Genomic DNA, 144,179 nt, shown 5'->3' on the forward strand with positions numbered 1-144,179 from the left:
TAAAAATATTACAATAAGTAATCAATTAAAGAGGAAGTAAACCCTGATGAGTTTACTTCCTCTTTCATTCCCTGCAAAGGTAAAGCATAATGGACTACTATGCATCGCATCGCATTGCATAGTAGTCCATTATGTGTCACTTACCTGACACAGGAGCCAGCGAAGTCACCGCTGTCCCCTGTAGTCTGGCGCATCCATCTTCTTGGTGGTTCTCGCTGCTCCGCCGCTATCATTCGGTGAAGCCGCGATGACGTCACTCCCGCGCATGCGCACGGGAGCCGCCACACGCGGCATATCGCCGTTGACGGGTGCCGTGCTCAGTGCGTCTGCGTGCCGCTGTCTACGGAGCCTGTCTGTCGGCAAATATCTCCTAAACCGTGCAGGTTTAGGAGATATTTCTTGGACCTACAGGTAAGCCTTAATCTAGGCTTACCTGTAGGTCAAAGTGTGTTGTAAGGGTTTACAACCACTTTAATGAGTTCCAGCTCCAGCAGAGAGAGATTTAGTCAGGTGGGCGAGCTTGTCAAATCTGGCCTTCAGTTTGTCTGTCAACTGCAAACAGCTTGGGTTCAGATTGAACTCATGGTCAGCCTGAACCTGGAGTTTGTTCCTACTCTTTAGCACAAAAATAAGAATTTTCATTTCAACCATGTGACCCTAATTTTTTAATCTCATTGGACTCAGCCCAAAATAACTGTCAGTTTTTAAAAATAAGAATTCTTTTCCTGGTGTGTTAGCTTTGTGAATGAGCCAAGTACGTGTAGAAGATAACGGTTTCCTCACTTGATCCTTATTGGATATAGTTACCGTGACATTGATAGGAATGATGATTGTGGCAACCAAGGGAGTAGTAAAATGTATCTGACTCTTCTCTTGCTTGCTCGAAATGTCAGCATATTGTTTTACTAGGAGATAAATAACGTAAAGTAAGCCTATCGCAAATTAAGCTCAATATACAATGGGAGAGTGAATAAGAAGAAGTTACCATGAGCAAAAACTGACACAGGAAGCTGAAATTATAGGCAAAGAATTTTCTTGGTAAATGTTGACCTTGACTCTCCCTCTTCATCCCTTATTGGTTTTACTTTTAATGGGCATATAGAATGACTAATAGGGAGGTGGGAGGATCGGAGCTTAGCACAATTTTTACAGGTAAAATGTATGCAGATATTTCCTTTACTTCTAAAGGTTGTCCTTCGTCCTACCTTTCCTGCCTCCCTAGTGGTTGCCTTGTGATGGGCAGCTTCGTTGACTAATAGGGAGGTCCCTGAAGGTATGTCAGTAGTTAATTAAGGGCTGGTGAGAGGAACCATGGAGTTCAGCAGTGGACCAGCAATCCAATACTCCCAGAAATGTTGGATTGTTAAAATTCATCACATGGCAGTTTCTCGAGTGCGGGAAAATGGAGGAATTAGCATTAAATATCATCTTTTAGACTTTATATTTCAGTAACAGTGTAATGTACCTGATAAGAGACTGATATCTTATATCTTATACCTCTCTTATATCTCCAGCCCTGGCCCCACTGAGAGTGAGGGAGTACTGAGGGACAGGAGGAACACAAGTGCCACATGTTGATAGGTGAACCTGCAGCTACACTCTTGGGAATGTTCACCCTTGGGAACGTTAGGGCACCCTTGGGAATGTTCACCCTTGGGAATGTTAGGACACCCTTGGGAATGTTCACCCTTGGGAACGTTAGGACACCCTTGGGAATGTTCAGCCTTGGGAATGTTAGGACACACTTGGGAATGTTCACCCTTGGGAATGTTCACCCTTGGGAACGTTATGACACCCTTGGGAATGTTCACCCTTGGGAACGTTAGGGCACCCTTGGGAATGTTCACCCTTGGGAATGTTCACCCTTGGGAACATTAGGACACCCTTGGGAATGTTCATCCTTGGGAATGTTCACCCTTGGGAACGTTAGGACACCCTTGGGAATGTTCACCCTTGGGAATGTTCACCCTTGGGAACGTTAGGACACCCTTGGGAATGTTCACCCTTGGGAATGTTCACCCTTGGGAATGTTCACCCTTGGGAACGTTAGGACACCCTTGGGAATGTTCACCCTTGGGAACGTTAGCGCACCCTTGGGAATGTTCACCCTTGGGAACGTTAGGACACCCTTGGGAATGTTCACCCTTGGGAACGTTAGGACACCCTTGGGAATGTTCACCCTTGGGAACTTTGGGCACCCTTGGGAATGTTCACACTTGGGAACGATAGGACACCCTTGGGAATGTTCACCCTTGGGAATGTTAGGACACCCTTGGGAATGTTAAATTTTCCACTCGATTTTAGGGTGGAACATGTAACCTGTTCCCAGTGCTGCAACCACCGCTCGTTGACCTCCCTCCCTGTGCGTGTGTATGAATGATGTGGCCGTGTTGGCGGAGCACCGCATCATTCATACACAGGTTCTGTGTGTCTGAAGGAACCACAAGCCCCAATATACTTTGCGACTGCCGGCTTGTAGTTCTCAGTGCTCGTGTGCGCATTCCTGCAGGCATGCGTGCGCCTGGTCATCATTCTGCCGAGAATGCGCATGCACATATCTGCGAGCCAAACGTCTGATAGGCATTCCCTGAAAAATAGAGTTGCTTTAACCGCCTGCTGACTGTATACAGTACATATACTGTGGCAAGGCGGCTCTCCTGTGCAGCATCGTGCACCTAGTATGTAATACGAAAGCCGGGGTAGGGAGCATGCCCACGCGCCCCTACCGCCCCAGCTGTGCTGCGATTGGCAGCAGGACGAACCAATCAGCGGGTGCCGGCTGCTGATTGGTTGCCGGCACCAGACGTTCGGCTCTGGACATTACCGAGGTAGGTAAACAAACACAGGGCTCTCTTCTGACAGCAGCAATGTGCTGTTTTTTCTACCTGCAAAGCAAAAACAACTCACAGCACACACAGTAACACATGTTGGCCACACATTTAACCCCTTGATCGCCCTAGATGTTAACCCCTCTGCCAGTGCCATTAGTACAGTGACAGTGCATATTTTTAGCACTGATCACTGTATTGGCGTCACTGGTTTCCAGAAAAGTGTCAGTTAGATGTCTGACTTGTCTGCCTATAAGTCGCTGATCGACAGCATTACTACTGTACAGCAGTGATTCTCAACCAGGGTTCTTCCAAAGGTTGCTAGGGGTTCCTTCAGCATTGGGCAATTTCTGCCACTCAGATAAGTTCCCACTGACACCATTGATCTTTTTAGCCATCTGTAAGGAGGTAATTCTTCCCAATGAGCCCAAGTGTAAGGACCAGTCTTCCCACTGACCATCACACTAATATATCACGAGTTGTAGATTTTCTCCTTTTTAGCGGGGGTTCCCCGAGACTGGAGAACTATTTCAAGGGTTCCTCTGTGTGGAAAAGGTTGAGAAAGGCTGCTGTACAGCATTACTACTGTATAAAGGACAATAACTGTATTGTCTCCTTTCCTTTTATATTGTAAAGCGCTGCGTAAATTGTTGGCGCTATATAAATCCTGAATAATAATAATTACTAGTAAAAAAATGTATCAAATAAATGAATTCCAAAAATATATTCCATAGATTTTGGACGCTATAACTTTTGCTTAAACCAAGCAATATACGGTTATTGGGATTTTTTTTTTACATTTTGACCTAATTTGATTTAAAAAAAAATGTTTTTATATGTTTTTAGCAGAAAGTAAAAAAATACTGTATTTTTTTTTTCAAAATTGTCAGTCTTTTTTTTTGTTAAGGCCCCTTTCACACTGAGGTGGTTTTCAGGCGCTACAGCGCTAAAAATAGTGCCTGTGCAGCGCCTGAAAAAAAACATCCCTTTCACTCCAGTGTAAAAGCCGGAGGGCTTTCACACTGGAGCGGTGCGCTGGCAGGATAAAAAAAAAAAAAAGAAAAGAGTCCTGCTAGCCGCATCTTTGAAATCAATGGGGCAGCGCGGCTATACCGTCGGCAAAGTGCCGCTGCAGTGGTTTTAACCCTTTTTCGGATGGGGTTTTAACCCCCGCTAGCAGCCGCATAACACCGCTAAAATGATGGTAAAGTGCAGCTAAAAATAGCGGCGCTTTACCGCCGACGCCCGCACCGCCCCAGTGTGAAAGGGGCCTAATAGCGCAAAAAAACAAACAAAAGAAAAACGCAGAGGTGATCAAATACCAGCAAAAGAAAGCTATATTTGTAGGGAAAAAAGGCCATGCATTTTATTTGGGTACAGTGTAGCACGACCGCGCAATTTTCGGGTAACATAACGCAGTGCTGTAGCGCAAAAAATGGCCTGGTCATTAAGGGAGTAAAACCTTCCGGAGGTCAAGTTGGTTGAACGTATCAATGTCAAATTGTATCTTAAAATTCCTTCCATGCTTCTTATTATTTTGCAAATGTTGTAACTGTAATTTTTCTAACACAAAATCACACAAAAAGGTCAAATGAAAAAATGGAGAAAAACATTTTCAATGTCACAAAAAAAAAACACAGTGATGGAAATAAATGCCAAAGTCCTTGGTGTGGCTGGTATCTTCGGAGTGGTGGAATCAGCATCGCCATCCATTTGTCAGTGGGAGGCTTCCAAACAGGAGAAAATACTATTTCAGGTTAATATAATTTCTCGCGGTCCACACACTTACAGCCTGGAGTGATACAAATGTAGCAACGCCAGATCAAAATGCAGCTGAAATAACACGTTAGCGACCGCATGGCAGTACAAGAACAATCACATGCGATGGCGAGGGCTCTATCACGCTGAGAATTCAATATGGAAAAAAAAAATGAATGATGTTTGTAACACTGACAAATAAGTGGGTACAGGGAGGGAAATGGGGGACGCGAGCGAGATAAGCGAACCAGACAGGGCATTGCTGCTTCCAATACATATTAAACATAAATAAAATATGGTGATGGGGGCTGCTATATATAGATAACATAGATTCAATCTTGCATGGCTGTAATATCTTATTGAAGCAGTCAGGTTTACAGAACAGAAGAAAAACTGCATACTTGGCGTCACATCGAGTTTGCTTATAGCCGGCAGATGATGGCCACTTTATTACCAAAGATGCGGCGACGGAAATATAAAGATGTGTTATTGTTTTGATTTAGGCTTAAAGTAGATCTAAACCCTAAACAGAATGATAAAGTATGTATATATTGAAAAATTTCATTTTTTTTTCTGAAAAAAAAAACAAAAACACTTTTTTTTTCATTATTTTTATTTTTTCAGCGCTACTAATCCTCTCCAGCCTCTTCCTGTCTATTAGCACGAGCTCCAGCTTTCAGCTTGGCAGTGAGGTGTATCCCGATTGGGATTTTGCAGGTGATATGTGATAACGCTTGAGCATTTAACCTCTCTGTTTAATCACAACATTTTCTCTGTTATAGACAACTGCTATTATATTCCATGCGTCCTGATGAAGCAAATTTAAGTGAAACACGTTGACCCGTGGAGAATCAAGTATACACCTGTATTGGGCATGTAAGCCATATATAATGTATGATGAGTTAGTGTACAAGAATTTGCAGTTGGTACCACCAGTGAGCAATATTTAAAGTGTTTTTAACCCTAAAAAAAATATATATATATTAATCCTGGTCCTTTAACCACTTGCTTACTGGGCACTTAAACCTCCCTCCGGTCCAGACCAATTTTCAGCTGTCAGCACCGTCGCACTTTGAATGACAATTGCTCGGTCATACAACACTGTACCCAAATGAAATTTTTGTCATTTTTTCCCCACAAATAGAGCTTTCTTTTGATGGTATTTGATCACTTCTATGGTTTTTATTTACTGTTAACATTTTTTAAAAAGACCGAATTTAAAAAAAAATATTATTTTTTGTTATACAATTTTGCAAACAGGTAATTTTTCTCCTTCACTTATGTAGGCTGATGAGGCTGCACTGATGGGCACCGATGGGCTGCACTGATAGGCACCGATAAGGCTGCACTGATGGGCACCGATAGGGCGGCACTGGTGGGCACTGATAGGCAGCACTGGTGGGCACTGATAGGCAGCACTGAAAGGTGGCACTGATGGGTGGCACTGAAGGGTATTGATAGGTGACATTGGTGGGCACTGAGAAGTGGCACTAATAGGTGGCACTGATGGGTGTCAGTGATGGGCACTGACAGGTTAAACTGAAAGGCAGCACTGCTAGGTGGCACTGATTGGCACCACTGGTGGGCATTTATAGGTGGCACTCATGGGAATTGATAGGTGGCACTCATGAGCATTGATAGGTGGCAGTGGTGGGCAATTTGGACAATGGCAGGTGGCGCTTGGAGGCACAGAGGAGGAGGCAGATGTGAGGAGAAAAAAAAGCAGATTACCAAGCTTTTGTTTATACATGTGATCAGCTGTCATTGGCACATAATTGTGAAGTGGAAGGAAAATGATAAAAGGTTTTCAAAATGTTTTACAAATACATATGTGAAAAGTGTGGGGGGCATTTGTATTCAGCCCCCCCCCCGAGTCAATACTTTGTAGAATTACCTTACACTGCAATTACAGCTGCAAGTCTTTTTGGTGATGTTTCTACCAGCTTTGCACATCTAGAGAGTGAAATTTTTGCCTATTCTTCTTTGAAAAATATCTCAAGCTCTGTCAGATTGGATGGAGAGAGTCTGCGAACAGCAACTTTTAAGTCTTGCCACAGATTCTCAATTGGATTTAGATCTGGACTTTGACTGGGCCATTCTAACACATGAATATGCTTTGATCTAAACCATTCCATTGTAGCTCTGGCTGTATGTTGAGGGTTGTTGTCCTGCTGGAAGGTGAACCTCTGCTCCGGTCCCAAATCTTTTGCAGACTCTTAACAGGTTTCTTCTAAGATTGTCCTGTATTTGGCTCCATCCATCTTCCCATCCACTTTGACCATCTTCCCTGTCCCTGCTGAAGAAAAGCATCCCCACAATATGATGCTGCCACCACCATGTTTCACGGTGGATATCATATGTTCACGGTGATATGCAGTGTTAGTTTTCCGCCATAGATAGCATTTTGACCAGAGCACCTTCTTCCTCATGTTGACTTCTTTTGGCTTTCTTTCACCAATGTCTTTCTCCTTGCCACTCTTTCATAAAGGTCCGATTTGTGGAGAGACGACTAATAGTTGTCCTGTGGACAGATTCTCCCCCCTGAGCTGTGGATCTCTGCAGCTCCTGCAGAGTTACCATGGACCTCTTGGCTGCTTTGCTGGTTAATGCTCTCCTTGTCCGGCCCGGTCAGTTTAGGTGGACGGCCATGTCTTGGTAGGTTTGCAGTTGGGCCATACTCTTTCCATTTTCGGATGATGGATTGAACAGATGATGACTTTTGAAAGAGTATTGTCATCTGCAGGAGTTATTGGAAGTTGTGTGTGCTTCCAGCACAGCACAGTATACATCTGTATATACCCCTTTAACTCTGCTGTTTTCTGGTTATTGTCTGCGTGCCCTGACCGCAGTATACACCGTGATATTCACCTCACCTATATAGCTAGTGGTCCATCTTTAATAATAGAGCTTGCAGTCAGTAGTGTCAGGAGATAGTGCGTGCTGTCTGCGTGCTCTGTACCCAGTACATACCGCTATAATCCACCTACATAGCTGTTCTCTATTTGAGCCCAATTGCCATCTGCAGGAGTTATTGGAAGTTGTGTGTTCTTCCAGCACAGCACAGTATACATCTGTATATATCTGTAGATGACTTACCCCTGCTTTAAACTTCCACACAACTTTATCTGTGACCTGTCTGGTGTGTTTCTTGGCCTTCGTGATTTGGTTTGCTCTCCTTGCCTGGCCTTTTAGTTTAGGTGGACGGTCATGACATGGTAGGTTTGCAGTTGTCCCATACTCTCCATTTTCGGATGATGGATTGAACAGAGCTCCGTGAAATGTTAAAAGCTTGGCATATTTTTCTATAACCTAACCCTGCTTTAAACATCTCAACAACTTTATCCCTGACCTGTCTGGTTTGTTCCTTGGCCTTCATAATTCTGTTTGTTCAATAATATTCTCCAATAAACCTCTGAGGGCTTCACAGAACAGCTGTAATGGATTTAGTCCATCTAACAGTGAAGCACCATCCAATCACCCTTGCTGCATTTGGCTGAATCTGGGCTGACAGTTGAAATTAAATTACACACAGGTGGACTCTGTGTGTAACTTCTGAAGGCAATTGGTTCCACCAGATTTTAGTAATGCCACATACACACGATCGGACTATCCGGCGCACTTGGTCCGGTGGACCGGAGTCCGCTGGACAATCCGCCTGTGTTTTCTTCCCAAATGTCCGGCGGACTTAGAAAGTCTTAGCCCTTGTACACACGGTCGGAGATTCCGTCGGAATCTTTCCTATCGGACCGTTTTGACAGATATTCCATCTGTGTGCTAGTCCGCTGGACTTTTGAAATGAATGGACTTGCCCACACAGTCCGTTCATTTTGAACGTGACTCCAGGTAGACGGGACTAGCAAAGGAAAGCAATGCTGCCGCCTCCATCGGTGAGATTGACACCTCGCTAGCCCCGTCACCTGATATGGATTTAAAGGGGTACCCCCTACGCTGAAAAAACGGCGTGGGGGTCCCCCAAAGTCCATACCAGACCCTTATCCAAGCATGCAGCCCGGCCGGTCAGGAAAGGGGGTGGGGATGAGCTTTGGGGAAGGGGGCCCCTTGTCCCTATATAAGTCGCCGCACACCGCGTCCCTGGCATTGCGGCCAAAGAGAGCGTTGAGTCAACATCTCAAGAATGAAGAAGAAGACCAGAAGAACGGAAGGCGGCGGCGGCGGTAGAAGCTAGTAAAAGAGCTGGAAGAAGGAGCGGTGGCCCAGCAAGAAGAACCAAAGAGGGGGACAAGACCCCCGAAGTCGTAAGAAGACCCCCGGGCGGCAGCGAGAAGACCCCCTCAAAACGAAAGACCACTGGAGCTGTGCAATAAACATTTTTTAACCCTCTATTTACTTTTTTTTTCACCGGGTGAATGGGTAGGGGTACATGGTACCCCAATACTCATTCACATAGTGTGGGGGGCCGGTATCTGGGGGCCCCCTTCTTAAAGGGGGCTCCCGGATTCTGATAAGCCCCCCGCCCAGAGACCCCGACAACCAATGGCCAGGGTTGTCGGGAAGAGGCCCTTGTCCTCATCAACATGGGGACAAGGTGCTTTGGGGTGGGGGGGCCCCCCTTCCCCCAAAGCACCCACCCCCCCATGTTGAGGGCATGCGGCCTGGTACGGCTCAGGAGGGGGGCGCTCGCTCCTCCCCATCCCCTTTCCTGCCCGGCCAGGCTGCGTGCTCGGATATGGGTCTGGTATGGATTTTGGGGGGACCCCACACCGTTTTTTCGGTGTAGGGGATTCCCCTTGAAATCCCTACTGGACCTAAGGGCCTGGTATGCCCCCAAAGGCATGCAGGTTTCATTAGTGAGGCGACATTATCTCCGCTCTCTCGCTGGCTACTATAGGAAAATTTTCCTATTGCAGCCAGCGCGAGAACCAGTGCAACGGGATCGCGCTAGTTAGAGAAGCCTGTCACCGGGAACCAGCGCGATCCTGTCACACAATATCGGCGGCACCTACTGTAAGTCACCGCACAACGCATCCCTGCCGTTGCGGCCGGAGAGAGCTTTGTGTCAACATCGGAAGGAGGAAGAAGAAGAGACGAAGAAGAAGGAGAAGAAGGAGATGAAGAAGGTGACAGCGACAAGACTGGGCCAATGCTAGTAAAAGAGCTGTAAGAAGATAACGGAGGCCCGGCAAGAAGAATCGAAGAATGGGACAAGAACCCCGAAGTCGGAAGAAGACCTCCGGACGGCGGCGGCGACGAAGGAAAGCTGGGCTCCTTCCGCTAGTAAAAGAGCTAGTGGTAAAAGAGCAGAAGATAGCGGAGGAGTCCGGCTAGAAGACCCCTAAAGACGGAAGAAGACCCCCGGAGTTTAATAAAGTATTTTAAAAACCTGTGTTGTGTTTTTTTATTAACACTTTATTACCCCAGGTGAATGGGTAGGGGTACATCGTACCCCATACTCATTCACATAGGGAGGGGGGCCAGGATCCAGGGGCCCCCTTATTAAAGGGGGCTCCCAGGTTCTGATAAGCCCCCCCACTCGCAGACCCCGACAATCAATGGCCAGGGTTGTCGGGAAGGGGCCCTTGTCCTCATCAACATGGGGACAAGGTGCTTTGGGGTGGAGGAGCCGCAGGGCGCCCCCCTTCCCCAAAGCACCCCCCATGTTGAGGGCACGAGGCCTGGTATGGCTCAAGGGGGGGGGTCCGCTCGCTCGTCCCCACCTCCTTTCCTGACCGGCCGGGCTGCGTGCTCGGATAAGGGTCTGGTATGTACTTTGGGGGGCCCCCACACCGTTTTTTCAGTGTAGGGGTTCCCCTTTAAATCCATACCAGGCAATGGGGCTCGCGAAGGCGTCAATGGAGGCGGCGACATTGACTTCCTTCGCTAGTTCCGTCTTCCTGGAGCCACGTTCAAAATGAACGGACTTTACTCCGCGTGTGGGCAAGTCCTTCATTTCAAAAGTCCGGTCATGTGTGGGCGTGTGTGGGCAAGTCCGCTCGTTCGGAAAGTCCGGCGGATCGTGTGTACGCGGCATTTAAGGTATCAGAGTAAAGGGGTTAAATTCAAATGTGCCACACTCAGATATTTATTTGTAAAAAAATTTGAAAAGCATTTATCATTTTCCTTCCTTTTCACAATTATGTGGCACTTTGTGTTGGTCTATCACATAAAATCCCAATAAAATACATTTACGTTTTTTGGTTGTAACATGACAAAATGTGGAAAATTTCAAGGTGTATGAATACATTTTTCAAAAGTTATAGCGTTTACAAAATAGGGGGATAGTTTTATGGCATTTTTATTAATAATTTTTTTTTTTTACTAGTAATGGCGGCGATCAGTGATTTTTATTGTGACTGCGACATTTTCACACATCAGACATTTTTGACACATTTTTGGGACCATTGTCATTTATACAGCAATCACTGCTATACAAATGCAGTGATTCCTGTGTAAATGACACTGGCAGTGAAGGGGTTAACCAGGGGGTGGCAGTATAGGTGTTAAGTGTTCCTAGGGGCGTGTTACTAACTGTGGGGGGGCTGGGCTTTGTGTTAGTGAACACTGATCTCTGCTCCAATCACATGGAGCAGAGATCAGCGTCACTTGTTGCTAGGCAAAACGGAGAGATGCTGTTTACAACGGCATCTCCCAGTTCAGCCGCCCCGTGAGACGATCGTGGGTATCCCCGCGGCGATCGAGTCCATGGGACCCCTCAACCGGACTCACGGGGGTCCCAACCGGCAGGGCGGCCTTTAAAAATGGATGTACCTGTACTCCAGTATGCCTGCCCGTGCCATTCTGCCGACGTACATCGGTGTGCGCCGATCGGGAACTAGTTAATGTCAACATTCTTTTGTTTTTGTGCATTGAGGCATTCGGGTAAGACTGCGTAGGTTAAAGAGGAAGTAAACCCTGATGGGTTTATTTCCTCTTTCATTCCCTGCAAAGGTAAAGCATAATGGACTACTATGCATCGCATCGCATAGTAGTCCATTATGTGTCACTTACCTGACACAGGAGCCAGCGAAGTCACCGCTGTCCCCTGTAGTCTGGCGCATCCATCTTCTCGGTGGGTCTTGCTGCTCTGCTGCTGTCATTCGGCGAAGCCGTTACTCCCGCGCATGCGCACGGGAGCCGCCAGTCGTGGCATATCGCCGTTGACCGCGGAGCGCTCAGTGCGCATGCGCTCCGCTGTCTACGGCGCATGCGCCGTAGACAGCGGTGCCTGTCTTTCGGCAAATATTCCCTAAACCGTGTAGGTTTAGGAGATATTTCTTGGACCTACAGGTAAGCCTTAATCTAGGTTTACCTGTAGGTCAAAGTGTGTTGTAAGGGCCGGTTCACACAGGGGGCGACACGAGGCGACACGACTTGCCGTGCCGCGACCTGACAAGTCGCCCCCGTTCTGCACAATGGAACTGTTCTAAGAGGAGCGACTCGAGTCGCTCCGTCTTAGAAAAAAGGTTCCTGTACTACTTTTGGGCGACCTCGGGGCGACTTGCATTGACTTCTATACAGAAGTCATTTGCAAGTCGCTAGCTGAGGTCGCGGCAGGTCGCGGCGAGGCAAGTCGTGTCGCCTCGCATCGCCCCCAGTGTGAACCGGCCCTAAGGGTTTTACAACCACTTTAAGCATTTTAATAAATAAATAAATATCAGAGCCATGTGCGAAGGAAAAGTCACCAAGATTGAATGACAACCATCATCAATCAACCCTCCTTCTATCAGTGCAGAGTATCATAGGACCACCCCTGAGGGATGTCATTGATGTACCTTCACTAACATAGAATGGTATGGGGACTCCCCTTCCCCTCCTATATACCTTTTATGTTCTTCCCTTACTATATAATACTTACTATAAACATACTTTAGAAGTTATGGTCAAAACTTTAAAATCATATATTTTCTTTTAGACATATTTATATTTTCTTGGGATCAAAATGTTTAAAACTCAGCTATAAGAATGTTTTCAAATTCTAAAATATATAAGGCCATTTATTGTCATTCCCATGAGAATATGTTGAAATTCTTCTTTGCTTTGTATCATCCGTACTTCAATATGTCTACTTTTTATTTCTTGTATCACATAATTTGTCTTATATTCTGTACATGTAATCTATTTTAACATAAAATAAAATTTTTGAACGAGAGAATGGTATGGGGAACAATGCTGACATCATCAAGTCAGCACAGCGTTTCACATTGTGAAGAACTGCCCAGCACTGGAGAAGAAGTGAAAAGAAAGAAACATCATATGTCCAAAATGGTAATTTTCTAAAAAAAATAAAAATAAAAAATAAAATAAAATAAAAAGGATTAATAATAGCAATTAAAATAAAAATGTGATGGGGGTGTGGTGCGGTTGTTATAAAAAAAAAAGATCTTCACTATCAGTCTATCCTTGCAAGTGACCAATGGTAACCCTATTTTATATATTTCCCTAAAATGTCTACATCCTAAAAGCAATAATGTAACTTTCTATATCTGATTCCTGACTCAGAACACAGAGTAGATTACCCGGCCGTCCTCTCTTCTTGGCTTTTGTTCTGATTCAGAAGCCATGCCGAGCCGCTACATGTTTGTCCTTATTTTAGCAAAGAAAGACAGATTTGCAAGCTCCAGTATGGATTTTTTTTTTCGCCCACTAAACCAATGACTGTTCATTAAATAAGCCAGTGGGACACCAGACAGAGGTTGAGGATAGACTGCGGAGTACAGAGAAATAATTTGGACTGAGGGGCAATACAAACCCATAAGATTTTCCAGGAAAGCTTTTATTTCTCTCCCGGAGGTGTGAAGTGGCTGTGGGGGCTGTGTCACCCCCCTACCATCACCTCTAGCTGTCAAACCAAAGTGAGGATACGCCTATAGTAGAAGGTTCAACCTAAAGGAATCTTAATGTCCTTGGCTTAGGAAGAGGAAAAACACAACGACAATAAGGGATCAATAAAAGTACTAAAAATAACATAAACCTACACATAAAAAAATACATAAAAGGCATTATGGATTACAAATAATATTTTAATGGCATCTGCTTTTTCTTTTTTTTTCTTTTTTAAGCCGATGAAAAAAATAGATGGTTGCTGAGAGTAATCAGGTAATACACACATAATCAGGGTGCCCAACCGTCAGTAAATTTATGGATAGTTTGTAAGAATCTGTGATTTTGTCTGTAAATATCAGGGGCTGATTATTTGCCATGCTGTGTTGACTTTCGTAAGTGTAAACCAGCCAGATTACTTGCTGTGGGTTTGGTCAAGGTTTCCGTATTATGTTTATACCGTTTAACCACTTCAATACCGGGGGGCACTTAAACACCTTCCTGCCCAGACCAATTTTGAGCTTTCAGCGCTGTCGCAATTTGAATGACAATTGTGCGGTCATGCTATACTGTGCCCAAATGAAATTCTTATCATTTTTTCCCCACAAATAGAGCCTTCTTTTGGTGGTATTTGATCACCTCTATGGTTTTTATTTTTTGCTAAACAAATAAAAAAAAAAAAAAATGTTGAGAAAAAATATGTTTTTTTTGTTTCAGTTTCAAAACTTTGTAAATAAGTAAGTTTTCTCCTTCACTGATGAGCACTGATTGGGCTGCACTGACGGGCACTGATGAGGTGGCACCAATGAAGTGGCACTGATGAGGTAGCATTGATGAGCACTGATATGTGACACTGATAGGCGGCACTGATGGGCACTGATAGGTTGCACAAATTGGCACTGATAGCTGGCATGAATGGGCATGGATAGGCGGCACAGATGGGCATGGGTGGGCACTGATAGGCAGCATAGATGGGCACTGATAGGCGGCTTTGTATTGTATTGTTTTGTACTGAAGGATGCCAATCAGTGCCAAACAATAATACATGGCAATCAGTGATTCCCATTGTGGGCACTGATTGGCATCCATTATGGGCACTGATTGGCATCCATTGTGGGCACTGACTGGCATCCCCGGTGGTCTAGGGGGCATACCTGGTGCTAGGCATCCCTGGTGGCATCCCTGGTGGTCCAGTATGGGCATCCTCGGGGGGCTGCGCTGACAATCGATCAGCACAGACCCCCCCTGTCAGAGGAGCAGCCGATCGGCTCTCCTCTACTTGCGTCTGACAGACGCGAGTGAGGAAAAGCCGATCACTGGCTCTTCCTATTTACACTGTGATCAGCCGTGATTGGACACGGCTGATCACGTGGTAAAGAGTCTCCGTCGGAGACTCTATACCGAGATCGTAGTTGTGGGGGGTCAGACTGACACACCGCAACAACGATCGTCGTGATGTGCGCCCCCGGGGGCGCACAGCGGCTAAGAATCCTGCGGACGTCATATGACGCCCAGTCAGGGTTTTGACACCCCTTTGCAGCCATCATTCGCCTATAGGGCGGGCGGCAAGTGGTTAAATATTGATTTTCTTCCTTTTTTTAATGCCATTTTGCAGGTTGTCAGTAAAAACATTGCTCCACCGGTAAATGTTTAATGTTTTGTCAGTAAAAAAAATGCTGCAGGAGATTGGCAACACTGCACATGATTAGTAAGATTTTTATTAGGGCTGTTATTGATTAAAGTGTTCGATTAATCTTTTTTTTTTAAATCGATTAATCGACTAATTTCAATTAAGTATAACGCACAAAAAGATCCAACTACTTTTAGCTGATCTCCTTGCATTGCAACTCTGCATTAGTCAGTGGTAAATGTGGTATACACTATATACAATCACCCGACACTAGTTAGTTTCCACAATCCATGACTTAACTTCACAGTTCACACAAATACGTTTTAAATTCAAAGTGTAGCATTGACTTAAGTAATTTTTTAAAATTAAACTTAGAACGTAGAAAATTAGTTTAACTTTAATTATAAAACTTATCTAGTATATTGACTGTCAGTCACTTTATAGTCGGCAAGTAGGCATCACTTTAGCCAGTCATACAGACATACTGGAGTGTTTACATTTTGTTGTTTTTTTTACAACAATGTTAAAATGGAGGTTATCAAATTTGCCTACACTTAGCTCACTGAATGATCCCAGTTAACCACATCCATATTTATCATCACTGTCCAGGCTGTCCGGTGACGTCTCGGACATCAACATCATCGGACTTCTCCCCCCTCCCATTCGCTAGCAGATAGAGGCACTTGGGGAAGGGGGGAGGAGTCCGGTGAGGTCGATGTCCGTGATGTCACCGGATCTCCGACGGAACTCCCTGAAGACCCAGAAGCCGGCGGAGAGGTGAGTACCGATGAAAAGAATTTTGATCGATCAGCAAAAATTAACGATTAATTGAGGAATTAATCTTTAATTTTCCCAGCCCTAATTTTTATACATTTCAGTGCAACACTAATTTGTAACATTAGAAGTTGGAAGAATAAAATGCAGAGCAACTGATAAGAATAGGTACAGATAAAGTTGTAGGTGCCTGAAGGAAGAACAAAAATTCATACCATTAGGGATTATTCACATACCTGTGACACAAAACCAAAGAAAATTCCCAGCTCAACTCACCAGACAGTCTGCTACCAACTGAATTATCCTGTCTTAGCCCTTGTACACACGGTCGGACATTTCGACAACCAAATCCGTCGGATTTTGTCCGAAATTGTTGCATACACACAGTCGGACAAAGTTGTCGGAAAATCCGATCATACTTAACGTGATGACGTTATTGCGTTACGACGGGACTACGTTCAGGCTAGTAGCCAATAGCTTTGGTCTAGGAATTTGATCTGAGCATGTGTGGCACTTTGTCCGTCGGAGTAGGCTACACATGATCGGAGTATGTCCGATTGGAGCATTTTGTCGGAAAATTTTACAGACAAGTTGGAAAACTTGGTCCGTCGGATACTCCGATTGAAACAGTCCGATGGAGACCACACACTGTTGGATTGGATGCTCAGATCAAATTCCTAGACCAAAGCTATTGGCTACTCGCCTGAACGTAGTCCCGTCTTAACGAAATAACGTCATCACGTTATGTACAATCGGATTTTCTGACAACTTTGTCCGACCGTGTGTATGCAACAGTTTTGGACAAAATCCATTGGACAAAACCCGTCAGACAAAATCCAATGGATTTGGTTGTCAGAATGTCCGACCGTGTGTACAAGGGCTTACAGTTTGTGTTAAAAACAGGGGTTTACCTTAGCACACATTTGCAAACAGAAGCATAAGTTGCAGAACCCGCTCCAAGGCACCCCGATATTTCTACAGTCCTAACTCTTCTAATGCATAGATTGAGGGCAGGTGGGCCTGGAGGGAGCCCACCCTTCCTTAAAGGCACAGGGGCACACTGGACAAGCAGCACATAGCACAAAGGCAGCAAAGGTGTCCAGTGTGTACCCTGGAAGGGCAATACATGGAAGGGCAACACATGCAAAACAAAACCAAACAAAATTCCCAGCTCAACTCACAAACCAGTATGCTACCAACCAAATTACCCTGTCCAACAGTTTCTATCCATTAGAATGCATGTGATTAATAATTGAGGCTCTCAAAAATTTAGGGCTGCAGGGCGGCAGAAATATTGGGTTTCCTTGAAGCAGCTCAGCAGCTTACGCATGTGTTTGCAAATGTATCCTGTTTTTTAATGCAAACTGTTAGACATGATAATTTGGTTGGTTGCAGACTGGCTGGTGAGTTGAGCTGGGAATTTTCTTTGGTTTTGTTTTGCATTCGTTGACTTCCATGTGCTCCTTGCTGTGAAGGCCAGTTATAGGTGGGGGGCAGTGGCCATTTGTTTGCACTGTTGGAATATTGTACCCTTTGTACCCTCCTGTACCTTTTTGTATTGTACTGTAATTGTGTTGTCCCCCCCCCCCCATACATTGTAAAGCACTGTGTAAACTGTTGGGGCTATATAAATCGTGTATAATAATATCAATAATAATAATACTGGTGAGGGGACACACTGCACACATTTGCTCCCATTGTGCTATATGCTGGGTGTCCAGTGTGCCCCTGTGCCTTTAAGGAGAGGTGGGCAACCTCCAGGTTCACCTGTCCTCAATCTATTCGTTAGAATGCATGTAATTCTTTTTTTTGGGGGGGTTAATTACTTTTTTATTGAGTTTCAACCATCAAATTAACACCATTGCACATCATTCAAGATAATCGCCGTTACAAACAAGCTGTAAACAGGAAGGCTATATACAAAATTCTAATTGCAGTTACCCTTTTCTATCCCCCCGACCCTCCCTAACCCACCCCCCAGAATGCATGTATTTCTACTATGGAGGCTCTCATAAATTTACAAGAGTTAGAGCTGCAGAAATATTGGGGTGCATTGGAGCGGCTCTGCAACTTAAGCATGTATTTGCAAATGTGTGCTAACTAAACTCCTGTTTTTAATACAAACTGTTAGACAGGATAATTCGATTGATAGCAGACTGGCTGGTGAGATGAGCTGGACACTTTATTTGGTTTTGTTTTGCGTACATTGCCCTTCCATGTGCCCCTTGATGTGAAGGGCAGTTATGGGCGGGGGTAGTGGCCAGTTATTTGATACTGTCATACCTGTAATAAATTGCTTTTCAGAGGGAGTTTGACAGACAGCTGTTAGGCAATATGTTGCCTCCTCACCGCCTGCTTAAACCTTCAAAATTGCACACAGTTGCAGGGCAGTTGCTACATGGCCCCATTCACTTAAATGAGTCCGGTTCGGCATCAGTAGCGCCTGCTGAAAACATAATTTTTGCTGGGGCCGCAATGCTTTGTGTGCTTTTGCTGCATGCCCTAATTTAGTTGGGCAATAAAGTAATGCTTAAATAGAATTTCTTATATAAAATTAAAAAAAACACTTTCTAACCGCAGCTTTTTCTATTTGAAAACGAGAAAACATAATATATTCCTGCCATTTTTATAAACTAACAAATAAAATTATTAATTCCCCATAGCAATCCTCCACTCTAGGGCCCCCTTTCCTTCTTTTTTTTTTTTTAACCCCTTACGTCTCCCTTTTGTAAAAAAATAAATAAATAAAGGAAAAGGTAGGGAAGGGGGGAAGAGGGAAATACGTCGCCCCTACCCACGGGAGAGTAAGATTCATGTCACATGACCAGCTAGTCTAATCCTCAAATTCCTCTCCGATCAACCTTTTCCCTTCATCTGACTGTAAAAATAATTCTCCGGGGAGCCCACATTTGCAGTATAGATTCCCTTTCCTCTGGAGACATAGGGATCAGTTTCTCCATGAGACATTATGTTACCTCTTCACCGCCTGTTTTAACACCTAAAAAAAACACACCACTGTTGCACAGTGCCCTCAGCGTGGTTGCATCCAGTAGGTGGTACTGCCTTAGGAAAGACACAGGTAGGATAATTTTTACATGTGCCCACCCCCTTGTAGGTTAAGGTGGGGCCCACTTAAGAGCGTGACTCTTTTAGATCCTCCCAGGGAGGAGGGTGAGTTCACTTCTTTTCTGGCCAAATCCTCTATGGAAATAATATGGGGGGGAAGAGTTTAGTTTGGGAGAAGAGCTGTACCCATGGGCAAGGAGCCAATGATGATCCTTTAAAGGATAAGCCTTTAAGCCAGCTGATATAGCCCCCTCCCCAGCCCAGAACTCCGGTGAGCTTTGGGGAGGGTTGTGCAGAGCAGAGAGCTGGTGACTAACAGTCACCAGCTCTCTGCTCAGCAAGACCTGAGAAGAGGGATCAGTGGTGTTTTCTGGCCAAATCCTCTATGGGAATATGAGCGGAGGAGTTTAGATTGGGAGAAGAGCCGTACCCATGGGCAAGGAGCCAATGATGATCCTTTAAAGGAGAAGTACAGCCAAAGCTCATATGGCTGTGTTTCTCCTGTGGATCACAGGAGTGCAGTTTGTTCTGCACTCCTGTAACCTGTTTTCAGCAGACAGCGGACTAAAGCCCGATGTTGGTTGATGTCACAGAGCCAGTCCAGGCTCAGGAAAGATTACGACTATATGGTCGGGATCCACCCACATGCCTGGACTGGCTAGTGGGAAAAACATGACTCAGTTATGTGTTGTTTTTTTTGTTTTTGTTTTTTTGCATACGTAAAGTTGGAACTCCAGTCAACTAGGCTTAAACCCGCTCCCAGATCTATTCTAAGGCCGGCCATAGACAGTGCGAATTTCTTTCCTGCAACCACGGTATTCCCCCATCAACACAGAGAGTGCTGACAAAAGAATCCGTCCTGCCGAGCATTTGTCTGCTCCTGGTGGGGGGCGGTAAGGGAAGCCGTTCCCCGCCGGGAGAAGACAGTGATTATAACTAGTGGCTATAGCAGCCACTTAAGCTAATCACAAGTGAATTTGGCAGGCTGGTTGTACCCAAGTTGGTTGATCGATCAACTTGACGCATTCAGCCTGCCCCTTAATGGTTCGAATCTTGGCCAGTTCCTGCTGAACCGGCCAAGATTTGAGCTGTGTAAGCCCTATACTAACTCCGTTGTAAAGCAGTGCTGCTCAAACTGGGCAGCACAGTGGTGTAGTGGTTAGCACTCTCACCTAGCAATAAGACGAGTCACTGGTTTGAATTCCAACCACAACACTACCTGCATGTTCTCCCTGTGCCTGCATGGGTTTCCTCTCACAATCCAAAGACATGCAGGTAGGTAAATTGGCCTCTGTCCAAAATTGTCCCTAGTATATGAATGGGGACCTTGGATTGTGGGCTCCTTCAGGGTAGGGAACAACATGAGTGTGCAATGTACAGGGATAGGGACAATTGTAGACACTCACACTGGATGGACTGGTGTCTTTATTCAACCTTTGAAACTGCAAACTGCTTTGTCTTGCGGCGCACCAAAAAGATCTTAAAATTTTCATGGCACACCTGAAAAAATGTAACAATTTTTGTGGTGAAGAACTTATTTCTTTTTACATATATATTTCATTTTAAATTTAATGTGAAGGATGTGCCCGCTTTTGAGAGCAAATCAGATTGAAGCGAGGCACCAAAGTCGACAAACTGAACAAACAAATGGAACAGCCTCTATTATGGTAATATAATTAGAATGAATGAGTTCTCCCGAGATCTCGCACAAGTCCCGCGTTACTAAAGGAACCAATGATGAATGACAGACTGACAGAGGTTGCGTTTTTATAAATGTTACTTTTTTTTTTACTTTTGCAATATTGATTTACCATTACATTTTTCGATACGTTCAAGGTTTCAAAACGCTAGCAATTTTAAAAAATGTTTTCAAAACTCCCACGGCACACCTGCAAATCTCACAGCACACAGTTTGAGAATTACTGTTGTAAAGGATAGACGCTCTGGTCCGGTCCCAGGATTGTCTCCCATTGCCGGCTCCAGGGGAGAGGAGGGACAGTGGACAACGGATACCTCATAGAAGGCCTTTAGGTGACGTCACCACCCTAGATCTGCAACCGTTGTCGCTGTTCTCTCTTCTACACTGAGGAGATCAGATGACTGGACCAGGTGCCCCTAGATTAGGTAAGTATACACAGCATTCCTTCACAGGGAAGTTAGTATAGGAGTTAAAATGAAGAAGGGAGCAGGTTTAAAATATTTGTTACCCCAACACTTCATATTCTCGATATGTGTCTACTGTACCATGTACTTGTGTGAGAAATAATCCTGTTCTCTCTCTATTGCTTCCTTTATGTGAAATGCCTGGAGTTCCTGCTAGTCCTCTTGCTTTCCTATTAAAAACTGACCACATTAAGCAGGAGAGCACATGTGGTCAGTTCTCTAGCTATGCTGGGAACTCAGTGAGCTCTCCTCCAGTGATCAGACTTGTCCTGAAATGCCACAGCTGCACAGCCATTCACTGGGAAGCTCAGTGTGCTGATGCTTCTCCTCCCCCCAGCTCTTATGCAGCTGAGAACAGAGGGAATGTGATCACTAATAAAAAAGGGAAACAGGGTATTTATAATGTTTTTTTTTCATATATAGCACTAACCCCCGAAGGAGCTGCTGGTTTGATTGGGCTTATCGTTGCCTTCTTCTCCTCAATTCGTGTCTAGTGGTAGATGACCCAGTTAATTTAGAGACTGACGACAGATCCACATAAAGGGATTTTTATTTGCAAAAACGTAGACAAAAGTCTCTTAAAATAGGATCAGAGGGTTAGGAAGGAAGTTCGGGCACTCTTAGTGTCAAAGTCAATAATGAAGGACTTGCTTACTTTGACTAAATCCAGAGAATAGCCATTCACAACTGGATGATCACTCTAGTTGTATAGTCCCTCTCTCACAAGGTCTAGCAGCCAACAAGGTGCTTTACTCAGGAACAAGTCTCTGCAACCGACGTTGTTGTAGAACATACAGGAAACTAAAACTTGTGGAACACTCATGTGATACCTGGATTTTTCAGCCAGCTTGGCGATACCTATGAGATTGGATTCACTTAGGTACTTCAGCCTCACCAGGCTCTTGCTAAGAAGCCAACCCATACATGGCCTTCTTCTTAAGAGTCCTCCCCTGGATAGCTACGAATTTACTGGGCCTCTCCAACTACCGGAGACGGCACCGGACCACCTCGGAATCCTTCTTTAGTTTCCTTGCCTCGGGCTAGCCAGTCCCGAGACAATAAGTCAGGTGGATCCGTACCCCAGGCCATAGCCTTCCTGGGGGCTGGTCAGATGAACCAGGAACACTGAGTCAGAACATACTTCTGGACCGGTAACCCCGAACCATGTGTCATCCGCATCTTATGTACCCTCTCCCAGAAAGCACAGCAAGAGTGACACTCCCACTGGGCGGGCTCCGAGAGAGAGTAACCTTAAAGCACCCAACCAGACTGTGGTTCCATGCCTGCCAGAAGAGACAGCGCCCCTTGTGGCCAGGCTGAACATCCTATAGTCCAGTCAGACTGATGCTGAGGTCCAAATTTAGAACAATTGTACCCAAACCAAACTCCAGGAGCCGGCGCTACACATAGCTATAAAAAAAATGTTTTGCTTTTCATTTTAAACTGAATGGGCTGTTTTACAAGGTGATCTTTAGCAATCACTTTAGGCTTAGTCAGGTTTTGACCAGACTTCCACTTTAAGTTCCCCTGTTACATAGTTAGTAAGGTTGACTAAAGACACCAGTCCATCCACTTAAACCTGAGTGAGTGTCTACAATTGTCCCTATCCCTGTACATTGCACACTCACATCGGTCCCTACCCTCAAGGAGCCCACAATCCAAGGTTCCCATTCATATACTAGGGTCAATTTTAGACAGAAGCCAATTAACCTACCTGCATGTCTTTGGAGTGTGGGAAGAAACCGGAGTACCTGGAGGAAACCCACGCAGGCACAGGGAGAACATGCAAACTCCAGGCAGGTAGTGTCATAGTTGCGATTTGAACCAGCGACCTGTTCTTACTGCTAGGTTAGTGTGCTACCCAGTATACCACTGTGCCACCCTGTCAAAGGAAGGAACCCTTTACCTTTACTGTCCTGTACCTTTCAAAAATAGTCAGATCAGAATCAAGCCGGCCAATCAGCATTCACAGCTGTACCCCAGCCACTTCCAATACAAGCCATCCAGAACTTATGACCATTATAGATAACAAGAGGTTAAATAAAGGAATTACAATGAGAAAATATGAGTTAATTATATTAACAATAGGAAATGTTCTCTTCTTTTCACTTAATCTTTTTGTCGTATCTTAACTCCCAACAATTCTGCCAAAAATGTAATTTGAATATTAATCAGAAATATAATGCATCAGAAGCTTTACTTAGAACAATAACTTCAGAAACATTCATTTATCTGTCTGCCTGATGAACAGACAAAAAAAAAAAAGAAAAAAACTTTTTTTATTAAATTTTTTGTTACTTTTTTACCAGTAAGAACTTAAAGACCATTTTTTGTTTGTTTTGTTTTTTTTACTTTTTTTGCATATCATTAAATTTACCTGAGATGAATTCACTAATAGCTATTGCAGCTTTTACGCAGATAACAAAACATGAAGAAAGAACCATTTAATAGCACTTTAAAGCAATAAAAGTGTTCACAGTCATTTTATATTTTCTCAGACATGAGCCTATCTCTGGGGATGATAAAATTGGAAAGCAGATAACGTTACTGAATCCTGTGATTTTTAAAAGCTTATTCAAATTCATTTTAATGTCACGAGATTGTGAACAAAAATGTACTTTATATATGGGAAGCTGAAGTTATATGCAAATCCCGTTGTCTGGCCATACTACCCCCCCCCCCCCCCCCAATGCTTCCTGTTGTATAATGAGCCCCCCAGCACACAAAAGGGATTTAGTATCAGATACTTTTTTTTGATGAACAGAAAAAAAAAACAGACATGTCTGAAGTCAAACCTAAGGGTCAACCAAGGTTCCCTCCATTGATACAGTGGGCTAAGTAAATGAAGCCACATGGGGACAAGACAGGGGGACACACAGGGACACACAGGGACAGGAAGCGTGTCATTCTCGGGATCACCGGGTGAAAATAAAGCAAAAAAAGCCAGAAAGAAAATCATCTCACCACCTCATTTAAAGTTTGACAACCTCAGACATATGAACAAAGCATATCCCTCTATAGCAGGCTTACTCAACCTTTTAACCCCAGAGGAACCCCAAAAAAAATAATTTTCATGTGTCGAGGAACCCTTACTAAAACCAAATCATCAGGGCTCAATCGGAACAATGCTCCTGATATTGGTGGTCAATATGAAGAATGTTGCTAACTATTAAAGTTCAAGTACATAGGTCCACTTAGTAAATCCCAATAGTGTTCTTTCAAATCATCATGGATAGCAGCCACGAGTGTCCATATGAGAGTAACCAAGATGTGATTATCCATCACCACACCTTGGTGACTCTCTCTTTCAATATGTTGTGAGGGGGTTCGCTCGGTAGCGGGTGTGTGTGACCCCCTGGATGGGTTCACAACACAAAGTCCGGCACAGCAGACAGCAGTGTAGGTGCAAAAAACAAAAGGTCCGGTTTATTTAGGCTACATGCAGTGATACATATAACAGCCAAACAAAATAAAACAAGAAAATAAATCCTGGTGAGCTTGACCTCTAACTACACACGTAGACTCCCTGTCTAACAACTGGGTGCAGCCTTGTGCTGCCCCAGTCCCTGTCTCTATTGTAGAGGTTTGCCACACAGGCGTTAACTCACCGCACAGAACAGATCTCAGACTCCCCAGTCTATACACACAAAACTGGTTCCAGGATGGAGCATCTCCCTATGCATGCTGGTTTTTTTTGTAGAGGTCTTAATGAGCCCACTTACTTCAGCTGGGCTCATTAACTCTTCCCCTCTAATTGTAAAAGTCTGCATAAAGCCTGAATCTAGGACACACATATTTCCCATCCTGAATACAACCAGGTGATTTTACCTGCGTGCTGCCACATACCCCCCCCCTCTTGTTTCAACCTTGGGGTTGTAACACAAGCAGCCAGACACGCATGTATCCGAGACAAAGCATCCACATTCCCCATTTTAACACCAGGGCGATGCTTAACTGTAAAGTTAAATTCCTGTAGGGCCAGGAACCACCTATTTACCCTTCTATTGGTCTCCTTGTTTTGAGCCATCCACTTTAAAGGAGCGTGATCAGTCACCAGGTCAAAGTGCCTACCTAGCAGATAGTACCGAAGGGAATCTAGAGCCCACTTCACTGCTAAACATTCCTTCTCAATCGTGGAGTAATTTACCTCATGGGACTTCAACTTCCTGCTGAGGTAAATGACTGGGTGCTCTTCCCCGTTCCAGACCTGGGATAACACTGCTCCTAACCCAACGTCTGATGCATCAGTTTGTACAACAAAGTCCTTAGAGAAGTCTGGTGAGTACAACACTGGCTGGCTACATAAGGCTGTTTTTAAGGACTGAAATGCTTCCTCAGCCTCTGGGGACCATTTAACCATAACCGACTCTTTCCCTTTTGTCAGGTTGGTGAGGGGCACAGCCTGAGAAGCAAAATGGGGAATGAATCGTCGATAATAGCCAGCGGTTCCCAGAAAGGCTCGTACCTGTTTCTTGCTGTTGGGACGTGGCCAACTCTGTATGGCCTCGACTTTATTGACTTGGGGTTTTATCACCCCCCTCCCAATAGTGTACCCAAGATATTTGGCCTCCTCCTGTCCAATGGTACACTTCTTTGGATTGGCCGTAAACCCAGCTTCCCGGATAGAGTCTAGGACTGCTTGTACTTTTGGCAAATGTGAGACCCAGTCTGTGCTATGGATAATCACATCATCCAGGTAAGCTGCAGCATATTTCTGATGGGGCCTCAGAATCTTATCCATTTTCCGCTGGAATGTTGCCGGTGCATTCTGTAACCCAAAAGGCATTCTCTTATATTGGAATGCCCCATCTGGGGTTACAAACGCAGTTTTCTCCTTGGCCGACTCGGCCAGGGGAATTTGCCAATACCCTTTGGTGAGATCAAGAGTTGTCATATATAGGGCTGTTCCCAGCCGGTCAACCAACTCATCTATACGTGGCATGGGGTAGGTGTCAAATTTTGTAACTTTATTTAATTGTCTAAAATCGTTACAAAACCGCCAGCTCCCATCAGGTTTGGGCACTAGTACAATAGGACTGGACCAGTCACTCTGGGACTCCTCTATCACACCCAATTCCAGCATCCTTTGAACCTCCCCACGTATTGCCTCCCGTCGGGCCTCTGGTATTCTATAAGGTTTTAGTTTTACCCTTTCTCCTGGCGGGGTGATAATGTCATGCTCTACGCCAGATGTTTGTCCCGGAAGCTCAGAGAAAATCTCTTTGTTGCGAAGTACAAACTCTTTAACCTCCTGTTGTTGGGGTTTCGATAAGGTGTCTGCTATTCCAACCTCAGGAACTAAGCAATCAGGCTGTACTTGTGACAAAGTCTCTGCGACTAGGGATTCCCTATCCCTCCAGGCTTTCAGCAGATTGACGTGATAGATCTGCTCCGGCTTTCGCCTTCCTGGCTGTCTAACCCTGTAGTTCACCTCACTAATTTTTTCAATTACTTCATATGGACCTTGCCATTTGGCCAGAAATTTGCTTTCAACCGTAGGGACTAGCACCAAGACCCTATCCCCCGGGGAAAAAGTACGTGTCTTGGCCCCACGGTTGTACACTCTCTGCTGTGCTAACTGCGCTTGGGTTAAATGTTCCTTTACAATTGGCATTACCTGTGCAATTCTATCTTGCCTCAGGGCGACATGCTCAATCACGCTTCTGTGAGGAGAACTCTAATTTTCCCAAGTTTCCTTGGCGATATCCAGCAGCCCTCTTGGGTGTCTCCCATAGAGCAACCTGAAGGGTGAGAAACCCGTAGAGGATTGGGGTACCTCCCTAATGGCAAACATCAGATAGGGTATTAGACAATCCCAATTCTTTCCATCTCTATCCACCACCTTCTTTAACATTTGTTTTAGGGTTTTGTTGAATCTTTCAACCAACCCATCTGTTTGGGGGTGATACACAGATGTACGCAATTGCTTCACTTTGTACAACTTGCATAATTCTTTCATAACCCGGGACATAAAGGGTGTACCTTGGTCCGTAAGCAGTTCCTTACAAATACCCACGCGGCTAAAAACAAGGGATAGCTCTTTGGCTATGGTTTTGGCCGAGGTATTTCGGAGAGGAATTGCTTCCGGATAACGGGTGGCATAGTCCAATATAACCAAAATGTACTGATGCCCCCTAGCAGACTTCATTATCGGACATACCAAATCCATTGCGATCCTCTCAAAGGGGACCTCAATGATAGGAAGAGGTACCAGTGGGTTACGGAAATGTGGCATAGGTGCCGACTTCTGACACACAGGGCAGGAGGAACAATAATTTTCTATTTCCTTCATGACCCCAGGCCAATAGAATCTCTGCAATACCCTCTCTCTGGTTTTCTCTGTCCCCAGATGACCTCCCAGAATGTGTCCATGAGCCAATTCTAACACCAACTTCCTGTAAGGTTTGGGCACTACAAGTTGCTCAATGGTTTCTTCTGCCCTTTGAGCCACTCGATATAGCAGGTCTCTTTCCATAGTGAAGTAAGGATAAGGGCAAGTCTTATCTGGGTTCACTAACTCGCCATCTATTTTCACCACATTTTCCCGTGCCTTTATTAGGGTGGGGTCTTTTAACTGTTCTGTGGCAAAATTTTCCCTGTGAACCTCAAGATCCGAAAACTCCACAGACGGCATGTTTTCATCTGAGGATGTTGGCTCCTCCCCAGTTTCTCGAGTTTCCCCCGCCAATACCGACAAGGGAAATTCAGGAGAGTCCTCACCACTCCCAGAGGAATTCTGGTCATCTTCCTGGTTTATAGGGGCACCAATGGGGGCCTCAGGACAATCCCAGAGTTCCCAGAATTTTGGAAAATCCCTTCCCACAATAGCATCATGTGGTAACTGAGACACTAACCCCACCTGATGAGAGAGGTTACCTTTGGGGGTCTCAAAAAACACTGAAGTTACAGGATACTCTCGGGTGTCCCCATGCACACAAATAACAGCCACCCTGTTCTTCCCAGAGACCTCTGTAGTAACTAATTCAGCTTTTATCAATGTTACCAGGCTACCTGAATCTAGCAACACATCAACATGTCTACCATTAATACACATTTTACATAAATGTTTCTCAGGTCCCCGAATGGCAGTGCATGCAACTGTCGCAAACAGCGACTGACGTCTCTCCCTTATAAAGTCACATTGCATAGGCTCATCCACAACTGGGCAATTGGCTGCAATATGTCCCTCTTGCCGGCAGCGGTAGCAAATAATTTTTTCCGCTGCCTCTTGCAGCATGGGCTTCCTGGGCTGCTCCCGCCAGACCTTAGGTAGAACTCCCACCCTCTCACTCTCTCCACCCTCACCCCTTGGAGTCATCTTACCCGCCACTGGGGATGATCTGGTCTTAGGGGGGAAAGTCCGTGAGTCCCTGGAAGAGGTGGTCAAGTTCTCTGTAGCCAAGTACCTCTCAACCAGATCCACAAGTTTATCTGCATTTTCTGGGTCTCCATGGCTTACCCATTTTTGGATGGCAGTAGGAAGAGCTCTCAGGAAACGATCCATAACCACACGTTCCACAATGTTTGGTGCGGTCAAAATCTCTGGCTGCAGCCACTTCCTGCTCAGGTGAATGAGATCATACATTTGAGACCTGGGAGGTTTTCCAACCTGAAAAGTCCAGTTATGCACACGCTGAGCCCGGACTGCCAGGGTGACACCCAGCCGTGCCAATATTTCTGCTTTTAGCACCACATAGTCTTTTGCTTGGTCAGGCTCTAGGTCATAATAAGCTTTCTGCGATTCCCCAGTTAACAGAGGGGCCACCAGTCCAGCCCATTGCTCCTTAGGCCACTTTTCCCTTTCAGCAGTCCTTTCAAATGTGGTCAAAAACACCTCCGGATCATCCTCTCCAGTCATTTTTGTCAGTAAACGGCTCACACCAAAGGTTGCGGTATTATTGTACCCACTTGCTTCATTGGTCTGCAGACGTTGCTGTATCAATGTCTCTATTTGCTGTTGAAAATTCTGCTCTTGCTTCTGCAACAGGTCTATGAAGCGGGCTTCAGATCGCTGCTGGGCTTGTTGCTGAGCTTCCAAACTCTGCTGCAAAGTTACATTTGTCTGCTGCTGATTTGCATTTGCCTGCTGCTGGGCTTGTTGTTGAGCTGCAAGGCTCTTTTGTAAAGCTGCATTTGTTTGCTGCTGATTTGCATTTGCTTGCTGCTGGTTTGCATTTGCTAGAGCCAGCTGTCTCAGTATCTCCTCCATGCTGGCCTTAACAAAAAAAAAAAAAAAAAACTGCCAAAATTCTCCACCAACTGTGAGGGGGTTCGCTCGGTAGCGGGTGTGTGTGACCCCCTGGATGGGTTCACAACACAAAGTCAGGCACAGCAGACAGCGGTGTAGGTGCAAAAAACAAAAGGTCCGGTTTATTTAGGCTACATGCAGTGATACATATAACAGCCAAACAAAATAAAACAAGAAAATAAATCCTGGTCAGCTTGACCTCTAACTACACACGTAGACTCCCTGTCTAACAACTGGGTGCAGCCTTGTGCTGCCCCAGTCCCTGTCTCTATTGTAGGGGTTTGCCACACAGGCGTTAACTCACCGCACAGAACAGATCTCAGACTCCCCAGTCTATACACACAAAACTGGTTCCAGGATGGAGCATCTCCCTATGCATGCTGGGGTTTTTTGTAGAGGTCTTAATGAGCCCACTTACTTCAGCTGGGCTCATTAACTCTTCCCCTCTAATTGTAAAAGTCTGCATAAAGCCTGAATCTAGGACACACATATTTCCCATCCTGAATACAACCAGGTGATTTTACCTGCGTGCTGCCACAATGTTTATTGAGATTTTTGCAATAAAAAAAAAAACAGAAGGTAATATTACAAACGTTAGTTTAGAACTGGGGCCAACATGACCCAATCAGAAAGGACAAAGGCATACGCAATGTACCATTAAGCATAAACGTTACAAAAGAGCAGAGAATGAAATTTAGTACTTGTAAGTGTAGATGCCTCAGGAGTTACTCCATAAAAATAATGAGTCCAACCTCACTAAACTCGGATAAAAAAAAAATTATCCCGAGGACTGGGGTTAGGGTCAATGGGAGATGGTTCTGTAGGACATTCCCATACTATCGCGGCACCAGAGGGCCTTGCGGGTCATCCCCTTGGGATCACACTGCAACCCGCTCGGCTCGTACTTGGCCAGATGGGTATCTCAACCCCCGTACTCCATCCTCTCATGATGTATTTATTTCTCATATCGAGGCAAATCTGTGTCCTGGGAACATCTTCAATCAACTGTCAGAGCGTATTTTTGTATTGTGCATGAAAACTGGCAACTCCCCTTATTGTCCCTATCTTGGTGACTCTCAGATGGACACTTGTGGCTGCAAGCCACAGTGATTTGGATGAACACTATTGGGATTTACTAAGTGGACTTTTTTCATCTACTGTATATACTAAAACTTTAATAGTTAACATCATTTTTTTGTACTTATTTTGCACTTTGCACTTCAAATAGAATTTGCATTTTGATATGTGCCAATGTCCTTTCTTTTGGACTATGTACAGTTTACATTTATTCACATTGCTCACTTGCATCAACATAGTTAACCTCCCTGGCGGTATTCCCGAGTCTGGCTCGGGGTGAAAATTCAGTACCATTAGCGGTAACTAGGAATGAGCCGAACACCCCCCGGTTCGGTTCGCACCAGAACTTTCGAACGGACCCCGCGTTCGAAACGAACGTTAGAACCCCATTGAAGTCTATGGGACTCGAACGTTCGAAACGGAAAGTGCTAATTTTAACGGCTAATATGCAAGATACTGTCCTAAAAAGGGTTTGGGGACCTGACTCCTGCCTCAGGGGACATGGGTCAATGCAAAAAAAGGTTTTAAAAACGGCCGTTTTGGCGGGAGCACTGATTTTAATTACGATTAAAGTGAAAAAAAGAAGTGAAATATTCCTTTAAATATGGTGCCTGGGGGGTGTCTGTAGTATGCCTGTGAAGTGCCACGTGTTTCCCGTGTTTAGAACAGTCCCTGCACAAAATGACATTAAACGGAAATACGGTAACACCATTTAAAACTGCTTGCGGTTTTAATGTTATATCTGGTTCCTGCAATATGGTTGAAAATCATTCAGAAAAATGGCATGGGTAGCCCTCCCTGCCCATTACCAGCCTATTTGGGTCTTGTACGCATATTAAGGGGAACCCCATACCCATATTAAAAAAAGGAAATGGTGTGGCCCCCAGGCCCTATATACTCAGAACAGCAGTATACAGGCGGTGCAAACAAGACAGGGACTGTGTAGGTTTGTTGTGTTAAGTTGAATCTGTTTGTAATTTTCAACTGGTACATTTTTAAAGTGTAGCTCCAGTCAAAAAATACTATTTTTAAGCTTTTTGGAAAACATAGGGAAGGGTTATCACCCCTGTATAATTTGTTTTGTCGTCCATCTTTTTTCATCTCACTTGCTGCTGTCTGATGTTTGTAAGTTGGATGTTAGTAAGTAGGGGCCTGCCCTATATGCTCTGCAGAAATGGCGGAACAAGGTGTTGGTTTTGCCACAACATTGTAAGCCCTCAAAGTGACTCTTGGTGGGCGCTGGAGCGCCCTGCTGTGAACGATTATATCAAGAATTGTAATTACATGCCATTGTTGAACAGTGGTAGAAAAATTGACCTTTGGTGGTTGTGGTGCTGGTGCCACAACACTATAAGTCCTCACCGTTACTCTGGGTGGGCACAGGAAGGGGCCCTCCTGTGAAATATTATATCAAGAATTGTAATTACATGTCCCTGTTAAACAGGGGCAGAAAAATTGGGCCTTAGGCACTGGTGCCATCACACTGCAACCTCTGCCATATACTCTAGTTTTATTGCAGGAATTAGCCCTGCTGCAAAGCATTGCATCAAAAATTGTACTTAAACGCCCCTGTTAAACAGGGGCAGAAAAATTGGGCCTTAGGCACTGGTGCTGGTGCCACCACACTCCAACCTCTGCCATATACTCTAGTTTTATTGCAGGAATTAGCCCTGCTGCAAAGCATTGCATCAAAAATTGTAATTAAACGCCCCTGTTAAACAGGGGCAGAAAAATTGGGCTGCTGGCATCACCCAGAACCAAAAATGTTCTTCCAACATATCAGCGGAGGAGGAAGAGGATAGACAATCAACATAACAGGACAGTCACTCAGCATCAGCATAGGCAGTCTTGAAGGGATGTGGTATTTTAAAAAAAATTATTCGGTTACATCAGCTTCAGGTGCTTGGTAGCTGTGGGTGATCCAAGACTGATTCATCTTGATGAAGGTCAGTCGATCAACTGATTCGGTGGACAGGCGCACCCTGTGATCGGTAACAAAGCCACCAGCAGCACTGAAGGTGCGTTCCGAAAGAACGCTGGATGCAGGACAGGCCAGTAGCTCAATTGCATACTGTGCAAGCTCTGGCCAGTGATCCATCCTCAAGACCCAGTAAGCCAGAGGATTTTCGGTGGGAAAGGTGTCCAAGTCTGACCTTGCCCCTAGGTATTCCTGCACCATGTAAATTAGACGCTGGCGATGGGTGCTGGAACCAATCATACCTTGGGGCTGCGGACTAAAAAATTGTCTGAAAGCATCAGTCAGACGGCCACCTTCTCCACCGCTCCTTCTGACTGATGCCTCAGCAACACGTTGTCCAGGACCAGGAGTTTGTGACCTCCCAGTCTCTGGGAACGCGTTGCACAGAGCTTTCTGCAAGGCCTCCCGGAGATGTCTCATCCTCTGCTCCCTCTGCGATGGCAAGATAAGGTCGGCAACCTTACCCTTGTACCGTGGATCAAGGAGAGTGGCCAGCCAGTAATGGTCCCTCTCCTTGATCCGAAGAATACGAGGATCCTTCCGCAGGCTTTGCAGGATCAGGGAGGCCATGCAGCGTAGGTTAGCTGAGGCATTCGGTCCGGAGTCCTCTGGGTCACTAAGGACAACATGATCCGCAGCTACCTCCTCCCAGCCACGTACAAGTCCACGTGTTTCTTGGGACTGTAAATCATCCCTATAAGACTGCTGCTGCTGATGCTGATGCTGAGTGCCAGCCTCCACCTCCATGCTGACACAATCATCCTCCTCCTCCTCTTCCTCCTCCTCACCCTCTTCCTGTGTGATGGGTGGCACAGCAGGAACACTGTCTGGATAAAGGGGGCCTTGAGAGGCAAGGAAGTCCTCCTCTTCCTGCCTCTGTTCTGCCTCAAGTGCCCTGTCCATTATTCCACGCAGCGTATGCTCCAAGAGGTGGACAAGAGGTACAGTGTCACTGATGCATGCACTGTCACTGCTCACCATCCTTGTGGCCTCCTCAAACGGTGACAGGACAGTGCATGCATCCCTGATCATGCCCCACTGGCGTGGTGAGAAAAAACCAAGCTCCCCTGACCCTGTCCTGGTGCCGTAGTCGCACAGGTACTCATTGATGGCCCTCTGCTGCGTGTGCAGCCGCTGCAGCATGGCCAATGTTGAGTTCCATCTGGTGGGCATGTCACATATAAGGCGGTTCTTGGGCAGGTTCAACTCCTTTTGGAGCTCAGCCAGCCGAGCACAGGCGTTAAATGATCGGCGGAAATGCACACAGACTTTCCTGGCCTGCTTCAGGACATCATGTAAGCCGGGGTCCCTGCCCAAGAACCGCTGCACCACCAGGTTAAGGACGTGAGCTACACAGGGCACATGGGTCAGTTGTCCCTGTCGGAGGGCGGAGAGGAGGTTGGTGCCATTGTCGCAAACCACCATTCCTGGCTTAAGCTGGCATGGCATCAACCACCTCTCGGCCTGCCCCTGCAGCGCTGACAAAACATCCGCCCCAGTGTGGCTCCTGTCCCCCAAACAAACCAGCGCAAGCACGGCATGGCATCGTTTTGCCTGCGTACTTGCATAGCCCCTGGAACGCCTACGGAGCACCGCTGGTTCTGAGGACAGAGCACTGGAAGAGGCCATGGAGGAAGAAGAAGAGGAGGGGGTGGAGGAGAGAGGTGTGTCACAACCAATAGTAGCATTTTGGAGGCGTGGTGGCGGAACAACCTCCAACACTACTGCACCTTGTCCTGCATCCTTCCCAGCAGCCAGAAGAGTGACCCAATGGGCCGTGAAAGACAGGTAACGTCCCTGTCCATGCCTGCTGGACCATGAGTCAGCGGTAATATGCACCTTACCGCTGACCGCCCTGTCCAGCGAGGCAAGGACATTGCCTTCCACATGCCGGTAGAGAGCCGGAATCGTCTTCCGTGAGAAAAAGTGGCGTTTGGGGACCTGCCACTGAGGAACCGCACATTGTACAAACTCACGGAAGGGGGCCGAGTCTACCAACTGAAAAGGCAGCAGTTGAAGTGCTAGCAATTTAGCCAAGCTAGCATTCAACCGCTGGGCATGTGGATGGCTAGGAGTAAACTTCTTCCGCCGGTCCAGCAGCTGGGGCAGGGACATTTGCCTGCTATAATCGGATGTGGATGTACCACTAGCAGAGTTCCCGGAAGCACTTGGCTGTGACACACCTAATTCTACACCTTCATTCCTCTCAGAGCAGGTTTCAGAGAGGACTGAAGGTCTAGTGGGGTTGGAGATGCCAGCTGATGAGGAGCAAGGAGAGGTCCGCTTTGTTCTTTGGTGTGGGTCTTTGAGGTACGCTTGCCAACGAGCTGCATGGCAGGTCAACATATGTCTGGTCAAGCATGTGGTGCCCAAGCGGCTGATGTTTTGGCCACGTGAGATACGCTTGAGACATATGTTGCAAATAGCAGCGGTGCGATCTGATGCACTCGTCTCAAAAAAGGCCCACACCAAAGAACTTTTAGAATAACGCACAGAGGAAGCGCTCTGCGCAGGCGGAGCTCTGCGGTGTGATTCAGTTGGTGTGCTGCCCCTAAGCTGACCCCCAGAGGGCATCCTGCCTCGTTGGACATGTGCCTCCTCCTCCTCCTCCTCCTCCCTCCTTCCAGGCACCCACGTGGAGGCAGTGCCCTCATCATCCCCTCCCTCTTCATCGCTGTAGCAAACCTGGCAGTATGCTGCAGCTTGTGGAACATGACTGCCAGATTGCTGTCCTTCTTGAGCATCCCCTCTCTCTGCGCTCACGCTACTGCCTTCCTCTAGCTGAGTGTCATCATCAGAGCCCACCAAACACTGGGCATCCTCCTGGAGCATGTACCCAACACTGTGCTCAAAGAGTTCAGGAGACTCCTCAGGAGGATGTGGTGGGTCTAGGGAAGGAGTCACTGATGATGACATTGAGAGGAGGGAAGACGATGTGTTGGCAGCTGCTTTGCTACTACCCTGAGACTGGGTGAGAGAGGATGAGGAGGATGAAGAGGGCTTGGTCATCCACTCTACCAAGTCGTTGGCATGTTGCGGTTCAACATGTCCAGCTGCAGAAAAGAAGGACAAGCATGTCCCATGGCCACGTGCTGATGACAATGCACCGCGTCCACGACCAGCACTGTTGTCTCTAGACACAGAGCCTGCTTGCCCTCTTTTATCGGCTCGCGCCTGTCTGCCTCTCCTTGCTGGCCTTCCAGACATGGTAATGGCCTGAAGGGAGTTGGGTAAAACAGTAGTTGGGTAGTTTATATTGTGCTGGAGGCACACAACACCCACTAACTCCTGCAGATGCCTTTTTTATAGAACAGCAGAGATAAAGGGGTATATACAGATGTATACTGTGCTGTGCTGGAAGCACACACAACTTCCAATAACTCCTGCAGATGACAATTGGGCCCAAATAGAGAACAGCTATGTAGGTGGATTATAGCGGTATGTACTGGGTACAGAGCACGCAGACAGCACGCACTATCTCCTAACACTACTGACTGCAAGCTCTATTATTAAAGATGGACCACTAGCTATATAGGTGAGGTGAATATCACGGTGTATACTGCGTTCAGGGCACGCAGACAATAACCAGAAAACAGCAGAGATAAAGGGGTATATACAGATGTATACTGTGCTGTGCTGGAAGCACACACAACTTCCAATAACTCCTGCAGATGACAATTGGGCCCAAATAGAGAACAGCTATGTAGGTGGATTATAGCGGTATGTACTGGGTACAGAGCACGCAGACAGCACGCACTATCTCCTGACACTACTGACTGCAAGCTCTATTATTAAAGATGGACCACTAGCTATATAGGTGAGGTGAATATCACGGTGTATACTGCGGTCAGGGTAAGCAGACAATAACCAGAAAACAGCAGAGTTAAAGGGGTATATACAGATGTATACTGTGCTGTGCTAGAAGCACACACAACTTCCAATAACTCCTGCAGATGACAATTGGGCCCAAATAGAGAACAGCTATGTAGGTGGATTATAGCGGTATGTACTGGGTACAGAGCACGCAGACAGCACGCACTATCTCCTAACACTACTGACTGCAAGCTCTATTATTAAAGATGGACCACTAGCTATATAGGTGAGGTGAATATCACGGTGTATACTGCGTTCAGGGCACGCAGACAATAACCAGAAAACAGCAGAGATAAAGGGGTATATACAGATGTATACTGTGCTGTGCTGGAAGCACACACAACTTCCAATAACTCCTGCAGATGACAATTGGGCCCAAATAGAGAACAGCTATGTAGGTGGATTATAGCGGTATGTACTGGGTACAGAGCACGCAGACAGCACGCACTATCTCCTGACACTACTGACTGCAAGCTCTATTATTAAAGATGGACCACTAGCTATATAGGTGAGGTGAATATCACGGTGTATACTGCGGTCAGGGCAAGCAGACAATAACCAGAAAACAGCAGAGTTAAAGGGGTATATACAGATGTATACTGTGCTGTGCTAGAAGCACACACAACTTCCAATAACTCCTGCAGATGGCAATTGGGCTCAAATAGAGAACAGCTATGTAGGTGGATTATAGTGGTATGTACTGGGTACAGAGCACGCAGACAGCACGCACTATCTCCTAACACTACTGACTGCAAGCTCTATTATTAAAGCTAGATCACTAGCTATATAGGTGAGGTGAATATAGTGGTGTATACTGCGGTCAGGGCACAGACAGTAACCACTACACAAGAGCAAGATAGGAAATCAGCCAAAAACGATTGGTGTGTAACTGTGTTGAAGGTACACAGAACACCCACTGCTTCAGATGCCAACACACTACACGAGGCCGCCTCAAAGGCGGCCTTATATAGTGTGGGGCGTGCACTACACAGCCTGAGCTATGATTGGCCACAGGCAGGACGCCCGTGGCCAATCATGGCTCTCCTCGCTGCTGGCGCTGCGATTGGCCAAGCATGCGGGGTCACAGTGCATGCTTGGCCAATCATGAGCCAGCAATGCACTGCGCCATCGCAGTGCATTGTGGGCCACACGAATTTTGCCGCGAACGGCCCAAACGTTCGGAATTCGGCGAACGCCCGAACGACCAATGTTCGAGTCGAACGTATGTTCGACTCGAACACGAAGCTCATCCCTAGCGGTAACCCAGAGCCAGACTTGGGATCGCATTGCAGGATCCAGGATGAGTATGCTTACCTTATCCCCTGGATCCAGCGATGTCCCCCCCCCCCCGCTGTGCGAGCGTCTCATCCTCCGCTCGATCTATCACGCAGCCGGGCTCCGTTACCCCCCCCCCCAAACGTTGCGACGCACGGGGACGGAGAACGGCGCCAAATTCAAAAAGTGAAACACACACATTACATAAAGTATAATGCAGTGATTCTCAACTAGGGTTCCTCCAGAGGTTGCTAGGGGTTCCTTCCAGGGGCGGACTGACAACCCATGGGGCCCCCGGGCAATAGGAGAAGATTATGGGGCCCCCGGGAAATAGGAGTTTATGGGGCCCCCAGGCAATAGGAGATTATGGGGCCCCCAGCAATAGATTATGACCACATAGTATACAAACACACACACACATACAGTATACACACACATACACACACTATACACACACAGAATACACATACACACACACTGAAAATGTACTGGAGAGGTGGGACAGCTATAATCTTGGGATTTTCTTAAAAAACAGAGATTTTTACATACTGTCCCTGGTTTTATTGAGGCTGGCAACCCTGATGGGGCCCCATGGTGGCATGGGGCCCTCGGGCAGTGCGCCCCTGGTTCCTTCAGCATTGGGCCATTTCCGCCTCTCAGATAAGTTCCCACTGACACCAATGATCTTTTTAGCTATCTGTAAGGAGGTAATTCTTCCCAATGACCACAAGTGTAAGGACCGTTCTTCTCACTGACCATCACACTATTGTATCAGGAGTGGTAGATTTCTAATTTTTGGCAGGAGTTCCCTGAGACTGGAAAACTATTTCAGGGGTTCCTCTGTGTTGAAAAGGTTGAGAAAGACTAAGGCTGCGTACACACGGGCGGACTGTTCGCCCAACTTTGTTCGTCAAACAATCCGACAAACAGTCCGCTCAAAATTTGCATGAACGGACTTGACCACACACGATGAACGAACAGTCCGCTGAAAGCGTGCGCGATGACGTGAACGGCACGTACGACGGGACGAGAAATTCGACGTCCAATACACTGCAATGCAACCTTCGCCGTGTAAATCCTTTCTGAGCATGCGCGAAACTTAGTTTGTCGAACAAGCCTACACACGAGCGGACTGTCCGCTGAAACCAAGTTTCAGCGGACTGTCTTACGGAAATTCCGAAAAACTTTGTTCGTCAGACTGTCCTCTGAAACTGTCCGCTGAAGCCCACACACGAGCGGACTGTCTGCTGAAACACTGTTCAGCGGACAAAGTTGGGCGAACAGTCCGCCCGTGTGTACGCGGCCTTACAGATTACATTGCTGTATGTAATTATTTCGCATCCCCTTTGTCCCTAGTGGTCTGCCCAGTGCCCTGCATGTAATTTTATATTATAAAAACTGTTCCTGCCTGGAAACTGGAGATTGTCCATAGCAACCAAAACTGTCCCTTTACATTTAAAGTAGTTTTAGACAAGCTAGAAAACAGCGATAATAAATCAGATCAATCACTTTGTGGGGAAATCCGTCATCAAATACTGATAAGTAATGACAGCAACAATTCTGAGACAAAACTGAGCAAATTTCAGTGCTTTTGATTTGATTACATTATTGAATATTTTTTATTATAATATTATTATTTAGTATAATTCTTTATAGTTATTTATTATATTGTAATTTATGAATTTGTTTTTCAAATTTTATCATACCCGGGATGTCTACTAGATTCTGGTTTGGCCAGATTTAAGTGTATCTGAAGTTTATTCCTAAGAATTACAGGACTACAATATAAAACGCCAAATTCCCATGCAAAATAATTGCACCGCTTTCAGCACAAAAAAAATCTGAAATAATCATAACGCCAGGGAGGTTAAACACATTTAAATCAAGATAAAGTGCAGAAAAAGTGGACTTTGTAGGTACCAATTATAAAAAAATTACATAATAGTTTATTAAACACATAATGGTACAAACAATCACATTTAAAAACTTTTTTTTGCAATAAAAAAATGCAAGACCTGGGTCCTATTGAGATTTACTCTCCAAGGTAGGCTGACTGTTCACTTTTGGACTTTAGGGATATCCTCTCTGTTTCTTTGCATGCTTGCTTTGCTGATATTTAACCCTCTATTGGATGGATTGAACTTTTTTTTTTTTCTCTATTTATTTCCCTTTTTTTGGTGGCCCCTTTTGCAGTTTTTGAGATATTTTTTTCCTACTGGGCCTACTGATCCAATGTATGATCCCATGTATGATCCCATGTATGATCCCATGTATGATCCCTGACTACTTCATGTCCTCTTTGTGGTTGCCTTTCGGTTAAACTCTGACAAACATCTGCAACACACTACTATTGTGCTACTGCTGCTTGCTGTATTTGTTTGTATGTTTATTTATTTTTCTCTCTTGTAGAACAACTAATAAGCTCCCGAAGAAGCATTCAATTGCGAAACACGTAGAGCACTTTTTTCTTGCATACTACTTCCATGTTTGCAGAAATTACAATGATGCATAATGTCATGCATTTTTTGTCTTAGCCCTTGCGCACACGGTCGGACATTCCGGCAACTAAATCTGTCGGATTTTGTCCGACGGATTTTGTCTGATGGATTTTGTCCGAAACTGTTGCATACACACAGTCAGACAAAGTTGTCAGAAAATCCGATCGTACGTAACGCAATGACGTTATTTCGTTAGGACGGGACTACGTTCAGGCTAGTAGCCAATAGCTTTGGTCTAGGAATTTGATCTGAGCATGCGTGGCACTTTGTCCAATCGCAATTCTCTACACATGATCGGACAAAGTCCGATTGGATCGTGTTGTCGGAAAATGTTATAGTCCAGCTGGAAAACTTGGTCCGTCGGATACTCCGACGGAAACAGTCCGATGGAGCCCACACACTGTCGGATTATCCGACAACAGGGTCCTATCGGACATTGTCCATCGGAATGTCCGACCGTTTGTACAAGGGCTTAGAGAGATGTCAGTCTTGCATTTTTTATTGCAAAAAAAGTCAAACACTTGTCAAGTTTGTGTAGCGCATTTTTAACAGATTCCAATAGCCCTTGTACACACGGTCGGAGATTCCGACGGAATGTGTCCGATCGGACCGTATTGTCGGATAATCCGACTGTGTGTGGTCTCCATCGGACTGTTTCCATCGGAATATCCGACGGACCAAGTTTCCCAACTTGTCTATAAAATTTTCGGACAACATGCTCCTATCGGACATACTCCGATCATGTGTAGCCTACTCCGACGGACAAAGTGCCACGCTTGCTCAGATCAAATTCCTAGACCAAAGCTATTGGCTACTAGCGTGAACGTAGTCCCGTCGTAACGAAATAACGTCATCACGTTACGTACAATCGGATTTTCCGACAACTTTGTCCGACCGTGTGTATGCAACAGTTTCGGACAAAATCCAACGGATTTGGTTGTCAGAATGTCCGACCTGTGTGTACAAGGGCTTAGACATGAGATGGTATTTATGGTTACATCAACAACAGTTTCAAGCTTTAGAAAACCTCTTACCCACCGTCTAGCTACGTTTGAGGGGAACAGGCATTGGGGTAGGTTTAGAAAACCACAAATGTTCCCCCCTATGCTGGATACATCTTCCAGTACATCCAATGTCAAAACATTTACATGGAGGAATGTTCCCACAAGCAGAACGGTCCCACTGAACTATCTGGTTGCCCAAGGGCAGTTAGACAGTTAGCTCCTGCATGCACATCCGATCATCCTCATTGGTCCACGGCTGCCCATATTCTCTGCAACCAAACCTTTGAGCCTGACTATGCCTCATAAATTAAACAGGTTTTATTTCCTCTTCTAAAGTCGGTATTTCTGTTTGTGAAAACCACATGGGTCACCAAAGCAGAGCGGCATCTGGCTGGTGTAAGTGCATGGACTTCAAGAGTTAAAACTCCACTCTCTCTTTAGTATGCTGAGAGGCTCAGATAATCAGCAGGGCTGCTCTCTCCTATCACAATATGTTATTGATAAGATGCTGAATGTTGAATCAACAGCACTTGCCCCCCTAATTGTTCTGTCAACCTGTCTGCAGTGTCATCCAAATTCCTCATTATGATCTCTACAACAAGGGCCTCCAACCACACTGGGAGTCAACAGCAGATCATATCCCTCATTTACACCCAACACGTCTCCCACAGCCGACTAATTGCGGTAAAGCCAAGGCTCATTTGTCTTCCCAAATCGTTAAAATTCATCACTCTGCTCCCCAAGCTCTCTTTGCTGTCTGCAGGCAGGCAGATCCCGTGACCGGTGACAATCCCTACGTCGTGACCCTCGCACCTGAGCTCCCACTGTGCTCCCAGCCTCTGTCAGGCTGGAGGAACCTCGCAGACGGACTTGAGACTCATCAAAAGCATCCTGCTGCATCCCATTAAATATTGATAGAGAAATATGCAAATGTTTTATTGATCCTTTCAGGAAAAGGGCAACATAATGGGAGGCTGTTTGATTGATATGGCGCTCGCAGGCTTATATTTCTTATGATGGGGGCTGCCAGAGTTTGAAGCAAAGAACATATTTTTTATTTATTTTTTATCCATTTCCAGATCTTGTTTTTCAAACATATAAGGTCAGCTCTTGTGTGTAGACTTGATTTTTCATGTGCACAAAATAATTGCTGCAATTTGCCGGTAATTGAGAATGGATAATCAGTAGTCGTGACTTTCTATTTTAAAATTTTCAAGTGTTACTAAACCCACAACAGTAAAATCAGTCTGTATATGCAGTAAAGTATGCTTGTTATACTCGCTGCGGGGTTAATCCTGTGCATTGTTTAACCGCTTGAGATCCGTGATATAGCCGAATGACGGCTACAGCGCGGACCTGCTTTGCCGGAACGACGTCTATTGACGACGTCCCGTGCACGGGCGGCCTACGCGCGGCACGCTCTGTGATCGGCGAGTCTATGAGACGCGCCTGATCACGGATCAGAGCAAGGGGTAGATCCCGACCCCTTACCACGTGATCAGCTGTCAGCCAATGACAGCTGATCTTGTGACACAACAGAGCCGGTAATCGGCTCTTTTTCCTCCTCGTGCTAACAGTGCGAGGAGGAAAAAAAAACCCGATCACCGGCGGCCGTGATCGCGACTTTAGTCCCGATCACGACCAGCTCATCAGTGCCCACCTGCCCCCTGCCAGTGCCACCTAAATATTAAAAAAGTGCCACCCATCAGTGCCACCCATCAGTGCCCAAAGTTCCACCCAACAGTGCCCACAGTGCCACCCATCAGTACCCACAGTGCCACCTATCAGTGCCCACAGTGCCACCTATCAGTGCCCACAATCTGCCTCAACAACAGTGCTGCACCTCAGTGCCACATATCCGTGCCCATCAGTGTCATCTACCAGTGCCCATCAGTGCCGCCCATCAGTGCCCAGCAGTGCCACCTATCAGAGCCACCTATCAGTGCCACCTATCAGTGCCCATCAGTCCCATCTATCAGTGGTACCTATCAGCGCCCCTTAGTGCCACCCATCTGTGCCACCCATCCGTGCCACCCATCAGTACCACCCATCAGTACCACCCATCCGTGCCATCTTATCTGTGCCCATATTTGCCCATAACTGCCGCCTTATCTGTGCCCATGAGTACTGCCTTATCTGTGCCTATTGGTGCCACCTTATCTGTGCCTATTAGTGCTGCCTTAACTGTGCCTATCAGTGCCCGCCAGTGCAGCCTATCAGTGCCCACCAGCGCAGACATGCAAAACTAACATTTACCTCAAGCAAGGCTTTTTAAAAACACCTAGACATTTTCAAAAAACATTATCAAAAAATATGGGGATTTGGTCACACCATATTGCTATACGGTGCTTAGCCACTTAAGGACCGCCTCATATAAATATACGTCGTTTTTTTGAAGAGGGATATCTCGGTAACGGCAGCAGCTGCTGCCACACCCGAGATATCCCTCTTTACAGGAGGCGGTCCTGTGTACGATAACAGTGGTCTCCGCGGCGTATTCACCGCGAGGTCACCGTTATTGGTGGGGGGAAAGGTGCCACCCCCCCTCCCGCCGCTCTCTCGCGCCCTCCGCCGCTTACCATAGCCGTCGGTAGCGGCGGAGGCGATCGGGTCCCTCTTGCTGATTTTTTTTTTTATTATTGCATTTAAGTCCATACTGAGATCTGAGGACTTTTTGACCCCCCAGATCTCATATTTAAGAGGACCTGTCATGCCTTTTTCTATTAGAGCCCATTCACACAGGGGCAACTCCTGATCCGACTTCAGGTCGCCCCAAGTCGCCTCAGGTCGCCTCAGGTCGGACAACATTTAAAAAGCAATGTAAGTGAATGAGAGCCGTCTTAATGCACACTACTGAAGTCGCTCCGACTTCAGAAAAGGTTCCTGTACTACTTCTATCCGACTTGTAGGCGACCGGTACCCATTGATTTCAATGGAGATCGCCTCCAAGTCGGATCTCCGTCTATACGGAGGCGACTTTGACAGAATTATTAGCTCTGAAGGGGGAACTCCACGGCAAATTTCTGAAAAAAATTTGGCGTGGGTTCCCCCTCCGAGAGCATACCAGGCCCTTAGGTCGGGTATGGATTCCAAGGGGAACCCCCTACGCCGAAAAAACGGCGTGGGGGTCCCCCCCAGATCCACACCAGACCCTTATCCGAGCACGCTACCCGGCCGGCCAGGAAAGGGGGTGGGGACGAGCGGGCAGCCCCCCCCCTCCTGAGCCGTACCAGGCCGCGTGCCCTCAACATGGGGGGGTGCCTTGGGGGAGGGGGGGCGTGCGGCCCCCCCACCCCAAAGCACCTTGTCCCCATGTCGATGAGGACAAGGGCCTCTTCCCGACAACCCTGGCCGTTGGTTGTCGGGGTCTGCGGGCGGGGGGCTTATCGGAATCCGGGAGCCCCCTTTAATAAGGGGGCCCCCGGATACCGGCCCCCCACCCTATGTGAATGAGTATGGGGTACAATGTACCCCTACCCATTCACCTGTGGAAAAAAAGTACAAAAAAAAAAACACAACACAGGGAAAAAATATTTTATTGCACAGCTCCGGGGGTCTTCCGTCTTCGGGGGTCTTCTCGCCGGACTCCTCCGCTATCTTCTTGTAGCTCTTTTGCTAGCGGAGGAGTCCGGCTTTCTTTCTTGGTGACCCCGCCCCCTTACCATGTGACATCAACCCATGTGACCAACCCATGTGACATCAACCCATGTGACACCGCCCCATTGTCCCTATATAAGTGGCAGCGGAGCGCGTCCCTGGCATTGTGGCCGGAGAGAGCGTTGTGTCAACATCTCCTGGAGAAGAAGAAGAAGAAGAAGAAGAACGGAAGGCGGCGGCGGCGACAGAAGACCGGGCCACCGCCTGTAAAAGAGCTATAAGAAGGCGCGGTGGCCCGGCAGAAGAACCGAAGAGGGGGACAAGACCCCCGAAGTCGGGAGAAGAGGCCGGCGGCGGGGAGGAAGAAAGCCGGACTCCTCCGCTAGCAAAAGAGCTACAAGAAGATAGCGGAGGAGTCCGGCGAGAAGACCCCCGAAGACGGAAGACCCCCGGAGCTGTGCAATAAAATATTTTTTCCCTGTGTTGTGTTTTTTTTTTGTACTTTTTTTCCACAGGTGAATGGGTAGGGGTACATTGTACCCCATACTCATTCACATAGGGTGGGGGGCCGGTATCCGGGGGCCCCCTTATTAAAGGGGGCTCCCGGATTCCGATAAGCCCCCCGCCCGCAGACCCCGACAACCAACGGCCAGGGTTGTCGGGAAGAGGCCCTTGTCCTCATCGACATGGGGACAAGGTGCTTTGGGGTGGGGGGGCCGCACGCCCCCCCTCCCCCAAGGCACCCCCCCCATGTTGAGGGCACGCGGCCTGGTACGGCTCAGGAGGGGGGGGGGCGCCCGCTCGTCCCCACCCCCTTTCCTGGCCGGCCGGGTAGCGTGCTCGGATAAGGGTCTGGTGTGGATCTGGGGGGGACCCCCACGCCGTTTTTTCTGCGTAGGGGGTTCCCCTTGGAATCCATACCAGACCTAAGGGCCTGGTATGCTCTCGGAGGGGGAACCCACGCCAAATTTTTTTCAGAAATTTGCCGTGGAGTTCCCCCTTGAGCTCATTCTCTGCTTGGCCTCGGCAAAAGTCGCCTAGCCTGGGGCGACTTGTAAGTCGTCCCAAGTCGGGCTTGAAGTCATCACAAGTCGTGTTGAAGTCGTCCCAAGTCGCGCTGTGATCTTAACTCAAGTCGTGTCCAAGTTGCCTGACTCAAGTCGCCTACAAGTCGTGTTGCCCCTGTGTGAATGGGCTCTTACAAGGGATGTTTACATTCCTTGTAATAGGAATAAAAGTGATCCATTTTTTTTTTTTAAAGTTTAGAAATAAATAAAATCAAGTAAAATAAATAAGAAAACATTTTTTTTAACCCCCCCCCCCCCCCCCCGTCCCGACGTGCTCGCGCACAGAAGCGAACGCATACGTGCATACGCATATGAAAACGGCGGGCAAACTACACATGTGAGGTATCGCCGCGATCGGTAGAGCGAGAGCAATAATTTTAGACCTAGACTACTTCTGTAACACAAAACATGCAACCTGTAGAACTTTTTAAATGTCGCTTATGGAGATTTTTGAGGGTAAAAGTTTGACGCCATTCCACGAGCGGGCGCAATTTTGAAGTGCGACATGTTGGGTATCAATTTACTCGGCGTAACATTATCTTTCACAATATAAAAAAAGAATTGGGCTAATTTTAATGTTGTCTTATTTTTTTATTCAAAAAAGTGAATTTTTTCCAAAAAAAGTGCGCTTGTAAGATCACTGCGCAAATACGATGTGAAAAAAAGTATTGCAATGACCGACATTTTATTCTCTAGGGTGTTAGAAATAAATATATAATGTTCGGGGGTTCTAAGTAATTTTCTAGGAAAAAAAATAGTTTTAAACATGTAAACGGCAAATCAGAAAAAGAGGCCTGGTCCTTAAGTGGTTAAGCCCACTTACTGCGACAAAGTACCCCATGATTAGTGGGTCCTACACTATCCATAGACTAGGAGATCCTGCTTCTCTGAACCATGGGAGCTATACTCCTCTATATGGGAGAACATGAGGTCTCCACCATGACACAGGTGGTCACTAATGAGAGGTACTGACTGAGGGAGTGGGGTGCTCCACCCAACAGGATTTGGTCAGAATCCATACAACATACAAACAAGATATTTGGGGGGCACACCCTAAAAAAATGCATAAAGATGATGCTGCCATAATAGACACAGCAGCAGGACACAGGAGCGTGCCCCGAGGGAGAGCGGCTGTCCAACGGGTCACTCGAGAGGAGGAGGAGCCAGGAGTGCCATGGAGGCACCCCAGAAGAGGAGGATCGGGGCCACTCTGTGCAAAACCAACTGCACAGAGAAGGTTACTATGACATGTTTGTTTTAAAAAAATAAATAAAAAATGTGCCTTTTCGATATCCTTTAAAGCAAATGTAATATATTGCTGCTTACCAGTCCTTAGATGTAGTGCTGCATTAGTTTTCTCTTGTAGCCATTTTTTCCCTTTATTTTCACCTGGCAGTAACACTCTTCTTGTTCTATGATAACAATGCCCACTCATCCTACTGTATGATGGATTATGAAGAGATAGCATGTTCACCCTAGGAGAGGACTACAGAATGCCTCCCCCTCTTCTTCAAGGTATCCTGTAGTCTACCAAGAGAACTTCAACAATGTAACCAATACCAGGGCAGAATAAAGCACAGCACTCACAAGATTTTTGCCAGGATCAACAGGTGCTCACTGGCATATTTAACAGACCAAATGGGTGTAAATTTGCATGAAGCAGCAAAGCAACCCCAAAACATCAGTGAACCTCCACCGTGGGTGACTGTGGGGACTGTATTCTTTCCTTTAACCACTTGCTTACTGGGCACTTAAACCCCCCTCAGTCCCAGACCAATTTTCAGCTTTCAGCGCTGATGCACTTTGAATGACAATTGCGCGGGCATACAACACTGTACCCAAATGAAATTTTTATCATTTTTTTCCCACAAATAGAGCTTTCTTTTGGTGGTATTTAGTTACAGCTCGGAGTTTTATTTTTTGCTAAACAAACAAAAAAAGATGCAAAAAAAAAAAAAAAAAAAAATCATGTTTTAATAGTTTGTTATAAAATTTTGCAAACGGGTCATTTTTCTCCTTCATTGAAGTGCGCTGATTAGGCGGCACTGATGGCTGCATTGGTGGGCACTGATGGGCTGCATTGGTGGGCACTGATGGGCTGCATTGGTGGGCACTGATAGGCTGCACTGGTGGGCACTGATAGGCATAGTTAAGGCGGCACTAATAGGCACAGATAAGGCGGCACCGATGGGCACAGATAAGGCGGCACTGATGGGCAAGGATGGGCACAGATAAGATGGCACGGATGGGTGGCACGGATAAGTGGCACGGATGGGTGGCACGGATGGGCACTGATAGGTACCACAGATAGATGGGACTGATGGGCACTGATAGGTGGCACTGATAGGTGGCTCTGATAGGTGGCACTGCTGGGCACTGATGGGCGGCACTGCTGGGCACTGATGGGCGGCACTGGGGTGCAGCACCTTTGAGGCAGATTTTGGGTGGCACTGTGGGTGGCACTGTGGGTGGCACTGTGGGTGGCACTGTGGGCACTGCTGGGTGGCACTGTGGGCACTGCTGGGTGGCACTGTGGGCACTATGGGCACTGCTGGGTGGCACTGACAGGGGGGCACTTACTTTATTTCAGGATGGCACTGCGGGTGGCAGGTGGGCACTGGCAGGGGGCAGGTGTCCGCTTGAATTGTTGGCCGTGATCGGGACTGATGTCCCGAACACGGCCGCCGGCGATCGGCTTTTTTTTTTTCTCCTCGCGCTGTCAGCGCGAGGAGGAATACTAGCCGATTACCGGCTCCGTTTTATCACATGATCAGCTGTCATTGGCTGACAGCTGATCACGTGATAAGGGGTCGGGATCGACCCCTTACACGGATCGGTGATCAGGCAAGTCTCACGGACTCGCCGATCACAGAGCGCGCCGCGCGCGCCCCTCAGGGGGCGCGCAGGCCGCTCGTAACCGGGACGACGTCAATAGACGTAGTCCCGGCAATCTAGGTCTGCGCTAATGCCGTCATTCGGCAATAGCGCGGTACCCAAGTGGTTAAAGGCCCCATTTCTTTCTATTAAAACAGTAGAATGATGGGATTTACCAAAAAGCTGGAGTTTTGCGTGGAATATGGCAGATTTGGCTTTTTGTTTCTCCACTTTTTTGTGTCATACCAATACAAACAAAATGAATAAACACGAGAATGCCTAAACATTTGTAATCGCAACCATTTTCTGGACAAAGTGGTGCCATATCTGACAAAAAAAAGCAGGGATGGCAATATCTTTGGCCATGACTGTCCATTAACTACTTGGTGCCCACACTATAGCCGAAAAACGGCTGCAGCGCAGGCCTTAATTGCCGGGAGGGCGTCCCTGGACGTCCTCCCAAGCAAGGGCGGTCTGTGCGACCCTGCGGGTCGTGTGCTCTGTGATCACCGAGTCTATGAGACTCAGCTGATCACAGATCCAAGTAAGGGGTCGATCCCGGCCCCTTACCACGTGATAAGCTGTCAGCCAATGACGGCTGATAACGTGATCTAAACTGTCTAAACGATCACCGGCTTCTGTCAGAGGGACATCAGACCCTCACTCAGAAAGCCGCCACTGTGCCCACCAATGTCACCTACCAGTGCCCACTGTGCCACCTACCAGTGCCACCTACCAGTACCCAAAGTGCCACCTACCAGTGCCCACTGTGCCACCTACCAGTACCCACAGTGCCACCTACCAGTGCCCACAGTGCCACTTACCAGTACCCACAGTGCTACCTACCAATGCCTACCAGTGCTGCCAATCAATGGCCATCACTGTCTAATAATCAGTGCCACAGATCAGTGCTGCCTATCAGTGTCACCTACCAGTGCCTACCATCACCCATCAGTGCCACCCATCAGTGCTGCCTATCAGTGTCACCTACCAGTGCCTACCATCGCCCATCAGTGCCACCCATCAGTGCCTATTAGTGCCACCTATCAGTGCCGCTTATCAGTGCCCTTCAGTGCCACCTATCAGTGCCGCCTCATCAGTGCTTATCAGTGCCACCTATCAGTGCCCATTAGTGCCACCTTATCAGTGCCTATCACTGGGCATCAGTGCCACCTATCAGTGCAGCCTCATCAGCGCACATTAGTGAAGGAGAAAAATTACCTGTTTTCAAAATTTTATAACAAACTATGAAACTGTTTTTTTATTTTTCAAAATGTTGGTCCCTTTTTGTTTTGTTTAGCAAAAACAAACAAAGCAAAAAAACAGCAGCGATTAACCACTTGCCGACCGCCGCACGACGATGTACGTCCATTTTTTGAAGAGGGATATCTCGGTAACGGCAGCAGCTGCTGCCACAACCGAGATATCCATCTCTTCAGGCGGCGGTCGGCTGTACGATAACGGTGGTCTCCGCGGCGGATTCGCCGCGAGATCACCGCTATCGGCGGCGGGAGAGGCGCCACCCCCCCTCCCGCCGCCCTCACGCACCTTCCGCCGCTTACCGGAGCCGTCGGTAGCGGCGGAGGCGATCGGGTCCTTCAGTCTGCTGGGTATGGAGACAAGTGAGGCTAAGATGGCCCCCACTCGTCTCTATACCATAGGAGGGCGGAAGCGACGTCAAAACGTCACTTCCGCCCATACCTCTTAAAGGTATATTTTTTTTTTAAATGTCAGATTTTCTTTTTTTTTTTTTTTTTTTTTTTTTTTTCATTTTAGCCCAAATATGAGATCTGAGGACCTTTTGACCCCAGATCTCATATTTAAGAGGACCTGTCATGCTTTTTTCTATTACAAGGGATGTTTACATTCCTTGTAATAGGAATAAAAGTGATCCATTTTATTTTATTTTTTTTAAAAAGTGTAAAAATAAATAAAATAAATTAAAATAAATAAGAAAAAAAAAATTTTTTTTTTAAAAACACCCCGTTACGACGAGCTTGCGCACAGAAGCGAGCGCATACGTGAGTAGCGCCCGCATATGAAAACGGTGGTCAAACCACATATGTGAGGTATCGCCGCGATCGGTAGAGCGAGAGCAATAATTCTAGCCCTAGACCTCCTCTGTAACGCAAAAAATGCAACCTGTAGAATTTTTTAAATGTCGCTTATGGAGATTTTTGAGGCTAAAAGTTTGACGCCATTCCACGAGCGGGCGCAATTTTGAAGCGTGACATGTTGGGTATCAATTTACTCGGCATACCATTATCTTTCACAGTATAAAAAAAAATTTGGCTAATTTTACTGTTGTCTTATTTTTTTATTCAAAAAAGTGAATTTTTTCCAAAAAAAGTGCGCTTCTAAGACCGCTGCGCAAATACGGTGTGAAAAAAAGTATTTCAATGACCGCCATTTTATTCTCTAGGGTGTTAGAAAAAAAACAATATAAAATGTTTGGGGGTTCTAAGTAATTTTCTAGCAAAAAAAACTGTTTTAAACATGGAAACACCAAGTCCGAAAAAGAGGCCTGGTCCTTAAAGAGGAAGTAAACCCTGATGGGTTTACTTCCTCTTTTTTTCCCTGCAAAGGTAAAGCATAATGGACTACTATGCATCGCATAGTAGCTCATTATGTGTCACTTACCTGACACAGGAGCCAGCGAAGTCGCCGCTGTCACCTGTAGTCCGCCGCATCCATCTTGGTTGTGGCGTCTCTCGCAGCTCCGACGAATGACAGCGGAGAAGCCGCGATGACGTCACTCCCGCGCATGCGCACGGGAGTCGCGTCTCGGAGCTCCGACGCTGCCATTCGCCGGAGCCGCGATGACGTCACTCCCGCGCATGCGCACGGGAGTAGACAAATTTGGCAAATCCATTCTTGGACTTGCCGCATTTAGTGCGCCTGCGCGCCGCTGTCTACGGCGCATGCGCCGTAGACAGCGGTGCCCATTTTCGGGCAAATATCTCCTAAACCATATAGGTTTAGGAGATATTACTTGGACCTACAGGTAAGCCTTAATCTAGGCTTACCTGTAGGTCAAAGTTGTTTGGAAGGGTTTACTTCCATTTTAAGTGGTTAAATTAAATACCACCAATATTAAGCTCTATCTGTGTGAAAAAAAAATGATAAAATTTCAGTTGGGTAAATTGTAGCATGACCGCGCAATTGTCATTCAAAAAGTGACAGCGCTGAAAGCTGAACATTGGTCTGGGCAGGAAGGGGGTTTAAGTGCCCAGTAAGCAAGTGGTTAACTTGCGTCTTTTGTATATGTTTGGAGTTCAACGTTAAAGAGATTGTAGCTTCCCCTTATGCTACATTTTAAAGCATCCTGACATATCTAACCAACAAAAATATTGTAGTTTTGATAAATGTTATAACATATCACTTAGTCTTAAGAAAAGATTGTATACTAATCACTAACGCAGTGAGTGGCTCTGGGATTAGCCGATGACAAATGAACCACAACACACCGCTCCCCAGGACAGAGAGAAGTAATGAATTTGAAAATTAATTAGACAACTAATTGTTTACCCTAAAGGAAATATTGTGCCTAACAAAATAATTCCAAAGAGATCTTTCAGACAGGTTACATTATGTCTCTACAAATTAAAAATCACTGGGGTGTTGCTTTGATGTTTTGTCCCAGCCCGGAAGATATTTCTCTTGATCTTGTTTGTGTTAAAGAAATCACATGGCTCAGGATCTTCCAAGAAGAGATCATATAAATACAGAAGGGTGGGATTTTATTATTTTTTAAAACATGATTTTAAACCATTAAAAAAAAAAAAAAAATAGTGCATTTTATGTGTTTTCCATTAGGGACGAGTGAATGTAGCAGATTTTTATCTTGAAAGATTTCAGTGAAATGTCAGCATTTTGACAATATACGTTGGTGTCAAGGAGGGAGGAAAACTATTTTTTGTTTTGCAGTGGTTTGAAAGGGTTTAATGGGCTTTAAAATGCTCTTGGTGATTACAGAGGCTCATTTCAACTATCTTGGACCAGTTGTTTTGCCACAAAAGGCCCCTTGATAGCCTCAAAAAAAAGCGAAATAAAAAAAATATATAAATAGAAAACAACAGCACATAAATACTAAAAGGGGGAAAAAACAGGAATTCAAAGAACACTAAATAAAGTTTGAAGAAAAAAAATACCCCCAAAAAAAAATATATATATATATATATATATATATAATAATATATATATATATATATATTGTAATGGACGCCGTGGCTGGGTCCTGGAAGGACGCTATATTTCCCCTCTGTTTGGGTTGTGCTCTCTTTAAGGGAATACAATTGATTAACCCACCTGTTAAGGCAGTGTCTTTAAAAAGCAAGACAGGAAGTTGTAGAGGGGTGTGGTGGAGTGTGAGCAGCTTGATGCTGGCTGAAGAGTGGTTTGCCCTGTGGGAGACTGTAGTCCGTGTAAGGGACTGGGAAAGGCTGACAACCTTGAGAGTCAGGAAGACTAAGGAAGTCGGTGAGTCCAGGGGGCTGGAAAGAGTTGACAAATCTGTTGGGAGCAAGCAGAGGAACTGTTGACAATTGAGAGCCAGGTGGCTTGGTATGTTCATTTGTGTGCTGAATGAATTTAAACCCCTGCGTGGGATTACTGGATGAACTAAATATTTTTGTTTTCTTATAATAAACGTGGGCTACCAGGCCCTTAACCATAAAACGCCTGCCTGATGTAGACTAAAACGTGCATCTACCAATTGTGCTTAATCACCCCAACATTACAAGTGGTGTTCGAATGCGGGCATGTAGACGGTGGAATCCGGGTCCTTGCTCCACAGTGAGTCGCATCAGGAACTGCTGCTAGCTGTGTGTGGCAGCCAGGCGAACAGCATTGCGTATACGTTTATTTGATGGACTGTGTTGCATGCAGGTTGTGTACCTGTGAAGGAAGAATTAAACATCAGATTTTTTTTTTTTTTTCCTTTCTCTGCTGAGAAATGTTACAAGCTGCTGTGTGCATGTGATTGCAAGGATGAGGCAGTCAAAAAGCAAGAAGTTCATGTTTAATCAAGTTAAAGAGGATGTTGTTCCTGGCAGCCTGAGCCCAAAGGTGCCACAGCATGACGCAAGGAGGCCTCTGCGCTGCATCCGTTGTAGTGAGTGGGGACATGCTGTTGCCCATTGCCCCTTGTCACAGGAATGTTTGTGGAATAACCAAGCTGGATGGGAGGTTGATGAATTCTGGAGATCATCTACTAATGATTGTGATCAGCTGTGTCCTCAGAAGTGGTATCCAATGGCAACGAGTGAGAGCCAGTCATGGAGGAGATGCCAAGAAGTGAGCTCAGCATGGCCTGAGAAGATGTCTCCACCTTGTAGGACCAGCCAAAAGGGGCCAGTGAAATGTGAGACAGCGAATGAATGGTTCCAGCGGAATCGCAAAGAGTGGGGTGCACTGCAAGGGGCTGACATCTTGGCCTCTGACTATGTGCAACCCATGCTGCCTACAGAGGAGGTGGGAGACTTCCTTGTAAGATTTGAAAAAGTTGCTGTAAAGAGAAAATGGCCTAGGAACCGGTGGCCAAAACTGTTGCAAACCTTATTGCGGATAGAGTTCCGGTCGGTTTACCATTTGATGGATGGGGGCCAGGATGACTATCGCAAGTTTAAAGAGGAAATCCTTCTTAGAGGAGAGTTCCATCGTATCATGGGCCGCCAGCAATGCTCCAGGATGGGAGAAGTGTCGCCGGAAGTCCTAGGAATTGGAAATCCAGAGAAACGTAAGGTTTTCTGTCATGGCCACTTAGGCAAAGGGGTCAGTCCAGAAAGGAGAGTATATCAGCCTGAATCCTGCATGAGGTATAGCCAACCTGCTTTGGAGCGCAAGTCTGCAGTTACCCCTAGCAACAAGGATCTTGTGTTACCTACAGGGGGCGTCAGTGGGTCCAGAAAGGCTGCAGTTTTGCTCCATGGCCACATGGGGGAGTCAGCCTATGGAGACACCACACCAGTGAGACAACGCACTCAAGTGAAGGCTATGACATCAGCTGCAGGAACTGGTAAGACTGTTTCAGTTTGTGATGCTGAACCCAGTGAAGTGGGAGTATGTCCAGTGGGGAGATCCGCAGTACAAATGGACATAGACTTTCTGCATTGTGCTACCCAGAGCAGTGGGGAGGCGCAGCGTAAAGCCCAACTAGACGCAGGGCTAAAGACTGAAAAGGACATGGGGACTCTGCATATGCCTGCTATGATCCAGCAGATGGCTGGGAAAATTGAGCTAGGGGTGACCAAAACAGTGCTGGTACCATGTTCCCTAGTGACAGCTGCTGCAGGGTTGCCCAGGGAAACTTCCAAGGAGCTTGCAGTGTTGGAGCAGAGAGTTTCCCAGGTCAGCTATGGAGCTGCCCAAATAGGCAAAAGTGCCCCTTTACAGAGAGCAGGTGCTGTGAAGAGTCGCTCAGAGGTTATGGTGGCTTATAAACAAACCACAAAAACAGCAGTTGTGTCTACATGTAATGAGAATGCTAATGATCGTACTAACAAAAGTGATACTATTGCTAAACGTGATGAGTGTAATGACATTGAAACATGTATTTCTTGTAATGTCATATCTGAGAGTGAGGTTGGTAATGTGTTCACTACCAGTGATGAGAGTAGGAGATCTCCCATGACAGGCAGAGGCACAGGATTGTCCATGGAAGTCTCATGGGGTCTCCATGTGTTGGAGTCAGAGGCTGCCCAGGATGGCTCTGGTGCTATGCTGGTGGAACAAGGGGGGACTAATTCACACAGTGAGAAAGTGTGGGCGCAGCCCCACAACCCTACGTGTAGCCCAGTGGGCAAGGGGTTAATTCAGCCTGCAAAAGTTGAGTGTACAAAGCTGAATGTGTCTGTAATGCCACCAGGAAAAGGTGTTCAAAATGGTGTGCTGCACCAAGCTTTAGGTGATGAAGCATCACCCCAATGCAATGTTGATAAAAGTGTGGTGTTACAAAATGATGTATATAGAAATGACGAATGTGCAGTTAAAGCTAATGAATCCCAGGGTTCTGTGTGGCTTTCTACAGCAGGTGATGCAACACTGTGGAACACCCATGGTGGAACCACAATGGACTGGGACAGCTGGGCCAAACAATTGCTAGCCATGCTGAGTAAGGCTAGCTTAAGTAACAAGGGTGTGGACACAACTGCTATGCCAGACAGGGGGACCGCAGAGCCGCCGGTGGTTGAGGGCGTCTTGGTCCGTGCAAAGGTTGCTGCCCTCCCCTCTGAAGAAACAGTTCAGGGCACTGGCATCGCAGATGTGTTGTCCACAGCCCCACAGCTAAATGATATTGAGTATCAAAGTGATAGTGTGACTTGTAATGACCTGCAGAGGCTCACCAACACTGGTGCAGAATGGATAAGTGTGAGACATGTGTCTGACAGCTCTCCAGGGGAGAAACAAGCTGTGATGATGAGTACCTCCAAGGAGGATGAGGTCTCTTCAAATGTCTCACCCTCTCAACCTGCAGTCGCTGAGCCCCTCCATGTCTTGGACAGGGTAGAAGACCCTAGAAAGTTCTGGTGTTTAGACATGGGATGTTTAGAGATGACAGAAACTTTACTAGAAATGCTAGAGTTGGTAAAGATGAACTTACTGTATACTTGGGTATCTCCGCCACAGTTGGACCAGGTGGTGCTGCGTAGCACCAATGGGTGGAGCCAAGTGGTACAGGCAGTGCTGGGAAACCTTGACCAACAGTGGTATTGGTGGGACCAATGGTTACCCATTTGGCACAGGATCTACAGATTCTCTGTAAGCGTACTTCTAGTTATTGATTGGTATGGAAGGCATGCGAGAGAACTGCTTGAGATATCAGAGGTCTCTCCGTCTGATGCGGTGACTAGAAACATCTCTGCTGGTGTGGTCCGAGGTGCGGCGGAGCAGTGGTCAGTAGAGGGCGCAGATACTGCCTTACCCGCTAGGCCTCATGAGAAGGAACGGCCCAGAATGGACTCAGCAGTAGCAGAGATGCTTTCTGTCACTGGCCCAGGGGTACAAGTTAAGGTGCCCGGAGACACTGTGGAAGAAAGTGTTAATAGTGGTTGCCATAACAATGTAATGTGTTCACATGGAAAAAATGGTTTATGCTTGGGTCAGGGTAGGTTGTTAGAACAGGTACCCATGGAGTGTTGGACAACGGGTGAGGTGGAGCTGTGCTATGGTTCCGTCGGATGTAGTCCCTCCTCAGGTCTTCTAACAAACACTGAATTGGAAAGCTGTGATCTGTTAAGAGTTCGTTCTGTAAACAATGATTTGGTTGCAGTGGGTACCAAGAGAAACTGTTTTAAACCTGAAATACCGATGGTGAAGGGTAAAATGGGTATTTGTAAGGTGAAAGGAGGGCTCAAGGAAGGCAGAGTTCCCCCAAGAAAAGTGAATAAGCCCAGGGACCCCAAAAGAAGAGGAAGGCTGAGTATAGGAAAATATAGGAACCTGTTAAGATCCAGGGGGGAATGTTCCTGGAAGCGCACCCGGAAAAAAGGTTGGGCCTACGTGGCTGACAGCCAGCACAGAGGTGTCCCAACCATCATGATGGGTGCTGGTGTTCCTCCCTCCGGATCGAAACACAGGGGGGGGATATGTAATGGACGCCGTGGCTGGGTCCTGGAAGGACGCTATATTTCCCCTCTGTTTGGGTTGTGCTCTCTTTAAGGGAATACAATTGATTAACCCACCTGTTAAGGCAGTGTCTTTAAAAAGCAAGACAGGAAGTTGTAGAGGGGTGTGGTGGAGTGTGAGCAGCTTGATGCTGGCTGAAGAGTGGTTTGCCCTGTGGGAGACTGTAGTCCGTGTAAGGGACTGGGAAAGGCTGACAACCTTGAGAGTCAGGAAGACTAAGGAAGTCGGTGAGTCCAGGGGGCTGGAAAGAGTTGACAAATCTGTTGGGAGCAAGCAGAGGAACTGTTGACAATTGAGAGCCAGGTGGCTTGGTATGTTCATTTGTGTGCTGAATGAATTTAAACCCCTGCGTGGGATTACTGGATGAACTAAATATTTTTGTTTTCTTATAATAAACGTGGGCTACCAGGCCCTTAACCATAAAACGCCTGCCTGATGTAGACTAAAACGTGCATCTACCAATTGTGCTTAATCACCCCAACATTACAATATATATATATATATATATATATATATATATATATATATATATATATATATATATATATATATATATATATATATATATATATATATATATATATATATATAAAATATAAAACAACAGCACATAAATAATAAAGGGGGGGGGGGGACAGGAATTCAAAGAACACTAAATAAAGTTTGAAAAAAAAAATACCCCAAATACCCTCAAACAAATATATATATATATATATATATATATATATATATATATATATATATATATATATATATATATATATATATAACAACAGCACATAAATACAAAAAGGGGGGAAAAACAGGAATTCAAAGAACACTAAAAAAAGCCCTAAAAAAAAAAGACTGCCAATTTCGTCAAAAGCCTCGTACACACGATCGGATTTTCTGACTGGAATTGTGTGATGACGGCTGTAGCGTTCGGTCTTGTAAACTAGCGTTCGTAATAGAGAATTGACATTCGTGGCGCGGCAAATTATGAAGTCTCGAAATGTAGCGCACAATTCTCTTCTTCTTTAATGGGATAATAATGAAGCTGCTTTGCTGTCGATACTGATGGAGTTATTTCAAACTAATTTTCAAAGACTTTCATCCAAAAATATAGAAAATATAACAAATCAAATCATTATTCAACCAAAAAAATAATCTCAATGCAATAACTCCAAGACCAATAATAAATAACACTTTATCTCCTTCGATTCCGCAACATGTCTGGTTGACTAACAGCTGTTCATAAATGAACTGAAAAGCACAAAATGAAAAGCACAAACTGAAAAGCGCTAAATGAAAAGTGCGAAAAGAAAAGCGAAAATCAACTCTCACCAAACTTCTACTAACACGAAATTAGCAGAAGGAGCCCAAAGGGTGGTGCTAAAGAGCTGAAAAAACATGTAGTACGTCACTACGGTCTTGATTGTTGTCTGTGTGCATGCAAGACAAGTTTGGGCCAATGCCTTTTAGACAAAAGTCCACGGTTTTGTTGGTCAATAGGGATGAGCCCAATGTTCGAGTCGAATGTAAGTTTGACTTGAACATCGAGTGTTCGCCTGTTGGCTGAATAGCGAACAATTTGGGGTGTTCGCGGCAAATTCGAAAGCCTTTAAAAGGCTATGGGAGAAATCAAAAGTGCTAATTTTAAAGGCTTATATGCATGATATTGTCATATAAATTGTTTGGGGACCCGGGTCCTGCCCCAGGGGACATGTATCAATGCAAAAAAAAGTTTTAAAAACGGACGTTTTTTTCGGGAGCAGTGATTTTAATAATGCTTAAAGTGAAACAATAAAAGTGAAATATTCCTTTAAATTTCATACCTGGGGGTGTCTATAGTATGCCTGTAATGTGTCACATGTTTCCCGTGTTTAGAACAGTCCGAGAGCAAAATGACATTTCTAAAGGAAAAAAAGTAATTTATAGACAAATGTCTTGCAGCTTCTCTGTTTGTGGTCTTCGTGGGCGGTCCTCGCTCGCTGTTGCAGGTGGGGATCAAACATTTTCGTTAATACGCAATGTTGCGATTCATTATGTTTCCTATCCATTTCATACTTACTGCCTCCAGAGTTGTTGTCGGTCATGTCCCGACATCATTTGGCACAGGTGTAGTAGATTCGCATGTTCCCTGTGCCTTGATTGTCATCCCATCCACAAACATACGATGCATTTGTAGATCCAAGCCTCCGAGCCACTGTCAGTCGTTGTCCGATATCACTCGATACAGACTTTTTTGCTCATAGGGTTCACTGTCCATAGGATTGCCGTCTCATCCATTTGGAGATGAGCATGTATTGTTTGCACAGATTCTGTGGCTGATTGAGGTGGTAATTAGACCCGCCTGGTGCTTTGTCTGCACTTTGATTAGCCTGGGGGGCTGGGTGGTTGGTTTGGTTTTAGAGTAAGGGGTGGCATACACTCTGCAACCAATTCGTATCGGATTCACTTCACACAGTTTACAACCGATTTTACTTACCCTACTACCGATTCGTATTAAATGCATTGAATAGCTACCACAGTCCAGTTTGAATCTAGTCACGTCGCCGGCACAACGGATTGCTTCGGACACGTTGCTCACCGATTCGTATCGGGTCGTGTTATTTACCCTACCTACTAATTCGCATTGGTTCATATCCTACCCTCTGACTGATTTGCATCGGTCAACTTTATTTATCCTGATTACGTAATTTACCCTAACCACAGACCTAGCCTACAACCGATTTGCATCGGATCCATTCTTTTCATACTGACCATAGTCCGATTCGAATCTAGTCACATCAGCGCCACAACATTTGTATTGGATGTACGGCTCACCAATTCATATTGGATTTTATGGCCTACCCTACAACCGATTTGTATCGGGTCAAATCTTCATACCTGTCACAGTCCGATTCAAGTCTAGCCGCGTCAGTGGAGCCACAATTCATATCAGATTCATTTTCTCACACTTTCTACCACAGCTACGGCCAGTTAGGGTCATAGTTCATTCCCACTCATTTAAAATTTCTGCTATCTTTTTCTTTTTTCCCCTGCCAGTAAGGTCACCTTTCTTGCAATCGTTGCCACATTGCCTCCAGCAGCACAAACACTTGCAATCGCTGCAAACACGTCTACAGCAGAATCATCTTGCAATCATGCCAGCACATACACAGCAATGCAATCTTCTTAGCCCTTGTACCACACGGTCGGAGATTCTGAAGGAATGTGTCCGATCGGACTGTTTTGTCGGATAATCCGACTGTGTGTGGTCTTCATCGGACTGTTTCCGTCGGAGTATCTGACCTTGCGAAAGTATTCGGCCCCCTTGAACTTTTCAACCTTTTGCCACATTTCAGGCTTCAAACATAAAGATATAACATTATAATTTTTTGTGAAGAATCACCAACAAGTGGGACACAATCGTGAAGTGGAACGAAATCTATTGGATATTTTAAACTTTTTTAGCAAATAAAAAACTGAAAAGTGGTGCGTGCAAAATTATTCAGCCCCTTTACTTTCAGTGCAGCAAACTCACTCCAGAAGTTCAGCGAGGATCTCTGAATGATCCAATGTTGTCCTAAATGACTGATGGTGATAAATAGAATCCACCTGTGTGTAATCAAGTCTCTGTATAAATGCACCTGCTCTGTGATAGTCTCAGGGTTCTGTTGAAAGCGCAGAGAGCATCATGAAGACCAAGGAACACACCAGGCAGGTCTGTAATACTGTTGTGGAGAAGTTTAAAGCCGGATTTGGATACAAAAAGATTTCCCAAGCTTTAAACATCCCAAGGAGCACTGTGCAAGCGATCATTTTGAAATGGAAGGAGTATCAGACCACTGCAAATCTACCAAGACCTGGCCGTCCCTCTAAACTTTCAGCTCAGACAAGGAGAAGACTGATCAGAGATGCAGCCAAGAGGCCCATGATCACTCTGGATGAACTGCAGAGAACTACAGCTGAGGTGGGAGAGTCTGTCCATAGGACAACAATCAGTCGTACACTGCACAAATCTGGCCTTTATGGAAGAGTGGCAAGAAGAAAGCCATTTCTCAAAGATATCCATAAAAAGTCTCGTCTAAAGTTTGCCACAAGCCACCTGGGAGACACACCAAACATGTGGAAGAAGGTGCTCTGGTCAGATGAAACCAAAATCCAACTTTTTGCCCACAATGCAAAACGATATGTTTGGCGTAAAAGCAACACAGCTCATCACCCTCAACACACCATCCCCACTGTCACACATGGTGGTGGCAGCATCATGGTTTGGGCCTGCTTTTCTTCAGCAGGGACAGGGAAGATGGTTAAAATTGAGGGGAAGATGGATGCAGCCAAATAAAGGACCATTCTGGATGAAAACCTGTTGGAGTCTGCAAAAGACCTGAAACTGGGTCGGAGATTTATCTTCCAACAAGACAATTATCCCAAACATACAGCAAAATCTACAAAGGAATGGTTCACAAATAAACGTATCCAGGTGTTAGAATGGCCAAGTCAAAGTCCAGACCTGAATCCAATCGAGAATTTGTGGAAAGAGCTGAAAACTGCTGTTCACAAACGCTCTCCATCCAACCTCACTGAGCTCGAGCTGTTTTGCAAGGAAGAATGGGCAATAATTTCAGTCTCTCGATGTGCAAAACTGATAGAGACATACCCCAAGCGACTTGCAGCTGTAATCGCAGCAAAAGGTGGCTCTACAAAGTATTAACGCAAGGGGGCCGAATAATTTTGCACGATCCACTTTTCATTTTTTTATTAGTTAAAAAAGTTTCAAAAATCCAATAGATTTTGTTCCACTTCACAATTGTGTCCCACTTGTTGGTGATTCTTCACAAAAAATAAAAATTTTATATCTTTATGTTTGAAGCCTGAAATGTGGCAAAATGTTGAAAAGTTCAAGGGGGCCGAATACTTTCGCAAGGCACTGTATATATAGTATATTATAACATATATTATAACATTTATAGTATATTATAACATGTGTTGCAGCACAGTGGACATAACTTATTGCTCCATCAAAATATTATACAATACAATAAGACTCAAGGGTGGGGTTTGTGCCACATTTAGCTTCAGATATTTTGAATGGATGACAGATTCACTTGGAAGATTAAAAAAAAATTGTTGTATTTTCAGTGACACGTATATTTAAAACCATTAGTGTTAGATTTTCTTCAAAGTATTTTCTCATATAGCCTCTACCATTGCCAACTGTTGGGGTAAAATATGTCAGACAGGCAAAGAGCTCCATCGTTTTCATCTCTACAGGAGTGTCTGGAAGACTTTAATGGTGGGAAGAAAAATAAGATATGATTTTCTCTGCTGATATAGAAGCAGTGTCTGCCTATGTATCCAATATGGCAGCTTCCCCGTACATCTGGGGGACTATTCATGAGGCAGCAGTAAAGCTTAACTGGATTTAAAAAAAATATATCCTCCTTGTAAAAAAAAAAAAAAAAAAAATATATATATCCTCCAGCACATTTATAAAGCACAGCTGTGTGTTTTAAAAATCTGCTTTGAGCTTTGCTTACATCAGGACCAGGGAACCTCATTTGCCATGACATAAAGGATTCTGGGAGCTTCCAGATCTGGATGACGAAGAAGGTTCTCTTTAAGTATGGCTCATAGTACCCATCTACTAAATAAAATCATTGTCATTTCTCTCTCGTTTCTTGAGCGGAGTCCTTGGATTGCCCACTGTAATTATTTTCTTGAGCAGCCCAGGCACGAAAAAACGATTCTCCAAAGGTGTAAAAAGATATTTGGATGCAAGTATGGAAACCCAGGCTTCAATGATCCTGCAGTGAATTTCCCAACAGACTCAGCTTGACAAGCAGATGTCACTCAATCAGGAATCGTTTCTATCTTCCCGAGAGGACAGATGGCCCCAGACTACTTAGTCATTCCTTTCTTGGCTGCTTTCTTGCCAGTGCAAAGCTGTAACAAGGATGCAAAGGGGTTCCTTTGGTCTCTGTGGTAAATAATAAGGAGAATCTGCATTTCTGTTTATTATTATTCCCAACAAACTGCATAATTTCAGCCATACATATTTTGGTTTGGACCGAGGCTTGAGAGAAACTAGTAAGGACAGAATTATTGCTAACTTGGCTTTTAATACTATTGCCGCGTACACGCGATCAAATTGTCCGGCGTACTTAGTCCGCCGAAACGCATTTCACCGGACAATTCGATCGTGTGTGGGCATCGGCGGACTTTCTCAGCGTAAAGTCCGGCGGACTTAGAAAGTATTTTTGCAGTCCAATCTTTCCGCCAGACTTGGGTTTCAGTGGACAATACGTTCGTCAGTATGCTAGTCCGGCGGACTAAGAATGACGCATGCTCAGAAGCAAGTACGAAAAGGAAGCTATTGGCTACTGGTTATTGAACTTCCTTTTTCTAGTCCCGTCGTACGTGCTGTACGTCACCGCGATAGCAAACGCCAGACTTTCTGTGTGTCCGTGTGTGGCCAAGTCAGTTCGGTAGAAAGTCCGCCGGATTATCCGTCGGATTGTATGTCGGACTAAGTACGCCAGACAATTCGATCGTGTGTACGCGGACTATGACAGCTAGATCTTGGATCCACCAACTAGCAAGTAGCTGACCGGAAACAAGCATGCAGAATAAGACTCAAAATATCCTGGCAATCCTGTTGCAGGTGAAAACTCCCCAGTGATGGTACCACTAAGTACCTCTAAGTGTACACACGGTCAGACATTTCGACAACCAAATCCGACGGATTTTGTCAAACTGTTGCATGTCAAAAAATCTGATCGCGCTTAACGTGATGACGTTATTTCGTTAGGATGGGACTACGTTCAGGCTAGTAGCCAATAGCTTTGGTCTAGGAATTTGATCTGAGCATGCGTGGCACTTTGTCCGATCGAAATTCTCTACACATGATAGGACAAAGTCCGATCGGATCATGTTGTCGGAAAATTTTATAGCCCAGCTGGAAAACTTGGTCCGTCGGATACTCCGACGGAAACAGTCCGATGGAGCCCATACACTGTCGGATTATCCGACAACGCGGTCCTACCGGACATTGTCCATCGGAATGTTCGACCGTGTGTACAAGGGCTAAGAATTGCAGAGAAAATATCTATCTGTTTTTAATGTATCATTCCCTCACTGGCCAAATAAGGTAGGCATCACTCCTTCCCTAAGAGAATCACTACAGAATGTCCCATGCCAGTGAATGAGCAATTTCTTACTCACCGGACCAGGGAGGGAGTGATAGTCTTGCTGGCATGTTGATGTCAGTGTGCCATGGCCCTAAGATTTCTGACTTTTTAGCTTTCTTTAATGGCATGCTTGCTCTAGATCAGTGTTTCTCAACTCCAGACTCTTAAGGCGCCCCAACATATCATGTTTTCAGGATTTCCCTTAGATGAAACAACTGTGGTAATTACTAAAGCAGTGAAACTGATCAAATTACCTGTGCAAAATAAAGGACAGCCTGAAAACATGACCTGTTGGGGCGCCTTGAGGACTGGAGTTGAGAAACACTGGTCTAGATCAGTGACTCACAAGATAGAAAAGCCAAGGTCAGGGTGACAGCCTCTGACCCTACAACTTAAACCCCAAATTACCAATGGTAATCTCTTTCCTATTTAAAAGTAAACTATATTGTAAAAAGTATTGCCTTTACACGCACATTAACTTTAATGGTATCCCAGTCTTAATCCGTAGGGTTCAATATTGGGTTGGCCCACCCTTTGCAGCTATAACAGCTTCAACTCTTCTGGGAAGGCCGTCCACAAGGTTTAGGAGTGTATCTATGGGAATGTTTGACCATTAATTCCAGACGCGCTTTTGTGAGGTCAGGCACCAATGTCTCCACGCTAGTTCATCCCAAAGATGTTCTATCGGGTTGAGGGCAGGCCAGTCAAATTCCTTCACCCCAAACTCGCTCATCCATATCTTTATGGACTTTGCTTTGTGCACTGGTGAGCAGTCATGTTGGAACAGGAACTCCCATCCCAAAATGTTTTGGTATGCTGACATATTAAGAGTTCTCTTCACTGGACCTTCCCTTCTCTTCAAGGGGCCAAGCCAAACCCCTGAAAAACAACCTCATACCATAACCCACCCCTCCATCAAATTATTTGGGCTAGTTCACACATCAAGGTCAATAAAGACGTGAATGAGCAAGTTTGGGGTAAAAAAACTTGACTGGCTTGTAAAGAGTCCTGACCTCAACCCGATAGAACACCTTTGGGATTAATTAGAGCAGAGACTGCAAGAAAAGCCTTCTCATCCAACATCAGTGCCTGACCTTACAAATGCGCTTCTGGAAGAATGGTCAAACATTCCCATAGACACACTCCTAAACCTTGTGGACGGCTTTTCCAGAAGAGTTGAAGCTGTTATCGCTGCAAAGGGTGGAGCCAACTCAATATTGACCCCTTCGGACAACGACTGGGATAGCATTAAAGTTCACGTGTGTGTAAAGGTAGGTGTCCCAATACTTTTGACAATATAGTGTATATCTAAAGCTGAAACTTTCTTTTCACATTTTGGAAAGACCAAGTGATAGTTAAAACTAATTTCAATTTTTATTTTTATTTTTGTTTGCCATCCGTATCCCACTGGGGAGATTTCATTTATTTTCCTGTTCTCAAAGGCAAGGGTTGAATTCCACATTACTTACAGATTTTGAGCTCTGTAAGCCCTTGTACACGCGGTCGGAGGTTCCGACGGAATGTGTCCTATCGGACCGTTTTGTCGGATATTCCGACTGTGTGTGGTCTCCATCAGACTGTTTCCGTCGGAGTATCCGACGGACCAAGTTTTCCAACTTGCCCGTAAAATCTTCCGACAAAATGCTCCGATCGGACATACTCCGATCATGTGTAGCCTACTCCGACGGACAAAGTGCCACGCATGCTCAGATCAAATTCCTAGACCAAAGCTATTGGCTACTAGCCTGAACGTAGTCCAGTCGTAACTAAATAACGTCATCACGTTATGTACAATCGGATTTTCCAACAACTTTGTCCGACCGTGTGTATACAACAGTTTCGGACAAAATCCAACGGATTTGGTTGTCAGAATGTCTGACCATGTGTACAAGGGCTAAAACAAAAAAATAGTTTTTTTTAACAAAGCTCACAAGGTTAGTGTGAAAAAATATGAGTGGCCAAAAAGAATATATATATATATATATATATATATATATATATATATATATAACCAATATAGATTCCCTTTAAATTATATCTAATGCCAACATTATTTTAGACCCCTTTCACACCACACCGCCCATTGCGTCGGCGGTAAAACGCCGCTATTTTTAGCTACGTTTTACCGCCGGATTTGCGGCGCATTTCGGCCGCTAGCGGGGCGCTTTTACCCCCGCTAGTGGCCGAGAAAGGGTTAAAACCGCCGGCAATACGCCGCAATAGCGGCGTTTTTGCCAGCGGCATTACAGCGCTGCCCCATTGATTTTAATGGGCAGCAGCGGTGGAGGAGCGGTAAACACACCACTCCTTCACCGCTCCAAAGAAGCTGCTGGCAGGACTTTTCCCTGACGTCCTGCCAATGCACCGCTGTAGTGTGAAAGTCCTCGGGGCTTTCACACTACAAACAATGGTGCAGCTTCTTTAGGGGGGCAGATTGCAGGCGCTATTTCTAACGTTATAGCGCCTGCAAAACGCCCTGGTGTGAAAGGGGTCTAAGTGTTGACTATGAAATGGTTAACGTTAAATTATTTTTTTTTTATTTATTGCAGTCTGTGTCTCATTAAGGAGATTTTACTTACTGTCCTGAACAGGAAGCGAGGGAAGATCTCTTCAAAGTAAGGGGAATCTTTTTTTAAAAAAACAACTGTCACTAGAAAATGCGTATAACAGAGGTCAGAAATATTGGATTTTTCATTTCCTTTTGTCTTATGAAATTGACAGCCTCTAGTCCAAATACAGTTTCTAACACAGTCAACTTATCTGCATAATTTGGTTTGTGAGTTCCTGTGTCCCCACAGAGGGTAGGCTATATGAGGCTGCACTCATTAGGTAGCCCATACATTGTTGCAGCCTTTCTCATTCTTTTTACCCCAGGGGAACCCTTAAAATAATTTTCAGGTGTCCGGGAACCCCTGATAAAACCCATTCATTGGGGGTTGTTGGGAACAATGCCCCTTACTTTGGTGGCCTGTGAGAAGAATGCCCTTTTTTAGAGTGGTGGTAAGAATGGCCTTGTAAGCCCTTGTACACACGGTCGGAGATTCCGACGGAATGTGTCCTATCGGACCATTTTGTCAGATAATCCGACTGTGTGTGGTCTCCATCGGACTGTTTCCGTCGGAATATCCGACGGACCAAGTTTTCCAACTTGTCCGTAAAATTTTCCGACAACATGATCCGATCGGACATACTCCAATCATGTGTAGCCTACTCCGACGGACAAAGTGCCACGCATGCTCAGATCAAATTCCTAGACCAAAGCTATTGGCTACCAGCCTCAACGTAGTCCCGTCGTAACGAAATAATGTCATCACGTTATGTACAATCGGATTTTCCGACAACTTTGTCCGACCGTGTGTATTCAACAGTTTCGGACAAAATCCGTCAGACTAAATCTGACGGATTTGGTTGTCGGAATCTCCGATCGTGTGTACAAGGGCTAAGACTTCTGTGGTGTATCAATGCTTTACTAAACAGAAAAGCTGCACACGCAACTGTAGGATACACAATACAACACAACTCATAGCTTACAAAAATATGCCTACAACATGCACAAGCCAATTATCCTTTCTAGAAAAATATAAGCATGTACAATATGTATGCAATAAGTAAACTAAATAGTTACTCAACCTAATCAAGGTAATATCCTCTTCTCCAAAGAAGCCAGGCTCCCCCCCTCTCCATTGATATGTAACTAAACCAGCTGGTTAGGTTTTGGAGCTGAGCAGAGGACAGGAAGTTGGTGTATACAGGAAGTTGGTGGGAGGGGTTTGGGATCTTTTGAAAGAAGCATGTGATCAGACAAAGGAGTTGTGTTTTAGAAGAGAAAGAGGAAGACATGGCTGCCAGAAGCTGGAGAGTTTTGGAGACATTTTGAGTTTGGACTTGAACCATGAAGGACATATAGAATCCTAAGTTGAGTAACTGTTTAGTTTACTTAATGCATACATATTGTACATGTTTATATTTGGCTAGAAAGGATATTCTGGTTGTCAGAATGTCCGACCGTGTGTACAAGGGCTTACAGAGAGCTATAAAGATCATTGGTGTCATACCACTGGCTCCTCCAAGTGGCATTGGCTCAGAAGTATGTAGTCACCATCAAACAGGAATTAAATCAGCCACAGCTCAAGGAACCCCTAGCCACCTCTGGAGGAACCCTAGGGTTCCACTGAACCCTGGTTGAGAATGGCTGCATTATTGTATACTGCGGCACAGTGGCAGGAAAGAGCACTCTGTGTGTTTATTGAAAGATTTCCCCTCTACTCTTGTTGCAGTGACAGTGGTCTCCAGGATACATAGAAAGGATACATTTTCTCAGGCCTTAGAGAAAAAAAAACAGAGCATGTAACCCCTTCCCACTCTTTGCAAAAAGAACAAGCTAAATTTGTCTATAGATACTATGGGGTCAATTCACTGATTCCCCATACACACGATCGTAAAATTCCGCCAGCAAAAGTCCGATGTGAGCTTTTGGTCGGAAATTTTCGACCGTTTGTAGGCTCCATCGGACTTTTGCTGGCGGAATATCCACCAGCAAAAGATTGAGAGCAGGTTCTCTATTTTTCGGTAATTCCGATCGTCTGTAGCAATTCCAGTGCGCAAAATTCCTACGCATGCTCGGAAACAATTCCACGCATGCTCAGAAGCGTTGAACTTCATTTTCTCGGCTCGTCGTAGTGTTGTACGTCACCGTGCTCTTGACGGTCGAAAGTTCATAGAACTTTTGTGTGACCCGTGTGTATGCAAGCCAAGCTTGAGCGGAATTCCGTCGGAAAAACCATCCAAGTTTTTTCCGACGGAAAATCCGATCGTGTGTACGAGGCATGAGAGTTACATAATGGCTGATAAAATGCGGTAAAATGCCGCCTGCTGTAGCAATTGTGCAAATGTTCAATTCACTAAGAATTTTGTGTTAAATACTGAATGCGATATTTGTTCGATTTACTGGTAATCGCCACATTAGTCAATGCAGTAATTTAGCGCATTGAGCTGGTTGCTAAGGTGTGGGCCGGGAAGCGCCGCGTCCTTAACAACGATAACTCATCAGCTGCAAGCGGGTTCACCGCTCACAGCTGAGTGTAATAAAAAAGCAGACAATTAAAAATGTTATAAAAAGAAAAACCGAGTGAGATTCCCCCCCCCCCCACCCCATGCATACCAGGTCCTCCTTCTTCTTCTTCCCCCGCCTTTTGCTCCAGTCTTCTTCCCCCGCTTCTTCTTCCAGTCTTCTTCTTGGGGTGGTCCCGCCCCCTTGTGACGTCACCAACCCAGCATGCACCCTTGTGTCATGATGTCACAAGGGGGCGGGAACCACCAGGCGACGTAGCCAGGTGGCCCCACCCCTTAACTATATAGGAAATGTCAGACGGCGGAGCCTGCAGTAGGCAGCCATCTTTCATCGACGACGGGAGCGCCTTTGTTTTTTTTCTTTTTTGGGTCCGGCGGGTGGCGACGTGATTGATCGTGGATTTACATCAGGGGGACACTATTTTTTATTTTGTTGTTTTTTTAATAAAGGAGTTGCCAAAAACAGCGTGTATGTGTTCTTATTACTTTGTGACTTTTTTTGGTGAATGGGTAGGGGCCCGATATTCTTTTTAAAGGGGGCTTCCAGATTCTGATTAGCCCCCTGCCCACAGACCCCCATGGCCCCCTGCCTCAAAGTACCCACCCCACATTTTGAGGGCACGTAGCCTTGTAAGATTTGGGGGGGCGGGCACTCGCTCACCCCTCCCCCTTTCCTGAAATACCGGGCTGCATGCTCGGATAAGGGTCTGGTATAAATTATTGGCACTTTTTTATTTTTTTGGGTAAATACCGCATAATCGTTATTTTTTTGGGTGAATTGGACTTAATTTACCGCATGCAATATTTTATGCAAACGAGTAATCGCATGCGGTAAAGCTCTGTGAATTGACCTGTATGCATTTTAATGTACATTAAGTAGACTTTCTAAGGAGTTCAAATTTGCAGAATTAACAAAGCTATTTGTTCATATTTTCTCAAGCTTCTCTCTAAAATAACCTTCAGGCCTTGTTTATAGTGATGGCCGAACGGTTCGCCCGGCGGTCGTTTCGCGGCGAATTTCCGACTTTCGCCGTCCGCGGGTTCGAACGCCTTTTTCCGTCGTTCGCCCCGGCGGACTTACGTGTTTAATGTATACAAGAACTTTAACCTTTCGTGACACGTTTATCATGTGTTACAGGACAACCAATTGAGACATGACAGCTCATGGACACTTGGACATTCCCCCTAACCTATAAATACACCCGATCCGGTGGCCATTTTACATTCTTTCTTCTGTCACTGTAGGGAAAGGATCCTGTGTGGAGTAGGGACAGAGAAAACGCTAGCTATTTGGTACACAAAAGTTCTTTTCAGGACTGGTATAGGTGTTAGGTCAGCAGCCTGAGTTTCTTTTGTCAGTTTAGATAAAGGGACAGAGCGCTGTATGCTGCTATTTTAGGGACAGCTCAGCCAGATTAGTCTTTCTTCATCATCATCATCATCATCATCATTAGCTGTTACTATCAGGTCCACAAAAGAGCTGTTCCAGCTAATCGTTCCAGCCTACTCTTTTTTGCCAATTTGTATAGGGACAGGCAGGAAGCAGTGTGTCAGGCAGTGAGGATAATTTTAAAGACTTGCTGTTACTATTAGTTCCACAAAGGTTCTTTTCAGGACTGGTATCAGTGGTACGGTAATAGGCTTGTACACGTATAATATTCTTTCTTCCAAATATAGAAAGAATATTATACTTGACTGCTGCCCTTCTGCTGCAGTCTGCTAATCATTCACAACTCACTTGTTCCACAAAGCTCTTTATCAGGACTGGTAACTTGGTCTGTCTAGGGTGCTACGGTACATAGGCTTGGGTGCGGTACAGTCTGCTGTTCTGTAAGGACCGCTATCGGTCCACAATACATAGGGTTGCCGTGCACTACTGCTGACCGCTGCCCTATACTGCAGCAGTCCTTCATTGGTATAGGGACTGACGTACAGTCTGCTAATCACTAACACACAACCTGCTTGGTCCACAAAAGTTCTTATAAGGACTGGTAACTTGGTATAGGGTGCTACGGTACATAGGCCTGAGTGCGTTACAGTCTGCTGTTCTGTAAGGACCGCTATCGGTCCACAATACATAGGGTTGCCGTGCACTACTGCTGACCGCTGCCCTATACTGCAGCAGTCCTTCAGCGGTATAGGGACTGACGCACAGTCTGCTAAACACTAACACACAACCTGCTTGGTCCACAAAAGTTTTTATAAGGACTGGTAACTTGGTATAGGGTGCTACGGTACATAGGCCTGAGTGCAGTACAGTCTGCTGTTCTGTAAGGACCGCTATCGGTCCACAATACATAGGGTTGCCGTGCACTACTGCTGACCGCTGCCCTATACTGCAGCAGTCCTTCATTGGTATAGGGACTGACGTACAGTCTGCTAATCACTAACACACAACCTGCTTGGTCCACAAAAGTTCTTATAAGGACTGGTAACTTGGTATAGGGTGCTACGGTACATAGGCCTGAGTGCGTTACAGTCTGCTGTTCTGTAAGGACCGCTATCGGTCCACAATACATAGGGTTGCCGTGCACTACTGCTGACCGCTGCCCTATACTGCAGCAGTCCTTCATTGGTATAGGGACTGACGTACAGTCTGCTAATCACTAACACACAACCTGCTTGTTCCACAAAAGTTCTTATAAGGACTGGTAACTTGGTATAGGGTGCTACGGTACATAGGCCTGAGTGCGTTACAGTCTGCTGTTCTGTAAGGACCGCTATCGGTCCACAATACATAGGGTTGCCGTGCACTACTGCTGACCGCTGCCCTATACTGCAGCAGTCCTTCATTGGTATAGGGACTGACGTACAGTCTGCTAATCACTAACACACAACCTGCTTGGTCCACAAAAGTTCTTATAAGGACTGGTAACTTGGTATAGGGTGCTACGGTACATAGGCCTGAGTGCGTTACAGTCTGCTGTTCTGTAAGGACCGCTATCGGTCCACAATACATAGGGTTGCCGTGCACTACTGCTGACCGCTGCCCTATACTGCAGCAGTCCTTCAGCGGTATAGGGACTGACGCACAGTCTGCTAAACACTAACACACAACCTGCTTGGTCCACAAAAGTTTTTATAAGGACTGGTAACTTGGTATAGGGTGCTACGGTACATAGGCCTGAGTGCGTTACAGTCTGCTGTTCTGTAAGGACCGCTATCGGTCCACAATACATAGGGTTGCCGTGCACTACTGCTGACCGCTGCCCTATACTGCAGCAGTCCTTCATTGGTATAGGGACTGACGTACAGTCTGCTAATCACTAACACACAACCTGCTTGTTCCACAAAAGTTCTTATAAGGACTGGTAACTTGGTATAGGGTGCTACGGTACATAGGCCTGAGTGCGTTACAGTCTGCTGTTCTGTAAGGACCGCTATCGGTCCACAATACATAGGGTTGCCGTGCACTACTGCTGACCGCTGCCCTATACTGCAGCAGTCCTTCATTGGTATAGGGACTGACGTACAGTCTGCTAATCACTAACACACAACCTGCTTGTTCCACAAAAGTTCTTATAAGGACTGGTAACTTGGTATAGGGTGCTACGGTACATAGGCTTGAGTGCGGTACAGTCTGCTGTTCTGTAAGGACCGCTATCGGTCCACAATAGATAGGGTTGACGTGCACCACTGCTGACCGCTGCCCTATACTGCAGCAGTCCTTCAGCGGTATAGGGACTGACGTACAGTCTGCTAAACACTAATACACAACCTGCTTGGTCCACAAAAGTTCTTATAAGGACTGGTAACTTGGTATAGGGTGCTACGGTACATAGGCTTGAGTGCGGTACAGTCTGCTGTTCTGTAAGGACCGCTATCGGTCCACAATAGATAGGGTTGACGTGCACCACTGCTGACCGCTGCCCTATACTGCAGCAGTCCTTCAGCGGTATAGGGACTGACGCACAGTCTGCTAAACACTAACACACAACCTGCTTGGTCCACAAAAGTTTTTATAAGGACTGGTAACTTGGTATAGGGTGCTACGGTACATAGGCCTGAGTGCGTTACAGTCTGCTGTTCTGTAAGGACCGCTATCGGTCCACAATACATAGGGTTGCCGTGCACTACTGCTGACCGCTGCCCTATACTGCAGCAGTCCTTCATTGGTATAGGGACTGACGTACAGTCTGCTAATCACTAACACACAACCTGCTTGGTCCACAAAAGTTCTTATAAGGACTGGTAACTTGGTATAGGGTGCTACGGTACATAGGCCTGAGTGCGTTACAGTCTGCTGTTCTGTAAGGACCGCTATCGGTCCACAATACATAGGGTTGCCGTGCACTACTGCTGACCGCTGCCCTATACTGCAGCAGTCCTTCAGCGGTATAGGGACTGACGCACAGTCTGCTAAACACTAACACACAACCTGCTTGGTCCACAAAAGTTTTTATAAGGACTGGTAACTTGGTATAGGGTGCTACGGTACATAGGCCTGAGTGCAGTACAGTCTGCTGTTCTGTAAGGACCGCTATCGGTCCACAATACATAGGGTTGCCGTGCACTACTGCTGACCGCTGCCCTATACTGCAGCAGTCCTTCATTGGTATAGGGACTGACGTACAGTCTGCTAATCACTAACACACAACCTGCTTGTTCCACAAAAGTTCTTATAAGGACTGGTAACTTGGTATAGGGTGCTACGGTACATAGGCTTGAGTGCGGTACAGTCTGCTGTTCTGTAAGGACCGCTATCGGTCCACAATAGATAGGGTTGACGTGCACCACTGCTGACCGCTGCCCTATACTGCAGCAGTCCTTCAGCGGTATAGGGACTGACGTACAGTCTGCTAAACACTAATACACAACCTGCTTGGTCCACAAAAGTTCTTATAAGGACTGGTAACTTGGTATAGGGTGCTACGGTACATAGGCTTGAGTGCGGTACAGTCTGCTGTTCTGTAAGGACCGCTATCGGTCCACAATAGATAGGGTTGACGTGCACCACTGCTGACCGCTGCCCTATACTGCAGCAGTCCTTCAGCGGTATAGGGACTGACGTACAGTCTGCTAAACACTAATACACAACCTGCTTGGTCCACAAAAGTTCTTATAAGGACTGGTAACTTGGTATAGGGTGCTACGGTACATAGGCTTGAGTGCGGTACAGTCTGCTGTTCTGTAAGGACCGCTATCGGTCCACAATAGATAGGGTTGACGTGCACCACTGCTGACCGCTGCCCTATACTGCAGCAGTCCTTCAGCGGTATAGGGACTGACGCACAGTCTGCTAAACACTAACACACAACCTGCTTGGTCCACAAAAGTTTTTATAAGGACTGGTAACTTGGTATAGGGTGCTACGGTACATAGGCCTGAGTGCGTTACAGTCTGCTGTTCTGTAAGGACCGCTATCGGTCCACAATACATAGGGTTGCCGTGCACTACTGCTGACCGCTGCCCTATACTGCAGCAGTCCTTCATTGGTATAGGGACTGACGTACAGTCTGCTAATCACTAACACACAACCTGCTTGGTCCACAAAAGTTCTTATAAGGACTGGTAACTTGGTATAGGGTGCTACGGTACATAGGCCTGAGTGCGTTACAGTCTGCTGTTCTGTAAGGACCGCTATCGGTCCACAATACATAGGGTTGCCGTGCACTACTGCTGACCGCTGCCCTATACTGCAGCAGTCCTTCAGCGGTATAGGGACTGACGCACAGTCTGCTAAACACTAACACACAACCTGCTTGGTCCACAAAAGTTCTTATAAGGACTGGTAACTTGGTATAGGGTGCTACGGTACATAGGCTTGAGTGCGGTACAGTCTGCTGTTCTGTAAGGACCGCTATCGGTCCACAATAGATAGGGTTGACGTGCACCACTGCTGACCGCTGCCCTATACTGCAGCAGTCCTTCAGCGGTATAGGGACTGACGTACAGTCTGCTAAACACTAATACACAACCTGCTTGGTCCACAAAAGTTCTTATAAGGACTGGTAACTTGGTATAGGGTGCTACGGTACATAGGCTTGAGTGCGGTACAGTCTGCTGTTCTGTAAGGACCGCTATAGGTCCACAATAGATAGGGTTGACGTGCACCACTGCTGACCGCTCACCTATACTGCAGCAGTCCTTCAGCGGTATAGGGACTAAGAGTTTTGTCACAGGGTCATTTAAAAAATGACATGCAGAGGAAGAGGCAGGCCCTTCCGCAGGGGTGGTAGGGGTAGGGCAGGAGCAACAGGCTTGAGCCAAAGTGGGAAGTTGCAGAAGGTGCGTTCAATTACTTTAAAGGATGCACCAGACTAGGTTGAGTGGCTCGCTCAGCCTTACTCTTCTGCACCCTCCTCATCCTCTCGATCTGCACCCTCTTCTTCACTCTCTGCTATGTGCACCCCCAAAGACACTACCACCAACAACACGACCACCACCACCACCACCACATACCTTCCGCTTGAGTCACTGGAATTATTTTCCGATCCATATCAAGAGGACATTTCTGATGCGCAGCCACTCTTGGTATTGGATCAGGAAGAGGAGGTAGCAACAAGCGCTACTCAGCAGTCTGACGCCAGTACCCAGATCAGCCCAAGGAGGAGGTTGGTCCCCGGTGTTGCTGCCTACTCTACTTATAGCGGTGGGGAAGGTGACGTTGATGATGACGTGTCTAGTGATGTCACGTGGGTGCCCACAAGAGAGGAAGAGGAGGGGAGTTCAGAGGGAGATATGGACCAGCAGATAGGGAGGAGAAGCAGCAATGACTTACATTGCACAGCAGGGACAAAGCAGACTGCAAATGTATCAGGAGCGAGTCATCGACCATGTACGGTCACATCTGGCGCTCCCAGGACACCGGCACATGGCTCCGCAGTGTGGGCTTTTTTTAACGTGTCCGCTGCTGACAATAGCGTTGCCATCTGCAATCTTTGCAGTCAACGCGTTAGTCGCGGTAAGCCCAATACTCACCTAGGGACGACCGCCTTAAGAAGGCACATGAGCAGCCATCACCGAGCCCAGTGGGAGCAACGGAACACACAAAGCCACACTGCAGGCTCTCACCGTCCAGCCTCGTCTTCTACTTCTCCTTCTCCTCTCTCCTCACAATTGTCCTCCACTCCACCTTCCATCACGCCAAGCTCACATTTTTCTGCAAAAAGGCAGGCTTCCGTGGGCCTAATGTTTGAGCGTAAAAAAATGATGACGCCGGATAACCCTCTTGCCCAACGGTTGGCGGCTGGCTTGTCAGAACTCATAGCCCGCCAACTACTGCCATATAAACTGGTGGACTCGGAGGCCTTTCGCAAATTTGTGGCCATTGGAACACCACAATGGAAGGTCCCAGGAAGGAAGTATTTCTCAGAGAAGGGCATCCCAGAGCTATATGGCCATGTTCAGCGGCAAGTGAATGTATCTCTGGCACACAGTGTCGGTGCCAAGATACATCTGACCACAGACACGTGGTCTAGCAAACACGGGCAGGGAAGGTATATCAGTTTTACTGCCCACTGGGTGAACCTTCTGACGGCCGTCAAGCATGTAACCCGTGGCACCCGTGTAGATTTGGTTTTACCGCCACGGATTGCATGCAGGCCTGACTCTTCTTCTCCTCCTCCTACTCCATCCTCCTCCCTCTCCTCCTCAGCTGCCTCCTCCTTTTCCGCTGCTAGCGTCTCTTCCACTGCACCGCCCAAGCTCCCCAGAACCTATTCCACATGCCAGGTGAGACGTTGCCATGCCGTGCTGCGTCTGTTGTGCCTGGAAGCAAAGAGCCACACTGGCCCGGCACTCCTTTCAGCTTTGCGTTCACAGGCAGATGAGTGGCTAACACCGCTCAATTTGACAGTTGGTAAAGTGGTGTGTGACAACGGTGCCAATCTGCTTAGCGCATTGAAACAGGGCAAAATCACGCACGTGCCGTGCATGGCACACGTCTTAAACTTGGTCGTGCAGCGATTCCTTGTCAAATACCCTGGGGTCCAGGACATCTTGCGGCAGGCAAGGAAAATCTCGGCCCATTTCAGAAGATCTTACACGGCCATGGCTCGCCTTGCTGACATTCAGCGGCGACACCATCTGCCGGTCAGACGTCTTATTTGCGATTGCCCGACGCGATGGAACTCAACCTTCTATATGCTTGATAGGCTGCTCCAGCAGAAACGTGCAGTTAACGTCTACCTGTATGAACTCTGCGAAAGAAACGGTTCTGGGGAGCTGGGTTTTTTTTCACCGCGCCAGTGGCTGCTCATGCGCGACACATGCAGACTTCTGCGGCCATTTGAGGAGATCACCAAACTGGTCAGTCGCAGCCATGGCGCCATCAGTGACATGGTACCTTATGCCTTCTTTCTGGAGCGTGCATTGCGTCGTGTCATTGATCAGGCTGTGGAGGAGCAGGAGCGGGAAGATGAGGAAGTCGCAATGCTGGATGAATTCCCAGGGGGGGCTACTCTATCTGAGACAAGTCAACAACAGGAGTCTGATGAGGAGTCAGAGGAGGATGGTGCCGGGGCGGATGAGCAGGAGCAAGAAGAGCATGCTTTAAACCTTTCTGGGATCCCTGTTGTGCGAGGATGGGGAGAGGAGAATGAAGAGGACGACATTATCCTGGATGATGAGCAGGAGCCAGGCCACCACACCGCTTCCACTTTAGTGCAAATGGGGGCCTTCATGCTCCAGTGTTTTAATAGGGACCCCCGTATAAAAAGCATGAGGGTCAAGGACCAGTACTGGGTGGCAACGTACTTAGACCCCCGGTACAAACACAAAATGGCGGAAATGTTACCGCCGTCGCAGAGGGCTGTCAGAATGCAGCACTTCCAGGCCTTGCTTCGAGAAATGCTGCATTCTGCTTTTGCGTGCGCTGGCAGAGGAGCAATTCCCACTCCCAGAGAAGGATTTGCGGGTACCAATCCAACAGCGCCTGCAAGAAGAGGCCGGTTTGAAGATGTGTTGGTGACTTCGGATATGAGGTCATTCTTTCAGCCGACCCATCGACAGGTGTCATCCGGATCCAGCATCAGGGAACGCCTAGACCGTCAGGTGTCCGACTACATTGGGTTAACGGCCGATGTGGACGCTCTGAGGAGTGATGAACCCCTAGACTACTGGGTGGGCAGGCTTGACCTCTGGCCAGAGCTTGCCCAATTTGCAATCGAACTGTTGGCTTGCCCCTCATCCAGTGTCCTGTCCGAAAGGACGTTCAGCGCAGCAGGGGGGATTGTGACCGATAAGCGTACTCGCCTAGCTCACCACAGTGTTAACTACCTCACATTTCTAAAAATGAATGAGGCATGGATCTCGGAGGAATTCAACACATGTGATCAGTAGACCATGTATATGTCTATAAACAATTTTTGGAATCAAGCACACAGACCTTCTTAATTCATTTGGCTCACTTCCCTGACCCAAAAAAGCACACCGTACTATATGCCCCTACCCTCCTCTTTGAAGAGGTTGAGCGGTGTCATATTTCTACTGGGGCTGCTTATTATGAGGGGTTCCCACCATCCCTGTGCTGTGCTGACTTCCTCCTGGGTGTTCTTATTATGAGGGGCTCCCACCATCCCTGTGCTGTGCTGACTTCCTCCTGGGGGTTCTTATTATGAGGGGATCACACCATCCCTGTGCTGTGCTGACTTCCTCCTGGGGCTGCTTACGGTGCTGCTGTCAGCGCTGTATGTCACGGAGCTGCTGTCAGCGCTGTATGTCACGGAGCTGCTGTCAGCGCTGTATGTCACGGAGCTGCTGTCAGCGCTGTATGTCACGGAGCTGCTGTCAGCGCTGTATGTCACGGAGCTGCTGTCAGCGCTGTATGTCACGGAGCTGCTGTCAGCGCTGTATGTCACGGAGCTGCTGTCAGCGCTGTATGTCACGGAGCTGCTGTCAGCGCTGTATGTCACGGAGCTGCTGTCAGCGCTGTATGTCACGGAGCTGCTGTCAGCGCTGTATGTCACGGTGCTGCTGTCAGCGCTGTATGTCACGGAGCTGCTGTCAGCGCTGTATGTCACGGAGCTGCTGTCAGTGCTGTATGTCACGGAGCTGCTGTCAGCGCTGTATGTCACGGAGCTGCTGTCAGCGCTGTATGTCACGGAGCTGCTGTCAGCGCTGTATGTCACGGTGCTGCTGTCAGCGCTGTATGTCACGGAGCTGCTGTCAGCGCTGTATGTCACGGAGCTGCTGTCAGCGCTGTATGTCACGGAGCTGCTGTCAGCGCTGTATGTCACGGAGCTGCTGTCAGCGCTGTATGTCACGGAGCTGCTGTCAGCGCTGTATGTCACGGTGCTGATGTCAGTGCTCTGTATTACGGTGCTGCTGTCAGTGCTCTGTATCTCCTGCACCCTCTTGTTTGCCTACCCTGGTCCCTGACCTTCCCTCTCCTCCATTGCCTTCATTAGCTCCATAGTCCTGAATTGTCAGAACAATTTCCCAAATAAAAAAAAAATGCTTGTAGTTATCGATCCCAAATTCACCTCATACATGTATTATGCTATTGTCCAGGTGGTGGGACTACGTGCTACCCCCTAATAATTACCCCGTGGCCGCAAATTCGACCTAAAGGTTTGCGAAATTCGCCTCCCATTGAAGTCAATGGAGCCCGCGGCGAACGGTCGTTTTCGCGAACGTTTGTGTCCGTTCGCGTTTCGCGTTCGCGAAACGTCCCGTCGGAAGTTCGTCCATCACTACTTGTTTAGAGGCAAGTGGCTTTTCACACTTAAAAGGCTCGGAAATATTCTCTCGGCTCGCCATAAATTCTGTTAAACATCATAACTCTACTTCAGTTATTTAATAAGTTGCAACTATTTCCCTTGTGACCTTAAGATATGCTCAGACACAAGGAAGTAAGATATTCCGATTAAGTGAGTGTTGAGCAGGACAGGCACACTTGCTGTTGAGATAATGCTGTCAAGACCTATCCTTGGAAAGAAAGATAGCAATCAGATCTTTGCTATGCCCGCGGTCTGCATTGTGCTCTCCTCGCTAGATGATGATATTAAGTCAGGATGAAGAGGTCAAATCATACAGGTGCGGCTAGCCATTCCAGCACTAATCAACTGCTAGATTGGGTGCAAGATGTAACAACTTTCATGCCTGCTCAAGTTGATTATTTGGAGACCAGAGAAGATGTGCAGTCAACCAAAAGACTGATTTACATTGGCGTTTGCACAGGAAGGTTGGAATTGAATCTCGTTCTTCAGCTCATCATTCAGTGATGAATTCCAGATTTCTGTGATATCTATTCTGTCAAGATAATAATAATAATATAATTTATTGGTGTTATCTGTAAACTACATCTGTGTTCAAGGCATGTCCTCACAACATGCTGCTTTTATACAGTCTGAACCCAGTCTACGAGATGTCATGTTAAACCTTAGACAGCCCCAAACCGGATTCTTACTATTTCACGCAATAAAGTGTTACTAAACCCAGGACCCTGCATTCACTATATCTGGTCTCCCACAGTACACAGAACAGTGGCTGCTGGTGATCAAATTTTTTTTTTTTGGGGGGGCAAACAAACTGAAAAAAAAAACCATCAATTGCAGCCACTGTGCCCATAAAATACAGCTACTGTGCCCATCAAGCACAGTCGCTGTGCCCATCAAATGCAGCCACTGTGCCCATCAAGCGCAGCCGCTATGCCCATCAAACGTAGCTACTGTGCCCATCAAATGCAGCTACTGGGCCCATCAAGTGCAGCCCCTGTGTCCATCAAGCGCAGCCACTGTGCCCATCAAACGCCACCACTGTACCCATAAATTGCAACCACTGTGCCATCAAATGCAGCTACTGTACCCATCAATTTTTGCCACTGTGCCCATCAAACGCCGCCACTGTACCCATAAATTGCAACCACTGTGCCATCAAATGCAGCTACTGTACCTATCAATTTTTGCCACTGTGTCCATCAATTGCCGCCACTGTGCCCCATCAATTGCTGTCACTGTGCTCATCAATTGCTGCCACTGTGCCCCATCAATTGCTGCCACTGTGCTCATCAATTTCTGCCAGCGTGTCCATCATTTGCTGCCAGTTTGCCCATCAATTGGTGCTACTGTGCCCCATCAATTGCCACTACTGTGCCCCATCAATTGCTGCCAGTGTGCCCATCCATTGCCGCTACTGTACCCGATCAAATGCTGCCAGTGTGCATCACTCGGGAGTCGGGACTTACCTGTCTCGCAGCGGGTCACGGTGGTGTCCTCCACGTCCACGCTCCTCGATGTCTCCGGTCCATCCACTGTGCCCAACATTCGCAGCCGCTGTGCCCATCAAATGCAGCTACTGTGCCCATCAAGCGAAGCCACTATGCCCATCAAGCGCAGCCACTGTGCCCAACAAGCGCAGCCACTGTGCCCATCAAACGCAGCTACTGTGCCCATCAAGCACAGCTACTGTGCCCATCAAGCACATCCACTATGCCCATTAAGCGCAGCCACTGTGCCCATCAAGCACAGCCACTGTACACATCAAACGCAGCCACTGTGCCCATCAAGAAAAGCCACTGTGCCCATCAAACACAGCCACTGTGCCCATCAAGAAAAGCCACTGTACCCATAAATTGCCACCATTGTGCCATCAAACACAGCTACTGTACGCATTAATTTCTGACACTGTGCTCATCAATTGCTGCCAGTGTGCCCATCAATTGCTGCCAGTTTGCCCATCAATTGGCGCTACTGTGCACCATCAATTGCCGCTACTGTGCCCCATCAATTGCTGCCAGTGTGCCCATCAATTGCTGCTACTGTGCCCCATCAAATGCTGCCAGTGTGCATCGCTCGGGACTTACCTGTCTGACAGCGGGTCATGGTGGTGTCCTCCACATCCACCCTCCCCTATGTCTCCGTTCCTCTTTATCAGGCGTCCAATCACAGTGCCTGTTGTTTCAGCCAATCAGGTGACAGGTAACCAGACCCGAGCACCTGATTGGCCTAGAGGCACAACATTGCGTCTGCGGCTCTAATCAGGTGCTTCCAAAAAACTCTGTCACTGTAATTCAGGTGCCTGGCACCCAACAAGGGGCCAGACACCTGCATAGGGGGCGGCAGCAACGACCATAGATAGATTCATCCAATGCATGTATCTATCTATGGTGAGAGAGAGGTGACAGGAGAGAGGGGGGGCGGCACTCCTGCGCCCTTTAAGGATGCACCGCCACTGACGCAGAACATGGAAATGCAATTGTTTTAGTAAATGTAAACTGCTAAATACTTTTTTCATAGGCAGAGTAGTCTTGTGACTTCTATCGGTTAAGGCTGGGTTCACACTATCGCCGCATGCGGCTCACAGCAGGGGTCCGGTGCATCCTGGTTCAACATTTCAGGTCCGATTTCAGCCCGAATTTTGGGCTGAATTCGGACCTGAAATGGATCAAAATATGCACAGGGCTCCTGTGCAAATTCGCACCCGAAGCCACAGCGGAGGTATGTGAATTGGCTCTATAGAGAGCCGGTCAAAATCTCCTGCTATTACAAATTGGATGCGGTGAACCCACATCCAATTTGAAATAGTGTGAACCCAGCCTAAAGCTTGTAGGAATTTTCATTCTCCTCTGACTGTCCTGTGAGGCGGCATGACCCCTGGTCCTCTGTCTGGACAGTGCTGATTGGCCCTGTGCTGATCACATGCACCTCCCCCCTCCCAAAAAATAAACTCTCTAGCAATATACACCAAACTGAGCATGTGCAGAGTACCCCCAATGCTCTGTAGTATCAGGAGATTGAATGGGGATTGGGGAAGACGGGGAGAATCAGAGAAGACAGGATCAAACAGCCTTTTTACACAATGCGCATGATTTACCATTTAGGTTCCACAGTGAGTATAACAAACATGCTTTACTGCATATACAGACTGATTTTACTTTTGTGGGTTAAATAAATAACACTTTTAAGCATATTTATTCCGACTGGTCTGGCAGCATAAAGCAATGCATATGTGTGAACCCAGACTTACTCCACATTCATGGGGAAAAATAAAATATCAAATAAAAAAATAATATAGTATATGAAATTGTTACTCAAGTCATATTGTATTTGAATCAAATATGACTTTTCCTGTTCAATCTGCAGCGCTGTAATTTTCTGTAAAGTGCAAAGCAATATGGCTACCTGGATGCTTTCTGTATACAGTTGGTGTGATGTCATTTCCTGCTTGTGTGATTGGCTCCTTCATTTTGCACATGGATGGAGGCAAACTATATCTTCAGAAAAACAAAAGGTTGGACTCTGAAACAAAATTTGTTAAAATCCCTGTAAAGTACGAAGATCACCTAAAAAGAAAGGGGAAGTCTTTTTTCTCAATGTAGCGGTACCCCGTAGGGTCTGCTGAGTGTAGTAGTCCCTCTGTCTCCCTGCCCAGCCTGGCACACTTTTCAAGTATCCAGAGACATGAAAGCAGTCCCTGCCCTTTTGTTTTTTGTATTTTATTGAGGGGAATTTAACTTGGATACGGATAGCAAACTGGGAGATGCCCAGATAATTGACAGTCAAATTTGGGACCAACTATATACACCACGGTATATACAATCTCCTCTTCTCCTCCTGCACTTCCTTGCTTGCAGAGTATCACACCTCACTCCTCCAGCACATAGCTTGCTTGCACTTCCAAGACCAGCTAGCACTGTAGGCCTGACAGTGGCTCAGTCAGGCCCAAAGCAGATGACCTTTGCAGGCAGGGACCTCGGGACCCTATGGTGTAGTAAAAATATAGAAAGTTCCAGTGCTAGCTGTCCCTGTGGCTACTGCTCCCAGCACCACCCTTTCAGGCACTGCCAGCGCTCCTGGCTGCAGCTGCCCCTTTCCACTGCCGTGCCGCCACAATCCTCCATACTGGCTCTGCACCCATCCCACAATAATGCATCTCCTCTCAAGCGTTCCTCCCAGTGGAACCCCTGGAGACTTGCCTGGCAGTGTTATCCCGCTGTTCTCTCTTGCTCCTCCTGTGCCTCCTGGTCAGGACACCTCTGTGGGTTGTAAGAGGGTCCCGTCAACACCCAAGCCCAGGCCCAAGGTCACCCCCCCAGCCTGGGTAGCTCCGTGAAAGGCCCCAACAGCCTAACACTCCATCTTCATTTTCCACTCGATCAACTCCTCCCCAGTTGTCAGGGCCGGATTAACATAGGGGCTATTGGAGCTGCAGCTCCAGGCCCCTTTCTCAAGATAGGCCCATTTGCCCCAAAAAAAAAAAAATCAAAAAAAAAAGAAAGATCGACTTTGAGGATTGTAGCTCGGCGATCAGGAGTCACAGAGACCCCATATTTGGGGGGTAGGTAGCTAAAGAACCAGCACTGGTTAAAATATGGGGCTTCTATCATCTATGGTTCCGGAGAAACGGGGCTCCTTGTGCAACCTGTCAGAAGCTACATACAGAGCGGCCAGTTTAAATACAAGCTGGGACACTCTGCAGCAGACTGAGAGGATGAACTCACAGTGCTTATAATAATTATTTGTATATTACTTATGATAATTAACCCCTTGCCACCCAGGCCCATTCTGAGACTTCTCTCCTACATGTAAAAATCATTATTTTTTTTATGCTAGAAAATTACTCAGAACCCTCAAGCATTATATATTGTTTTAGCCGACACCCTATGGAAAAAAATTGTGGTCTTTGCAACTTTTTATGTTACACAATATTTGCGCAGCAATTTTTCTAACTTTTTTTTGGAAAGAAACTGTTTCATTCATAAAAAAAAAAACACTAAAGTTAGCACAATTTTTTGTTGTGTACTAAGCGATGCTTTACATTGTTTTCCAGGTTACATGTTTAGAGTTACAGAGGAGGACTAGTGCTAGAATTATTGCTCTCGCTCTACCGATCAGGGCGTATGTAACCTGTGTGTATCTGGCTCTGATACTAACCAGTGCCTACCCAGGGACTGACTAGTATCTCTCCCCAGCCTGTCCCCACACACCCTCTCACCTGCTGACCTGTGAATGGGGCAATCACTCCCACGGTGTTATTGTGTTCTGCCAGTGAATACAATGATTAGTGTTGCTAACTATAGCAGGCAGCACTGATTGTTTTGGGGAAAACCTGACAGGCTGGTTGTACTCAAGTCGCTTAATAGGTTGACTTGTGTAAAACCAGCTAGCCCATACATAGATAGACTATGGCTGGTCTCTGCTTAATTGGTGTAATTTCAATCCATGTTTGGCCGGCTTAACCACTACGCAGCCCCTAAACATCCTTCCACAAACCTTTACATTTTTCCTTCCCAGATTACTTCATCTCCTCTCCTATATATAGTGCACACTGTCATACTCTCCACACTTCTCTCCTATACATAGTGCCCACTGTCATACTCTCCACACTTCTCTCCTATACATAGTGCCCACTGTCATTCTCTCCACACTTCTTTCCTGTACATGCTGCTCACTCTCATACCCTCCACACTTCTCTTCTATACATAAAGCCCGCTGTCATATCCTACACACTCCTCCTCTCTTGTACATAGTGCCCGCTGTCACACACTTCTCTCCTGTACATAGTGCCCACTGTCATACCCTCCACACTCCTCTCCTGTACATACTACTCACTGTCATACCCTCCATACGCCTCTCCTATACATAGTGCCCACTGTCATACCTCCAACACTTCTCTCCTATACATAGTGCCCACTGTCATACCCTCCACACTCCTCTCCTATACATAGTGCCTACTGTCACACCCTCCACACTTCTGTCCTAAACATAGTGCCCACTGTCATACCCTCCACACTTCTCTCCTATACATAGTGCCCACTGTAATACCCTCCACACTCCTCTCCTGTACATACTACTCACTGTCATACCCTCCATACTCCTCTCCTATACATAGTGCCCACCGTCATACCCTCCCTCCACACTCCTCTCCTGTAATTAATGCTTACTGTCCTACTCTCCACACTTCTCTTCTGTACATAGTGCCCACTGTCAAACCCTCCACACTCCTGTACATATTGCTCACTGTCATACCCTCCACACTCTTCTCTTATACATAGTGCCCAATGTCATACCCTCTACACTCCTCTGCTGTGCATACTGCCCACTGTCATACCCTTCACACTCCTCTCCTGTACATAGTGCCTTCTGCCATACCCTCTGCACTCCTCTCGTGAACATAGTGCCCACTGTTAGACCCTGCCCTGCCTTGGCCAGACTGTGTTGATGTCATTCCCACACATGCTCATGTGCATCCTCTTTCTCTCATCTCCCCCTTTCTCTCTCATCATTCCTCCCTTACCCCTCACACCTCTTTCATCCCCTTTCTCTCTCTCTCTCTCTCTTTCTCTCTCTCTCTCATCCTCCCTCTCTCTCTTTAATTGAATTTGTTATAACAAAAAATGCTTGCAATTTTATTTATTTATTGTTTATAAAAGGCCCCACCAAAATCCTCAGCACCAGGCCCATGATGTTCTTAATCTGGCCCTGCCAGTTGTGCTGACCCTGGGTATTTAAGAAGGCCTGCCCCCTGCCAATCCAGATTGAGGATTGGTCAGGGCTCCTCAGAACACCTCGGGCAGCTCCACCTCTCTTTCCAGAAAACACCAGAACATTCTAAAAAGAAGTGAGAGGTCTTGGTAAAGCTACCTGTGAGTCACCCAGCACTACCCTGAGCCACTCCCAGCCCAGATCAAAACACACCCAGATTTGGCTTCCAAACAAGCCTGGAAATCTACCTGCTCTCACAAACTATGCACTATTCTTCTAGCACACTAGAGGGTGCTACATCAACAAAAGTGGAGTTACTCTATAAGTAAGGGCATAGCAGTGCATGGCGTTCTTAAGGATCTTTTTTATTATCTACAGAAGAGTAGGATTTTACTTGGGAAAACACAGGGCAGGATTTATACCTCCTACCCCCTTAAAGCGGAGTTCCACCCAAAAGTGGAACTTCCGCTTAAAGCACTCCTCGGCCCCTTACATGCCGCATTTGGCATGTCATTTTTTTGGGGGGGTGAGTGCTTAGTTTTGAAGGGGACTTCCTGTCCAACTTCCTGGTTCCGGCTACAGACTGCCTAGGCAACTCCTCCTCTCCCCCTAGCCAGCCCCTCCCTCTCAGCAATCTTTTGGGACATGTGACAGGTCCCAGAAGATTGCCTGTCCACCGGGAGAGCACAGCATGACTCGTGCATGTGCAGTGTGCGCCCGGCCATGAAAAGATTAAGAATGGGTTGAAGCTGCTGTATGTAGGCCAAGCCAAGAAAAAAATCACTTCCAAGGACAAATATGTACTGCCGGTGTACGCTGTCACAGAGACTATCTGTGAAAATCATACTGTTCTGTAACGCCACCTACAACTTTAATCTCCTCCCGCCCATCGTATAGACAAATGACAGTGGGCGGGATCTTGTCTTGTTCTGGGTCAATGTCATATGACATCACCCAGTCTCACCACGATCACGTGCCCACAGGCAGGGCAGGACTTAGGGTGGTGGGGGCCCCAGGGCTTGAGTCACTTTCGGGCCCTACCTTCTATACATTACCATATTTATCATATATTATTATATAACACGCGCCCCAAGTTTAGGAGGGAATTTTAAGGAAAAAACTTTTAGGAGAGAAGTTTAAGGAAAAAAACTTACATTTAAATGCCCATCAATGCAGCCTTGTGCCCATCTGCAGCCTTGCCCATCCATTTGCAGCCTTGTCAGTGTAATTGCAGCCTTGTCAGTGTAGCCTTGTCATTGCAGTCTTGAAGTTTAAAAACGGTGCCGCCAAGATACAGAGTCCAGTGTATCTCTAGGCGGCACTCGGGTCCTCTCGGAGGTGTAACGACATATTCGGTGACCGATCGCAGTTTGCTACGGAAGTGACGTTCCGTCGCTGCCATCTTGGTACACCCCACGCTCGTCCACAGTAAGGATACACTAAGAAGGGGTGAAGAGGACGTGTTGTTACACCCACCGGAGTTTTCCATTTGACACGTATTTATAACAGTAAAGTCAGTTTATATAGTGAAATACTGGACTTAGAACTCCGTCTGACTACTTAGATCTTGAATCTTAAAATCAGCGGCAGCCATGCTCATCTCACAGGTTTGCTAATCTGATAGAAGTTCGCTGCTTTTAAAATTCAACATCTAAGTAGTCAGACGGAGTTGTAAGTCCTGTATTTTACTATATACTAACTTTCATGTTATAAATACATCTAAAATACAAAACTGGGGGTGGGTGTAACAACATGTCCGCTTTACCCCTTCTTAGTGTATCCTTACTGTGGACAAGTGTGGGGTGTAGCAAGATGGTGGCGAGGGAACGTCACTTACGTAGCAAACTGTGATGGGTCGCCGAATATGTTGTTACAGCGGCTCTCGGTGCTCTTGCAGTCCCGAGCGGAGCCGAGAGTAGCCCAGTGTACTCGACTCACAGTTACGCCCAGTCCCTGTGTTATGTCCATCATAGGGCGGGACTGGGCGTGACTGTGAGCGGAGCGGAGCCGAGTACACTCGGCTATAGATCTCGGCGGGGCCCCCTATTGGTTGAGGCCCATGGGCTTGAGCCCAGTCAAGCCCAATGGTAAGTCCGGCCCTGCCTACAGGGCTCGCAGCGCAGCGATCGTGGGAGTGCTGTGTCCCTGGGACACGATGCGACCCCGATCTTGGTAAAGAGCTGATGACGCGGCTCTTTACCCATGTGATCAGCTGTGTCCAATCACAGCTGATCACATGTAAACTCAGAGATGCTGTTTATTGGCTCTCCTCGCCTCAGTGTGAGAAGAGGAGAGCCAATTAGTGGCATCTCCTCACAGGGGAGAGCTGCACAGATAATCAGGGCACTGACCATCAGTGCAGCCCCAACAGTGCCTAGCAATGATACCAGTCTTTTCCCGTCAGTGACACCAATATGTGCCCATTAGTGATGCCAATTTGTGCCCATCAGTGAAGCCATTCTGTGCCCATCGGTGATTCAAGTCACACCTTGTGCAAGGTGGCTGATACTGTCTCCGCCCCTTTCTGTCATTTTCTGCAGGCAGCCTGCAGTGGGTGGAGACTAATGGACGCCTCCTACGGCTCTGCTCGCTACTTTTACCAGCTAATATCTGGGTTTGCAAAGGATTTATATCATTTGTGTCTATTGAGTGGATATTTAAATTAAATTATTTGTGCCTGGAGTTCTGCTTTAAATAGGACCATAACAGAAAGGGAACACGGCAAATATTTTGTGACAGATAATGCTTTAACAGAGAATGATTTCAAGTGTCGTAGCATTTTAACACATTTTAAAAATGTTAACACCAGGGCACATAATCTAAATCATATTACAGCCTTAAATTACACGTACATTTGCTGAGTGGCTGAGAAAGTAAAATTTTAAAGATTTCTTGGTTCAAGAATGCCTTTCAAAATTCGGTGGATTTGTGACAGACACATTATCCACCATGTGACCTCATCTGTTCCCTATAGCAACCAGAGAATAATGTAGGGAGCCTCATTAGGCTGTTAAACAGTAGAGTAGTCTAATTGATGATTTACATTTTCTGGGCATCACCTAGCTATATAAAAAAAAAAAAAAAAAAAAAGTCTACTTTGTGTGGATGATAATTGAGGGAAAGAAGGAGAGTGCTCTATTATCCTCCTGACTTCCAGTGTCATCCTGCCGGTTACCAGACCAGGCAGAGAAAGGGACCCTTGTAATTGGTCTGCAGCCTATTCACAGCACTTCAATTTGAACTATCTGCTGTTAGAGCAATTCACAAAGAAGGATATTCATGGGGGATTTGTGGCCTGTGTGCCTTTCTCCCAGCCTGACAGATGATCTACTTATTGGGCGATCCGGAAGATAGTCCTCTACACCCAAAAAAAAGGTTTGTGATTCTGGAACATACAAACAGAGCAGAGGCAGACAAAAGGATAAATGAATAATAAAATAGGTAGATAGTTAGATCAGATAAGATAGGAAGATAAACAGATCAATTAGATAGATAGATAGACGTTGGGGTGATTTACAAGGCAAATAGACTGTTAACTTTGCAAGAGATGTTGCACATTGCAAGGGCTTTTTTTTCCAGAGCTTAGTGAATGAGGTAAAGCTCTCTAGATAGGGAGATGAGATAGATACGTTGGGGTGATTTACTAAAGGCAAATAGGTTGTTAACTTTGGAAGGCATGTTGGACTTTGCAAGGGAATTTTCTCCAGAGTTTAGTGGATAAAGTAAAGATAGATGAACAGATAAATAGAGTAGATAGATAGATTGATTAGTGAAATACATATATAAGATAGATAGATAGATAGATAGATAGATCGATCTTGGAGTGATTTACTAAAGGCAAATAGACTGTTAACTTTGCAAGAGATGTTGCACTTTGGAAGAGATTTTTTTTTTAATTCTCTAGATAAAAGATGAGATATATACTGTAGATAGATAGATATATACTGTAGATAGATAGATAGATAGTTAGATAGACAGACAGACAGACAGACAGACAGACAGACAGACAGACAGACAGACAGACAGACAGACAGACAGACAGACAGACAGACAGACAGACAGACAGACAGACAGACAGACAGACAGACAGACAGACAGACAGACAGACAGACAGACAGACAGACAGACAGACAGACAGACAGACAGACAGACAGACAGACAGACAGACAGACAGACAGACAGACAGACAGACAGACAGACAGACAGACAGACAGACAGACAGACAGACAGACAGACAGACAGACAGACAGACAGACAGACAGACAGACAGACAGACAGACAGACAGACAGACAGACAGACAGACAGACAGACAGACAGACAGACAGACAGACAGACAGACAGACAGACAGACAGACAGACAGACAGACAGACAGACAGACAGACAGACAGACAGACAGACAGACAGACAGACAGACAGACAGACAGACAGACAGACAGACAGACAGACAGACAGACAGACAGACAGACAGACAGACAGACAGACAGACAGACAGACAGACAGACAGACAGACAGACAGACAGACAGACAGACAGACAGACAGACAGACAGACAGACAGACAGACAGACAGACAGACAGACAGACAGACAGACAGACAGACAGACAGACAGACAGACAGACAGACAGACAGACAGACAGACAGACAGACAGACAGACAGACAGACAGACAGACAGACAGACAGACAGACAGACAGACAGACAGACAGACAGACAGACAGACAGACAGACAGACAGACAGACAGACAGACAGACAGACAGACAGACAGACAGACAGACAGACAGACAGACAGACAGACAGACAGACAGACAGACAGACAGACAGACAGACAGACAGACAGACAGACAGACAGACAGACAGACAGACAGACAGACAGACAGACAGACAGACAGACAGACAGACAGACAGACAGACAGACAGACAGACAGACAGACAGACAGACAGACAGACAGACAGACAGACAGACAGACAGACAGACAGACAGACAGACAGACAGACAGACAGACAGACAGACAGACAGACAGACAGACAGACAGACAGACAGACAGACAGACAGACAGACAGACAGACAGACAGACAGACAGACAGACAGACAGACAGACAGACAGACAGACAGACAGACAGACAGACAGACAGACAGACAGACAGACAGACAGACAGACAGACAGACAGACAGACAGACAGACAGACAGACAGACAGACAGACAGACAGACAGACAGACAGACAGACAGACAGACAGACAGACAGACAGACAGACAGACAGACGTTGGGTTGATTTACTAAGGGCAAATAGACTGTTAACTTTGCTTGGGAATTTTCCCCAGAGTTTAGTGGATGAAGTAAAGATAGATAAAGAGATAGATAGATAGACATAGGGTTGATTTACTAAGGGCAAATAGACTGTTAACTTTGCTTGGGAATTTTCCCCAGAGTTTAGTGGATGAAGTAAAGATAGATAAAGAGATAGATAGATAGATAGACATAGGGTTGATTTACTAAGGGCAAATAGACTGTTAACTTTGCTTGGGAATTTTCCCCAGAGTTTAGTGGATGAAGTAAAGATAGATAAAGAGATAGATAGATAGATAGACATAGGGTTGATTTACTAAGGGCAAATAGACTGTTAACTTTGCTTGGGAATTTTCCCCAGAGTTTAGTGGATGAAGTAAAGATAGATAAAGAGATAGATAGATAGATAGACATAGGGTTGATTTACTAAGGGCAAATAGACTGTTAACTTTGCTTGGGAATTTTCCCCAGAGTTTAGTGGATGAAGTAAAGATAGATAAAGAGATAGATAGATAGATAGACATAGGGTTGATTTACTAAGGGCAAATAGACTGTTAACTTTGCTTGGGAATTTTCCCCAGAGTTTAGTGGATGAAGTAAAGATAGATAAAGAGATAGATAGATAGATAGACATAGGGTTGATTTACTAAGGGCAAATAGACTGTTAACTTTGCTTGGGAATTTTCCCCAGAGTTTAGTGGATGAAGTAAAGATAGATAAAGAGATAGATAGATAGATAGACATAGGGTTGATTTACTAAGGGCAAATAGACTGTTAACTTTGCTTGGGAATTTTCCCCAGAGTTTAGTGGATGAAGTAAAGATAGATAAAGAGATAGATAGATAGATAGACATAGGGTTGATTTACTAAGGGCAAATAGACTGTTAACTTTGCTTGGGAATTTTCCCCAGAGTTTAGTGGATGAAGTAAAGATAGATAAAGAGATAGATAGATAGATAGACATAGGGTTGATTTACTAAGGGCAAATAGACTGTTAACTTTGCTTGGGAATTTTCCCCAGAGTTTAGTGGATGAAGTAAAGATAGATAAAGAGATAGATAGATAGATAGACATAGGGTTGATTTACTAAGGGCAAATAGACTGTTAACTTTGCTTGGGAATTTTCCCCAGAGTTTAGTGGATGAAGTAAAGATAGATAAAGAGATAGATAGATAGATAGACATAGGGTTGATTTACTAAGGGCAAATAGACTGTTAACTTTGCTTGGGAATTTTCCCCAGAGTTTAGTGGATGAAGTAAAGATAGATAAAGAGATAGATAGATAGATAGACATAGGGTTGATTTACTAAGGGCAAATAGACTGTTAACTTTGCTTGGGAATTTTCCCCAGAGTTTAGTGGATGAAGTAAAGATAGATAAAGAGATAGATAGATAGATAGACATAGGGTTGATTTACTAAGGGCAAATAGACTGTTAACTTTGCTTGGGAATTTTCCCCAGAGTTTAGTGGATGAAGTAAAGATAGATAAAGAGATAGATAGATAGATAGACATAGGGTTGATTTACTAAGGGCAAATAGACTGTTAACTTTGCTTGGGAATTTTCCCCAGAGTTTAGTGGATGAAGTAAAGATAGATAAAGAGATAGATAGATAGATAGACATAGGGTTGATTTACTAAGGGCAAATAGACTGTTAACTTTGCTTGGGAATTTTCCCCAGAGTTTAGTGGATGAAGTAAAGATAGATAAAGAGATAGATAGATAGATAGACATAGGGTTGATTTACTAAGGGCAAATAGACTGTTAACTTTGCTTGGGAATTTTCCCCAGAGTTTAGTGGATGAAGTAAAGATAGATAAAGAGATAGATAGATAGATAGACATAGGGTTGATTTACTAAGGGCAAATAGACTGTTAACTTTGCTTGGGAATTTTCCCCAGAGTTTAGTGGATGAAGTAAAGATAGATAAAGAGATAGATAGATAGATAGACATAGGGTTGATTTACTAAGGGCAAATAGACTGTTAACTTTGCTTGGGAATTTTCCCCAGAGTTTAGTGGATGAAGTAAAGATAGATAAAGAGATAGATAGATAGATAGACATAGGGTTGATTTACTAAGGGCAAATAGACTGTTAACTTTGCTTGGGAATTTTCCCCAGAGTTTAGTGGATGAAGTAAAGATAGATAAAGAGATAGATAGATAGATAGACATAGGGTTGATTTACTAAGGGCAAATAGACTGTTAACTTTGCTTGGGAATTTTCCCCAGAGTTTAGTGGATGAAGTAAAGATAGATAAAGAGATAGATAGTACTAAGGGCAAATAGACTGCTAATTTTTCAAGGGAATTTTCCCCAGAGTTTAGTGGATGAAGTAAAGATAGATAAAGAGATAGACAGACAGACAGACAGACAGACAGACAGACAGACAGACAGACAGAGGGTTGATTTACTAAGGGCAAATAGACTGCTAATTTTTCAAGGGAATTTTCCCCAGAGTTTAGTGGATGAAGTAAAGATAGATAAAGAGATAGATAGATAGATAGACAGACAGACAGACAGACAGACAGACAGACAGACAGACAGACAGACAGACAGACAGACAGAGGGTTGATTTACTAAGGGCAAATAGACTGCTAATTTTTCAAGGGAATTTTCCCCAGAGTTTAGTGGATGAAGTAAAGATAGATAAAGAGATAGATAGATAGATAGACATAGGGTTGATTTACTAAGGGCAAATAGACTGCTAATTTTTCAAGGGAATTTGCACTTTGCAAGTTAAAATTTCCCCAGCTAAGTGAATGGTGTAAAGCTCTGTTGACTTCATAGATTGATTGATGGACAGACAGAATGCCGTATATACTCGAGTATAACCCGACTCAAATATAAGCTGAGGCATCTAATTTTATCACAAAAAAACTGGCAAAACGTATTGACTCGAGTATAAGCCTAGGGTGGGAAATGCAGCAGAAATGCCTCCTCCTCATCCATGATAGATGGAACACTGATTAAGTTTCCCGGCATTGTATCAGTGTTCAGTGTTCCATCTATCATGGACAAGGAGGAGGCGGGGCTTTGTTACAGTGGATGACCGCCGAACAGTTAAGACTGCATGACACAGAGGGAGACACCCGCTGTTTTGGTTATCAAAGGTCCAGGTGGGCACAGTGAGGCTACAAATGGGCACAGTGAGGCTGCAAATGGGCACAATGAGGCTGCCGGAGAACCTCACTTGAGTATAAGCCAAGGGGGGCTTTTTCAGCATAAAAAAAGTTCTGAAAATACTCGTATATACGGTAATTGGCTGTTGACTTAGCAATATAATTTTCCATTAGCCTAGTAAATGTGAATGAACGAATGAATGAATGATTTGTATAGCGCTGCAATGCAAATTGAATGGCCTCAAGGCGCTGGATTCCTGTGTTGTCCAGCTTCTTAGAAGAGGTAGGTCTTGAGTTTTTTCCTGCAGGGCTGATGTGGTGAAAATTAAGGATGAGCCGAACACCCCCCAGTTCGGTACGCAGCAGAACATGCAAGCACCTTAAAGTCTGTGGAACACGAATATGAAAAATCAAAGATGCTAATTTTAAAGGCTTATATGCAAGCTATTGCCATAAAAAGTGTTTGGGGACCCGGGTCCTGCCCCAGGGGACATGTATCAATGCAAAACAAAGTTTTAAAAATTTGAGTTTTTTTTCGGGAGCAGTGATTTTAATAATGCCTAAAGTGAAATGGAAAAAATTAAATATTCCTTTAAATATCGTGTGTGGGGGGTGTCCTTAGTATGCATGTAAAGTAGCTCATCTTTCTCTTGTTTATAACAGTGCCACAGCAAAATTACAATTTACAAAGGAAAAGATGTCATTTAAAACTGCTCGTGGCTGTAATGTATTGTCGGATCCCGGCAATTTAGATAAAAATACCAAAAGAAAATGGCGTGGATGTCACCCCCAAAATCCATACCAGGCCCTTCAGGTCTGGTATGGCTATTAAAGGGAACGCTGCACCCAAATTTGTAAAACAATGGCGTGGGGGACCCCCAGGCACTATATACTCTGAACAGCGGTATATATACTATATGACCCACCCTATATACTCTGCAGAAAATTGGACCTTAGGTGTTGGTGGTACCAGAACACTGTTATTCTTGTTGGGTGCAGAAACGGGCCCTGCATTGAAATATTATACCAAAAATTTTAATTACACGCCCCTGTTAAACAGGGGCAGAAGACTTGGGCCTTGGGTGGTGATGGTGGTTCCACAACACTGTAAGCCCCCACAGATACTTTTTTATCGGTGTAGGAACGGTCCCTGCTGTGAAATATTGTATCAAAAATCTAAATGACATGCCATTGTTAAATAGTGGTAGAAAAACTGGGCCTTGGGTGGTGGTGGTGGTGCCCTAAACCAAAAATATTGTTGGAAGCTAGCATCATGAAGATTGAGGAGAAATAGGATATATATATATATCAAATACACTGCCACTAACTGAATAACCTGCCTGCTTAATCTAACTCAAGCTATCTCCACACCAACAACACTACACACAGTAGACATAGGCGCCGTCAATTTTTTTTATTTTATTCTGTTCGGTTACGGTTCGTATTAAAATGAATTCGTACTTCGAATTTTGTGTCCGAAATTCAGTTTCAATTCGTACGAAATACGAATTGTCGTTAGGTTCATTAACTTGTACGAACGTTCATTACGATGAATTTAACGGCAAAAATATACCTCAATATGACAGTCGATGCTGATGGAAGTTTTGTTTGTATCCGAAATACGAAATTCCGTTAAATAATTTCCTATCCGAAATACGAATTTTCGTTAGATGAGGGGCTCCCACCATCCCTGTGCTGTGCTGACTTCCTCCTTCGGATTCGTAAACAAAAGTTCGTATTTCGTACAGAATTCGGACACATGGCAATTCGTATTTCGGATCCTCCCTAACGTACGAATTTAGGGATATTCAAATTCGTACGAAACGAATCGCACATGTCTAACACACAGCCGCCGCATAGGCAGCCTGATATAGCGTGGGCCGTGGACTTAGTCCCCCCCAAGCCAGTGGCGTAACTAGAACCTTCAGGGCCCCGATGCAAGAAACCATGAAGGGCCCCCCTGAACCCCAGCCAGGGCCCTTCCCTCGGAGTCCGGCGGTGGAACTCCAGGGCGTGGTCACAGGTATGACCTTTGTGAGCCCTGTAGTTCCACCACTCGTATCAGTATTTTTTTTTTATTATATTAAATTTTTAGGTGCCCCATTGGGGGACTGTCCCTAGGCAGGATGGGGTCCCATCCCCAGAAGAGATGAAGTCCTTTTCTCCAGGGCAGATGAAGTTACTGCCCCCAGGTGAGAAGGGGGTCCCTCCCCCCAGGTGAGAAGGGGTCCCTGTCCCCAGGGGAGGTGGGGGCCCCTGTCGCCACATGAGAAGGGGTCCCTGTCCCCAGGGGGAGATGGAGGGAATATGTAATGGTGTTTGGGGGATGGGGTCCTCTCACTCACCATGACCAAGCTGTGGGCCACGCACTCATCCATGTTGGCCTGGGCTCCATCCAGTGTGCTGGACGGGTGATCAGCATATCTCCCAGAAAGACCTTTCATCACCTGTGTATGACAGGGGAGGAGGGGGGCTGGCAGACAAGCCTGCAGTGTGCTCCGGGGAGCCGGCTCTCATAGGGCTGCACTGCATCTGTGTGCTTAAAGTTTGTTTACCCGGGAGAAGTATGCAGTGCAGTGTGGGCTGGACTCAGGGGGGCAGGACTCTGGCTGGGGAGAACAGACATTGGACTGAGCGGCAATTCATGGAGCAGGAGAGGGGTACTCTGAGGAGCAGGCCGAGGACACAGGTCATGCGGGGAATGCACAACTAAAGAGTAGCCAGTGCGATAGTCGAGCATGGAGTTCTGCTAGCCACCCCCCACCTCCAGCCACCCATGTGCATGGTGCACTGGTACCCCTAGCTGCCTATGCTGCTGTTGGCCATATGTAGAGGGGGCTGCATGGGCCCCCTGCATCACAGGGGCCCGGTTGCAGTCGCTACTGCTGCACCCCCTATAGTTACGCCCCTGCCCCAAGCCTTGATTGGCCAAAGGCACCCTGCCTTTGGCCAATTATGGCTCCCTTAGCAGAGCGCGCTGTGATTGGCCAAAGCATGCAGGTCAGGTGCATGCTTTGGCCAATCATCACACAGCAATGCACTGTGATCTCGCAGTGCATTATGGGGTGTGCCGCGGCACTCAAATTTTCCGCTAACGCCCCATAACGTTCGCTGTTCACAGAATGAGCGAGCACACAAATGTTCGAGTCGAACTTATGTTCGACCCGAACATCAAGCTCATCCCTAGTGAAAATTCACTTTGCAAAGACTACCCAATCATGTACAAGGAGAAAAATATATATTTTCCTTTCACGTGATTGGATCGTGTATGTCAACAGAGCTTCATCCAGCTCACGAAGCTAAATTCTCTAACAAAGTGAACCACCTATTTACTACCTTTAGTTAATCAACCTCTTAGATAGATAGATAGATAGATAGATAGATAGATAGATAGATAGATAGATAGATAGATAGATAGATAGATAGATAGATAGATAGATAGATAGATAGATAGATAGATAGATAGATAGATAGATAGATAGATAGATAGATAGATAGATCTATCTAACATAGCATTCAATTAGTAGAGTGCTGAATGCATCATTGATTAATTGATCAGCATTGTTTTCATTAATCATTTCGTTAAGGATCAGACCCCTTTCACACTGAGCACGCTTTTCAGGCACTTTTGCGCTAAAAATCACTAATCAGTTTTAAAGCTGTTGAACTTATATCTGCCCAGTAGGTAATACATTGTATCTAATTAAAGATTAGGCTGTCCAAGCTTGTACTGAGCTCTTTTATCTTACCTGGAATAACCACCCCTGGACCAAACAGGAGAGTTTCTGGGAGGACAAGGGTGCTGGACACACAGGAATACAAGGGTCAACCAAGGAGTCAAAGCCGCCGTACACACGGTCGTGTGTACATTGTGGACATTCCGACCACAAAATCCATTGGATTTTTTCAGACGGATTTTGTCTGAAACTTGTGTTGCATACACACGGTCGGACAAAGTTAACGGAAAATCCCATTGTTCGGAACGTGATGACGGGGTTACGTTCAGGCTAGTAGCCAATAGCTTTGGTCTCGTCATTTTATCCGAGCGTGTGTGGCACTTTGTCCGATTGGAAATTTGCTACAAACAGTCGGACAAAGTCAGATCGGATTTTGTTGTCGGAAAATTTGAGATCCTGCTCTCAAATTTTTTCAGTCGGAATTCCAGACGGAAAAAGTCCGTTAGAGCCCACACACGATCGGATTTTCCGAAAATATAATCCGACTGGACCTTTTCCTTCGGAATTTCTGACCGCGTGTACAGGGAAAGAGAAATGCACAGGGGGCACATAGGACAGGGGACACATAGGATGCTAGGAACCTGGAGCACCAGAAATGTAGACCCCCTTTCACACTGAGCATGCTTTTCAGGCACTCGTAAAAAGAAGGGTTATCTGGAGGTGTTGGTCATATAAACTTATATCTGCCCAGTAGGTAATACATTGTATCTAATTAAAGATTAGGCTGTCCAAGCTTGTACTGAGTTCTTTTATCTTACCTTGAATAACCACCTCTGGACCAAACAGTGTGCTTATATGTGTTCTATCATTCCATGGATCTCATGGACTATTCAGGCATTGGAGACAATAAAAGATATATAAATATTAGACATGTGCAAAAGGAAAAAATGTGTTTAGTTTCGTTTCGTTTTAATTCGTTAATTCATTAATTTCATTTAGTTATATTCGTTAACTTCCTTAAATTAGTTTTCGGATTTCGTTTAGTTTTCTACCGAATTCGAAAAATCGGCCACATTCGAAAATATTTCAACCAAATTCGAAAATATTTCTACTGGATTCGAAATGATTTCAACATGATTCGACATTATTTCAACCGCATTCAAAAATATTTTGTGACCCGACTTTAGGGCCATGTATCTCGGGGGCTCTTGGTGCTAGAAACTCCAAATTTGGATATGTTGTAGTGCTGTGTTTGCATACCAAATTTGGGGTTTCTAGCTATAAGTGACCCCGAGATATGTGGCCCCAAAAATCGGGTCGCAAAATCTCATTCTCTGCTCTAATAACTAATAACATTTTGCGACCCGATTTTGGGGCCACATATCTCGGGGTCACTTATAGCTAGAAACCCCAAATTTGGTATGCAAACACAATAATACTAGCACTACAACATATCCAAATTTGAAGTGTCTAGCACCAAGTGACCCCGAGATACATGGCCCTAAATTCGGGTCACAAAATATTTTCGAATGCGGTTGAAATAATGTCGAATCATGTTGAAATAATTTCGAATGCAGTTGAAATAATTTCGAATCATGTCGAATTCATTCGTTATATTTCTTTCGTATTCATTGTAATTTGTTATTTTTTTATTCGGACATTCAGATGCAAAATTTGGCCGAATTTCGATTCGTTACGAAACGAATTGCACAAGCCTAATAAATATATACAAGTGTTAGCCCTTGTACACACGGTCGGAGATTCCGACGGAATGTGTCCGATCGGACCATTTTGTCGGATATTCCGACTGTGTGTGGTCTCTATCGGACTGTTTCCATCGGAGTATCCTACGGACCAAGTTTTCCAACTTGTTGGCAAAATTTTCCGACAAAATGCTCCGATCGGACATACTCCGATCATGTGTAGAGAATTCCGATCAGACAAAGTGCCACGCATGCTCAGATCAAATTCCTACACCAAAGCTATTGGCTACTAGCCTGAACGTAGTCCCGTCGTAATGAAATAACGTCATCACATTGGATTTTCCGACAACTTTGTCCGACCGTGTGTATACAACAGTTTGTGACAAAATCCGATGGACAAAATCCGACGGACAATATCCGACGGATTTGGTTGTCGGAATCTCCAACCGTGTGTACAAGGGCTTAGAAAACCTCAATTTTTCAAGGAATTTCATAATTGCCATGGGAAGATCTGATCCTGCGCAATTTCTGCCTACACTTATCTAAAATAATAACTGCCAAGAGCAAGAATATAAAGTGGATGCAAAGTAACGTGAAGCAACCAATTTGATTTCAGTTCTAAATAGAATTGTTGCTGATTGGTTGTTGAAGCCAGTGTATGTTGCAAGGTATATAGTGTATATTGCAATTTTCCTCATTACTTATTAAACAAGGACAATATGTGTGTTGGGGGGGGGGGGGGGATGTGGTGTTAGGCGCAAAATCTTTATTTTGTATTATTTTACATTATTTTACATTTGTTTCCAAGATGCTAAAAGTACTGGACTTTTTCGTCATTATTGCCTTTAATTGTCAAAAGTAGAAAATAAATGAATAAAACGTTACAAACAAAAGAAAAAAGATTTAAACCAAAAGCCTTTAAAAAAAAAAAAGAAGGAACAATTGCATTGTTATATTTTTTAATATCTTTAAAATTGTTTTACAACATAAATAATTCAAAGCAATAATATTATATTTTTTTTAAGGGAAGGCATACAATTATATTAGAAATGCTATTGAAAATAATCAAATAAAAGCAGCGTACGTAATAATTGCAAGTCCGTGGTATATTCCATGAAGTGAAGGCTTGGGGGACGAGCAAAAGATCTTTATTTTGACAATTTCGCTGTCTCTGTAGACCACCCATGAAGTCCAATTAATATTTTTTTTTTCTAAATGATGAACTATACAGTGATTAAGGCATTGTCAGGAACATTTAACCTACATGTCCTATACGGGCTAAATAATTTGAAACATTTTCCATTCCATTAAGCAAGCTGACGGCAATGGCTTTTTTTATTCGTTACCTTGTAAATGTCTCTGGGGAGGTTTTGTAAATTTATATCATCCACTCTGCTTTTCCATTTTATTTTAACTTTCAAATGATCTTAATTGTATCCTGATTTTTATTTTTTTATTTTTTAAATCAAGAATTTTTTTTTTTATATATATATATATTTCCATTTTATTATTTTTTTATTTTTTTAACCTCGTCTACTGATATCTTTAAAATGACAACTCCTGTTCATTTGTAATACAGTGCAGGCTACTAAAAATTTTAGATTACGTGACTGCCCCAAGGCGACTGGCTGGTCAGAGATCCCAAAACACAAGCAGAACCAAATAAAACCCAGATCTGCGGCCACATCTAGATGGCCATTTGCATAATTCAACTAAGTGTGCTCTTGCCTGAAAGGAAGCATTATTAAAATTTGGAAACTTATCTTAGGAGGCCATGTGACAAACACTATTATGTATAATACAACCTGAAGAAGTTGATTTCAGGCAAGCCGGCTCTGTTTAATCCGTTTTACCTGCTTAGTAATGAATGTGTGTCTGAAATGGCCTGCTAACCATCCTTATTACATTAAACATTAAAGAAAAAAAAAAAAAAAGTAGATTTACCAGACTGAGAAAATGATTTTACTTCATAAGTTCATACCAGGGACACGGAGATAAGGGACATATTGTCATGAAAGAAGGAATAGCAGACAAGCAATGGCAAAATACAGAATACTGTGATTGCAAAATTGTGGGCTGAAACATAGAGATGACTTTGTTGTGTAGATTTGGATGTTGTAAATAATTTTTGTAAAGTTAACCAGTTGACTGCGTGTACTAGAATTATTATTAAAGATATACACTTATTAAAGACATACACTATAATACCAAAAGTATTGGGAAACCTGCCTTTACACGCACATGGACTTTAATGGCATCCCAGTCTAAGCCCTTGTACACACGGTCGGAGATTCCGACAACCAAATCCGTCGGATTTTGTCCGACGGATCTTGTCCGAAACCGTTGCATACACACGGTCGGACAAAGTTGTCGGAAAATCCGATCTTTCAGAACGTGATGACGTAATTTCGTTACGATGGGACTACATTCAAGCTAGTAGCCAATAGCTTTGATGTAGGAATTTGATCTGAGGATGCGTGGCACTTTGTCCGATCGGAATTCTCTACACATGATCGGAGTATGTCCGACCGGAGCAGTTTGTCGGAAAATATTTCCAGCAAGTTGGAAAATTTGGTCTGACGGATATTCCGACGGAAACAGTCCGATGCATACCACACACAGTCGGAATATCCGACAAAAAGGTCCGATAGGACACATTCAATCTCCGACCGAGTGTACAAGGGCTTAGACTGTAGGGTTCAATATTGGGTTGGCCCCACCCTTTGCAGCTATAACAGCTTAAATTCTTCTGGGAAGGCCGTCCACAAGGTTTAGGAGTGTGTCTATGGGAATATTGGACCATTCTTCCAGAAGCGCATTTGTGAGGTCAGGCACTGATGTGAACGAGATGGCCTCGCTTAGAGTCTCCACACTAATTCATCCCAAAGGTGTTCTATGGTGTTCTAGGTGTAGGTCAGTCAAGTTCCTCCACCCCAAAATCAGTCATCCATGTCTTTATGGACCTCGCTTTGTGCACTGGTGAGCAGTCCTGTTGGAACAGGAAGGGGTCATCCCCAGACTCTTCCCATAATGTTGGGAGCATGAAATTGTCCAAAATGTCTTGGTATTTTGCTGCCTTAAGAGTTCCCTTCACTAGAACTAAGGGCCCAACCCCTGAAAAACAACCCCACACCATAATCCCTCCTCCACCAAATCATTTGGACCAGTGCACAAATGTTGGAGCAAGTGTATGGGATGGAAGTCATGAGCTGAAAATGTGTTTACGACTAAAACGCTTTTGCAACATTGCAACATTATTATTATTCTTCAGGATTTATATAGCGCCAGCAATTTACGCAACGCTTTACAATATAAAAAGGAGACAATACAGTTACAATACAATAAAATACAAGAGGATTAAGAGGGCCCTTCTCAGAAGAGCTTACAATCTAATAGGGTGGGGCAGGTGGTACAAAAGGTTATAACTGTCGGGAATGAGCTGATGGAAGTGGTAGGAGATTCGTTTGAGACGTGATAGGCTTCCCTGAATAGATGAGTTTTCGGGGATCACCTGAAGGTAGCAAGAGTAGGGGATAGCCGGACCAGTGGAGGTAGCGAGTTCCAGAGGATTGGAGAGGCTCTGGAGAGATCCTGGAGAAGAGCATGGGAGGAGGAGACGAGAGAGTTGAGAGTAGGATTTCCGACAGGAGCCGATGACTTCCGTAACCAGCAGATTGGCCTTCTTTCCTCTCAGATTACACTAGGAAACATGTTTCGTAATACCTTACGTCCTCCTGGGGCCCCAGGAGGACATAAGGTATTACGAAACATGTCGGGCTGTTTATGCTGATACCACCACGTTTAGAGTATTCCCTAGCACGGGTTCGCGTATTGAGGAGCCTCCGCGCATAGCTGTGTATCGAAGAGCTCTCCAAACCGGAAACTATTAAGGATTGGGCGGCCAACCTGTCCATCTTCCTAGCGTAAACCGAGAGGAAGGAAGGCCAATTGGCTGGTTCTGGAAGTCATCGGCCCCCACTGGCTTGTAAGAGCGGAGCGTGTACCTGGAATCCCTGCAGAGGGTTGGTTTCTACCAGCGCTAACGACTTTGTTTGTTTGGAGTCCATCTATTGCGGTAAGAGTCCAACTTTTCTTGTTCAGGAAGAGATATTGGCAAGATCTGGAAGCTTTACCAAACGTTGAAAGAAAGACTGATCTCTTTATTGTTGGGACTAGATCCACAATCATAGTCTCTTGTGTTTTTTACCTGTGAGGACTTTTTTATGAGCCTTAAGACGTAGGGTATTTTATATGGCACATTTTCAATTTTGGATTTATGACTAATGATCTATGCATGATTTGGTATTTAAATGTACTTTTATAAGTAGTACCACAGGTATACTTAGCGCAACTTTATATATTATTTTTGCTTTGTTCCATAATGATATTTGATGGTTTTTAGTTGCAGCTTTTTGTTTTACCATAGCGCGATATTGTTGTGTTTTTTTATTATTTTATACACACGGTTGGACAAAGTTGATGGAAAATCGTTCGGAACGTGATGACGTTCGTTCGTTACGATGGGGCTACGTTCAGGCTAGTAGCCAATAGCTTTGGTCTCGTAATTTTATCTGAGCATGTGCGGCACTTTGTCCGATCAGAATTCGCTACAAACGATTGGACAAAGTCAGATTGAATTTAGTTGTCGGAAAATTTGAGATCCTGCTCTCAAATTTTTTCAGTCGGAATTCCCGATGAAAAAAGTCCGGTAGAGCCCACACACGATCGGATTTTCCGAAAATATAATCCGATCGGACCTTTTCCTTCGGAATTTCCGACCGCGTGTACAGGGCAAAAGAAATGCACAGGGGACACATAGGACAGGGGACACGTAGGATGCTAGGAACCTGGAGCACCAGAAATGTAGACCCCCTTCACACTGAGCACGCTTTTCAGGCACTTTTGCGCTAAAAAAAAAGCACCTGAAAAGCTCACAAAAAATCTCCATTCAAATTAATGAATGCTTTCACACTGGGGCGGTGCGCTGGTGGGGCCATGAAATAATGTTCTAGAAGTAAGACAATACAAGTAATAGCTTAAAATATGTTCGTATTGAAACCACATTATACTATCCTGCTAATCTCTCTTTTAAATTGATGAGCAGGTATCACAACCGCCACAGGACAAATTACATTTGCAGTGCGATCTCTTCATAAAACCTCTAATAAATTTGTTTTAGTGGCATCAACGCAAATTCCATAGGCAATTAGCAATGTAATCAATATACATCAGGATAAGTATGCTTCCTGACTATAAAAGTGTAAGGAACGTGATCAGTGATAGCAGGAAAAGGGTATAAATGCAAATGGATATGAAAAAAATAATCATTTAAATGAGAAGGACTGTGGAAACAAGCTGCATCAGCTGGCCATATACTACTAGATTTGAAAACAAACAATTCTCAGTACATTTGATGACCTGAGCCAATGCCGTTCGAAAATACTTGAAAATTTTATTTAAAGTGGAAGTAAACCCATCGATTTAAACAGTTAAAAAAAAAAAAGGCATGCCGGGAATGCTAACTGCACATTGGCTGTGCTCTCAGCCAAATTATCAAACCATCCAATGGCTGGTGTCATAACGAATCACATGTGCAGCACCATAGCAGTTGAAGATTAAACAGAGGCAAAGATGGCGGCTTCCTTGGCTGAAAACGATAGGGGAGTTTACTTCCACTTTAATTTCAATTTTGGAAGGAATAGACTTTCCTGAGCAAAAAAAATACGTATGCATTTGGAAATAGCTGCAAGAAAAAATTTCCATCCTGCTCCTTGGAATTTTCTCACCATTATGAATGCAAGCAAATATCAATTTGACCGCACTGACAAGTATAAAATAAAAAAAAACATTCTTAAAATAAAAATAATGTAAACTAAATTGTACTAGTGCCTTCTTTATACAGATGTTAGAAGCGGTATTAAGCCCAAAACTAAAACTGCATTATATTACATTGATATTAATAGCTGGAGAGCTTAAGCTTGTAAAAAAACAGTAGACTTATTGGCCAGATCATCAGATGAAAAGAATGCAAGAGAAAAGAAAAACGAATGCAACTATCGCATCTAAGAATTTGTAAGCTGCAATATAATAAATGTTTGCTTTTGAGATAAATAATACTGCTTTATTTAGGTATGCAAGTTAGTCTTAGCCCTTGTACACACGGTCGGATATTCCGATGGACAATGTCTGATAGCACCGTGTTGTCGGATAATCCGACCGTGTGTGTGGGCTCCGTCGGACTGTTTCCGTTGGAGTATCCGACGGACCAAATTTTCCAGCTGGGCTATAAAATTTTCCGACAACATGATCCGATCGGACTTTGTCCGATCGTGTGTAGAGAATTCCGATCGGACTAAGTGCCACGCATGATCAGATCAAATTCCTAGACCAAAGCTATTGGCTACTAGCCTGAACGTAGTCCCGTCGTAACGAAATAACGTCATCACGTTAAGTACGATCGGATTTTCTGACAACTTTGTCCGACCGTGTGTATGCAACAGTTTCGAACAAAATCCGTCGGACAAAATTACGACGGATTTGGTTGTTGGAATGTCCGACCGTGTGTACAAGGGCTAAGAGCTATTGTCTGGTTACTGAACATACAGAAAGTTGATCTGCTTAAAGCAGTAGTAAACTCAGATTTTTGACTTGTACCCACAGGTAAGCTTATTATAGAGCTTACCTGTAGGCACAGTGCATATCTCCTCCAGTTTCAGCTGGTGTCATCTTTGACGCATTTAAGGGCACACAGTGTGCCGGTGAACACGGTGTGTGCTGTTGAATGTAGAGTGCCATGCCGTGATTATGACTCCCGCGTGCACGCGAAGGAGTGACATCATCAGAGCCCAGCCATTCAAATAGCCAGAGAGTGCAAAGCACCAACAGCAATAACGGCGTGCTGTTGGTGGGCTCCATTTAAAGATTGCTAATTGGCGCCATTACGAACTTAAAAAGCTAATTCCATAAAAAATATTCCATAGTTTGTAGACGCTATAACTTTTGTGCAAACCAATCAATATACGCTTATTACGATTTTTTTTTTACCAAAAATATGTAGCTGAATACATATTGGATGAAGAAATTCGATTTTTTTTCAATTTTTTTATACTGTATGTTTATTAGCGCAAAAAATAAAAACCGTAGAGATGGTCAAATGCCATCAAAAGAAAACTCTAATTCTGGGGGAAAAAGGACATCAATTTTATTTGGGTACAGCCTTGCACAACCACGCAATTGTCAGTTAAAGCTACGCAGTGCTGTATCGCAAAAAATGGCCTGGTCGTGAAGGGGGTAAATCTTCCGGGGCTGAAGTGGTTAGGAGGCACATACTAGCATATTTGATATTAACCTGCAGTGGAACCTTTTTTTTTTCTTCCTACAGAGTGTACTACAGCTTTAATGTGTGAATCTACTGTGAAAATTACTGGAGGTGAGAGGAAAGAAAAAAAGGAATCCCCCGGTTGCCACCAGAGTCACTAGATCTAGCATCCCGATGGGAATATTCCCCCATGTCCTTTTACTTCTCTGTGATTGTTTTGCTTTCCATCTATTAAAGGTCTGTTAAAGATTATTACGGTAAAACCAAGGAAGCTTAGCCCTTGTACACACGGTCGGAGATTCCGACGGAATGTGTCCGATCAGACCGTTTTGTCGGATATTCCGCCTGTGTGTGGTCTACATCGGACTGTTTCCGTCGGAGTATCCGACGGACCAAGTTTTCCAACTTGTTGGTAAAATTTTCCTACAAAATGCTCCGATCGGACATACTCCGATCTTGTGTAGAGAATTCCGATCGGACAAAGTGCCACGCATGCTCAGATCTAATTCCTACACCAAAGCTATTGGCTACTAGCCTGAACGTAGTCCAGTCGTAACGAAATAACGTCATCACGTCGGATTTTTCGACAACTTTGTCCGACCGTGTGTATGCAACAGTTTCGGACAAAATCCGTCCGACTAAATCTGACGGATTTGGTTGTCGGAATCTCCGATCGTGTGTACAAGGGATAAGACTTCTGTGGTGTATCAATGCTTTACTAAACAGAAAAGCTGCACACGCAACTGTAGGATACACAATACAACACAACTCATAGCTTACAAAAATATGCCTACAACATGCACAAGCCAATTATCCTTTCTAGAAAAATATAAGCCTGTACAATATGTATGCAATAAGTAAACTAAATAGTTACTCAACCTAATCAAGGTAATATCCTCTTCTCCAAAGAAGCCAGGCTCCCCCCCCCCCCCTCTCCATTTATACGTAAATAAACCAGCTGGATAGGTTTTGGAGCTGAGCAGAGGACAGGAAGTTGGTGTATACAGGAAGTTGGTGGGAGGGGTTTGGGATCTTTTGAAAGAAGCATGTGATCAGGCAAAGGAGTTGTGTTTTAGAAGAGAAAGAGGAAGACATGGCTGCCAGAAGCTGGAGAGTTTTGGAGACATTTTGAGTTTGGACTTGAACCATGAAGGACATCTAGAATCCTAAGTTGAGTAACTGTTTAGTTTACTTAATGCATACATATTGTACATGTTTATATTTGGCTAGAAAGGATATTTGGCTTGTGAATGCTGTAGGCATATTTTTGTAAGCTTTGAGTTGTGTTGTGTTATCCATGACATCTGAGAATATATATGAATTATAATGACTTTATTCCATCATGATTTCTGTATGTATATGAAAGAATAAATGCGACATCATGCATTTGACCACTTTAGCAGCTATGTGTCACGTGCTTCATTTAAAGTCCCAAACCTTTTCCTTTTAAAAGGTAAACAGGAGAAATAGAGAGGGTGAATCTCTCTAAAGGCCCCGCACACACAAGTCAAATGTGGGGAGTCAGTTAAAAAAAAAATGTCCGACATACGGCCCACATGTATGCCACCCAGTCCAACAGAAGCTAAAATATTTGAATACTATATTTTAATATTTTAATAATTAATACTATTTAATTCTACTAAATACAACTAAAATTATTAAGATGACTAAAATACGACTAAAACTAAAATGGCATTTTAGTCCAAAAACTAAAATACGACAAAAACGAAAATGGCATTTTAGTCAAAAGACTATAATTAAAATTAAATTGAAATTTGATGGAAAAATTAACACTGCGCTACCCACATAAGAATATGTAGGGGCATCTACTAAGCTGCTAAAAGAAAAAAAAAATAAGAAAAGGGCTTTTCTTATTTTTTTTTATAATATTTTGTTGGTAGTATATTCAGGTAGTATGTGCATTACTGCCAATAGAGCTTACAGTTTTTTTGTTTTTTTTATATTTTTAAGTTGTACTTCTGTTTGTATAAAATCAATATATTTGTTTATTTATGAAACTTGGTGTTATTTATAAAGACGTTCTTTATCACAATGGCTAAATCTGTGTCTGTACTGCATGTTCAAACCTTAATACCATAAATATTAACATGTTATTAGATTTTTACTCCAGAAGTATATATTGATTTTGACAATTCTATAGAAATGCGTATATAGTGCATTCGAATTTAGCTCAACCCATTCGATTTTACACTACTAAAATGTACTGGAGATTTTAGTCGACTAAAATATCACTAAAACGAAAGCAATTCAGATGACTAAAATGCGGCTAAAACTAAAATGTCATTTTAGTCAAAAGTCTACAACTAAAACTAAAATCCTCCCCTTGGGTGCCTGCCACCCATTGAACAGCATCTTATATGCCTCAATACCATCATACGATTCACCTATGGGTAAGAGCGTTAGGACTAAGGTTTTTGCTCCTCCTCTTCCCGTTGTAATTAATTAGCATTAATTACTCATTTGTATTATATTTTAGGTAGTTCCAATAAACTGCTCCTGATGAGTGGACCATCTTCCACGAAACGCGTCGAGCCTATATACTTGCTGCCATGCCACAGCATTATTGTATTCACCATGGGTGCTTAATACTTGAGTCATTATCTCTACTTTGGTTTTATTTTATTTTATTTACATGTTGGGTGTAGTGTTGATGTTATTATCATTGATCAGGTGCTACATTGTCTACTATTTATTAATAATGTGATTTAATAATACTATGTTTTATTGTGTATCATATGTATGGATTACAAAGCTTGTATCATCAAATGCACTATGCTCCCATGGGGTATTAATAAATATCCACCTTTTTTACTTTATGTTAAAGACTCATTATGCCCTAGTGTTGTGTTTCATGTAAAGTCCCAATTGCCCCCCTTGCCCCTATTTCCCGTTCTGTTTTTAAAACTAAAACGAAATTTGATGTAAAATAGTTCCTCTGCCCCCCCACAGTGCCCACAGATTATAAATATGTTTACATTAAAATACTGCCACTATATACTTTTTTTTTTTTTTTTTGCTTATCTATATACCACGGTCACATGATAAACTGCACAGTTTGTCTAGTGCTGAGAGTTCAGGTAGGAGGAGATTTCCACTACAGCCTGCATACACGCCCACACACATCTTTCAAGTGGTAATGAACGTATCATGGAGTGTAGGCTGCGTGGAAATAGAATATATGTAAGCTGCATCTTTTTTAGCATACGTCTCTCCCAGTATGTGTCACATCCTTTGACCAAACACCCTTATCTTGAGCTATCGTATTTTCTAATACACATTCCTACTTATCTATCTATGTTTCTATCTGCACGCACACATTGGTGAAGGTTTCCATTTATCCAGGTCATGCTGTAACTACATACTTGCCAACAGTCCCGATTTTCCCGGGACAATCCCGATTTTCGGACCCTCTTTCCCGGGATTTTGCCTTTGTCCTGGGAAAATCGTGAATGTTTTAGGAAAATCGGCTGGTGGGCTACCAAAAGATGGCGGCCGCAGCCAATCAGCTTCTCCCCTCTCCACTGAACATACACACGAGAAAGCCGGGAACTGCTGGGAACTGTAACAGATCGCTCTGTAAGGAGGTTTCTGCTGCTGCTGCCAGGGACACTGAAGTAAGGCAGGCTCTGTTGCTTGGGGACACAGATCGCTCTGAAAGGAGGGCTCCGCTGCTGCTGCCAGGGACACTGAAGTACGGAGGGCTCTGTTGCTTGGTGACACAGATCGCTCTGTAAGGAGGGCTCCACTGCTGCCAGCTGGTGGGGACACTGAAGTAAGGAGGGCTCTGTTGCTGGGGGATACAGATCTGCAAGGAGGGCTCAGCTGCTGGGGGACACCAGATGTAAAGGAGGGCTCCGCTGCCAGGGAAACAGATGTAAAGGTGGGCTCCGCTGCTGGGGGACACCAGATGTAAAGGAGGGCTCTGCTGCTGGGAGACACGGGACACCAGATGTAAAGGAGGGCTCCGCTGCGGGGGGACACCAGATGTAAAGGAGGGCTCCACTGCCGGGGACACCAGATGTAAATGAGGGTTCCACTGCCGGGGACACAGATGTGAAGGAGGGCTCCGCTGCGGGGGGACACCAGATGTAAAGGAGGGCTCCACTGCCAAGGATACCAGATGTAAAGGAGGGCTCCACTGCTGGGGACACAAGATGTAAAGGAGGGCTCCACTGCTGAGGACACCAGATGTAAGGAGGGGCCCCGCTGCCAGGGACACAGATCTGTAAGGAGGGCATCTGCTTCTGGGGGCACCTGATGTAAGGACGGACTCTGTTGGGGTCACCTGATGTAAGGACGGATTCTGCAGGGGGCACCTGATGTAAGGACAGACTCTGCTGGGGGCACCTGATGCAAGGACGGACACTGCTGGGGGCACCTGATGGCATCTGGTGGCAGGCGACATGGCAGGTGACACGCTCAGGGGTCCCAATGATTCTGGATTATGGTGAGTTGAATGATTTCATTCTATATTACAATGTAATAATAGCAGGGGCGGACTGACATGCTATATTACAATGTAATAATAGCATGGGGCCCCCGGGCAAAAGGAGATCGTGGGGCTCCATGAGTCCCCGCCCATGTGACCCTGCCCATTTTTTTTAATAATTTTGTATCTACTTTATATAAGTTTCACTGACCACCAATGTAAGGAGCATTCTTCCCACTGATCACCAATGTAAGGAACATTCTTCTCACTGATCACCAATGTAAGGAACATTCTTCTCACTGATCACCAATGTAAGGAACATTCTTCTCACTGGTCACCAATGTAAGGAACATTCTTCTCACTGACCACCAATGTAAGGAACATTCTTCTCACTGATCACCAATGTAAGGAACATTCTTCTCACTGATCACCAATGTAAGGAACATTCTTCTCACTGGTCACCAATGTAAGGATCATTCTTCTCACTGATCACCAATGTAAGGAACATTCTTCTCACTGGTCACCAATGTAAGGAACATTCTTCTCACTGGTCACCAATGTAAGGATCATTCTTCTCACTGGTCACCAATGTAAGGAACATTCTTCTCACTGATCACCAATGTAAGGATCATTCTTCTCACTGATCACCAATGTAAGGATCATTCTTCCCACTGATCACCAATGTAAGGAACATTCTTCTCACTGATCACCAATGTAAGGAACATTCTTCTCACTGGTCACCAATGTAAGGAACATTCTTCTCACTGATCACCAATGTAAGGATCATTCTTCTCACTGATCACCAATGTAAGGATCATTCTTCCCACTGATCACCAATGTAAGGAACATTCTTCTCACTGATCACCAATGTAAGGAACATTCTTCTCACTGATCACTAGAGCTGACCATCTTTGCTGGTCTCACAATGCAATTACGATGATCATGTCAACAGTTATATTCAGCAATGGTTTTCATCAAAAACCCATCAATGCAGATTATCAGCACCCATCAATGCAGTCTCACCAGTGCCCATCAATGCAGCCTCACCAGTGCCGATCAAATGCAGTTTATCAGTGCCCATGAAATGCAGTTTATCAGTGCCCATCAAATACAGCCTCGCCAATGCCCATCAATGGAGCTAAGCAGTGGCCATCAAATGCAGCTTATCAGTGCCCATCAAATGCAGCCTCACCAGTGCCCCTCAAATGCAGCTTATCAGGGCTCATCAATGCCATCTCACCAGTGCCTATCAAATGCAGTCTAATCAGTGCCCAAATGCCACTCACAAGTGCCCATCAAATGCCACTCACCAGTGTCCATCAAATGCAGCTTAATCAGTGACTGGATCACACAGAGCGGCAATCTCCCACTGCGTCATGGAGGTTGGATTTGAATTGTCCGGGATGTGCGGCTGCTGTTAAAAAAGTCCCACCTCCTAGATCGGCTCCTATGATACATGTCACACTATTTCAATTTCCCGGCATTAGATCAGTGTGCTGTCTATCACAGGTCTAGGAGATGGGACTTTGTTACAGCAGCCACTGAACATTTCAGGTCAAAATCTGTTACACAGCGTGAGGTCGCCGCTCTGTGTGACATACACGTGGAGAGGAAGAGGGAGGGGAAGACTCTGACAGGGGCACGCTGGGATGACGTCATTGATGCAATCGCGATTCAACCGTTCTCTGCATCGATGCAGATTTGTTTAAGGCTGAATTGTGATGCATCAATAACGTCAACCTGGCGCGCCACTGCATTTCAACACCCCTACTGGCCACCAATGTAAGAGACATTCTTAGTGTACAGACGACAGTGTTAGCCTTGTACACACGGTTGGACATTCTGACAACCAAAATCCGTTGGATTTTGTCCGACGGATTTTGTCCAAAACTGTTGCATACACATGGTCGGACAAAGTTGTCGGAAAATCCGAAAGGACATAACGTGATGACGTTATTTCGTTACGACGGGACTACGTTCAGGCTAGCAGCCAATACCTTTGGTCTAGGAATTTGATCTGAGCATGCGTGGCACTTTGTCCGTCGGAGTAGGCTACACATGATCGGAGTATGTCCGATCGGAGCATGTTGTGGGAAAATTTTATAGACAAGTTGGAAAACTTGGTCCATCGGATATTCCGACGGAAACAGTCCGATGGAGACTACACACAGTCGGAATATCCGACAATACGGTCTGATCGGACACATTCCGTCAGAATCTCCGACCGTGTGTACAAGGGCTAAGGGAAAAGCACTCCATGTATACATTTCAGTGATATATATATATATATATATATATATATATATATATATATATATATATATATATATATATATATATATATATATATATGAAATAACGCACACTTAGCCCAGGTTCACACTGACAGCGGGAATGAAAGCGTTCAAGTTCAGCTGAACTCACACGATTTCCGATGTCAGTCCAAGTTTGACAGCGATTTCAGAGACATCTGTGCTGGTTGCTGCACAGATGTCTATGGAAATCGCACCCAGAAGTTGTCAAAAGAAGTACAGAAACTACTTTTGGGGATCGGTGCGGCGCCGCAAATGCGGCGTCGCACCGATTCGGGCAGTGCCATTGCCGGCTATTGCCGCCAATTTGCCATACGATTTAACATGTCAAATTGCATGCCAAATTGCTCCAATGTGAACCAGGGGTAAGTGCTATTCCCTATCTATAACACTGATATCTATACACTGAATGGCATTCAATATACCAGATATTAGTGTGCACTAGTGAATAGCACCTGGACCTGGTAAATAGGCACAGGGCAAGTTCTTATAAAAACAACATGTATACAACTGCTGTGCTGTCATTATAACACTGACCTGCTGCTGCACACAAGGCAAGTCAGTGTGGGTGGGCAATTCCAAGATGAGCCTAACTCCGCTCCGTTGACCGCTCTGTGTGCACTCTCTGCACTACAGCCTCCAGCTCCCTTACTGACTGTCCCCCGCGGCAGTGATATATGGCCCCACCCCTCAGCTGAATTCCCCGGGGGGCGAGGTGGCCGAAGCACCTGTCTTTGCAATAATCCCCGTTCGGCTGACGGCTCCATGATTGCTCTCTGACTCAGATCCATCCCGGCCAGCTTGCTCCTCTCATATAGCCACATCAATCGCCGGCAAGGATTTTAGTTCACTGCTTCTCAGGGCTGGGTATAGTGTTCTCAATTCTGCTGCTGCTGGCACCTCCAGGGGCAGACCGAGCCTGTCATGGCCCCCCCCCCCCGACCCCGTGCCCTCAGGCAGTGCCCGAGTGCCCGAATGGTCAATCCGCCCCTCAATAATAGTAATAATACTCTTCAATCATCCTGACACCACAATAACCATGGTGCTGGGATGATTGAAGTGCTAACACCAGATGTTTGGAGTATCTTTATCTGCTGATTTGTTAAACTCTGGAATACACATTTCTATTGTGGTGTAGGATCTGGGCCTGCTGTCCCTCCATCCCTCTTCCCTTCCTTCTCTCTCCTTCCTTCCTTCTTTCCTTCTTTCTTTCTCCCTATCTCCCTCTTTTCCCCTTTCTTTCTACATCTCTCATTCATCTCAGACTCTAACCACACCCCCATTTGAACCATGCCCATATAAGCCGCGCCCACCACTTCATGTAAACAACGGGCATTTTTAGGCGTGGCATGCTGTGCGTGCCCGCCGCATTTTTCTTTTTTTTTTGCCACGTCATGCCTACAAATTCATGCCCCACCCCCCAATTATAATAAGACTCCGCCTACAGCCAAAAAAGTGCCCCAATAAATGTATTTACAATGTTGCCAACTATGGGCTCAAAGGATGCACAAACAGCAAAAAAAAAAAACTGAAAGGTGTTTCAATCCCTCTCCACTCTATCCAAAAGGAAAAAAATAAAAATAATTTAAGATTTTGCCTTTAGTTATATTTTAATAGCTATGGTTTCTTTTCTTAGTAACCGTCTTTCCCCTTTAAATTCAGATATAGATACTTTCTTTATCGGAGCTGCTGTTTTTTTTTTTTTTTTTTTTTTAGCTCCTGCTAATTTACTATACATAAAAAGCCCAATAAAAGGCACACCTGTTAGGATCAGTACTTTGCGTGAGTTAAAAATACTCCCGATTGTATTTGGAACGCCAGCTGCGATGGTAGTTTTATAGCAAAATGGATATGTTCGGTGGTACAGATATCTGGGGGGAGCTTATTCTGATTAGTTTGGGAACTTTAGGGCAACAGAAAAAGCCAGATTAAACTGCTGAGATGTCTGATCACATGCCTGCGTGCTTTGAACCAACCCCTAAAGGCATCTCCTTCCCTCGCTGACTATCTAAATAAATATTTCAATTCAACTGAGAGAGTTGGGATTTCACATAAAACAGGGAACCTTTTTTTTTTTTTTTTTTTTTTTAAATTAAATACCCCTGCATAACAGCTGTTTTATTACTTTCCCCATGGATAGGAAATAAATCAGAAGCACATAATAAAATGGGGGAACAGATTCTGCTGCTTGGTCTGTATAACGCAGAGAATAATTTAGGCAAGCAGTTGCTTTGCCGATAAACACCTTGCACGTTTATTTTATAATAGGCACAGCTACATAGTAAGGTCTAATCGACTGATAACTTCCCATTTCACCACTTTATTACGCGTTTTGTCACCGTTTAGCGTTTGCTTGTGAAATTTTGCACTCCTTTCTTTATATTGTAGTTCAATGGTGATGGACCTTTCAGAACCTTTATGCCCCTTGTACACACGGTCGGAGATTCCAACAACCAAATCCGTCGGAGTAATTCCGACGGATTAATTCCGGAAGAGGTCCGGAAGTGATGTTGCATACACACGGTCGGACTAAGTTGTCGTAATATCCGATTGTACATAACGTGATGACGTTATTTCGTTTACGATGGGACTACGTTCAGGCTAGTAGCCAATAGCTTTGGTCTAGGAATTTGATCTGAGCATGCGTGGCACTTTGTCCGTCGGAGTAGGCTACACATGATCAGAGTATGTCCGATAGGAGCATTTTGTCGGAAAATTTTACCGGCAAGTTGGAAAAATTGGTCCGTCGGATATTCCGATGGAAACAGTCCGATGGAGACCACACACAGTCGGAATATCCGACAAAACAGTCCAATAGGAAACATCTCTGACCGTGTGTACAAGGGCTATGAGCTTGCTTGGATATATTCCTGATACCTCACTACTGTACTGTATTGTATTTACAGTAGGGCTGTTACTGATTACAATTTTCATGTTCGATCAATCAATTTTTTTTTTAATCGATTAATCGACTCATTTCAATTAATTATGTAGCACTAACCCCCGAAGGAGCTGCTGGTTATTTTTGGGCTTACCGTTACCCTCCGTTCTCCTTGTTGCACGTCTTGGGGATGTTCCGTGGTAGATGGCCCAGTAACTTGAGGCTGACAATCAGTGTTGGTCATCTTACTTTAAAAAAGTAATCAGTTAAGTTACAAATTACTTCTCCCAAAAAATAATTGCCTTAGTAACTCAACTACTACATTGGAAAAGTAATTAGTTACTCAGCAAAGTAACTGTGACTTTTTTTTTTAAATATTCTACACAGCAATTACGTTCTATAACATCTTTAATATCAAAGATGTTTATATTAACTGATTGAAGAATAAAAACACTATATACAGTATTTTAGAACATTTGGTATTTATTTGAACCCAAATGTTGAGGGGGGTGGCAGCGGTGGTACTTGAGGGGGTGGCAGTGGTGGTACTTGAGGGGGTGTCAACGGTGGTACTTGAGGGGGTGGCAGCAGTGGTACTTGAGGGGGTGGAAGTGGTGGTACTTGAGGTGGTGTCAACGGTGGTACTTGAGGGGGTGGCAGCGGTGGTACTTGAGGGGGTGGCAGTGGTGGTGATGTACTTGGGGGGATGGCAGCGGTGGTACTTGGGGAGGTGGCAGTGGTGGTGGTGTACTTGGAGGGGTGGCAGTGGTGGTGTACTGTGGGGCTGGCAGGCAGCGTGGTACTTTGGTGGGTGGCAGCGGTGGTGGTGCCATCCTCTCCCACCACCACCTCTGCCTCTTACTGATCCCATCCCCCACCACCACTGATCTCATCCCTACCCTACCCCCCCCCCCATCACCTCTGTTGTAGAAGTGATGGTGGGTGGGTAGGGATGGGATCAGTAAGCCCTTGTACACACGGTCGGACATTTCGACAACCAAATCCGTCGGATTTTGTCCAAAGGATTTTGTCCGAAACTGTTGCATACACACAGTCGGACAAAGTTGTCGGAAAATCCGATCGTACTTAACGTGATGACGTTATTTGGTTACGATGGGACTACATTCAGGCTAGTAGCCAATAGCTTTGGTCTAGGAATTTGATCTGAGCATGCGTGGCACTTTGTCCGATCGGAATTCTCTACACATGATCGGACAAAGTCCGATCGGGTCATGTTGTCAGAAAATTTTATAGACAAGTTGGAAAACTTGGTCCGTCGGATACTCCGATGGAAACAGTCCGATGGAGCCCACACACAGTCGGATTATCCGACAACACGGTCCTATCGGACATTGTCCATTGGAATATCCGACCGTGTGTACAAGGACTAAGAAGCAGAGGTGGTGGAGGACTTGGGATGGATCGATTGCACTGCAATTCGAATCATCAGTCACTTATTTAGATGCCTCCAGGGATGCCTTTCCTCATTGGGGGGAGAGAGAGAGACCCTCCCCTTCACTCGATTGGTGTCAGCTGACTTCATTTTTCAGTGTCCGCCCCGTCTTCTTACATTCTCTCTCTCTGGATAGGCGGGGCGGGATGGGGCGGTCCAGACAGTCTCTCTGAGTCTCAGCCTCTTCCCAGCTCAGGGGGCAAAAGCCCCTCTCCCCACGGCAAGGCAGCGCGGCCATGGCGGGGCCTCCCGGGCGGTAGATGTAATTGAGGTGACGCCGCCCAAGTAATGGGAACTGAGTTACCATGAGGGGAAGAATAATCGGTTAGATTACTCGTTACCCTCTAAAGTAATTGCGTTACGTAACTCTGTTTATTTTAACTCAGTTACTTACATCACTGGCCCTCACACAGCCTGGCAGCCAGATGCCCCTGGGATAGGCTCAATCTCTGGCCTAGCAGCCCAGGGCGTACGACACATGTCCACCCAGATGGCAGTCTGGGTGGCACAGAACACAGATCATCTGACCTCACCCGAATATATAGGCTCTCTAAAAATGTAACTATGATAACTACCCCTTCTAAGGAATTTGGTGAGGATCTTCCTGACCAAACCCCAGGGCGCTACCATAGATTATGGATTGTGTGTGTACCATTTATGCAAAGTAGAGTCCAAGTATAGTCTTCCTTCCTAGAAGTGATTCTGCCATTGTACTGTATATCCAGGGTGCCAGGTTGATTTAAAAATGTTGATGTAAAAAACATAAAAAGCCCTTTAAGACCTTAAAGCGGACCTTCAGTCATTTTTTCATCTTTCCATCTATTAAATCTTCTGCCCTTGTTGTTTTAACTTTTCATAGTAAAACATTTTTTTTTCTTCCAGTAAATTCCTTATACAGCCCACTTCCTGTTTCTTGTCTGGTCATTAGCCTAGACTTATGACATCATACACAGCTCTCTCTCACTCTCCTGACAGTCTGCCACGAAGGGAGGGGGGATGAGTTATAAGAGGGACAATGAGAGCTGCAGGGTTGCAGAACTAAAGGTGTGCCTCTGTGCATCTGCGGAAATTGAGGAAGTGAAGAGGCAGCAGCTTCAGGTGCCCACACTTAAAACATCACTTCCGCCCACAGCTCCTAAAGGGACATTTTTTTTTAATTTTTTTTTTAAATGACAATTTATTTTTATATTTTTTTTATTGCATTTTAGTGTAAATATGAGAGGTCTTTTTGACCCCCAGATCTCATATTTAAAAGGACCTGTCATGCTTTTTTCTATTACAAGGGATGTTTACATTCCTTGTAACAGGAATAAAAGTGACATTTTTGTTTTAAAACAGTGTAAAAATAAAAAATAAAAGGTAAAAAAAAATAAGGACATTTTCTTTTGAGTAGCGCCCGCATATGAAAACGGTGTTCAAACCACACACTTGAGGGATCACCCCGATCAGTAGAGTGAGAGCAATAATTCTAGCCCTAGACCTCCTCTGTAACTTAAAACTTGCAACCTGTAAAATTTTTAAAACCTCCCTATGGAGATTTTTAAGGGCGTAACATTATCTTTTACATTATAAAAAAAAATTGGGCTAACTTTACTGTTGTCTTATTTTTTTATTCAAAAAAGTGCCCTTGTAAGACTGCTGTGCAAACACGGTGTTACAAAAAGTATAAACGACCGCCATTTTATTCTCTATGGTGTTAGAAAAAAATGTATAATGTTTGGGGGTTCTAAGTAATTTTCTAGCAAAAAAAAAACTGTTTTTAACTTGTAAACAACAAATCTCAGAAAGAGGCTCGGCCCTTAAGTGGTTAAAGAGGAAGTAAACTCTCCCACTCTGATGCTTCTCTTCATTTAGCCCATTACAATAAGTCATTATCAGACTATAGCCACTGTAATCCAGCCCAAATCGCATATTACTTACTGTATAAGAAACTTTAAAAAACTTGTTTCCAGGGGTTAGGCAGCGCCATCTTAGTCCACAGTGGAGTGTATTTCCGCCCTTACATTGAGCACTTCCTGTACTGTTAACCAAGCCTCCTTCTCAATCCAACATTTCTATGGCAACCCTGCTTCCCTGTTCATAGCTGACTTGTTTTTTTTCATAGTATTTACTTGTGCAGATGTCTAATGCTTCCCTTTGTCAGTCTTATCAGCTTCACAGGAGCAGAGTTTGCAATAGATGTGGAATATGCGTGTGGCGTTTATGCAGAGTTGAGACTGAGATGTCCAAGTATAGTCTTTCTCAGTGTGTTGCAGAAGTGTGTGCATTCTCACACTCTACTGGAGGGGTCTATATCTACTTCCCACCCAGCCAATGTATATATACGGCCGGGTGGGAGCTCTCTACTTCTGACTGGACATTCCTGAACGTCCATCAGAAGGAGGGGGATCGCGCGCATGCCCGCACAGCGGCGCAATCCCGATGCACTCGTGTCACCCGGATATGGCGCATCTCGGATCTGCAGGAGGGCTCTGTGATTGGCCCTCCTGATCACGTGATGGCCGTGTCCAATCACAGCCATCATGTGATGTAAACAAAGAGCCGGTTGCTAGGCAATTGGCTCTCCTCTCCTCACACGGAAGTCGTCGCTGAGGAGAGGAGAGCGGATCACTGCAGCCGGCTGGTGATCAGTGAGTATGAGCTGTTTTTTTACAGCTTTTTACTCACTGATCACCAGTCTAGTGTAAAAACACAGTATAAACACAATGTCCCCAAATAATAAAAACACATGTCCCCAACATATGTCCCAGTAAAATCACATGTCCCAATGATTATCTGCACACATATGTCCGTGATCACCTGCGCACATCTGTACATGGTCATTTGCGCACATCTGTCCGTGATCACACAAACCAATTATTATACACTTAACTGATTTTTTTTTTACCAAAGACATGTAGCAGAATACATTTTGGCTTTAATTTATGAAGAAATTCGATCTTATTTGATTTCTTTTAAAATAGAAAGAAGAAAATATTGTTTTTTTTTTCCAAATTTACGCTATTTTTTTTTTTTTGCTTATATCGCAAAAAATAAAAAACGGAGTCGTGAATAAATACCACCAAAATAAAGCTCTATTTGTGTGAACAAAATGATAAAAATCTCATTTGGGTACGGCGGTAGCATGACCACGCAATTGTCACTGAAAGTGCGAGAGCGCTGAAAGCTGAAAATTGGGCTGGGAAGGAAGGGGGGGGGGGGGGGGGGCAAAAGTGCCCTGTATTGTAGTGGATATACAGTAGGCCCTAACTATTTTGAGATCAAATAATAAAAGCACAGAAAACGTATCTTCTACCTTTGGAAACTGATGATAAATTAAAGTGGTTGTAAACCCTTACAACACACTTTGACCTACAGGTAAGCCTAGATTAAGGCTTACCTGTAGGTCCAAGAAATATCTCCTAAACCGTATATTTTCCAAAAGACAGGCACTGCTGTCTATGGCGCATGCGCATCGTCAACGACGAAGATGCCGCGCGTGTCGGCTCCTGTGCGCATGCGCGGGAGTGACGTCATCGCGGCTTCGCCGAATGATAGCGGCGGAGCAGCGAGACCCCAAGATGGATGCGCCAGACTACAGGGGACAGCGGTGACTTCGCTGGCTCCTGTTTCTGGTAAGCGACACATAATGGACTACTATGCGATACGATGCGATGCATAGTAGTCCATTATGCTTTGCCTTTGTAGGGAATGAAAGAGGAAGTAATCTCATCAGGGTTTACTTCCTCTTTAAGCCTTTATAAAAAAAGGAAAGTTTTCTATAAAAGTACAAAGCTTGTCCATGATAACTACCAATCAGAGGTCACCTTCCATTATCTATGAAAAGTATTATGACTGGGCAATGCAGGCAAGTCCTCTGCTCAGAAGAACTTCCTTTTTCCCTGAGTTTTATAAATGGCTGCGATTTTTACATAAGAGTTTTGTTGAAGAGCTATATTGCATTCGAGGTTTGTAGGCGGGTATTGTAGGATGATGCCTATGCAGCCAATCAGAGCAGACATTTTCAGATATTGAGAATTATACAGCGAGACGTTCCTACTCTGCATGATATTCTTCTTCCAGCCTCATCTCGATCTGTTAATTTATCAGTGAGGACCCTCCAGAATTTCTTCACTGATTGGAAGTGTTTCTTTATACTTGGCGCATCATATCCTTCCATTCATCCTCACTGATTTTGTCTGTACTTGCAAATGAAGGATTATTATAAAGATTTACATGCTTGTTTCTCGGATCTTATATTTAACTTCAGCAATTCCAAGCTTATACATCCATCTTTACTACGGACGTAATCGTCTGTCATGTTGTCTAAGTTCTACAGTCCCTGAGGCTGGATTTCCACCTTTGCCTGCTATTGCCTCGACGGATTTTGGCCCAAACTCGTCTTGCATACACACGGTCGCACAAAGCTGTCGGAAAATCCGATCGCTCTGAATGCGGTGACGTAGAACACGTACAGCGGGACTATAAACAGGCCAGTAGCCAATATCTTTTGTCTCGCAATTTATTCTAAACATGCGTGGCACTTTGTCCGTCAGAATTGTCTACACACGATCGGAATTTAAACAATCGGATTTTGTTGTCGGAAAATTTTTGATCCTGCTCTCAAACTTTGCGTATCAGAAATTCCGACGGAAAAAGTCCGAAGGCGCCCACAAACACGATCGGATTTTCCAATAACAAGATCCGATCGCACATTTTCCGTCAGAAAGTCCGACCGTGTGTACAGGGCATAAGGTAACGTTTGAACCATTCTAAATGGCAAGCTAGTGAACATCTCTCCAAGGCACTGTGATGGAGCTGTATTTGAAAGCACCACAATTGATGTGAATCAAGTTCATTAAAGGGGTTTGTAAAGCTTTGTTTTTTATTTTCTAAATAGGTTCCTTTAAGCTAGTGTATTGTTGGGTCACTTACCTTTTCCTTCGATTTCCCTTCTAAATGTTTTTTTTCTTTGTCTGAATTTCTCCCTTCCTGTTTCTCCTCAGTAAACTTCACACCATCATCCGAGCGGTGTTTAGTCAGCCAGAACAGCTTACTGAGGAGGAACAGGAAGTGAGAAATTCAGACAAAGAAAAAAAAACATTTAGAAGGGAAATCGAAGGAAAAGGTAAGTGAACCAACAATACACTAGCTTAAAGGAACCTATTTAGAAAATAAAAAATGAACCTTTACAACCCCTTTAAAGGTTCTGTTGTGGTGCAATGGCAACCTATTTAACCACTTTAAGACCGGGCCTCTTTTTCAGACTCTGGATTTACAAGTTAAAAACACGTTTTTTTTTTGCTAGAAAATTACTTAGAACCCCCAAACATTATACTTTTTTTTTTCTAACACCATCTGGAATAAAATGGCGGTCGTTGCAATACTTTTTTGTCACACTGTATTTGCACAGCGGTCTTACGAGCGCACTTTTTTTAAAAAAAAAATCACACTTTTTTTGAACAGTAAAGTTAGCCCTATTTTTTTTCATATTGTGAAAGATAATGTTATGCCGAGTAAATTGACGCCCAACATGTCACGCTTCAAAATTGCGCCCGCTCGTGGAATGGCGTCAAACTTTTACCCTTAAAAATCTCCATAGGCGACGTTTAAAAAATTCTACAGGTTGCATGTTTTGAGTTATGCCCTGTGCACATGGTCGGACTTTCCGACGGAAAATGTGCGACCGGACTGTGTTGTCCGAAATTACGATCGTGTGTGGGCTCCATCTGACTTTTTCCGTCAGAATAGAAATGAGTGAAACTTAGCTCTTGTACACACGGTCGGAGAATCCGTCGGAATGTGTCCTATCGGACCGTGTCGTTGGATAATCCAACTGTGTGTGGTATGCATCGGACTGATTCCGTTGGAATATCCGTCGGACCCAATTTTCCAACATGTTGGAAATATTTCCCGACCAACTGGGCCGATCGGACATACTCTGATCATGTGTAGAGAATTTTGATCGGACCAAGTGCCACGCATGCTCAGATCAAATTCCAACATCAAAGCTATTGGCTACTAGCCTGAACGTAGTCCCATCGTAACGAAATTACGTCATCACGTTCTGAATAATCAGATTTTTCGACAACTTAGTCCGACCGTGTGTATGCAACAGTTTCAGACAAGTTCCGACGGACAAAATCCGACGGATTTGGTTGTCGAAAATCTCCGATCGTGTGTACAGGGGCTAAGAGTTTTTATTTTAGACATTTTGGGGAAAAGAAAATCAATTGGAGGCGTATTTCAAACAATTTCACAAATTCCTAGTACATGTAGCACTAACACCCGAAGGAGCTGCTGGTTATATTTGGGCTTACCGTTACCTTCTCTTCTCCTTGTGGCACGTCTAGGGGATGTCCCGTGGTAAATGGCCCAGTAACTTGACACTGACAATAGATCCACTTGAATGGATTTTATTTGCAAAAACTCAAACCATTGAACAGTCTTCCAACTTGGGAGGGTTGGAAAGGAAAGTTCAGGTACTCTCAATGTCAAAGTCCAAAAACGTTAAAGAACTTGCTTACTTTGACTGCATCCAGAGAATAGCCATTCACAGCTGGATGATCACTCATGTTGGACAGTCCCTCTCTCACAAGGCCCAGCAGCCAACAAGGTGCTTACTCAAGAACAAAGTCTTTATCACAGATGTTGTTGCAGAACATGTAGGGAAACTAAGCTTTAGAACACTTGTAGGATACCTGGATCTTTCAGCCTGCTTGGCGATATCCACAAGACCGGATTCTCTCGGTTACTTCAGCCCTTCCAGGCTCTTGTTAAGAAAACCAACCCGTACGTGGTGTTCTTCTAAAGAGTCCTCCCCTGGAATGCTCGAAGTTCATTGGGTCTCTCCCAAACTGGAGACAGCACCCATCCACCTTGGAATCCTTCCTTAGTTCCCTTGCCTTGGGCTAGCCAGCCCCGAGGCATTAAAGTCGGGTGAATCCGCACCTCAGGCCATAGCCTTCCTGGGGGCTGGTCAGAAGGACCAGGACCATGTAATAAGCACAGCATACTGGACCGGAACCCCAAACCACGTGACGTCCGCATCTTAAATACCCTCTCCCAGAGGGCACAGCGGGAGGGCCATTCCACTGAACTGACTCTGAGAGAGAGTAAATTAAATGCCCAACCAGACCATAGTTCCACGCCTGCCACCAGAGACAGCGCCCCCCCTGTGGCCAGGCTGAACATTTCACAGCCCAGTCAGACTGACACAGAAGTCAAATTTAGGCAAATAGACCCAAACCAAACTGTAGTTTGGGTAAAGTAAAATTTTGAAAAGTATTTTCTCAGGAGCCCGCCGCTACATACAAAATACTGATTATGGATAGAGATGATCAAAATATTGGCTTATTAGGTTGCCGATGTCACAGGGGTTGGGGATTCAAAAAGAAGCATCCCGCTGGAGCTCTCAGGGTGTTTGGAGATTATCCAAGGAGATTAGGGAGGCTATGCTCAATTTAAGCCCTGATTTCTTGTGTAATGAGGTCCTACAAACACTCTACATCATAAAAGTGAGCAGGTAAGTCAACCATTGGATTACATTTTTGCAAGTTCACTAATATCAAAAAATTGAGTCAGTGCCACTGTATCACCCTGATTATGCATTAGCTAGACTGTTGGTCAGCATGATGGAGATTCGGAATTCTTGATCCTAGGTTTTTGGGTTGTTTGAAAATAGTGCTGATAAGAGTAGTAATTCAAAGCGTTTAGTAATATCATCAGCCCCTTAATGAAAACTGGACTCCAGGAAACAGCTAAGTATTCATTTGAAATATATCAATGTCTTTGAAAGGGTTTGTAATTATGTGCAAAAGGATGACCATGACACCCGTGCAAAATTATTGACCTCCAGTGCAGAAGTGGCATAGCTTGGTCAGGGAAACACCCCCAACCCGCTGATTGGACAGGCAATTAACTCTAGCACACTGTAAAAATCATCTCTCTGCCAGGGGCATGCTAGGTGGCAAAAGCCCAAAGTCCGATCCCGGCACCGGGGGGGGTTACCTACCTGACCTACACTGACCTACCTGATGCACACTGACCTACCTAGCTATGATTAAGCACTACAGCTAGCGCGAAACGTCAGCAATTTTTCCTTGTTCGCTGTGTTTGTTGAGCTGTGATGGGATTTTCCAATAAAAGAAAGTGGTTTTCTGAAGAGTGCGGCAGTCCAGAGCTTGTTTTTCGTCTGTTGCTAGTGGTAATAGCCAGCACCTGTGGCTTCCCAGCCGAAGAGACAGTTTACAGCCTGCATGTGTGCTCCTGGAGCGATGAGATCCCTCTTCCTTCATAACACATAGTACAACGTCATCCAGTCCACATTGCATTATATCATGGTAGGAGAAGTTGAAGATCCAATAGGCTACAGATCCTATAGGCCTATTGGATCCTCACCTTCTCCTACCACATACTATAATGCAGAGTGGACTGGATTGACATTGTATTATGTGTTATGCTTGACACAATTGTCATCTTGTGAGTATAATACGTACCATTTTATAATAATGCACTAGGCCTGTGCACCCTCTCTTTCTTTTTCTGGTTGCGGGTGAAGTCTTGCAGCCAGAAGGGTTTAAAGGGGGTCGGTCTCTGCCCACCACCCGCACATCAGGGAGAGTCATAGGTGTTCTATTGCCCTGAAGTTCACTTTACATTGCGGGTCGGCTCGGCTGCTTGCTATGGCCACCCTCATACAAGCATGTTCCTTGTCAGCTGCACTGCAGCATAGCTTCATTTGTCTCCTGCCCTCTATCTCCACGTCTGAGTGCAGCTATACAGAGGAATTCAACAGGCTGATATCAAGACAGATTCATGAATCTACACTGGTTGCATTTAAATTGTATTATTTTGCATGTATGTCTAACTGCATTAAATTTTTTATTTTAATATTAGTAAATGGAGAATCTTTTTCATACCCCCAACTACTCTATGTGTCTACCTGTTCATGCTGTATAATCACATGAACTCACATGAACAGGATATACTGTAAATAAATTGAGGATTACATGGTCATCTGATCACTTCATACACATAGTTCGGTACAGCACTTTATAACACATTAATAACCTGATTTCAGAATAACTCCACAGCATAAAATCCTCCAATGATTTCATGTCACCGTTTGGACATTTCTACGAGTCATAAAATGAATCTTCCTGAATGTGGAGAAATTGCTGGAAGCTGATTGATGACTCTGTGCCCATAGACTCACCACTAAGACCATTGATTAATCACCCCGTGTCCACATGCTGCCTGCTGCCTATTGACTGCATGTTTATTATCCAGACACAGCACTTTTACTGATTAAACTACCACCCGACTAAATGATGTCATTAGGTTGTAAATGATATTATGGGATTTACATACGGGTGATATCAATATGTTGGTAATTTGGTGTTGAGCAGTGGATTTTGCTTGCAAAATGAATTATGTAGACAGCGTATATGAATATTGGGTGGCTTGTTCAATGTGCAAACCCTGTATTTGTTATTTATCTCTGTAGCGCCGGCTCCTGAAGAGCATGCGCTATGTTTTTTGAAAGTTAAGGTTACACCTGAACTGCAGTTTGGTTTGGGTACAATTGTTCTAAATTTGGACCTCAGCATCAGTCTGACTGGATTATAGGATGTTCAGACTGGCCACAAGGGGCACTGTCTCTTCTGGGAGGCATGGAACTACAGTCTGGTTGGGTGCTTTAAGTTTGCTCTCTCTCAGAGCCCACCCAGTGGGAGTGTTACTCTTGCTGTGCTTTCTGGGAGAGGCTCCTTAAGATGCGGATGACACATGGTTCGGGGTTCCGGTCCAGAAGCACGTTCTGACTCCATGGTCCTGGTCCTCCTGACCAGCCCCCAGGAAGGCTATGGCCTGGGGTGCGGATCCACCCGACTTATTGTCTCTGGGTTGGCTAGCCCGAGGCAAGGAAACTAAAGAGAGGATTCCAAGGTGGTCTGGTGCCATAGTTGGAGAGGCCCAGTAACTTCGTAGCTATCCAGGGGAGGACTCTTCATAAGAAGGCCACGTACGGGTTGGCTTCTTAGCAAGAGCCTGGTGGGGCTGAAGTACCTAAGTGAATCGAGTCTCGTGGGTATCGCCAAGCTGGCTGAAAGATCCAAGTATCCCACGAGTGTTCCACAAGTTTTAGTTTCCTGAAGTTCTACAACAACGTCTGTGGCAGAGACTATTTCCTAAATAAAGCACCTTGTTGGCTGCTAGGGCTTGTGAGAGAGGGACTGTCCAACTTAAGTGATCATCCAGTTGTGAATGGCTATTCTCTGGATTTAGTCAAAGTACACAAGTCCTTCATTATTGACTTTTACACTAAGAGTACCTGAACTTCCTTCCTAACCCTTTGATCCTATTTTAAGAGACTGTTCATTGTCTACGTTTTTGCAAATAAAAATCCCTTTGTGCGGATCTGTCGTCAGTCTCTAACGTTACTGGGCATCTACCATGGGAAACCCCTAGACACAAATTGAGGAGAAGAAGGTAACGGTAAGCCCAATTAAACCAGCAGCTCCTTCGGGGGTCAGTACTACATCTCTCTTAACCCCAACAGAGGTTCTAGTGTTAATTCAGAAAGTTAAAGTTAAAAGAGTTAACCTGCTAAAAAGTGTCACCGAGCCCCACTTTGCCTGTATGAAGGCAGGTAGAGGTTAATGCTGCGCCAGTTGGTAAGGGTACGGTTTATTATTTTTCTGGGTTTTTCTTTTGGCAGGCTTTGCTAGGTCTAGCTCACTGGTTCCTTGTGATATAAAAGGAACAGGGGGTCCACATCCAAAAAAAATCCCGGGGGGCTTGGAGTTCGGAGCTATAAGCATGTGCCTCTTGATGTCTTTGCCAGATCACCAGTGCCACGCTGGGATCAGACTTCCCGCTGTTAGGGGAGACTGCTGGGACTTGCACTTCTCCTTGAAGAAACCTCCTATGGGTTCTACCAAATATAGACTTTCATCCTTTGTAGGTATGCTGGACAGCCACAAGGCTGAAGCTAGGGACTAGGAAGTTAGGGAAAAAAATGCACTTTATGTTGAAATGTCAAATTAACTCCTAAGTCTTTATTCTTAGGCCACCCCAAAAACCCAGACCAAACTTTCAATATAACCTCTGATCCTAAAACTTAAAGTGGTTCTAAAGGCAGAATGTTATTTATCTTAATCCATTCCATGCATTAAGCACTTCAGCCCCGGAAGATTTTACCCACTTCCTGACCAGAGCACTTTTTGCGATTCGGGACTGCGTCAATTTAACTGACAATTGCGTGGTCGTGCGACAAAAATCCCAAACAAAATTGACGTCCTTTTTTTTCTCACAAATAGAGCTTTCTTTTGGTGGTATTTGATCACTGCTGCGGTTTTTATTTTTTGCGCTAGAAACAAAAAAAGAGCGACAATTTTGAAAATTATTTTTTACTTTTTGCTACAATAAATATCCTCCAAAAATATATAAAAAAATATTTTTTTCCTCAGTTTAGGCCGATACGTATTCTTCTACATATTTTTGGTTAAAAAAAAAACGCAATAAGCGATTATAGGTTAGCGCAAAAGTTATAGCGTTTACAAAATAGGGGATTGTTTTATGGCATTTTTATTAAGATTTTTTTTTTAAATGGCAGCGATCAGCGATTTTTATCATGATTGTGTCATTATGGCAAACACATCAGACATTTTTGACACATTTTTGGGACCACTGTCATTTATACAGCAATCAGTGCTATACAAATGCACCAATTCCTGTGTAAATGACACTGGCAGTAAAGGGATTAACCACTAGGTGGCAGTGTAGGGGTTAAGTGTGTCCTAGGGGCATGTTGCCAACTGTGGGGGGTGTGGCTGTGTCTTACAGATCACTGATCTCTGCTCCAATCACAGGGAGCAGAGATCAGTGTCACTGTTGCTAGGCAGAACAGGGAGATGCTCGTTTACTTTAGCATCTCCCCATTCTTCCTCTCCCTGAGGCAATCGTGGGAATCCTTGTGGTGATTGTGTCCGTGGGACCCGCGACCAGACTCACTGAGCTTCCCGTGGGCGCGTGAGCGCACCACCGGCGGCCTCTTAAAGGGCAACTTACAGGTACGTGATTTTACCTGTACGTGCCCTTCTGCCGACACATATTGTCGTGAGGCGGTCGGGAAGCAGTTAAGATAAACAACCTTCTGTATGAAGCAGCCCCCCTCGGCCCCCTAATACTTACTTGAGCTCCCTCTCAATCCAGTAATGTTGCACAAGAGCTATGAAGTCTGGGATCCTGATTGATTGACAGCTGTGGGAGCCAATAGTATCTTCTGTTGGGTCTCAGCCAAAGTCAGTGAGCCAATGAGGATAGAGAGGGGGTGACTCCATGTCTGAATGGCCACACAGGGCAGCAGCTCGGCTTGGGTGCCCCCATAACAAGCTGCTTGCTGTGGGGGCCCTTGGCAGGAGGGAGGGGGCCAGGAGCTCCAACAGGGGACCCAAGAAGAGGAGGATCTGGGCTGCTCTGTGCAAAACCATTACACAGAGCGGGTAAGTATAACATGCTGGTTATATTTAAATAAAAACAAATTAGACTTTAGTATCACTTTAACCTATATTTTTAAGTGAGGCTTGACAAAGGGGTAGTACCTCCCTAAAACCTGTTGCCATGCCCCTCAAAGCCCTCACATTTTCCTGAGGCCTTGTTTCTGCTCTGAGGTTTCCTGAGTGCCTCCCAGCGCCTCTACTGGTCTCTGACAATAGGCTGTCTGCATGAGATAGGAGGATTGACCGGGGAGAGGCTACCATCTACTGGATATATTATATGATGCTTTTGAAATCACACATTGTGACTGCATATTTGTTTTTTACTCTATTTAGATTAATAAATTGCTACACTTAGCAGGTGCCACTTTGATTTTTTTTTTTTTTTTGTCTTACCATATTTTTTTTTGTGAACCCGCTTTGCCCGTGTTCCTCTTCCCCAGCCAGTCATACTCACCTTCCCTTTCCTCTCTTACCAATCTTTTTTGGCCACAGGGAGTTCAAGCAATAACTGGTGCCCAGCATGTCACAGAGGGTCCTGTGTAAGCTCAAAGCCATGAGGTTACCATAGCATTAACAGTACCCTTCACTTGGAACACCTGAGCTCAATAATTTAGATGGGTGTTCATTGTTCACACACACTATATTGTCAAAGGTATTGGGACACCTGCCTTTACACGCATATGAAGTTTAATGACATCCCAGTCTTAGTCCGTAGGGTTTAATATTGAGTTTGACAACCCTTTGCAACTATAACAGCTTCAGCTCTTCTGGGAAGGCCGTCCACAAGGTCTAGGAGTGTGTCTATGGGAATGTTTGACCATTCTTCCAGAAACGCATTTGTGAGGTTAGGCACTGATGCTGGACGCCTGGCGCACAGTCAATATTCAAATTCACCCCAAAGGTGTTCTGTTGGGTTGAGGTCAGGACTCTGAACAGGCCAGTGAAGTTCCTCCACCCCAAACTCTCTTATCCATGTCTTTATGGACCTTGCTTTGTGCACTGGTCCAAATCATTTGGTGGAGGGGCGATTATGGTGTGGGGGGGTTGTTTTTCAGGGGTTGGGGTTGGCCCCTTAGTTCCAGTGAAAGGAGCTCTTAAGGCATCAGCATACCAAGATATATTGGACAATTTCACGCTCCCAACTTTTCTTCCTGTTCCAATATTACTACATGGTCCTGACCTCAATCCGATAGAACACCTTTGGGAGGAATAAGCGCAGAGACTATGATCCCGGCCTCATCCAACATAATTTCCTAACCTCACAAATGCCCTTCTGGAAGAATGATCAAACAGTTGAAGCTGTTGTAGCTGCAATGGGCGGGCCAACTCAATATTGAACCCTTTTGAACTCAGAGTTGGATGCCATTAAAGTTCCTGTGCGTGTAAATACTTTTGACAATATAGTGTATTTCATACAGTGTTTCTCAGCTTGTATTATCCGGGTTTGTGTCAAGTTTACACCCTAACCCCGTAACGCCAAGTTGTAATCTAATGCCGCATACACAGGACCGGACTTTTCGAGGGACTAGGTCCGACGGTCTTTCCGACTGACTTTCGGCGGAGTTCCGACAGACTTTCTGAATGAGCGGACTTGGCCACACACAATCACACCAAAGTCAGACGGATTCGAACGTGGTGACGTATGACCGGACTAGAATAAGGAAGTTCATAGCCAGTAGCCAATAGCTACCCTAGCGTTGGTTTTTGTCCGTCGGACTAGCATACAGACGAACGGATTTCTCGGTCCGGCGGAATTACGGTGGAAAATTTTAAAACATGTTCTATTTCTAAAGTCCGCCGGATTTTTGGCAAGCAAAGGTCCGATGGAGCCCACACAAGATCGAATAGTATTAAACTTATACAGATGTCTCATCTAGACCACGGCCATATTATATAGAGTTATTTTTAAAACTGAACTATTGAACACAAGGAACGTGTGAGATGTGTACGATTTAATTTAGCCCAGGAACTACACAATTTATGAGCCCATGTCTATTATTATAAACAAAGTGCTGGCGGAAAAAACTGACAGCACAGGAGGGATATTGATTGTTGATCAGCACTGCTTAAAAAATCACAATGTATCCCTAGTTAACTGACAATTTATAGGTAAGTTTAGCCAAAGGTGCAGCTTAACTGTGGCACCCAGGCAATCCATCTTCCTGCCTTTATGGTCCCTGTTATTAAGTTGGCCGTGTAGAAGATAACATGATTTGTCTTTGAGGATCCTTTTCACACATAGTGTGCACATCCACTACTGAAAAGCAATTCCAATCAACTAATGAAACCAATCAGCAAAACGGTTAGTTAAGCACTGAAAGCTGCAATAGTGCTAAAGCCACAGATTAAGGCTTACCTGTAGGTCCAAGAAATATCTCCTAAACCTACGCGGTTTAGGAGATATTTGCCAAAAGACAGGCACACTACAGGGGACAGCGGTGACTTTGCTGGCTTCTGTGTCAGGTAAGTGACACATAATGGACTACTATGCGATGCGATGCGATGCATAGTAGTCCATTATGCTTTACCTTTGCAGGGAATGAAAGAGGAAGTAAACCCATCAGGGTTTACTTCCTCTTTAAGGGGTCTGTCCACCCAACACAAATGTTTAACACTTTATATACACAGGGCCTAGTGGGCCCAATCCTTCTCTGAATCATTTAGATGTTCATTGGCAAACTCCAGACGGGCCTGTACATGTGTCTTTTTGAGAAGGGGGATCTTGGGGGGACGCTGCAGGATTTCAATACATGGTGGCGTATTGTGTTATGCCGCGTACACACGACCGGACTTTTTGACAGCAAAGGTCCGACGGAACGAGTCCGTCTGACAATTCGATCTTGTGTGGGCTCCATCGGACCTTTGCTTGCCAAAAATCCGGTGGACTTTAGAAATAGAACATGTTTTAAATTTTTCCACTGGAACTCCGCCGGACCGTGAAATCCATTTGCGTGTATGCTAGTCCAACGGACAAAAAACAACGCTAGGGCAGCTATTGGCTACTGGCTATGAACTTCCTTATTCTAGTCCGGTCGTACCCCATCACGTTCAAATCCGTCTGACTTTGGTGTGATTGTTGTGGCCAAGTCCGTTCATTCGGAAAGTCCGTCGGAACTCCGCCTAAAGTCCATCGGAAAGACCGTCGGACCTAGTCCCTCGAAAAGTCCGGTCATGTGTACGCGGCATAACCAATGGTTTGCTTGGTGACTGTGATCACAACTCGCTTGAGATCCTTCACAAGCTCCTCCCGTGTAGTTCTGGGCTGATTCCTCACTTTAATCATGATCCTCCTCACCCCATGAGGCGAAATCTTGCATGGCGATTGATGGCTATTTTGTATTTCTTCCATTTGCGAATAATCACTATAACAGTCCTCTCCTTCTCACCAAGCTCCTTGCTGATGATCTTGTAGCCCATTCCAGCCTTGTGCAGGTCTACAGTCTTGTCCCTGACGTCTGACAGCTCTTTGATCTTGCCCATGATGGTAAGGTTTGAATGGAAGAAAGAGATTCTGTGGACAGGTGTCTTTTATACGCATGACTATGGTAAGACAGATGTAAACTCCACCTTACCACTACTACTCCCCTTACTTGTTATACGCAAATAGTAAATAACTCACAGACACCCTTTTTTGGAATAAAATTGTCCGTACCGGCCATTTATTAAAAATGACTATAAAACACATTTTGTTTAACAAAAAGAATAATCTCACAGATAAATACTAAACCAGGTTGCTGATCTTTGAAGGCACTGAAGAACCCCAAATCGGTTTTGTAGCTGCGTGACCACACAAGGTCCCCAGCCGCAACACACTGACTCAGGGACGATTCCCAAACTCTCCACCTTCCAACGTAGATACCCATATGCATAATGCCCACTTGTCAGGAAGAGCTAGCCAGTACCCAGGATGGCGGCCGAAGAATAGGACCTGTGACCTCAGCCCCTGTCAGAAGACCTCCGGTGCATCTGCACGCATCTGTGCGAGCAGGTGTGCGCACGTGCGCATATACGCGCACACGTGCGCATTGTCAGGAAGGGCATGCCAGTATTCAGGATGAGAATCCAAGACAAGCTGCAAGACTGCCGCCCCGTGTGCATGCATGCACCTGGTAACAGCCTTTGGCGCCAACATGCTATTTAAACTCTGCCAGTGCACATACTCAGTGCTGTCTGCTCTACAGCGTTCCTGTGTGTTCCTGTTACCTGCATCTTAATACCTGTTCCTGTTACCCGACCCGGCTTGCCTCTGACGATTCCTGCTATCCGCCTGCACCCGACCTGGCTTGTCTGACCACCGCACCTGCCTGCTCCTTCTGCTACCTCGCTGCCAACCAATTACAGACCCGGCCTGTATCCTGACTATTCTTCTGCCTCCGCATCTGCTCCTGACACATCTGCCAGTGTATGACCCGACCTGCCTGTACCATCCCTCTCTTCTGCCTGGAGAATCCTGCTGAGCTACCACTGCTCCTACAGTTGCTTTGGATTCCACGGTTGCAACCAATTAGACACTCGTCCGACTCTGTCGGCTCTACTGGAGGGGGGGGGGCCTGACTCAGAGGTGTAAGAGAGGCCGTCCGCTGCATATCAGACTCTACCGTCAGGTACGGGACACCAGTAAAACCTTAGTTAACTGGCATCTTACCGAGGACCCTATACCATAGATGGTTCCCCACTATGCCATATCATTATTATTTTAGAAGACAGCCAAAGATCCCAACTACCAAACCACTGCAACAGTCGTCGTAACACATACATTCTAAAGGGGGGGAGGGTGGGAAGTTCCTTCTTCGTCCGATGACCTCCAACTGACCACCAAACTATTGACCCCTCCCTTCCCTAGCCTGCAAACCCCTCCTATACCACTCCCACTTCAGATATCTGAATCCAGCAATACTGGATTGACCCTTTGTGTCCTGATTGTCCTACTACCAAGTCATGCGAGCCCTGTGCTTAATTTTTATTTTTTGTTTCAGGCTTATCTTAATGAGTTTTCATTAAGCCTCATACACACGATCGGAATTTGTACAAACTTTCCCGTGGACTTTTGTACAAAGGGCGTTGGCCGTAAATTTGTATTGCATACACACGATCAGACTTTTTAGGCAACAAACACGAACGTAGTGACGTTTCAGCTTACTGACGACACTTCAAAAGAGGACGTTCAATTACTCCGGCGCCACCCTTTTTGGTCAACTTCTGTATTGTTGTCTGATCTTTTGCATTGGTTCTGAGCATGCGTGTTTGTACTTTGTACAAAAGTCTGATGGTTTTCTGTACACACGATCAGACTTTGCTCCATCGGACTTACTGTATGTTGTCAAAAAGTTTGTCTGTTCGCACAGCCAACAAAAGTCCCATGAAAACCGAAAAAGTTTGTCTGATGGAGCATACACACCGTCGGATGTTGCCTTAAAACAGCTAATTTGCATGTTTGTTGTCAAAAAGTCCGATCGTGTGTACGGGCCTTTTGAAGCACTTTTATAAATTGACAGGACTAGTCTGTGGGAGCCAGAATTATTGTTGGTTGACAGGGGATCAAATACTTATTTTACTCACTGAAATGCAACTCAATTTATAACATTTGTATCTTGTTTTTTTCTGGATTGTTGGTTGATATTTTGTCTCTTTCATTTAAAATACACCTATGATAAAATTATAGACCCTTAATTCCTTTGTAAGGGCAAACATACAAAATCTGCAGGGGATCAAATAATTATTGTTCCCACTGTGTGTACACCTAAAGCTTCAAGCCTCATACACATGATCGAACTTTGTACAAACTGTCCCGTGGAATTTTGTACAAAGGGCATCGGGCGTGAACTTGTATTGCATACGCACAGCAGGACTTTTTCAGCCAACTATCATCAAATCACATGTTTTTTCTACTCTTTACTGCCACCTTTGGTCAACTTTTGTATTGTTGTCTGATCTTTTGCATTGGTTCTGAGCATGTGTGTTTATAGCCAAAACAGACTTGAAATGACAGAAAACTGAAAATGATTTTGGCTCAATTTTATTTGTATTTTTTTTATGTATATCTAAAAAAAAAAAAAAAATATATATATATATATATATATATATATATATATATATATATATATATATATAGCAGCTTACCAGTCTTTAGATGTGGTGGCTGCATTTATTTATTATTTTCAGGCTATACCCTTAAAGAGGAAGTAAACCCTGATGAGTTTACTTCCTCTTTCATTCCCTGCAAAGGCAAAGCATAATGGACTACTATGCATCGCATCGCATCGCATAGTAGCCCATTATGTGTCACTTATCTGACACAGGAGCCAGCGAAGTCGCCGCTGTCCCCTGTAGTCCGCCGCATCCATCTTGTTGGTGGTGTCTTGCAGCTCCGCCACTGTCATTCGGCGAAGCCGCGATGACGTCACTCTCGCGCATGCGCACGGGAGCCGACACGCGCGGCAGCTCCGTCGCTGAGAATGCCGCGCTCAGTGCGCCTGCGCGCCGCTGTCTACGGTGCATGCGCCGTAGACAGCGGTGCCTGTTTTCGGGCAAATATCTCCTAAACCATATAGGTTTAGGAGATATTGCTTGGACCTACAGGTAAGCCTTAATCTAGGCTTACCTGTAGGTCAAAGTGGTTTGTAAGGGTTTACAACTACTTTAAGCCTCATACACACGATTGGACTTTGTACAAACTGTCCCGTGGATTTTTGTACAAAGGGCGTCGGCTGTGAACACGATCTGACTTTTTGACAACAAACATGCAAATTAGCTGTTTTAAGGCAACATCCAACCGCGTGTACGCTCCATCAGACAAACTTTTTCGGTTTTCATCGGACTTTTGTTGGCTGTGCGAACGGACAAACTTTCCGGCAACAAAAGTCTGATGCAGCAAAGTCTGATTGTGTGTACAGAAAACCATTGGACTTTTGTACAAAGTACAAACAGGCATGCTCATAACCAATGCAGAAGATTTTTGCGATTCGGCACTGCGTCGCTTTAACTGACAATTGCACGGTCGTGTGATGTGGCTCCCAAACAAAATTGACGTCCTTTTTTCCCACAAATAGAGCTTTCTTTTGGTGGTATTTGATCACCCCTGCGGTTTTTATTTTTTGCGCTATAAACAAAAATAGAGCGACAATTTTGAAAAAAACGCATTATTTTTTACTTTTTGTTATAATAAATATTCCCCAAAAATATATAAAAAAACATTTTTTTCCCTCAGTTTAGGTCGATACGTATTCTTCTACATATTTTTGGTAAAAAAAATCGCAATAAGCGATTATTGATTGGTTTGCGCAAAAGTTATAGCGTTTACAAATAGGGATAGTTTTATAGCATTTTTATTAATAATTTTTTATTATCTTTTTGTTTACTAGTAATGGCGGCGATCTTTACTGTGACTGCGACATTGTGGGGGACCCATTGGACATTTTTGACACATTTTTGGGACCATTGTCATTTATACAGTAATCACTGCTATATAAATGCAGTGATTCCTGTGTAAATGACATGGCAGTAAAAGGGTTAACCAGTGGGTGGCAGTGTAGGGGTTAAGTGTTCCAAGGGGTGTGTTACTAACTGTGGGGGGGCTGGGCTTTCATTTAGTGAACACTGATCTCTGCTCCAATCACATGGAGCAGAGATCAGCATCACTAGTTGCTAGGCATAATGGAGAAATGCTGTTTACACTGCATTTCCTCCATTCAACCGTCCCGTGAGACGATCGCGGGGATACCCGCGGCGATCGAGTCCGCAGGTCCCGCGACCGGACTCATGGGGGTCCCGACCAGCGCGGGAGCGCGCCGCCGCCGGCGTGCTCCCGATGGCAGGGCGGCATTGAAGATTGGACGTACATGTACGCCAATATGCCTGCCCGTGCCATTCTGTCGACGTACATCGTCGTGCGCTGGTCGGGAAGTGGTTAAGGATATAGCCTGAAAATAATAAATAAATGCAGCCACCACATCTAAAGACTGGTAAGCTGCTATATTTCTATTTTTATTTTTTTTTATTTAGATACACATAAAAAAATACAAATAAAATTGAGCCAAAATCATTTTCAGTTTTCTGTCATTTCAGGTCATACATAAGTCTGATTTGGCTACAGGGGCGGACTGACAACTCATGGGGCCCCCAGGCAATAGGAGATTATGGGGCGCCCAGGCAATGGGAGATTATGGGGCCCCCAGGCAATAGATTATGGGGTATACACACACGCGCACATACAGTATACACACACAGACACACAAAATACACACAAAGTATACGCACACAAAATACACACAAAGTATACGCACACAAAATACACATACACACACTGAAAAGGTACTGGAGAGGCGGGGCAGCTATAATCTTGGGATTTAAAAAAAAAAACACAGATTTTTACATACTGTCCCTGATAGGGCCCCTTAGTGGCATTGGGCAGTGCCCAAGTGCCCGAATGGTCAGTCCGCCCCTGTTTGGCTATAAACATGTTTTTCCATTGGATGTATTATGTTTAGGTTTATACTTATGTTATAATATATGCATTTTATTATGGTATGTTATATGTATAACGGGCATCTAAGAATGCTGGATTTGGCAAAATAAATATTACATGGAAAATACTGTATACATTACTTACATTTTCAGTTCTCACCAAACCTGTTTATTTCTGGAACCTCGTCTTTGTCCTTGACCTCTGCTGCTTGTTACCGCAGATATCTGTGAAGGATCTTGATCTGTCTCAAGCTGTTTTATGTAAGGGGTCATAAATAGTTTATGCTTCAGATTAACTACCATGAAGTGGTGAAGGATTTGTGGAGTTAGATAGGTATCACAGATGAAGAAGACGCAGGATCATGCTGTAGGAGAAACAATTGGTTTAATTCAATACCCCCCATAAACACTTTCCGAGAGATTTAGTAAAAACTCTAAAACCTGAGAAGCTCACAATCCAATAGTCAAGGCTAATACTGGCTTTACAACTAGCGGTTTTTCAACCCCAACAAAAAGATCAAATGATCAAAACCAACAACAGCTGACATTTATATTTACAAGGCAGTAGTGGTAGTATGTCATCTTGATCTGTTTTATTGTTTTTTTTATAATAAAATAGGTTGGAATTCCGAGAAACATGTTGTATGTATGGCAGGTATGAGCAAGTATACAGTAGGCGTGCAGTATTGGGGTAATATGGGCAGCATGTGGTTTAGTGGTTAGCACTTCTGCCTTGTAGTACTTACAGCCTTTGGTTTGAATCCTAATCAACTACCTGTATAGAGTCTGCATGTTCTCCTTTGTGCATGCATAGGTTTCCTTTGGGTACTCAAGTTTCCTATCACACTCCAAACACATGCTGATAGCTTAATTGGCTCCTGTCTAAATTGGCCCTAGTATGGGTATGCATGAATGTGAGGATCTTAAAGAGTACTAAAGTCTGGAAAAAAATAATTAAAAAAATGACACCCTGCAAGGCAAAGGCATAATGAGCTAGTATGCATAGCATACTAGCTCATTATGAATTACTTACCTGAGATCGAAGCCCCCGCAGCGGTCCTCGCCACCTGCTCCATCGCCGCCATGATACCCGGAGTGACTTCCGGATATCGCGGCTCCGGGCAGTCACTCCGGCGCATGCGCACGGGAGCCGTCTTCGGCTTCACTTGGGGCGTGCTCAGTGCGCCAGCGCCGTTGTCTACGGCACGCATGCGCCGTAGACATCGGTGCCCGTTTTTTGGACAAAATCTCCTTAACCGTGTAGGTTAAGGAGATATTTCTTGTACCCACAGGTAAGCCTTGATCTAGGCTTACCTGTAGGTCAAAGTGGTCTGTAAGGGTTTACAACCACTTTAAAGAGGAAGTAAACCCTGATGAGTTTACTTCCTCTTTGATTCCCTGCAAAGGTAAAGCATAATGGACTACTATGCATCGCATCGCATCGCATAGTAGCCCATTATGTGTCACATACCTGACACAGGAGCCAGCGAAGTCACCGCTTTCCCCTGTAGTCCGGAGCATCTATCTTCTTGGTGGGTCTCGCTGCTCCGCCGCTGTCATTCAACGAAGCCGCGATGACGTCACTCCCGCGCATGCGCACGGGAGCCGCCACTCGCGGCATATTGCCGTTGACAATGGGCTCTCAGTGCGCCTGCGCACCTCTGTCTACGGTGCATGCGCCGTAGACAGCGGTGCCTGTGTTTTGGCAAATATCTCCTAAACCGTGTAGGTTTAGGAGATATTTCTTGGACCTACAGGTAAGCCTTAATCTAGGCTTACCTGTAGGTCAAAGTGGTTTGTAAGGGTTTACAACCACTTTAAGCCCCATACACACTTTCAGATTTTCTGCTGATTTTTTCCTTCAGATTTACCAAAACCATATAATAGGAGGTCAAACCTTAGGAGTTTCCATTTGTATGCAATCAAGCAGGCCCTTGCACTACATGGTTTTGGTAAATCTGAAGACAAAAATCAGCAAAAAAGTCTGATAGTGTGTATGGGGCTTTAGATTGTAATCTCCTGGAGTTCAGGGACTGATGTGAATGTACAATATGTATAAAGTGCTGCATAAATAAATGGCTCTATTTAAATAAATAAAATAATATACCCATTATTATTAAAACTTAAAAAGGAGTTCAAACAAAATCAATTTAAAGCCAATAATAGACTTTTAAACCAAATGGACCTATAGACGTTAAAGCCATATGTTTCCCTATTCTATGGTGTACAGTGTACCCTACACTTTATATGCCAATTAGATGCAAACAAGATTAGAAAGCTGGAACAAACGACAGTCTTAAGTGGCTGCTCTGGAGCTGGAAACAGAACTCTGGCTTCTTATCCATCAGCTGGGATGAATGAACTAGTGTGGACTTATCAGAGTGTTGTGTCACGGCCTGGTTTAGTGCCGGGATGTATGTACTCCATGTGTATTGCCATGTGGTGATGGAGCACCTGCACTTTTTACCCATTCCTACTCAGCATAGGTTGGTCCCTTTAGACTCACTGAGATGCTATGGGCATAGGATCCTTCTGAGCGCAAATACAGAAGCGCCCCCATTGGGCACCTGCCAGGGCCCAACCAGCAGTATCCCAGTAGTCCGTTCCTTACCTTTCTCAGGCCTTACAGAAACTGGCATCAATAGCAGCTTCAACGGGGCACCTGTTAGTTTCCAGTAGATGCTCCTATCCTGTGGTATGGGGAAAAAAGGGAACCAAACAATGAAAGTGTCAGGACCCAAGTCAAAAACCTGCAATCTCTGCAGTGTCTGGGGATGTCTCTTCTTGCCGAGCCACCTGAGATGGTCCCTGAGCTCCCTGTCTGATTGTTTGGATCTTCTTGCCTTGTCTCTTGTTTTTGGACCACCTTGAACTCTTTGCTCCCATGAACTTCCTGATCTAAGCCATGTCTCTGCACTTCTCATTTGCCAGATTATTGTGCTCTCTCCAGCCAATATCTCACTCTAGTCACTCCTGTTGCCATCCGCGATCACTTGTTACTGACCTTTGGCTTGTTCCTTGACTAAACTTCTGTTTAATCTCAACCTGCGACCATGTGTTACCGACCTTTGATTTTACTGACGATACTTCTGCTTGATCCCTACCTGCTATATCTGCTACTGGACTCCGGATTTTATCACCTCCTGGTGGCTGATCCTAAGGACTGCAACCTGGTACTAACACGCAGCAAAACCAATCTCCACCATCAGGAGCTCTGGTGAACAGTGGTTAGTACTTAGATACTGCACCTTGGGTAAACCCATGTCATCCACCAGGGTGACCTATATCTGTACTTATCCAGCTGGTCAATGAAAGCCTCTCTACTGCTATATCTACTAATCCCCAAGTCTGACCCCTGACCATAGCAGAACGGCATTTAACTTTTCAGTGAAATGTAGTTTATATACATATATACATACACCCCAATGATGATGGCACCTTCCTTAATTGCAAACAGAAAACAGGAGAGATGAAAGCCAAGGAGCAGTCCATACCTTTAGGGGTTTGCCAGAGTCCTACATCCTATGTCAAAGGGATGAAGGTAGTCTCATTAGTCCTGCACCTCTTCTTCTTCTCTTTACCCCTAAGGGAAAGCTCCTAGAAGCTTGAGCCTCAATGATTACATCTGTTTATGCTTTGGTCCTCACACAGATTCCCATGACTAACTCCCTAGGTGGACTCCTGCCAAACTATATATACAGGGACCTCTTACACAAGATGCCCAGGGCAGGGCTTGGTCTACCTTTGGTACACCCCACTCACTTCTCTGGGGGCCTCTAGCAGCTACATACTGTTGGGAACTACACGGCCTAATCTCAGTACAGGGCTTCTGGCCTTAACATCTAGTGCCTGTAGTGCATCTGGAAATTATGTGGAAAACCCCAAACAGTGGCGGGACAAGGTCATCTAGAGCCCAGAGCAAACATGCCAAACTGCCCCCCATCCCGCCAAGAAGTATGAGCATTATTCGTCAACAAAATTCCCTACACAAAAACACTGAGCACAAATCTGCATCCTTACACCCTAAGCATAAATTTCCCCTCCTTCTAGTACAAATCCATTTCCCTTCTGAAATCCTCACCACAGCATGCACATTTGCCCTCCATCCCCCAATACCACAAATCCTCTACCCCTAAAATTTCCCCTTCCTAGTCTAGCACTGACCCCTGAAGGAGCTGCTGGTTTTATTGGGCTTAGCGATACCTTCTTGATCTCGTGTGCGTCTAGGGGTTTCCCGAGGTTGATGGCCCAAAGAATTGTAGAAACTGGCACTGGATCCACTTTTGGGATTTTTATTTGAGAAAAGTAGACAAACACAGTCTCTCAAT

This window comes from Lithobates pipiens, unplaced genomic scaffold, assembly GCF_037356315.1.
Source record: "Lithobates pipiens isolate NorthernLeopardFrog02 unplaced genomic scaffold, aLitPip1_a1.2 Scaffold_37, whole genome shotgun sequence".
Lineage (NCBI taxonomy): Eukaryota > Metazoa > Chordata > Amphibia > Anura > Ranidae > Lithobates > Lithobates pipiens.